Here is a 122,240-nt window from a genome sequence, read left to right as displayed (position 1 = left end):
TCCATAAGCGAAATACATACGTAAGGCTTGAGCGTGAGAGGAGGAAAACAAATGTCATCACAACCAACATAAATTTTAAGGGAGAGGGAAGGACAAATTTAAAAACGACAGGCTATGTAAGAAATTGAGGACTGATTCATTTAAGCCTATGGAAAATAAAATCTTTAAAATTATAAAACAGAGAGTAAGTAGGGTAGGAAAAAAGGAAAAGGCTGCTATAAATGAAATCTCTTCTAAAACACTTCTTTAGTAAGAGATTTACTGAAATACAGTAGAAATAAAACCACCACAGAATCACCATCTACAGCCACTATCTCCTAAAACACCACTTTCCAGCAAAGAATTTAAAATTTCTGGAACATCCATTACTTTTGACACCATGGTTTTCTTCACAACACAATGAGGGCTACTGCCAGAGACAGCCTGGTGGCATCTGTCAGTGTCAAGAACTACTGATGCGAGGAAGGAGACTTGGGAAGGAAGGAGGCAACTTGGAGGGGTCTGAGGCTGGGTGCCATTCCTGCCCTTTGCTTCTACATGTCACAGGCTGTCCCAGATATTAAACCTGAAATTAAAAGTGATGCTTCACTCACTTGAAATGCAGAAATATTTATTTTGGTTTTCTTCATTGTTTTTGGAAATTCTGTTTTGGTTTATAAAACATAGAAATAGCCAACACTTAAAGCAAACATTCAAAACCCCATTGTGACAAATCATTGACTTTTTGTGCAATTAAGAATACACATATGAATTTAAGCTACCCAATAGTGTTATTACAATGACACTTCTTTAGTGCAAACCCTGTTGTGCTTGTATAACATGTGTATACACACATACCCAAAATCAATTGCTTTGAATGTATGAATGACATTTAAGGTCTGTCAAATGTAGCAAAGATTTGCAGTCAAGTGAAATGCTAATTTCCCAAATTAACTTGAAAAAATCTCTTGAGAAGTTAATCCCACGAAATAATTTTTTCCAGATGTCTATATCCTAGAATTTTGGCTTGTCAAAAACATTTTGTAGAAATCCGGTAGCATAATGATTACTGTCCATTTCATAAATTTCCCAAGCATATCCACTTCCTTAACATTTTTAAAGACATGCTTTGCCTGAGAGTTGATTCTGGGGGAAAAAGCCAGTTAATCACAACATGATCTTTCAATATGAAAACCACATTACAAATCCGTTGGCGATTACAAACAAAGAGCGATTGGTGCTGTGAAGATAAAGTGGACAGTTGTTTAGGGGTCACAGTTGAGCATGGCTGATCCAGGTAATCACTTCCTTCTTGAAATGCTTGTCTTCACTGTAGAGTCTAAGGCAGATTTTTCAGTAGCCCCCGGAAGGGACGGAGGGATAGAGTGGGTCTGAAGAATAGGGCCCTATAGCATTCTATTCTGTGTGAGCAAGAATCCATTCATCTGAGACTCAGGATCTGCCCTGTTCCTAGCTGGGTCTTTCCTTCTGTTTCCTGTGAGCCTCCTACTCCAACAGGAACCATGGGAGAATGTGGAGAAGAGCTTGGGTTTCATAGCTCTTAATCAGAAGGGATGTGCAAGGGCATGCAAGATGGGGAAGGGATTACAGAAAAAACTCTCTGGTCCACTTGTCCAGGTCTCCAGCCAGGAGAGGTTTCCTGTTTTTAAAGGACAGTTTCCCTCCAGTGCACTGTACTCTAGAGCAGCAGACATTGCAGAATTTGCAGCAGTTAGCAGGCATCTCTTAGAAATAGCCAAGTCCTAACCCCATGGTTAGAAAGACAGGGAGACAGAAGTTTTAACATCCACCTTTTAAACTAAGGAAGTCTCAAATACCTTAGCACATTCATCGTTTCCCCTTTACAATTTTTAAGGCTCATTTTGGAGATGGTCTGAAACTTGAGGTGACTGTAAGGCAGTGTTCCATTTCTTTCAATATTCCTATGATAAGAACCCCAAACAGACAAGTCAAACATGAACGTGTTCTTCCCTATGCTTGCTGTAATCCAGCTTCCTAAAAGGAAGGCTGTCAGAAAAGTGTGGAGGTGTGCGGCTGCCAGCCTTCCTCACGTTAAGCCTTGATGGTGGAATACAGTTCATCGATATAGGACCTGAAGTAGTTCCGCAGCTCGGGCCTTTTAGCCTTCATGGTGGGGGTCAGAAGGCCATTATCGACAGAAAATAACTCGGGGTGTAGAGCGATGCCTTTGACCTGCAGACAAACAAGGCTGTTACCGAAGGAAAAAGGACAGAGTCACCTGAGGCTAAAAAGCACATGCAAAGGGTGTGAAGACCCTAATGCATGACCCAATTCCTCCCCTCACCTGAGGCCAAGCTGCAGGTCAAGGCAGAAGGCCTGCTCTCAGGATGGAATTCAGGTGTGCGCCCTGACCGCCAGGAAAAGAGAACGGACACCCACTGTCACCGCTGCCAAACCACTCCAATGCTCATTCCTCAGGGACTCTTTAGGTCATTCCGTCCTTTTATTTAAACTGTTTTTTAAACATCTTCAAGTCAAAAAATTCATCTTTTAAGAACTCATGCCCTTTGACTTAAGTCTTACCTGTTCAAATGACTTCAGACCAGCCTCTTTCCCAATTCTCACCATGTCTTCCAGGATGACTTTTTTGAGGTCCTGATAAGGTAAGAGAAATAAAATACTTCCTCTGTTGGAGGTCTCTGCAAATCACAGGAACATTTAATACAAAGTGTAGAAAAAGAAGAGACCAAACACACCAGAACCTTACCTTATTTCGGCATAGTTCATCAAAGGATCCTTCAAATCCTCTCTTTTGGGCCCAGTGAGATAATGTATCAACATCCGGTACCACAATTGCTATAAGAAATGCCTTTAACACAGACACGTGAGTTATTCCTTGGCTTGATCCAGGTGCTGTAACATAGTGGGGCTCCTTATTCTGGCATCATGGAATCTTATGGACCCTCTCCTCGGAGCATCCGACCCCACCCCCTCGCAGGCCAGGGGCCACAGGTTAAGAGCACCTGGGTCTAAACTGTGAACGGCGTCAGGAGGCTTGCAACACACGCTTTCAAAGAACCACTGGAAACCAAAATCTAACAAAATCCTATTTCTATTTACTTTTGTGTGTATTTTATAAAACAGGGTCAAATAAGCAAACAAGGTGATATCAGATAAGTGCTTCACAGAAAAAAACAGAGAGAAAATTTAGACAGTTCATTAAAAAAATCTCCAAACCTCATTCTTTATAAGCTAGTAAAAAGAAAATATACAAATCAAAAGCATGGTACAATTCTAGATCAAAGGAAAATAGGTACTCTCAAAGGAAAATAAGTGCATTCTGTAAGAAAATATCATTTTAAAATCATTTAAAATTTTAAAGATTTATAAAAAGATTAACTTACAGGAAACCAGATACCCTTCTCCTCCTTGCCACCATCTGTCCAACATGTTGGCAAACAGATGTTTCACTGCAATATCTATAATTTCAACTTCAAGTATATCTTAGCAAACAACCCTTTCCTCAACAGTAATTTAAGAGGTATACATAAGCTGAATTTAACATATTTGAAATTTTAAACCTTCTTACACTCCAAATATCAATATTTGCACCACAATTAAATGAGAAATATCTTTTTATTTCTAATCCATCTATATATTCCCAGTGTCTTTATCTAAATTCCCTGGGAAAGCCACATCTCTCTAGGTAAAATACTTTTCTGGGTAAGAAATGCCAAACAGCAAATCCATTAATGCATCAGTAATATTCTGGGCAGGTCAGACATAAAAGCCAATTAACGCTTTCAGTCATTCTGTGCCCCTGGAGGACCGGGCGCTAGCAGTGCCTGTGCAGTAGGGTTCACAGTCAAGAAAGCACATACCTGCAAGCTTTCCCCGTGGACAAACACTTGAGCAACAGGTTCACTTCGCAGGTAGATATTTTCAATTTTTTCAGGCGCTATGTATTCTCCTTGTGCCAGTTTAAATATGTGCTTTTTCCTGTCGATAATCTTCAGGGTGCCATTCTGTTCACAAGGAGGGGAGGCGATGAGTGGGTCTGTGGATGGTTTCCACCCAGCATGGATCACACACAGTGCATGATACTCTATAGACCCTCTCACTGACTTCACCCAACAACTGCCTTGGGTCAGGTATCATCTCCTTTTACAAGGAGGGAACTGAGGCTTAGAGAGATGAAATAACTTGCTCAAGGCTATTCAGGCAGTTTAGAGATAGAGAAGGGACTCCAGAGCCCTGCGCATTCCCTTCGCTGCCCAGCTCCGGCGACTCGTCAGTCCACTGGCGGGGGTGCTTTGTTTTAGCATGTTTCACAGTCTCTTATCACAACTAGGACACACATACCTGGCTCTCCACCTGCATCAAGTTCTCTGAAAGCAGAGACATAGACTTACTCATCCCCCTAGAGCGCTCAAAACACTCGCTAGACAAAGACAGCATTCCCGTCGCCCCAGCACTGTTTCTCGGCAGGGCTGGGGCAGGGGTACTGCCTGACTCTCCGTAGGGCAGTCTCCACGCCAAGGAGGACTGTCCCACGTCCCTGCACGAAGGCTGGCGTCCCCGGCCCAGGCCAACCCAAAGCCAGCAGCCTCCCGTCCCGGGAGTGGCAACCAGCCACCTGGGGCCGTTGTCACGTCTCCAAAAGCCACCCCTAGGAGAGTTTCCAGAGTTCTCTCATTTCACCCTCCTCCTCTCCCACTTTAAAGAGTGAACTGATGTTCCCAGTATTCTGAGCCGGTACTAGAACTGATGCTTAATCCCTCTGTATTCATCAGCCAAAGGGGTGCTGAAGCAAATTACCAGAAATGGATTGGTTTTCGTAAAAGGTATTTATTTGGGGTAGGAGCTTACAGGTACCAGGCCATAAAGCGTAAGTTCCTTCCCTCACCAAAGTCTATTTACACGTGTTAGAGCAAGATGGCCGCCAACATCTGCCAGGGCTCAGGCTTCGTGGGCTCCTCCCTTCCAGGGTCTTGCTTCTATCTCAGTTCAGGGCTCCTCTCTTCCTAGGGCTGGCTTCTGTTTCCTCTGTGAGCTTACTTCCTGGGGTCCAGTCTAAGGCTTCAGCACCAAACATCAACATCAAACTCCAACACTGAAAACCCTCACCTCTGTCCTTTGCCATGCCTTTTATCTGTGAGTCCCCACCCCTTGGTGGGTGGGGACTCAATGCCCTAATGACGTGGCCCAATCAAAGCCCTAATCATAACTTAATGACACCCAGGTATAGACCAGATTATAAATATAATCCAATATCTATTTTCGGAATTCATCAGTATACCAAACTGCTACACTCCACCCTCTAAATTCTAAAAAGACATCACAATATTTGAAAAACCTTTAAATCAGTAACAATGCAAGTACTAAATCATATCACAATCAATTTAAAGAAATACAGTTTGTCTTGGGGCAAAGTCTGTTTACTATAGACCTCTGAAACTTATAGAACAATTTATCTGTTTCCAGTACACAAATGGACAAAGGATAAACATTTTCATTACAATAAGGAGAAACTGGGAGGGAAACATGAGTCAGGGTTCTCTATAGTTCAGAAAACCTGCAGGGCATCTTCCATTCCACTTCAGTCTGAGAGTCATTCTTAGGATGATGGTTTCTTCTTCTTGGGACCTTATGGGAACCCACCCTCTCCACAGGCTTGCCCAACAGCCATTTTCTTGGTTCCATCATCATCAAACATATGCATTTCGACCAAGTTCCAGACTTCACCTTCCAAAAGTGTTGGGGTGATTGCCACACCTTACCCAATCTTTGGGTTAGAGTCTTAACCCCCCCATCACAGTGACATGAAGAAAACATTCCCCCTAACCCTTGGGAAACAGGCTCAACACTCTCAGAGCGATGAGTTGATACCTGGCCTTCCCTAATCTTTGGGGGACAGGCCCACCCCTCTCAGACCTATGGGATTCTGACCTTAACTGCCCTAATCCTTGGGGAATGTGCTCCACCCTCTCTGTACCCGGAGGCGGCAAAACTCTCCCAGAACATCGGATGGGAACATCCACCCTCTTCAACTGCTGGGGCAAACTCACCTTCTCTGTACACATGGCTGGAGTTCCTCTCTTGGCCCAAGGTGATGTCCTAATTCCAGATCTCAGTTTCCGTGGTTTCCTCTTAAAGCTGTTTCTCCTTCAATCTTTTCTTTCCACGTCCCTTTTAGTCCAAGTTGACAGTAGTTTTGTTCATACAGTTTTCTCAAAAACCTTGTTGGTTTAGCATTCAAGAAGCAGGGGTCCAAGCCATCAGACAGTAAGACTTTCCATAAGTCTTTCTGAGATAACTGCATCTTCAATCCAGATTTACAAGTTCCACGTTTAGTTAAGTTCTCCAATGGAGCACTTTCATCTGGGAGCTTGATTTCCAGAGGCTTGGAATTTCCAGAATCAGTTTCTGTTTTCTTTGACCTGATAGTTCAGTCCTCAGCATTTCTCTCTCATCTAGCATTTTGCTATAAGATGTAAGCAGAAGCCAAGCCTCATTCTCTGGGTTTACTTTGGAAATTTCTTCAGATAAATGCTTAGGCTTGCCACTTTCAAATTCTGCCTTCCATAAAACATCAGGAGTTAATCTTGCTAAGTTCTCTGTAACTTTAAAACATGAACCACCTTTCCTCCAGTTTCTAATAATAGTTTCATCATTTACTTCTAAGGCATCATAAAAACTCTCTTTAGCATCCATATTGCTATCAACAGTCTCTTCAAAGCACTCTAAGTCTTTTATTTTAAATAAAAGATTTATTTATTTATTTATTTATTTATTTCTCCGCCCCCCCCCCCAATTGTCTGCTCTCTGTGTCCATTCGATGTGTGTTCCTCTGTGTCCACTTCTATTCTTATCAGAGGCACGGGAATCTGTGTCTCTTTTTTTTGGTTGTTGTGTCATCTTGCAGCATCAGCTCTCTGTGTGTGCAGTGCCACTCCTGGGCAGGCTGGACTTTCTCTCGTCCTGGGCGGCTCTCCTTACGGGGCACACTCCTTGTGCGTGGGGCTCCCCTATGCTGGAGACACCCCTGCATGGCAGGGCACTCCTTGCGCGCATCAGCTATGCACGTGGGCCAGGTCCACACGGGTCAAGGAGGTCCGGGGTTTGAACCGTGGACCTCCCATGTGGTAGGTGGACGCCCTAACCACTGGGCCAAGTCTGCTTCCCTAAGGCTTTTCTTCCAAGCATCTCACAATTCCTCCAAAAAATACCCCTTACCCACTTATAAAACCATTTCAGAATTTTGGTAATTGCAAAAACACTTCCCTATTCCTGGGTACCAAATTCGGTGTTAGTCAGCCAAAGGGGTGCTGATGCAAAATATCAGAAATTGGTTGGTTTTCAGAAATGATATTTATTTGGGGTAGGAGCTTACAGATACCAGGCCATAAGCATAAGTTCCTTCCCTCACCAAAATCTATTTTCACGTGTTTGAGCAAGACGGCTGCCGAAACCTATGAGGGTTCAGGCTTCCTGGGTTCCTCCCTTCCAGGGTCTTGCTTCTCTCTCGGTTCAGGGTTCCTCTCTTCCCAGGGCTCGCTTCTTCCTGGGCTCAGGGTTCCTCTCTTCCTGGTACTTGTTTCTCTCTTCCTCTGTGGGCTTACTTCCTGGGGCTCCAGCTTAGGGCTTCAGCATCAAAGTCCAACATCAAAACTCCAACATCAAAACCCTTCAACTCTGTCCTTTGCCATGCCTCACGCCCTAATGACATGGCCCAATCAAAGCCCTAATCACAACTTAATCACGCCCAGGTAAAGACAGATTGCAAACATAATCCAATATCTATTTTTGGAATTCATAAACCATATTAAACTGCTACACCCTCTTAAACCTAAAAAGAAGGACTCAATTTATTCTTAAGTAGCTTGGGCAGCCTACATGCTGAACTGATTTGGTGGTGGTGGTAGGGAGGGATTTTTCTAATCAATAAATATTCCAGAATCACATGCCTTAAATCTACAAATAGTCTGATAATACACAATAATAAGAATAAAAATTGCATTAGCCATGTTAGGGCTGGCACTTGAACATGGTAACAATTTAGAGGAAGCAGCGGGTAGTACCCTAATGATCAAATCGACAGGCAGAACAGATGAGGCTTACTTGCGCAAGCCTCTTACTCCTAAGATGGACTCTTTGGAATTTCTCTATATCAAAATGTTCTGAGAAATAAAATTTATCTTTTATCAAAGATAAAGTTTTATCAAAACTAACAAAACAACAACAACAACAACAAACCATTAGGCTCTGAGACTCAAGTCACAGGAGTCGATCTAAACCTGTGAAACACTTGCCCTATTTTTAATGAGATGAGAAACCCAAGGGGCACATTTGTTCACAAGTTCTTGCCCATCATACATTCCATGTAGTTTGCTACCACCCCCCAAGCCTTGGTAGGCCAAGCATCAGCACCAGGGCACAGCACCCCCAAACCTTGGTAGGCCAAGCATCAGCACCAGGGCACAGCACCCCCAAACCTTGGTAGGCCAAGCATCAACACCAGGGCACAGCACCCCCAAACCTTGGTAGGCCAAGCATCAGCACCAGGGCACAGCACCCCCAAACCTTGGTAGGCCAAGCATCAGCACCAGGGCACAGCACCCCCAAACCTTGGTAGGCCAAGCATCAGCACCAGGGCACAGCACCCCCAAACCTTGGTAGGCCAAGCATCAGCACCAGGGCACAGCACCCCCAAACCTTGGTAGGCCAAGCATCAACACCAGGGCACAGCACCCCCAAACCTTGGTAGGCCAAGCATCAGCACCAGGGCACAGCACCCCCAAACCTTGGTAGGCCAAGCATCAACACCAGGGCACAGCACCCCCAAACCTTGGTAGGCCAAGCATCAGCACCAGGGCACAGCACCCCCAAACCTTGGTAGGCCAAGCATCAACACCAGGGCACAGCACCCCCAAACCTTGGTAGGCCAAGCATCAGCACCAGGGCACAGCATCGATTCTGTTAAAAGCCATGGTCTCTTAGGAGCAACCACAAGTGAGGTCAGATATCATTTCCTGACACCGAACAAGTATTCTAAGAGCAGATACCTGTTCACTGCAGGAAAAGAGCACAGTTCAACAAGGAGAAGGGAAAGAGTTCGGCTGCGGTGCCAGTGCCACACGGCACAGACGGGATGTTCTCTTTTCCACAGTGGAACAAAACTGTGAATGGGGGAGGTGACAACTTACTGGTAACCATTTGCCAACGTCCCCTGTGTGCAACCAGCCATCTTTATCCAAAACTTCTGCTGTTTTTACTGGATCATTCAAGTAGCCCTTAAACACGTTCGGCCCTTTCACACACACCTGAATAAAAATAAAAATAAAAAAAAGATAACTGTTAGCAGCACTCACGGGGGCTTCTTTGAAAGAACAGAACCGGGCTGCGTGCGTGTGCGTGCGCGTGTCTGTGGCTAGAAGCCCTCACGCCCGTGGTCCAGAGGGCACTGAGAGGCCGGTGGCTCGGGCAGCCCTGCACGGTGCCCCTCCCGTACTGCATCACCTCCGCGCAGCCAGCGCCGCCTCAGGCCCCGCTTAGAGCCGCTGGGAGGTCCCGAAGGGGTGAAATCCCTGTGAGGTAATGAGGCTTTCTGCCCAGCTCCAGCAGCTGGCTAACAGGTAGCCAGGGCAATCAGCAGACAGGAGAGGCGCCCCTAGGAGCGGGGCCGCAGGGGCCGCTGCGAGCTCAGGGCCCGAGGCCGCAGATGGGGCAGGAACAGGCCAGCTCCGTGACACCCCGAACCCCAAAGGCGGAACATGAAAAAAGACCTGCTGGACTCCGGGATGACCAATAAAATCAGCTCGGTGGCTTTAAAGGACACCGTGCTGGGAAGCGGCCCTGCAGGACGCCAGGCAGCTCAAGGAAAGGGCAGTGACGGGGTGCGCTGGGGAAGGACGGCTTCACTCACCTCGCCCTCGCCCCGGGCAGCCAGGTAATTCATCTCCTCTACATCCACAAGTTTCACCAAATTGCAAGGCATGGGGGCACCAACATGGCCTGTAGAGTAAATAAAGTAATTGTCATAGCCTCAGGGCAAGTCTTCAAGTTATTTTTGTAATAATCAAGGCTCCTCACACACACCAAAATGCTGCTATAAACATCTGGTTTCTACAATGACAGCCCTTCTGTTTCCGGTCAATGAATTTGGAGTTTATTCCTAGAATGGAGACTAAAATATCAAAAAGACTGCAGGACATTTCCTAAGTTGCATGTTCCGAAGTATCTTCCAAAGTATAAATAAGACTGCAGATTTTAAGAGTTACCACAGTACCTGGAAGCAAGCTCTCTAAAACGTTACCTGGCTCCTATGATCTGATCTCCCCTGCCCACTCCTTGCCACTCCTGCCTCACACAGACCTCTTAATCAGCCCCCATTCTCTGCAAGGAGAGAGAATAGAAGCAACTCTGGCAAACCTTGATTATTCTCATCCAACATCCGACTCTGATCAAGGTGGCCTTTATTTCCTTAAGCATGAATAAATAAGTTTTACATTTAAGCTCATTCAGATAAAAAGGTACTAATTTCACAGCTAACTTTTTTGTCTTTTCCAAACACATGTAGAGCAGAAATTCACTACATTTTAAAGGTTGCACAAATAATCGTTCCTATGTTTTAATGATTTTACTATATTGAAACGACTGTTGCAAATTCTCTAGCTGTTAAAGGACCTGTGGTTAGGAACGGAGCAAACGCCATGGGGACAATGCCTAGAATGTCAGCTCAAACTCGGCAGAACCAAAAATCCCTCTCTTCCTAGAAAGGGCTAATATTTACAAATTACATCACCCTCTGCCCCAAGAGCCATTACTTAAAAGATTGTTGGCCTGAGGCCTACTCATGAGAAACAAAGTAGCACGGGCTTCAGCGCTGAAGAGTCCCTGATTGACCTAATTCCAAGTCAGATCCCAGCAAGGAGTCTCCCACAAGCATACCTGCTGTCCAGTCTCCAGGCACAGAGAGGCAGCACCCAGCAGTGCACTCTGTCTGTCCATAGCCTTCGTAAAACTGGGGCACCAAGAGATGAAACGTTATTAAAAGGGGGACAGTCACACCTTTGCTACAGAGCAAAAGTAACTAAGCTTCTCTAACTCCTAAAACACTGGCTGGCTGAGGGGAAAATCTCTTTTCACAATACTGAAGTATGTTTTCCTATCGCATCCAAGCACCTTCATCAGCACGTCGAGCACCAGCCACTGTCCTTGTTGTATTTTCTACTTAACTTCCTGTGGGCAGCAAGAGAGGAGCCCTCCGTGCCAGCCCTGCCGTGCCAACCTAGCCAGGCGGGCAGTATCAACTCATGGCTCTGCCCCACACAGGTTTCATCTGTCACCAAGTCTCGGCTATCTCGCCTGTCTCCTTATACTACACTCTCTGCGTGTTTTCAGGTTCGTTTATCATTTATATCCACTCCCATCCCCTCAGGTCTGACTGGGAAGGCACGTTTTGTGCCTTACCCTAGAGGAGAGTGTAAACAGTAAACAGAAGCAAATCTTCCCTTGCCTAGGGTAAACAAAAATCTCTCTCTCTATATCTATACACTTCTTTCTCTCAGGAACCTAGGAATGACATGATCTTCCAAACAAAATAAAACACACAAGAGGGTAAGCGTGACTTTTCCTAAACAAGATCACTCTGCGTGACAGAGCCTGGGATGATCCGCGGATGTGAAATCCCACCTCACCTGGCAGCCGAGAGCGGCTCTCAGAAACGTCAGCACCGTGGCAGACACTGGCGCAGCTCCAGTGACCATCAACCTCACTTTTCCTCCCAGACTCGACTTTCAAGGTAGGGAGAGAGGAGAGAACAGTCGGGTTACAGACGGGGAAGAAGGGGGACCCCTCAGTGAGGAAGGTCTGTGTAGAGTCTGCAGGTCCTGATCCACCCCGCTCTCCTAGGACAGGGCTCAGCCCCGGTGCTCAGGAAAGAGCAGCGCACGCTGGGCGTTTCTCCACCCACGGCTAGTCCAGGCATTCTCAACAGGGATGGAAGTAAGTCCAGATACCTACTTAAAGGTATCTCGGGGAGTTAGAAAAAGAGTGTGGTAGATTTGCGGCAACTAACACAATTCTGGCATTTTGTCGGACATACTATTACATGTCCTCTTACAACCCACGCCTGAAAAATGCCACAAGACTGACATTACTTCATGGCTTTATCCTTATGTTTTAGAAATATACCAGAATTAATAAAAATATTCCATTCTCTCCCACACTTCCATAAGTTTCTTTTAAAAAAAAAAAAGGCTCTCACAGAATATCTGAAACCTTAATTAGTATACAGAAGAACTAATCGTGTGACCTGTTACCTGTATCTTGTGGAAGATTAGTTTATCCCATAGGCTGTTGTTTCTAATGATGCCACTACGAAGCTCTGCTTCTTTCCTCTTGGAAGCAAAGTCCAACAGCCATCGCTTCAGTGTAGTGTTTGCTTGTCCAAAAATCTACAGGGTCAAGAACGAAGAAGGTTCTCAGAGAAGCTAGAAGCCAAGCCTCGAAACTGCCCAGTCCAAATTCACGTGGAGGTGGCCCACTCCACACACTGGTCTTGCTTCTGGAGGATCTACTGGCTTACACTGAGAGCTGGCATTCTGTGGGTCCCCTCCTCGCCCGCTCACATTGCTCAGTGTGGTTATGTACGTACTACTGCACCTGTGCGTGGAGCTTTACAGTTAAGAACAGCATTCACGGCGGCCATTTTTACGTGATCCCGTGGGCAACTTCATGAGGTAGACAGCCAGGGGTAGGAGGTAAAAGTCTCTTTCACAGATGAAAAAACAGAGGCTCAAAGCATTCACTGCAAAATGGAAATGACCTCCCACCTTATGCCTGTATTGTGACTTTAAAAAAAAATTTTTTTTTGTCTTTTGTTTGTATTGTCTTTTTTTGTTTTTGTGCCTTAAATTTTTTAAAGTGTGTTCCTGGGTGTCTTCTCACATCATCCTGATGATCAACTCTGTGAGATAGCTGTATTGTAATTTGACAGATAAGCAACCTGCAGTTCCGACAGAGTAAAAGGGGTGCCTATGGGCTCACCAACGGTGCCTGGGGGAGCCCGTTCAAGCCTCTGACTCCGAGTCCAGTGCTCTACCCACCACACTCGGCTGCCTGGAACTTACGCGGTCAAACATCCGGTTCAGCAATCTCGGGACCACAGGAAAGACAGTGGGTTGTAGCACCTTCAGGTCATCCATAAGTAGCCTGATATCTCCTTGGAAAAATCCTATTTTAGCTCCATGACACAGCATTACACACTACAGAAGTAAATGCACAGCAAAACATTTTATGGTCACAACGGTGGTCAAACAACATTACAAAATAAACGAGTCTTCAGTTTTAGTGTTGCAGACCAGTTTCCAGAAATCCTGAAGTTACAGACTCTAAGTAGTCTAAATGTTTAGTTTGCTTTCTCAAGTCACTGTAACATTGAAACTCGGCATTTCTCTTGATCATCCTCAAGATACTGGGCTTCGTATGAAACCAGCTGTTCTTAGTGATGATCATAGAAATTCTGCTAATTTAGCTTCATGATGATGCCTGCTGAAATGAATGATAACTTATTCCAGAAACAAAAACTTTACCTGCCTGCAGTTCAAGCTTCCAAGAGTCTCACTTTCCTTTATTTGAATTCAATTAACATTTTGCGAAAAGCCACATTGAACATTGAAACACTAGGACACCTAATACCACAGTGGATTGCCACTCATCTTTAATCTACTGCATGACTTTTCTCCCATTTAATCCAAACTGCACTGTCAAGCTGTATGTATTTGACAAAGAGTTACCCATTTTCAATAAAAAAAAAAAAAAGAGTCAAAAGACAATACAATGGGGAAGCAGACTTGGCCCAGAGGTTAGGGCGTCCGTCTACCACATGGGAGTTCCGTGGTTCAAACCCCGGGCCTCCCTGACCTGTGTGGAGCTGGCCCATGCTCAGTGCTGATGGCACAAGGAGTGCCCTGCCATGCAGGGGTGTCCCCACGCACAAGGAGTGCGCCCCGTAAGGAGAGTCACACAGCGTGAAAGAAAGTGCAGCCTGCCCAAGAATGGCACTGCACACACAGAGAGCTGACACAGCAAGATGACGCAACAAAAAGAAACACAGATTCCCGGTGCTGCTGATAAGGATAGAAGCGGTCACAGAAGAACACACAGCGCATGGACACAGAGAGCAGACAATGGGGGGGGGGTGGGGGTGGGGGGGGGTGTGGGGGTGGGGGGAGGGAGAGGGGAGAGAAATAAAATAAAAAATAAATCTTAAAAAAAAAAAAGATGATACAATGGAAGTACAAACAATCTCAGGCTTGAAAGCAGAAACCACTAGAAAGGTATGCCACGGTTTATATTTTTTAAATTGTTTAAAGATTAAAGCTCTGGAGACTTCTGTTGGGTGGGCTTGCCTTCCAGGCACATCTCTGTTAACTATAGTTAGGTACATTCCGTCCATTGTCTACTCACTTGAGATCACCTTAAATATTTTAAGATTGCTGAGGTGTGCAGGAAGTACACATAACAGATGAAGGGGAGACCAGTGATCCTTGATCCTTTAGGGGCACGTGAATCCTAGAGGACAGCGGGCAGCCCAAGGGCCGGCTCTCTATTGGTCACTGCTCTTTCTCTAGTACTTAGCTCAGGGCCTGGCCCATCACTAGCACCCAAGAAATACTTGATAAATGAATGAACAAGTACCGTGAAAAACAGAGACTTCTCATAGCACAGAAGCCTCACTAGGCTTTGTAGATTTGCTTTAATAAAAATTCTATGCTTACATTTTTTCCTTGAATCATATCCATATCAGTATCCCTCGAAAGTCTGAGCTTCTCATTTTTAAATGAACAATTAAAGTCCAGGTAGTCAGACCCAGAAAAAAAAAATGTACTTTTAAGCAATTAGTACCCTTTCCAAAATGGGGCTAAGCAAAGAATTACCTGTGGGGATGACAGTCTGCACATCAAACTCACCTTCATCGATTGCTCAAACATGTGTGCAAGTGGTAAATACGAAATGTATGTGTCACTGGGATTCAAGTCAAGCACTTTCTGTAAAACACAACAACTCAGCATAACACAAACAAAGCAAGCAAGAAAGAAAACAAAGCAAAATGCCTACCTCTACTATTCTCTCAAACATATGGGCGAGGGGCAAGAAAGATATCAAAATATCATCTGGGCAAGGACTGATCACATTCTATACGGAAAGACACCAGGAAGAGAGAAATTAATTAAGATGTTGAATAATCTCCCCATTTATTTCAGAGCACATAGTACCTCAACATTAAGGAGAAAGAGCCTTTTTTAATGGTCCGCAATTATTTCTCAGCAAAGAATGAAAAGATAATCAATACTTTAACAATTCAAGTAGAGTGGAATATATGAGGTCATTCCAAATAACAAAGTAAATCCAGGTCAGATTTTATTCAAAACAAGGAAAATTTTGCCCCAAGGGGGATGGTTAAGGGATTATGTGCTCTAATTGCCTAGCAATTCAAAATTATAGTATCCCATGGCCCAGAAAGCTCAATTCCACCTTTAAGTAAGAACTCTTAAGATTCATTCCAACATAAAAGAGCATATTATATTGCAAAGAGGAAGGCGAAAGCAGATAAAAGAAACTGGATTTCATGATAGTATAATTGCATCTAGAGTATTTGATTTCGGTCACCATTTTTACCGTAAAGTTCCTACTTCCCCTAATGAAAAGATCTCAATTTACTTAATGCAAGCTCAGATCCCAAACCAATGTGTTTGCTTTCCTGCAAAATGCTGACCATGACGGGCCCGTGTCCAGTTTGAGCTTGGACAGGAGGCTCCCCCTCGAAGCTCAGAATGGGCCTCGCCTAGGGCTAGGCACACTGAGATTTTGCATATTAGTAACATAAAGAATTCTGGCCAAGACAGGAGGCTGCCAACCCCAGCTGCTGCCACTCCAACTCAGAAATGAGGCGGATGTCAAGTTGCCTAGGGGGTGAGGTGCCCACTTCTAAGCCATGCCCCATCTTCCTGAAAGGAGGGCTATTTCTCTAATAACGTCACAGTAGGAGAAAATGCCAGGCCTGCAGAAACACAGGAGCCCCACAAGTATATGGTGTAGGCTGAGAATGCTATCATCTTGGTTGAATTGTATGCATTCCAACTACACAGTTCTCAGAATGACAGTGTCATATAAAGAGAAATCTGACTCAATAACATCTTTACTTTTCAATTTTCTGATTTAATACAAAAAAATAACATCCATTAGCATGATTAGAAGTTTTCTTTTACAAAGCTGAGAATGGCCTTTAATATATTATAATTGAATTTAAACAAATTCTTGTAGTCATTTGCCTCAATGAACCATCTTTAAAGTTTTCTTTGAAGGCCAATTAGAAAAATAAAATTTTACTTGGGTAAGGTACTAAATGTTGAACTCTGTTTAGAAAGTATACGCCAGAGAAGGTATGCAGGAGTAAGCACCCAAAGAAGCAACACGTTCTCTCAAACACCGACATTCTGCAGCCGCCACAGCTGTCCATTCTCCAACAGCACTGAACACAGACTCCCACCACAAAAAGTAAGTACTGAATACATCCAAGAGACCACAAAAGTGAAGTATGTACAATGTGAAAAAAGCATGAGGGAAAGGCATTACATTGTTAAATCAGTACCTTTTAAAAGGCAAGTATGAAACATATTGTTGGCTAACAAACAAGACTAGGAAACTAACTGAAGTTTGAGGCTTTCATCATTATGTCATAGAATGGAAGTCAAACTGACAAAAGTAAATAAAGATTTTAAAAACTTCAAGAGCATTTCACATTTCATTATCAACATGAAGAAACTCTTTTATCTCCCAACAGTAGATAAAAGCATAAGAGAGCCATATCTTCTCTGTCCGTTCCTGGAAACCTGTATAGGGGAGTATCTAAACAGTGTCACAATGTAACAATATAACAGCTGTAACAAATTCTGCCTGTCAATTCACCTTAAGGGTCCCAAGCAGGAGTTGGGGATTAGGTCTGCAATGAAAACCCTTTGAGAAGGTGGTTTTAGGCCATATTAAAATTTACTGTATTTCAGACAGGATTCCAAATACAGTGTGGACCTGACACAATGGGCTGGACTTTACCATTTTCATTCTGGGGTCTAAGGTCAACCAATGAAATGAAAAAGATGACAATGACCAAAAAGGTTACCTCGGTCACTTTCACAAAAGCCGAACAATCGCAAATTAAGTTTTGATGAGTGATCATTGCTCCTTTGGGATTGCCTGAGGAAAAAAGAGGAAGCAGAACAAAGTTAGAGTAAATGAAAGGACTTCCAGGAATGACAGAAATGAAAGAGGCCACAAAACCCTGTGTAATTAGGGCTTCAAACATCCCATTAAGCTGACCGTCTAGGAACAAATTCCTAAGCCTGCAGTTGGCTTTGTCTCCGCCACAGGACTGTCACAGCCGTCTTGAGATCCCTCTCCCACTTGTGTATGGTGGCCACTCTTAAGCAAAAACCGATCACAGCAGTCCAAACGAAGAGGCAATGGTCCCACACGATGAGATCACTGCAGCGGCTGCTGGACAAGACAGTATGGCATGTGCGGTCGGCGTTCTTAGAAAGTCTCTGGCTGAGGAACTTTCCCTGAAGGATGTTTTAGAAGATCCACCCAAAGGAGAAATGGATCTGCAGCATGGAAGCTTATTTCTTCAGACACCTAAAATTGCGGCCGATAAAGATTACTCTGTGGCTGCTGATGGTGGCGGGAACTGCAGAAGTTCGTCCGCAAGCTGGGAGAGTCATCTCAATTTGGTGAAAGGGAACCTTAACGTCTTCAAATTCATTACCCTCCAGTTACACCATTAACTGTGGTTTCCAAGCCAGCAGACATTTTAACATAGGTAGGGCAGAGACTAAGTGGATTGTCCAAGAACTGTGTGATTGGAAGTGGGTGCAAATCTACTAGACTTTGCTATCTTATGGCTGAAAAACTTGGAATTCATTCCAGAGGTGCCACAGGGGATTCTAGGAGAACACGGTGACTCAAATGTGGCTGTGTAGAGCGGAGCGAATGTGGCAAGAGTTCCTCTTCAGGAACTGAATCCAGAAATGCAAATAGACAATGAGAGTGAAACCTGGAAGGATGTGCGTGAGATTGTGTTTGGAAGTGCCTATGAAGTCATCAAGTTAAAAGGATGTACCAACCGGGCTATGGGCGTAAGTGTGGCTGATCTGACTGAAACTATGTTCAAAATCTATCCAGGATTCATCCAGGCTCAGCAGTGGTCAAGGGATGCACAGCACTAAACACGAAGCCTTCTTGAGCCTCCCAGGTATCCTGAGTGCTTGGGCATTCACCAGTGTTATCAACTCAAGAAGAGTGGCTGGGACATTCAGAAGGACCTAAAAGACCTGTAATATCTGAGTTCTAAGCTGTAGAAATTTAAAAATGAAAATGTGATTAACTTTGAGCCATTAGTTATCATCTGTATACACGGATCATAGTTTGCTTTTGTCTTCCTAAACATGTGAGTTTGGGCCCACAGAATCAAAGCAAACGCTTGGTTTAATGCTTGCAGTATGAACGCTTGAACAAATGAAATTATTTGTACTGTAAAAAAAAATTTTCTTAAAAACCTGAAAAGGTTTAAATGCCTTTCATTATCTTAATCTTTATTAATATGGACAAGATTTAGAGGATGTATTTAGCAAAAACGATTTTACTCTCGAAACCACTGATATAGGTTGTTCTAGAAGACTGGTGAATCTAATGTCATCTTTAATACACATATTTGAGAAAATATATAACTCTCTCAGATTGCAAAGGTCTTATAGAGCAATAAAACATTGCTAGAACCACTTCAGTCTCTTCCGCTTTCTATGCATTTAGAGTTAGTGCATAAACAATACAAAAAGAGAGAGAGTGTGTGTGTGTTGGGGGGAGGGTGTAAAACTATATACTACTTAGGAGCAATCCCATTTCACCCAAAACTTGCCTGTAGTTCCACTTGTGAAACAAATTACTGCAAGATCTTCAGGTGCTGGAGGCTAAGGCAGATTAAAAAAAAATTCATTCAAATCAGACTAGAAAAGAAAACTAGAAGCCAGAAGGTATCATCCAAGATGATACTAGTCTCCAATATGACTAAATATTCCAAATGACAGAGAGAGTTTTGGAAATTCTGATATAATGTACTTACCTTGGGCTTCTGTCTATTGACTCGTCCCAGGTCCTTAATTAGAAAGTAAAAAAATATCTTAAATGGAAATGTTTTCTAAATGTAAAGAACAAGGTCACATTAATTCACTTAGGGTTGACTTTACTGTGAGGTCCACCCATAGACTCATCAATAAGCACACTCTTCAAATTAAGTAAACTATGCTAATTTTAATCAACCCAAAACCAAAATATTTACCCATTGTTCTAAAAAGTCATTTTCCAGTTGTCTTCTCTCTTATGTAAAACTATACAAATGGCCTTTGAAATAGGATTTATCCAAAAAGCCATATCAAGTTCTTGCAAAATGTACTGCTTGTCCCCACTCCTACTTCCTACTATGGTTTTTAATAAAAGCTCTTCTTAAGGTAGCCAAAGCCCTGCAGTTACTCTGCACCCTCCCCAAACCAGAGCCCGGCACTGATAACTAAGTATCCATTTGGCTCTCCAATCTGGGGTGCGTGTGTGGGGGGGTGGGGGCTGGGGGGTGAGAATAGACAGGAAACAATCTCAGTCAGATTTAAATGCTAGTCATTCTGGAGAGGCTCAACTATCTGTACTTTCCACACGTAGCCAATGGTCCACAGTGGTGTTTAAAGGAAAGGATTTGGGAGCCTCCAATTATAAAACAGACCGTTACAGAAGCCGTAAGACCAGTCCTTGAACGGTCATGAAGGCTAAGAATGAGAGATGTATTTCTCAGGTGCAGCATTTCCCAGTTGCTACTAAGGGTTCAGTCTGATGTTTAAGAACATTAAAGGCAGTCTTGATGACCAGTATAATTTCTATTAATTTTTCAGAATGAACTATTTACATTTTTTCTATTAAAATCGAACACGCTTGAGTGAGCATTTGGAGGGAGCATGCCTATCATTAAACGGAAGTCAGATGGGCATATTCAGATCTCACTGAGGATCTGTCCAGCATACAGTTTTAAACGGTCTTTAATGTTACTCATATTTTAAATTGTATCTGTAACAGACATTGACTAAAAAAACAGAAACACGTGTTAAGGTCACAACTTTTACTATATACTTACTGTTTATGGATGGGCATGTATGTCGGATATTCTTTAATACAATTTTATTAAAAAAAAAAAAAAAGGAAAGGAAGAGAGAGACTTGGAGTGAGAGAAAGAGAGGAAAGCCTGGAATCCCTCCCTCCTCATGACCTCAGGTCAACTCGGGCCCTGGGCAGGGGCAGCAGCCAGAAGCAAGGAGCCTGGCCCTGGGACCGAGCGGGGCAGGCAGGGAATTAGGCCTCTGCAGCAGCTTGCAAGGGCCAGCAGCTTGCCCGGCTCGGACAGAGACACTGGAGGTGTGGGACTGACAAAGCAATGCCAGAGGGAGGTCTGGCCTGGAGAAATCGATGACTATTCATTAAACGATGGCATTTTAATGAGAACATTAACTATGGTACCAATTAGGAGCATAGAAAGTGGACTCTGGTTATTTATGCCAAAAAAAAACAAAAATTAAAGGTCTCTTGGTATACCCTTATTGTTACCACCTTGCATTGGTGTGGTGGAAACTCTATTTGCTGCATGGTTTTTCCGTAAACCTACAACATTTCTAAAGAAAAAATAATTATATATATATTTTAAAAACCAGAAACACTGACATTCAAAAAGAAGTAGATGAAGAGCTAAAGCAATGATCATCTTTTTTCAAAACACTCTTCATGGGATCCAAAATTCCACTCATCTGTTGAAAATTCTTACATAGTTTCCTGAGATCTCTAATACTTCAAAAATTGATGTTAAGAGAAAATAAAGTGGCACTTATATGTGACTTCGCTTTTAATTTGTTGGAAATAAACATTATCCAAATTAGGGGACTATCCTGCCAAGAAGGTTTCACAGTCTAAATCCTCACTTATATCATAATTTAGGGAAAAAATATAGCAATTGTAAAGATAAATGAATTACTACTGTGAGGCTAAAATGCAAAAAAATCTTACCTCAAAAAAGAAAAAGAACTACAAACAAATAACTATGAATGGATAGAGGGACGATGAGTTTAATAAATTTGTGGTAAAACACATATATTAAAATGTTAAATATAGAATCCAGATAGTATATATACAGATCTTCAATTGTACAATTCTTTCAATATATCTGTATATGTGAAAACATTCATAATAAAATAGTGGGAAAAAAACAAAAGTTCCAAATATCATTGTTTCTATTTTTGATCCTGTAACAAACAGACATTAACAAAAAGCCTGATCACAAAACCAACCAACACACTACTCTTGAATTCATTTATTAAAAAAAATTAATCTTTTGCTTACAAAATTTAAAAAAAACTACACAAGCATCATATTACACGTGAAAATGTTCAACAGTCTTTTTTATAAGTAAAGAATTACTTTACATTACGATCTTACTAATGTATTCATCTAAATAATTTTTCTCTCAAAATAACGTCAGGGGAGCAGATGTAGCTCAGTGGCTGAGTGTCTGCTTCCCATGTACGAGGTCCTGGGTTCAATCCCCGGTACCTCCTAAAAAAAAAGTACTTCATTATATAGCAAATGAAAAGATTCTATAAATCCTTACTTGTGGCCTCAAATTCTTTGCAGGCAGGGGAGAAAGGGATGTGAAGCTTCATCAGTCTCTCTTGGCAACTACAGTCTAGGCCTGCACGTGGATTATTCCACATAGCTGCGACGCTGTCCCTACTCCTGGCAAAGGAGAAAGGTGGGAGAAGCTTCACTGGTCCCTGGTGCAATGAGGGCAGCTTGAGCCTCCACAGCTTACAGCACCAACTACATGCTTGGCTCCTACTGCACAACCAGCAAGGGAGAAAGGATAGGAAGCCCTAAAGAGGAAAACTGCACCCAGAAAAAACACTCTAGTAAGCCAGATGCAAAGACACCTACAAAAAATTACAATCCACACCAAGAAACAGTAAGCTATGGCCCAGTTAAAGGAACAAGATAAGGCTCCAAGTGACATAAAGGAGTTGAGCAACTAATTATAGATGTTCAAACAAATCTCCTTGATAAATTCAATGACATGGCTAAAGAGATTGAGGATATTAAGAAGACATTGGATGAGCATAAAGAATTTGAAAGCATACATAGAAAAATAGCGGATCTTATGGGAATGAAAGGTGGAATCAATGAAATTAAAAAAACATTGGAATCATATAATAGCAGATTTGAGGAGGCAGAAGAAAGGATTGGTGAGCTTGAAGAAATGGCCTCTGAAAGTGAACATACAAAAGAACGGATGAAGAAAAGAATGGAAAAAATTGAACAACGTCTCGGGGAACTAAATGACAGCAAAAGGTGTGCAAACATACTTGTCATGGGTGTCCGAGAAGGCGAAGAGAAGGGAAAAGGGGAGAAGGAATATTGAAAGTAATAATGGTAGAAAATTTTCCAACCCTATTAAAGGACATAGATATCCCTGTCCAAGAAGCGCAACGTACTCCCATCTGAAAAAATCCAAACAGACCAACTCCAAGACACATACTCATCAGAATGTCAAATGCCAAAGACAAAGAGAGAATTCTGAGACCAGCAAAAGAAATGCAATGCATAATATATAAGGGATATCCAATAAGTGCTGATTTCTCACCAGAAACCATGGAGGCAAGAAGATAGTGGTATGATATATTTAAGATACTATAAGAGAAAAACTTCCAACTAAGAATCTTATATCCAGCAAGACTGTCTTTCAAAAATGAGGGCGAAATTAGAATATTCACAGATAAACAGAAACTGAGAGAATTTCTAACCAAGGGACCAGAATTTCAGGAAATACTAAAGGGTATACTAGAGCCGGAAAAGAAAAGACAGGAGAGAGGGGCCTGGAAGAGAATCTAGAAATGAAGATTATGTCAAAAAAAGTAACTAAAAGTATCAAAAGAGTGGTGAAAATAAAATATGACAGATAAAACTCAAATAGTCAGGAATAAACTTAACCAATGATGTAAATCACCTGTATTCAGAAAACTGCAACTCAATGTTAAAACAAATCAAAAAACCGTAGCTCCATAAATAACTGGAAGAACATTCCATGCTCATGGATTGGAAGACTAAATATCATTAAGATATCAATTTTACTCAAATTGATATACAGATTTAATGCAATCCTGATAAAAATAACGCCAGCATTAAAGAAACAACTGAAAACACAATCATTAAATTTATTTGGAAGGGTAAGGAGTCCTGAATAGCAGAAACATTATAAAAAGGAAAAGTGAACCTTCATATCCAGACTTTAAATCATAATACCTACCTATAGTGGTAAAAACAGCATGGTACTGGCCTAAAGACAGACACAATAGACCAATGGAACCAAATTTATGGTTCAGAAACAGACCCTCACAGGTGTGGTCAAGTGATTTTTGACTAGCCTGTCAAACTCACACAACTCAGGCAGAACAATCCATTCAACAAATGGTGCTGAAAAAATTGGACATCCATAGCTGAAAGAAGGAAAGAGGACCCCTATCTCACACCTTATCCAAAAATTAACTCAAAATGGATTAAAAAACTAAAAATAAAAGCAAGAACCATAAAACTTCTAGAAGAAATTATTGGAAAATATTTTCAAGACCTAGTGGTAGGTGCTGGATTCTTAAAGGAGATAAGAGAAGGACTGAGTGAACTACTGATGTTTAATGCATGTAGAAGTTTTAATTAGCTTTACTGTAAAACTGTGGAAATGTATAGAGTGGATGGTAGCACAGTGAGTAATAGCTAGTTTATAAATGGGGATGTGACTGAAAATGGTAGTCTAGTTACATAAATGCCAATTGACAGAATGCTTGAGAATAATCTAGGAACTGGATAGCACAGTAAACCAAGAGGTGGGTGAAAATTGTGGTTGATGGCACAGATGCAAGAGTGTCCTTTGTTGGCTAGAACAAATGTATATCACTACTGCAGGGTGATGGGAATGTGGAGAAGCATGGGAAAAATACAGCTGGAGTGACCTATGGACACTCCACAGTTGGTTTGTAATAATATAATATTCTTGCATCTATGCAAAATATGTACTGTATCGATACTGAGGCAGTATGGAAAATGTGAGTCAAATGTACACTATGGACATGGTAACAATCAAATGATATTATTTTATCTGTAGCAAATGACACACTACATTGTGGTGTGTTGATGGAGGGATGTTGTTTGGGAATTCTGCACATGTGCACGATTGTGTTATAAGTTTACAACTTCGTTCATAAAAAAATATATATTTAAAAAATAATAATAGGGTGGTTTGGGGGAAAAGCACACCAAAGGTAAGATAAGGACTATGATTAGTAGTAAGATTTTGACAGTGTTCTTTCATAGTTTGTAACAAACGTCTCATGGCAATGCAAGGTGTTGGTGGAGGGCTGATGTGTGGGACCCCTGTATGATGATATGCATGTTTGCTTTGTAAGTTCACAACTTTTACTATACACTTGTTTATGTATGTTCATATATAAATGACATAAAGATAATAGCAATCGGATTAGTTAGGGGAAAATACTTTGGTTAGTAGTAATATTTTGACAATGCTCTTTAATCACTAGTTAAAAAGGTTTAAAAACAATGCAAGTTATTGGTGGTAGGGCGCGATGTTATATACGTTTGTTTCATGTTATATATGTTTGTTTTGTAAGTTCACAACTACTACACACTTATTGTTTATATATGTTTAAGTGATATATTTCAATAAATTACAAACAAAAAACAAAAAAAAATCCCAAAAAACCCCACTCTGGTGAAAGGATAATGTGTCAGATTTCTATGTATGGCCCTATTTTAGAGACTAATTAGTGCGTAAAAGACATGAAAGCCTCAAGAGAACATATAAACTTAAATTTCCGCGTCTGAATCTGAAATTCACATTTCCGGCATTTATTGGCATGGCTTGTCAATGCTCTAGCATAAATCTTGCAGCTCATGAGAGTGAGTAGCCCAGGGAGTGAGCCGATGTGATTTTTGGACACAAGTAGGTATAAGAATAAATTCAGGGAAGTGGACTTGGCCCAGTGGTTAGGGCGTCCGTCTACCACATGGGAGGTCCACGGTTCAAACCCCGGGCCTCCTTGACCCGTGTGGAGCTGGCCCACGTGCAGTGCTGATGTGCGCAAGGAGTGCCGTGCCATGCAGGGGTGTCCCCCGTGTAGGGGAGCCCCACATGCAAGGAGTGCACCCCGTAAGGAGAGCCACCCAGCGTGAGAGAAAGTGCAGCCTGCCCAGGAATGGCACCGCACACACAGAGAGCTGACACAGCAAGATGACAACAATGGAAGTGGACAAAGAAGAACACGCAGAAAATGGACACAGAGAGCAGACAACTGGGGCGGGAGGGGTGGGAAGGGAAGAGAAATAAAATAAATAAATCTTTAAAAAAAATAAATTCAATTTTGTCAAGTCAGGCGCTTAAATTCTTCCAAGCCAGTTATGCCAGGGATGAGTTGACACAGACGTGCATGGAGAATTTTTCTTTCTTTCTTCCATAGGTTACTGAGATGACTGGCCAGAGTTGGCATTATGCGGTCCCACACGTGAACCTAAATGCCCCAAGGAAACCCTCTGGAGCTGGGGCTGGGCAGAAGGACTCACCTCTATCGCCTTCAGGCTGGTGATTTCCACCCCACACTCCTTGCCTCGTTCCACAAGGTCAATGCCATAGGGGTCCATGAGAACGACGGTTTTGAGGGATGGGGTTAACTTCTTTTCTTTACCCTCTAGTAAGAGCTGAGCCTTGTCTGGCTTGTCAACAAAAACCAGAGAGAGTTTGGCTGGAAAAGAAGAGATACGATGAAGAATAATGTATCTGGCTCAAGAACATAATCATTATATTCTTTGACTACAATAGCAGGTGTACATTTAAATATAAAAGCCCCGGGAAATATAAACAAATATAAAGTCACTGAATCTAGCCTATAACTAGTCCGATGTCCAATCACAGGTCGCAGACGTACCTTTGTTGATGATGTAGGCGATTGAGTCTGTTCCAAGAGTGTCATAGAGGGGGACGACCACCATGGAATAAGTAAAGCATCCCTGCTCAACAATCACCCACTGACCAAACAGGAAAGGGTGGGGAGAGAAAACAAGATATCACAATGGGATCACTCCAAGGATAACAACGCTCTAGACAGAGTCAAAGAGCAAACATTTGATAAAGCAAAACCAACACCTGTGTATCTACTACCATGTGCCAGGCAACCTGAGCCGGTCATGAACAGGAACGAAACACTTGTCCCGTTCCTAAAAAGAAAGCTGCAGTTTGCCTGGAGAAATGAGGCAAATGTGCGACAAGAGAACTAACAATAGGAGAGAGCGCCTGACTGCAGAGACAGGGAGCCCACCGCGCGCTGCGGTGGTTACGGAAGGCTTTGCCAAGGAGGTAACAGCTAGTCCCCTGCAAAACCCAAGCTGGGAAGACAGAGAGAAAGGGAAGGAGATTCCAAGAGAGGAGGCGCACATTGAGCAACAGCGGGAAGGTCCGTGAGTAGCACAGCTCAGCCTTGACGATTCCGGCAGGGAAGTGAAGACAGACAAGGCACGTGCTTAGCAGGTCAGCTTGTGGCAGTAGTTCCCGGGCAAAGTGATGAAGGAAGGAAGTGGTGGACTGACTGGTCATCTTCCTCTCAGCTCATCAGCCGTGCAGCCGTGACCTCCTGAAGGCAAATGTGCAAGAGGACTCCTATTTGCGACGCCTCAGTGAGTCCTCGTGGTCTCTGGCTGCAGTTTTCCAAGGAAATCTTCTGCAGAATCCTGACACTTGGCACATAAGAAGGCACGGCTGCCGTGAGGAGGGAGCAGAAGCCGCTCACAGGGCCTGGAAAGGTTTTGCTGGACACTGGAAACACTTCTCAAGCGACCGGCATGGAGGCCAAGGCCACGCTCCACAGCGGGGCACATGCGGCCGACGCGGCCTGGCTCTGACTCCTCTTTCCCCCTCTTCTCCTGCCACTCCATTCTCGACCCTGCTAAAACACTTCATTTCCTACACAGACGTGCTGCTTGATGCAAATGTGTGGCTGCTCCAGACATCCCCTCTGCCTCCCACCCTTACTTCCTTCTACTCGACCTGGACACCACCTCCAGGAAGCCTCCTTGACTGAGCACCCACAATCTTTTTGCCCCGAGTCCACACTTAACACATTATCGACGACGTCCCAGTTTATGGGTCTCCCTCCCTTATGGGCACCTCATAAGGATCCGAGGCCCTGTTACATCCTGCTGCCTCCACTGCGCCTGGCCTATAGTTCATGCTCAGTAAACATTTGCTGAACTAAATCATAATATAGGAAGACGCTTACTCCTTGAAGCAAGGAATATGTTTTCTAGTTATAGATTCATTATAAAACTTTTTGAGTAAAGCAAAAAGTTTGGATGTTTTCATATGCATGAGTTTTACTTAAAATGAAAGGAACTAAATTCCATGAGGTTAGTCATAGTCCAGCTGTGGAAAAATGCTCTTTTCCACTTAGCAGTACAATGAAAGTCTAATACACCATTGTAATTTATAAAACAGTCAGTAGCACAGGGGTTGAGCCAGTGTGATTTTTGGACACAAGTAGGTATAAGAATAAATTAGATTTCATCAAGACAGGCACTAAATTTTTCCAAGCCAGTTATGCCAAGTAATTTCTTCACTATCACAAAAGCAATACCTTAAAAGGTCTTCTGTTTTTAGTGCATTTTAATACAATGATTTATACAAGCACCACAGATGGGCCTAAACAGCCACATAATGACGGTGCATCTAAATTAAGGCTGGCTTCCAGGGAGGTACACGTTCCCCACTGCCTGTGGTATTTTAAACTTTGTGACCTGACCGGAGGGAAAACTCATACCTTTCAGAAGGAAAATATAAGAGTTTATATCTAGGGAAATGGACGTGGCTCAACCACTTGGGCTCCCGTCTACCATAGAGGAGGTCCGGGGTTCAATGCCCAGGGCCTCCTGGGGAGGGCAAGCTGGCCCACATGGCGAGCTGGCACACGCAGAGTGCTGGCCTACGCAGGAGAGCCGCCCTGCGCAGGAGTGCCAGCCGATGCCGAGAGCTGGCGCAGCAAGACGATGCAACAAGAGACACAGAGGAGAGAAAATAAGAAGATGGAGCAGAACAGGCCTCTTTCCCACTCCAGAAGGTCCTAGGATCGGTTCCCAGAGCCACCTAATGAGAAGACAAGCAGATACAGAAGAACACAACGTATGGACACAGAGCAGACAACAGGGGAAGGTGGGAATGGGGAACGGGGCAGGGGGGCAGAAATAAACAAAATTAAAAAAAAAAAGTGTTTATATATCATTTAGTAATGCTATTTTCCTAATCATAGAGAAGTTCTCAAAATAAAGACTTGCTTGTTAGTTATTTGTTCCAAGGATTTTGTTTAGGGACCTTGTTTTAAAATAATAATGACAAAAAAGTGACTCTTTTTCCTCCTAAAGACTAGGAAGTCCCTGGTTTGGATTTTCGTATGTGCATTTTTCTGAGATGGAACAGAAAGCCATATTTTCAGCAGGAAGGAAGCCGATGACAAAATCTCATCTCAAGCAGAAGTAGCCGTGAACTAGTATGACTCATAGCTGAGAACTACCAAAACCATGCACAGAAAGAGCCTAATGGTTCATACCTCAGGTCTATTTTGAGAAAAGATGCCAATGAACTGGTCTGAGGCAGTCCTGAAGCCTTTCTGGATAAGTGCCGAGCCCACACATTCTGACAATTCTGCAACCTAACGGGGAGGGAAAAATCAGTAACAGTATCAGGCAGCTGGCCAGCAGGGTTGGGCAGGAAGGGGAGGACAAAGGTATTCATTTATTTGTACACTTTTGTAAGACAGAAAGTTTTATGCGCCAGGAGCCACTATTAAGAGAGTAAGCACAGGGTTCCTTCTGTACAGCAAATTAAATCTCATGCAAATAGCTGCAGTCACAGATGTTTATATGTCACAGTTTCTTACATAGTTAGTCCTTCAGTTTTTTTTAAATTGTAGAAGTAATACAGGGACAATGCAATTTTATTTTGTATGTATAAAGAGGAGCAAAGTAAAGCAGCCAAAACTTGTTTGGAACAAGGGAGCAGATGTGGCTCAAGTGGTTGGACACCTGCTTCTCACACAGGAGGTCTGGGTTCGGTTCTGATGCCCCCTTGAAAAAATAAAAATAAAAAACTAACCAAACAAACAACAAGCAAAAAACAACACAAAAAACCAACCCAGGGGAACTGATGTGGCTCTGTGGTTGAGCACCAGCTTCCCACATATGAGATCCTGGGTTCAAGCCCTGGCCCCAGTACCTAAAAAACCATGTATACGGTACAAATGCAGAAACAGAAAGTTCTCTGAGACACCGAAAAGAATGTGAACCCTTATCACCAGGTTCCACAATTCGATTCTTGGGAATTTATTTTTAGGGATTAATTTCATTTTAGAAGGGGGTTTTAAAAAGCCCTACATACCAAACTCCGTATTTCAAAATATATCTACAGTCACAAACTCCAAGGGGAAAAAAAAAGACCAATGGCTGGCTGATTGTGTCACCTCAGAACAAATGCTATAGACCCAGTAAATATTACCATTATAAAAATGATACCAAATTTAGGAGAACTTGATAATGTTAAGTAACGTAAGCGAATACAAAAATGCATACCATCATTATGACTAAGTAAAAATAGGCAGATTCACAAAATTTAGACAGGATTATATGCTGACATCCTCTCTCCACTCTCCAAGTTAACTGAAAGTCTTTTTTCCAAACCTTAACATTTGGAAGTTGTTTTTTTTTTAATTCTCAGTTGGTGAATTCTCCAGGTACTTTCAAAGCTCATCCACACGCGTAGGAAATAAAACCAAGCCCCCCCTGCCCTGGAGCCTTGCTGTTTCTGGCACAGCGCACCAGGCACCCAGGCTTGCCTACAGAAGCCAGAAGTGGCGCTGGGAGAGCAGAGAGAGCAACACGCTCATTGCCTTCCATTTCCCCCGGCCATTTCACAACTCTGGCTGACATTTAAGGATCCTAACTTGTGAACCGCCTGCAACTGTTTGCCGAGCTTCACAGAACACACATGCATTTACATTTCTGGAAAAAGCCTTCATACTAGTCTTCAAGTACCCTCAGAGGAGTTTCTAGTCCCCAAACTGCCAGAATCACTGGGCCAGTGAAAAAATGTTTCACATGTACAACCCCAAAGTTGGCTTCAGTTAAGTCCAGTTTTATATCTTGGCCAGACTCCAACTGAAACGCACAACACATCTAGAGCAACGCCTTCAGAAACCCCAGTGATTCTCAATCTGCTTCAAAAATCCAGCCTGACGTGGGTGCGCGTCTTCTCTCTTCCAGCCAACAAACGCAGCAGAAGGAAACGGAGAGCAGGGAGTTCTGTGAGCCCTGAAGAGCATGACACGATGTCGCAGAAACTGTTTTGACACCCCTTGTGTCAATGACTGGATACTACGACTGGGTGGCACACTGCTATTTGGGTCTGGGAAGGCAAGCTGACGGCAGGGAAACGGTCTTCACCTGAGCTCATTTCTCCCTCCCCTGGCAAGACAGGGTAAGCTGTTTCACCTTTCACTCTCTTGAAAGAGGTCAAAGCTATCTGAACAAAGCCTTTGGCATTTTTTTGACCCTCAGAGGTAGGAAGGGAAGAACAGAACATTTTCCCTCCTGGGAGGACCCCCAAGCACTAGTCCAGAAAAGTGGGCCCTGGAGCTCCAAGGACACCCCCTCCACATGCACACCCCAAAACGCACTGACTACTAAGAACAGCTTTTGCACAAAACCCAGGAGGAAGTGCATTTGCGTTCACGAATACCCCAGGATTCCAACTGCCCCACTCGCCCGGGGCCCGGGAAGCCCCAGGACAGAGAGCCCCTCCTGGACTGCTGCCTGGACACCAAAGGCAGCAGGGCTGACACTCCCAGTTGCTCCTGCAGGGCCTCAGGCCGCTACTTGGATTCATTCTTTTGAAAAAAAGGAAAAAGAAAGAAAGAAAAGCAGTAGCTTCCTGCCCTGCTACCTGATGTCCACAAACTACTGTTTTAAAATGTGCCGCCACGGTCAGCAGGGACTGTGTGGTGAGAGCCCGTCCCCAGCGTCCTGAGTTCGCACAGCCTTGCAGATCTCCTCCATCACCGCGCAGCACCCCAGGCCTGCCTGGGGCACATGGCGCGGCTTTAAGTAGGCGGTGGCGCTCTGCGGCGCCAGAGCCCCACGCGAGACCCTCCCAGCCCCGCTTCTGGCCCCGTCCTGCTACGGACCAGCAAAGACTTTGAGCGAGTAATCGCCCTTCCTGGAATATAGTTCCCTCGTCTATAAAAGGAGAACATTACTTGATACTGGGGCTTCTAAATTTTTCCAGCATTCTTCAAACGAGAGAGGAGTAATTGCATCCTCAAGGGGTCTAGGAGAAGAGTCACGTGCTTCAAGCACACGTCTAGGATTTTAACTAAAAAACTGTATTCTACTCCACAACGCTTTGGACCCCCAGCAAAGGTACTTAACCAGTTTTTCCCAAAGCTTTGTGTAAAGCTCATCTCCATTTCGATGCTACAAGTTTATCCCAAGCCCTGAGCTAAAAGAGTATATTCACTCTTTCTAGCAATTCTCCAGCCCAAAAATCCAGTGGCACCAAGAGCTAGCACTGCAGCCCATATGAGAGTCCACAAAAGCCAGAAAACGCACCTCTTTGTAAGAAATCCATTCATAGGGCTGGTTTGGTTTCCGAGAGCCTAAACAAGGACCATTATCTAAAAAAGGGAAAAAACAAAGGATGAGTTCATATGCATAAATATTCCTAGGTTTCGATTCGTATCCCACCTTATTCTGCAAAGTCAGGGAGACGTTACTTTGGCTCCCAGGTTAGAAACGATGAGATCAGATTGGAAGTTTCCTCCCTGAGTTTTGGTCTGATTTTTATTTGCCTGTCTGTTTCTATTTTGTTTCTTAAATGGGGTAAGAGAAGGAGAAAAAGATAAGAGCAAAGAAAAACACAATTTTAAGAACACTCATTTTGTGCATTCCTCTTTAACACACTACTGGTAAATAAAAGGCGTCAGTGGTTAAGTGGTAAAATAGATCCTGGTACAGCTTTTCAGAAGAGGAATCCTCAGAACCTCTAGAGAAGTTTAAAGCATTCTAACTCAGAATATGAAAAGGCCAAAACAAAACTTTAAGAGTCCAAATTCTGTTGATCAAAGGTATCAAGAATATCCTGGAATTCTAATTAAGGGTGAAGTCTTCACCAAGGACCAACAAAATTCAAGAAAAGGTACAAAATGAGAGAAAACAAGGCATTTATGAAAGCAACCGTTAAATATCCAGGATGTGTCTTGATTCCAATTTAGGTGCTGAATAAGCAGAAAGAAAGAAAATAACATATTAATTATTCATATTAAGGACAAGCACAGCAGTACATAATTGATTACCGGTAGATAAATAAATTATATTTGTAATTACGTAAGCCTCTTCCTGCTCACTTTAGGTTCAGTTTGTGGTCTCTAGGTGCATGTCGGAGGTGGGCTGCTTGTTTAAGGGAAACGCTATATCCACCTGAAAAAGCTGCCACATCTACACAGAGTTCACCGCATTCAAGAACCTTTCCTAACAGCAGCGCTGTGTGACCCTGGGTCGGCAGAGGTACTTGCACGGGGACGTCTGAAGTTCAATGCAGTGACAGCAGGAATCATGTACCCCAGCAAAGGACACGTTCTTAATCTTAATCTGTGTTCCTGTCAGTAGGAACCCATTTGTACTGAAGAACTTTTGAAGATATTATTCGTTATGATTCAAACTGAATCAGGGTGAGACAGTATGTATTAGTGAAGGCTTTTATAAAGAGAGGAAACTTAGATGCTGTAGCAGGTTAATATTATTGATGAACTCCAGAAAGAAATATTGGATTGTGCTTGTAATCTGATCTGTACCTGGGCATGACTGAGTTATGACTAGGGCATTGACTCCCTGCCTCTTGGTGGGTGGGGACTCACAGATAAAAGGCATGGCAAAGGACAGAGGCAGAGCTTTTTTTTTTTTTAAGATTTATTTATTTATTTAAATGCCCCCCCGCCCCCGGTTGTCTGTTCTCTGTGTCTATTTGCTGCGTCTTGTTTCCTTGTCCACTTCTGTTGTCATCAGCGGCATGGGAAGTGTGGGCGGCGCCATTCCTGGGCAGGCTGCACTTTCTTTTGCGCTGGGCGGCTCTCCTTATGGGGTGCACTCCTTGCGCGTGGGGCTCCCCTACGCGGGGGACACCCCTGCATAACGAGGCACTCCTTGCGCGCATCAGCACTGCACATGGGCCAGCTCCACACGGGTCAAGGAGGCCCGGGGTTTGAACCGCGGACCTCCCATGTGGTAGACGGACGCCCTAACCACTGGGGCCAAGTCCGTTTCCCAGAGTTAGAGCTTTTGATGTGAGGGTTTCTGATGTTGGAGTTTGATGCTAAAGACTTATGCCGGAGCCCTGGGAAGTAAATTCACAGAGGAAAGAGAAGCCAGCCCCAGGAAGAGAGGAACCCTGAGCCCAGAGGAAAGCAAGCCCCAGGGAACGTAGGAACCCAGGAAGCCTGAACCCTCGCAGACGTCGGCAGCCATCTTGCTCTAAATAGACTTTGGTGAGGGAAGTAACTTATGCTTCATGGCCTGGTATCTGTAAGCTCCTACCCCAAATAAACACCCTTTATAAAAACCAACCAGTTTCTGGTATTTTGCATCAGCACCTCTTTGGCTAACGAATACAGGCGTGGTCAGTCAGTAAAGACCAGAAACAAAAAAAATCGAGAAGCCTGAAGGCAGAAAAAGCCATAGGAAGAACCCAGGAGAGGCTAACGCATCAGCTAGGTCAGGGAACGGCGCCCAGTTGTTGGGTCAAGCAATCACTGGGCTAACTGTAATACAAGGGCATGTCCTAGACTTTAATCATGAGTTGATGGCACAGAGGACTGGTTACATCTACAATCAACTAAGGAGACTGCATGGAAGGGAGAACTTATAAGGGTTAAACTTGGGTATTTACCTGAGGTGATTTCCAAGCAATGTGTGGGAGGTACAGCCTGCTTTCTCCTTGCAGCTTACAGTAAAATGTGACAGGAAAGGGATAAACTGAGGACTGAACTGTTAAGCAGAAAGGAACTAGTCTGATGGTGATGTGGAAAATTGTCAGCCTATCCAGCCAGTGTACTGCTTTGAGACTCTGGCCAGATGTGGCTCTGTCAGGACCCTCCTGCTAAGGTTGTGTCACCTCCTAGCTGACGAGGGCATCTGCATTTCTGTTCAAAAGCATAACACACCTGGTTTCACTATTCTAGGTCCGTGTGTTATTTAAGGTATTCTGATTGGGTTTGGGACATGAGAAGTAGAGAATGGTCCCATTTGGGGCCCCGATAAGCCTGAGTCTATTTCACAGAGTTACACCCTAGAGAAGAGAAGCCCAATAAGTGAGGATTCAAGAATCAGTATGAGGAAGGGGAGGATTGAGCCTGCCAACCCCAGCCCTTCATACTGACTTCTTTGCTATTTCCAAAGCAGTCCTGACAAAAACAGAAAGGAGCACCAAGGAGGCCTTATTCTCAGACCCTCATCAATTTACAGGGACTAAAACAAAGACTCGGCTGACCGACAAATTCCAATAGATTTTATTTTCAGATGGGGAAAAAAATACTTTAGTTTTATTATATTAAATATACTATTTTAGTCCTCAAGAACTGGGCTTGGCAAACTACAACCAGGGGTCAAATTAGGCCAGCTGCCTGTTTATGTAAATATAGTTTTACTGGAACTCAGCCATACTCATTAACTTATGTATGATCTATGGCTATAACTGAATAGCTGCAACAGAAATCCTAAAATATCTGCTAGCTAGCCCTTTGCAGAAGAGTGGCAACAAGCCTTGCTCTAGACCATTGAACTCACCTGAGCTTAAAAAAATACCAGACCCAGATCCTACTAATAGAAATTCTGATATAAGTTTCTAGGGCTGGGGCCTGGGCCTTTGTATTCTTTTCAAAGGCTCCCCAGATGAGTTTATCACGCAGCTAGGGTTGAGAACCACTGATGACAGGGAACTCAAGCTTACAAATGGCATTCAAGCTAAAGTTTAAAAACACAAGGCTTACAAACTCTAGGCTGGCTTTTCTCCCACCATTCAATTAACTCTGACCACCTTATCTAAATGCTGCATTTCGATCTCCTGTAAAAGCCTAATTATATAATAGCTTCAGAAAATTAAAGCCTAGAACAAAAAATTTTTTAAAGGCTTTGGTGGGGGGCGGGGAGAGTAACCTGCAAAGTAGCTCCTTTCAAACAGTACAGATGAGTGTGGCAGTTTGAGATTCTTTATGAATCCCCAAAAGAGAGATTATGTTTGTAATCTGATCTGTTCCTCTGGGCGTGATGTCCTTTGTATTAGCTTCAGTGAGGGACCTCTCAGTTTACTTGATAAAATCAGTGTAGGGCTTCTGATGGGGCTACGTCAGTAACATGTAGCTCGGGATGAGTCTCTGTCCCTTTGGCCTATATAAATGGACACTCAGTCAAGAAGACATACAGAAGGCAACAAAGGGAGAGAGCTCCGTGAATGCTGGGGGACAGAAAGCTCAAACAGCTAAAGCCCAGGGAGAGAAGAGCCATTTGCCTGATAGTTTGCAGCTGATAAGGCCTGGATAAAAAACAGGCCCTATGCCAGACTGATATAGGAAGCCCTGAGAGATGAGTCCTATGCCAGCCTACAGGTGGGATCACAAGAAACTGGGTCCATAGAGCCTTAACAGGAAGAAGGAAGGAGATCACCCACCATCTTGCTTCAGCACGTGGCAACCAACTTTGGTGAGGAAGCACCCTTGAGTTGGACTCTTTAGGGCCTTGTAACTGTAAACTTTTGCCCCAAATAAATACCTTTATAAAAGTCAACAGATTTCTGGTACTTTGCATCAGCACCCCTTTGGCTAATATAATGAGGAAGACTAATTTTATTTCTCTTCAACTTCTCTGACACATTCATATAGGAACTCTTCCTTTCCAAGTGGAAAAAATGACCAAAAACAAACCAAAAAACCCTAACAAATATGTGATTTACCTTAATGTAAATCAGTGGAGGGTTAGAAGCATAATATTAGTCATCCTATTTCAAGATGATTCCAAGCCCATTGCAACACTGGTGAAAATACATATATACATTTATATAAGTTCATGAAACTGCTCTACTTTATAATTATTATCATAGGCAAACCCTGACCCTGACACACTTTGCAAGAAGTTCAGTGTGATTCCAGGGAAAACTAGAAGGGAAAAAGGCAGGAAAGGAAGACAGATACCAGGTAACAAGGAGTGATTAAGGGTAATCCCATGAGTCAACATTTCCAAACATGTCTCTGATGGGGACACTTCTTCCTTGGGATGTCAGTATATTATTTCTCAAATCATGGGTTCCATGGTATATCAGTCAGCCAAAGGGGTGCTGATACAAATTACCAGAAATTGGTTGGTTTTTATAAAGGGTATTTATTTGGGGTAGGAGCTTACAGATACCAGGCCATAAGCATAAGTTACTTCTCTCACTAAAGTCTATTTTCAATGCGTTGGAGCAAGATGGCTGCCGAAGTCTGCAAGAGTTCCTCTGGGCTCAGCTCCTGTTTTCTCCACAAGGTCAGCTGTAGACTTATCAGGTGAATGGCTCTGTCTCTTTCCCTGAGGCTCCAGCTTAAGGCTTCAGCAACAAACTGCAACATCAAAACTCCAACATTAAGAACCCTCAACTCTGTCCTTTGCCATGCCTTTTATCTGCGAGTCCCCATCCACCATGGGGCAGGGACTCAATACCCTAATGATGTGGCCCAATCAAAGCCCTAATCATAACTCAATCAGGCCCAGGTATAGACCAGATTACAAACATAATCCAATATCTATTTTTGGAATTCAACTATATCAACCTGCTATAGTGGTCAAGTAAGTTTGAAAAACATTGGCTCAGACCTCTTTCCTGCCAGGAAATGTTAGTCTATCAAGAGCTAAAGAACATGTGACTATGAAACCCAGGACATGCTGAAAGCATATTTGACTGTGGCACCTCTCAGTCACTGGGAATATCCAAACAGTATAGTGTGCTTTGGACTCACTCTGAAAATGGTAGGAGAAGAGACAGGGAGTCTTGAACAACATCAGCAGATGAAAAGAATTGAGCAAGTGTACCTTTCTGAAAGAAAGACCACTCTTGCTTAACGAAAAACATTAAGCATTAGTCACACAAATTCAGTAAAATGCTTACTTGACACCTGCATACCCCTCAGGAAACCTTCATATAATGTTCTGACATCATCATAGAAATACATCATGGGCTCATCATTGTCAAGTATCGCAGATCTTCGAGCACCATCACTTCCCTATTGCGAAAGACAGAGAAGGCAAGTTAGAAGCATTGGAAGTACAAAGCCTAACGTGCCCAGTGGAATCCCCACAATCCCCGCGACGGGAGCGCAATGCGGAGGAAGAGTAGCTAGCTGCCCAGGGAACACCTGCTGAGTATGCTAATATAAATCAATCACCTACTTTCTCTAATGTTCTTATGGAGCTTTCTCCCCAGTTAAAAAAAATAAACTAATTTATTATTAATAAACTAATCACTCGTCACAATTATATTCTTCTATCCCTACAAGGTAAGATTCCTCCTGAGGCCAGCCCCCCTAGGTGGGCTGACTTAGTAAATAAAAGTTCAAATACCCCACTGGGGCAGGAATGGGGAAGGGAAGGGCAGTAAAAGCAGGACACCTGAGTATCAGTGGTTCCCAAAACTAGAACAGAGAAAGGAAGATTTAAGGTTGGGAGTTATTTTTGTGCTGCTCTCATCTTTCAAGGCAAAAGCAAATTAACATCCTTGAGGATTTCTTGGGTAAAAAGGCCCAAGCTTTAAAAATTGCATTCTCATTCATCTATAAAGTGGATATCTATGAGCAATTAACAGTTAAATACCCATCAGGTTATAACTATTTATTCCCTCAAAAGAGAGCAGGAAAAGGAGAGAAGATGATGGAGGAAACAGGAGGAAGGCAGAGAGAAAAGCAAGGAGTTTATAAAGAGACTGTGGAAGACTTGGCTGGATTTTTTAAAAAAGATTTATTTATGTATTTATTTCCGCCCCCCCCCCTTTGCGGCTTGTTCTTTTGCTGTCTCTTCTCTGTGTCCACTTGCTGTGCGTTTTTTCTGTATTTGCGTGTCTCCCTTTTGTTGTGTCATCTTGCTGTGCCAGCTCTCCGTGGCGCACGGGCCAGCTTTGCCTTCTACAAGGAGGCCCTGGGACACGAACTCAGGGCCTGACTTGGCTGGATTTTAATGCTACATCCATTTCTAGAGAGAACCACAGTCCTAAGTGGGGAAAACAGCATTTTTTTGCCCCTTCCAATACTCTCCTTGTGAAGTATGCCTCCAGCACGCTTCTCACTCCTGCCCAGACCAGCATTAACTGCTTCTTTTCACAAGCAGGCACAAAACCACTTTTCAACCCAGTGACCTCTAGGAGAGGATTTCTACTCCTACTCTCTGGTTCATTGGACTGACCCAGGTCAGCTCACAGGGAGGTGAGGATGGTCAACTACCACACCGGGGAACCAAGAGTGCCTACAACTCCAAGCAGGAGAATCCCATCCATCATCCATGTGGAATCTAAGTCCCCTCTCGATGTAGAGGTGGAGTGGACATCACCATCCCTGGGTCCTCAGGATGGAGGAATGAAATATGGATTCGAGTGGACTTACTGGTATTCTATTATACAACAACTGTGACTAGTAATGGAAGAAGTTGTAGCATTGAGGTGGAGAAAGTGGCCACAGTAGTTGGTGAGGGCAGGGAGAGGGAAGAAGAGATGTGATGTGGGGGCATTTTCGGGACTTGTAGTTGTTCTAAACGATATTGCAGGGACAGATACTGGGCATTATATATCCTACCATAACCCACTGAATGTACTGGGGGAGAGTGTAAACCACAATGTAAACTATACTCCATGCGGTGCAGCAGTGCTACAAAATGTATTCACCAAATGCAATGGATGTGCCTCAATGATGAAAGGTTGTTGATGTGGGAGGAGTGGGGGGGGGGGGGAATATGTGGGAAGCTCTTATGTTTTTCAATGTAATATTTTTTTTGTGATCTATGTATCTTCAAAAAAATACGATAAAAAATTATGTGGGTGGGGGGTGGGGAGTAGCGTATATGGGAACCTCTTATGTTTTGTAATGCAACATTTTGTGACCTATAACTTTTAAAAAGATAATTAAAAAATGAAAATAAAAAATATATATAAAAAAGAGAGGATTTCTAGCCATCAATTCCTATATCTAGCAGCCCTGGATCTTTGATTTATAAAAGCAGGGCATTAAGGGCCAGCCTATGGGCACCCTGGGTTCACCCACTTGCCCATAATTTCTAAATTACAATGGCACTTGGATAGGATATTTTAAAAATACCTAGACTCCTCCAATTGCTGAACAACAAATGTTACAGGGTAGCAAGGAACCCTGAGGTTTTGATCCACGCTCATTATTTGACTAGCTACCTCCCCAAACCTTGTCCTTCAGATGCTGCAAAGTGAGCAAAGAAAGCAAAGAACTATCTCCGTGGCAATCATTGCAGGGTTTTGCAATCTGAGTGCAGGAAAGAGAGAAAGTAGCTTTCCAGTTGAGAAATGCAGCCTCAGGGCCAGGCTTTCTCCTTTCAGTCACACATGTAAAATGTGGTGGAATGGGAGATGCCCCCTTCCACTCAGGCGCACCCTAAAATGTCTGCCTCGGTGGGACATCTGGGCATGTGAGACTTGCTTTGCCGTCCACAAGCAGGTTCCCAATCTGCCTGCACATCATGAATCGTTTCCAGGAGCCAGGGTCCAGATCTCCAGAGCAGGCTGGGCTTCCTGGATCTTCAGCCCTTTCCTCTAAGCCTCAGCATCTTTTCCCTTTTTCTTTCTGCTTTATTCTCCAGTTCCTAACTTCCCGAGTGCCCCACAAGCCGCATCAGAGGCTCTGTCTAAGGGAGGAGGGAGGCTGCCACAGTACTTAGTAAAACGTAGTTCTGAGCTGTCCCCTACACATCCAGCTCACGGTCAGGAAAACTCAGCCAGCCATGGGAGGGAAGATATCACCCTCCCACCCGAGGGAAAGGGGAGAAGGTTTAGAGTTACAAGGTACCCAAGTGCCCACAAACGCACGCTGGCACAGCAAAACAAGGCTGCCTGCAGAATGTGTGTTTTTTTCTTTGAGAAGTTGTGGGTTTACAGAAAAAACATGCACAAAACACAGGATTCCCATATACCACCCTATTACTTGAGTTGGTGTGGGGCGTTTGTTACAACTAACGATGGTGCATTTTTATCGCGGTGCTGTTGCTGGAGCCCGTGGCTGGACTTAGGGTCCCTGTGTGGTGCAGTTCTGCGCCTTTTCTCTGCCTACAGAATCTGCAGGCCAGCCGTTTAGGACACACAGGGCACTCTGCTTCCCTTCTGACGAGCCTGAAGAGAACCACATTTCTATTTCTTATCCTTAATGTTGGCCTTTGGGACACTGTGTGAAGCACGGATTTTGTCCAGAGGCACAGAAAGCCTACATTTGTTACTTACTTACTTGGCACAGTTGGCCTTGTTTGGAGGAGGCTGTTTTTAACACCTATTATAGCATATGTCCTTGTCATTTATGTGCACAAATGTTCCCTGCATAATGAAACCGGGGAGAAGTTCCATAATTTGTACAAAATCAAATTGTTTTCCTTATCAACTTTTACTGGTTTCAGACCCTGGAGTAAATTGTTTTATTTTTAAAACCAACCAACCCCAAATGTGTTTTTCTTTTCTTTTTTCCCTTGGAATCCTAAAGGCAGCTACTTAATGCTGACATGGACCAGGTCTTAGCACAAAGATTAGAAACTCTACCATCAGTTTTCGGTCTTGCTCCCCTAACCTTCCAGCACCCCACTCAACAGCTGCTCCTCCTTTCTCACAGGTCCACGTTTACACCTAATTCAAATCACTAGCCATTTTCAAGAAGTGTTCTAAGTCAGCAGACAGGTCTACCAACACACGTGCATTTGGTAAGAAAATGTGATTTAGCAAGAAAATGTAATTTCTAAATCTAAAACCTTCACTTTTAGAAAAGGTACTTTAAATTACTTTAAGGTATGAAAATGCTGATATTTACAAACTGCCAGAAGAATATTTTTAAAGAAAACCACTTTCTCCATCCCACCTACCCTGCCCCAACTACTAGGAATGTTTGCTGAAAATGCTCTCAACTGCTATAACATTTTTCATGAAAACATGTTCAAACATTTTCCAAGTACCAGATCACAGCAACATTTCTGGGGGAAAAAAATCAGACGACCAAATATTTGCACACATATTTATTTTACCACTTACACAATTATTTTGCCAGGACCAGGGAAGAACATGCCTTGGGGAATGGTGAATGGGAAGCTGTAATTTACAAATGGTAAGTAAATGAATGTAAATGCCTAAAAAAAAAAAAAAGTTAAGATATGAGGATCACTGACAGCTATGAGGCCAGAGTATCAAACTAGCAGATTCTTCCAAAGTCTCACACGCATGTCTGAACTGTTCCAAGCTCCCCAGAGAGGAGAGTTGTATATTTACAGATAACTGTAGAAAACAACCAGATGCTACAACTGTTCCCAACAGCTTAGCTTTCTCTTAGTTCTCATCTACCACCTTCCCCTTGGCTCAGATTTGTGTGTCTAATGCCTCCATCTTACGGTGAAGAGGGCTTTGCCACGCCTTCCCCAGACCACTCAGCTGGTGTCAGAGTGAATGACGGCACCGTGGGACCCGTCCTGGACAACCTCTTCTCCTGCCCCTCCCAGAGGCTTCCACTCAGGACCAACCTAAAATGTCTGCCTTACAAGCTGAATTGATGCTGCTCGACTCCCAAAAGTTCCTCCACTCAGGGTCAGCCCCAGCCAACCAAATCCAGAAGGCCACTGCCACGCTTCGTGTCCCCACTCTCATTACCATGGAGGCCTGCACTGACATTTTATCCAAAAAGCATGATGTGAGTTTTAATAAGAACATACAAATCCACGACCCCACTCTCTTTTCTTGCAGAAACTGCTATGCCAGTTTACAAGTGGGCCTCTTTTTTTAATTTTTCAAATACAATTTTACTGAGGTATATCATTTATACATGCATATATATAAACAATAAGTACGCAGTAAAAGTTGGGAACGTAACATTTTACAGGGTTCCTATCACCCATCACCACCATCTCGCCTTGTTGTGAAGCATTTGCTACAAACTATGAAAGAGCACTGTCAAAACAGTACTAGCAACGAGAGCCCTAGCTTACACTGGGTGCATTTTCCCCCACCCACCCAATTATTAACACCCTGGATTGGTATTATGTATTTGCTAGAGTTCGTGAGAGAACATTCTCATCTTCATTCCATCTCCACCCCACGAGTCCTATGCCCTGTACAGTCCACTCAAAGTGTACACTCAGGGGCTCTAATTTTCACCAGAGTTGTGCTGTCATCACCTCAGCCAATACTAGAATATTTTCATTACCACGAGTGGGCCTTTGTACAGGCATACATGTAGGAACTGTAACTGTGGAAATGAGTAACATGAGAAATCCTACTTAGGAAGAGGCTCCACAGACACCCTCCAGATGTGGACTTAGAATTCTGGTCCTTGCTTCAGTACGTATGTGAGCTGGGATGTCCAAGAAGTGTATGTGCAAGCCACAGCACTGCAAAGGCCTCCAGGGGAGTGTGACTTCTGAGCTTTAAAGTCACACTGTCTATTGAGCATTGCCTCCATAGGCCAGATATGCCAAATTTAGTCTGCTTCTTTCAAATTCTTACCTGAGAATGAACCCCAGTTCCAGTTTTATGGCCTGAAAACAAGATGCTTGCATTACTCTTAGTTTAAGGATTGCTATAATCTGCAAGGGAAAGGGGTCCCGAAGCAGTATGTCCCGCGTCTATAGGCCCCGTGCGGACAGTGGCCTTCCTGCCCTAGCACAGTGTACATCACACGGCAGATGCTCCACAAATGAACACACACCAACACCACTTTTGTGACGTGAAGAGAATTAAATGCAAAGCATCACACCCTCCACATGAGACTTTCTTGATCACCGGATTAAAATGCTAAAGTCACTTGCCCTATATATCCCAACATGTTGATCCAAACATGTTACAAGTTTCAACCTTTCCTGCAAAAGGATCATCCAGCCAGCATTTGCCCCAAAAGGTCATATAATTCTGATGAGGATCTATATCAGAACTCTCAATTCTGTTCCATTGGTCAGGGTGTCTATCCTGTAGCTGCTGGGGGTAGGGAGTGGGAGGAAGAAATGTGATGTGGGGCATATCCAGGACTTGGAGTTGTCCTGGGTGGTGCTGCACGGACAGTTACTGGACATTGTATGTCCTGCCATGACCCACTGGGTGGACTGGGGGAGAGTGTGGGCTATGGTGTGGACCATTGACCATGTGGTGCAGTAGTGCTCAGAGATGTAGTCACCAAATGCAATGAATGTCTCATGATGATGGAGGAGGTTGTGGTTATGGGGGGAGGAGTGGAGTGAGGGGGGTGGGGGGTATATGGGGACATCATATTTTTTGAATGTAACATTTAAAAACATAAAGACAAAAATAATAATAATTCTGATGAGGAAGCAAGGAACTTGGAGATAAGATGAGTTAGAACTGGTTTCACATGAAAGGATATACCACCTAGAACCAAGGCCTAGTAGCAATTTAAACTGTGAATTTGCTATTGACTAACAGGTTTAGTAAACTTTTTTTTCATTTAAAAACAACTTTATTGAAGTATGTCATTCATACAGGAACACATAAACAGTAAGTGTTTAGTAAATGTTGTGGTCTTATAAAACAAACATGCATAACACAATACATTACCCAACCACCAATACCTTGCATTGCTGTGAAACATTTGCAACAAATTATGAAAGAGAGTACTACTAACTATAGCCCATATCTTTCATTTGGTGTATTTTTCCCCCAAACCACCCTATTTTCCCATAAACCATCCAATCAATGGCACTTGGTATAATTACAGAGTTGTACATTCATCACCTGGAAGTAAATTTTAATCCAAGTTCTGATATTCTTACAATGAAGCCTTAGAAAGGTGAAGGACTTGAAGGTCTTAAAAAAAGTTTACTGTCTATAATTTACTTTCACTAATATTGAAAAAACAACTTGAGTTTTCATTTAGGTACCTTATAACCTAGTAGTAATTGTCAAAAATCTTCCCTTCCTGCATAGAGATGTAAGCCCTGCAATGCCCACGCTGCACCACTCACCAATTGCAGGGGTTCACAGGTTCTTTCCACCACCTCCTGCAACCATGACAATGGTTCTCGCCTAGACTTCGTGATGGTCTGAACCCTGCTTGGTGGGCCCATAACCTCACAGCACCAGGTTCTACTCCACTCCAATCTATCCCTGACCTAGTGCAGGGGAGGGCATGAGGGAGGGCCAGAAGCTCGCCAGAATTCAGCTTCTGCCGCTGCTTCTGGACCGGCCCAGCTTTTGACAGCTCTCTATCCCCTTATGCACTTTGCCGTCCCCACCTGCGGGGAGCTTCCAATCCTCTATCCCACCTGAGTGCAGAATCTTGGGCTGTTTATCGTACTGGTCCCTTTTTTCCTTCTACTTCCACCCACCACTGGGATCTACCTTTGGATTCAGGTGCTCACATATCCATTTTCAGAAGGACCAGCTCCTGAATTCAAAGCTCTATGCAGTGACTTTTCAAATTTGGACAGATCCAAATTCTCCTTATCATCCTTAGGCACCCTGTCTCACCCCGCAGAATCCTAGTTATAATAGGATTTTCAACTACTGTAATGAAGGGAGCAGAACAAAGTTCTAGGTCGTCCACTAACTGGCATCATTTCTCCTCCTTGTACCCAGTTTTCTCCTGTGTGGGACAGGAAGGTTAAAAGAGAAGACCTGTAAAGACGAGGAAAATTAATGCTTCTGAACCCTTAGGTCTGGGCTGAGCAGACCCTCTGCACGTATCTTCTTTGGTCCTCTCAACAACCCCAGAGAGGAAAGGTGCCTTCACGTCTGTTCTCCAGACGGGGATCAGAAGGTCTGTAAAGCCAAGGGAATTTGCTCGAGGCTGTTGGGCATAGCCAGGGAGCCAGGTCCCGCCCCTGCCCCCTCTCTCTGCCCCCCTGGCCCTTTGGGCTCTAAGCCGCTCTCCCACCTCCCATAACTGCAACCCCCGAGGGAGGGGCCCTGACCAGTCCCAAATAGTTGCAGGTCAGTCCAGTGAAGAGCATCTCCCCCAGTGGCACATGGAGAGCTCAGTCTCAAAGAACAGGCTGAGAGCAGCTAGAACTGGAGAGCTTTCATATTACTTGGGAAAATTGATTTTTTTAAAAATTGCTTCCATCCATTGTTCAAAGCTGCAGAGCAGCAGCAGCAAAACCTCTAGGACGCAAGTTCCTCCCCGACGCACAGGGAAGGGCTGGCTCTCAGGTGTCCGCGGCAGCTTGATGAGCTGCAAATGCAGACACAGGGACAAGGGTACCTAAACAGGGTCCTGAGAAACCAGGCTGGAGAACAGAGGAGCAACACTTGCCATTCTGGATTCTGTTCCTCACTCTAGCTTCTCCGTCCCATTCAACTAGCTCTGTCTTCACTGACGGCCTTTCCTGCAAGATGACAGGCCTATAGGATAAGCACCAACCATCTGCTTTACTAGCCAACTTTTAAAAGGAATTTGGAAGCTGTAACGTATACATATGAAAAATAAAGCGCAGCTGGGAAACAGCCATTGTAGTAGTGAGGAGATGCAGCCAAACCAAAACGCGTGAGCTCCTCTCATTTTAAGACCTCTACAAAGTGGACGGGAAAGAGCAGCGCAGTCCAATGGTGTGCGTGTGTGTGAGACAGGATGGTGGTCGTGAGCACGCGGACTGCCAAACGGCGTTTCCTTGTTTCAAAGCAGGAACAAAGGGAAATTTTATTCTGGCAATCAGCCCTAGGACAGTGCCAGATATACAGGCTCCTGATCAATACTTAATGAAATGAATTAAGGTCATCTTCCCGTCCTAGAAGCCTGCACGACAACGCTGGTCAGAAGAAAGTCAGCATCTCTAACGACCAAGCACTCTGGAGCTAATCTCATGTATTCGCAATTTTAAGTTCCTTTTTTCAAAAAGGGAAAGGAAGTTTGGCATCTATACCTAAGACCAATAGATTCTGAAAATGATAGCAACAGCTACTTCTAGAAGTAAAGAGGAAAATCAGGAAGGCTACCTACCGGGAACTGGAATTACGAGTGATTTTAATTTTCTTTTTGCTTATCTATAGTTTTACATTGTTCTACAGAGAATATGTAGACTGTCTTATTACTAAGACTTAATGACTTTATGCTAAACTTTAAAATCACATAGTAAACTGCCCCACAATTACTCATATAATATGAATAAGGCATTTTTTAAAAGTTACTGCCAAATTAAAGTTGCCTTCACTCTACATTTGCCAACAATTCTTTTCAGAGCTCCGGCAATGCTCCGGCAGATACACACCAAGTGCTCTGCCAGGAGAGAAAGTGTGCTCAAGCCTCTTACAGAACTATTAGAATAAGTTAAGCTCTACTCATCGTTGACATGTGATTTACTAAGGTGATACTTTGTCACCTTTACCTTCTAAAAAGAAAAAAAGTCTAAGGCCAACTTCCCACAACAGTAACTCAGGGGTTATATTTTTACATTTGGTATGCATTAGACTGACATATCTTTTATATATGCTGAGAGTTTCAAAGAATCCAAGACAAAGAACAAGACAAGGAACTGAAATACCACGAATAACAGAAAGCTATTAACAGGACAATATTTATTTCAAAGGCAGCCACACGCTCCTCTTTGTGGGAACTGGTCTAGGAAAAAGTGGGGAGACCTTGCATCTCCACATCTATACAGCAGTACAGGGGACGAGTCTCCACTTCATGACACTTTGATTCTTCCGTGCGTATGTGGAAAATGAGAAATACCGAAAATTAATTCTGACACAGGTAGGAGGAAGCCAGTAACCCAACCCCTCACGTTTTCCAGAGGGGCTGGATTTGTCATTCAGATTAACCAAATCACAAATGCCACAAATAAATGTTAAATTATAAGAATATAATGAATAAACATTCAGATCTTAATAAAATCTGTAGCATTTTTAAACTTACCATTACACTAAATAACCTATGCAGAGTTTTGGGGTACAATGCCAAGAAGGTACCAATAGTACGAAGTAGATACAAAGCATTTTAAGAACTTTCAAAGTGCTCTACACGGACACAGGGCACACACGAAAAGGCAACGAGCTATAAGGAAACCTGGTGCAACCCTTGAGCATTTGTGCTCTGAATTCTCAGTCTCTTCTGAGCCATCATGTCAATCTGGATTCAGGGGGAGAAAAGAGGATGAGAAGGGAAGGGAGACGGAGCAGGGCACTAAGAAAGAATCTTCCTGAAAGGGTTTTAAGGTTTCCCAATGCCATCCCACCCACAAAGCCCTAATTAGGGCACCTAGTTCTGGATTAACTTTCTAAACTATGAGAAGACAACCTTTAGTTTGCCCAAGTGTTACACAACCCAGACACTCAACAATTCACCTTTGCCCCTGTTTCTTCATCTCCTACCCTAATTTCTGCAACCATGTTTTTCTGTCAAGTTCCCAGTTCGGCCTCATCCCATGGGTAACCCCAGAGTCCCTCTCAACAGCTGGGGACCTGTTCCAAAGTATCAGATATGCCACAAGGCAAATCTTTCCTTCTCTAACACTTGTTTAACAACTCTCCTGCCCCTATGAGGGCAGGACTCTGTGTCTCATCTCCCGTCCTGGAATCCTCTGGTCTACTACAATGTGATTTCTGGAATGAGTGGCAGGGAGACTGTGGACAGACACCCAACCAACATGACCTCACCGCCCTGCGCCCAGGATTTTGGCCTCTACCTCCATTTATGGTCATCAACAATTTGGGTTTGTTGCCTGCCTTTCTGATTACAGAGCGCTCTCGTGAACACGTATTTAACCACAGCTGTGATCGCCATCGGTGCTGCATCTGATGGGATTTGATTCGTCGGGGCGATGCAGAGAACACCCCCAGGCAGGCCAGCCCCTGCACTTACGGGCACTTCCACAGACTGCATGGAGAGGTCGCATGGCGGCTTCAGGGCTTTGGGCCTCGTGGCGTACCAGAAAGTGGTGAGGGCTGCAAAAGCGCCAACGCCCACGAGCGTGTTGCTCGGAAGAGTGCGGAGGTACTGTCGGAAGTCACCCAGCTCCGGCATTCGGAAGTACCGCAGCAACTCGTGGGCTTCCATCGTCCGGGCCAGGGGCTCTCTAAGCGGGATTCTGTTGGAAGAGAAAAACGTCACATTCTTCCTAGGCAGGGCATGTTCTCAGGACGTCCCAAAGTCAGCCACCTCACGCACGGCTGGCCGGCCAAGCAAGGCAGGAAAGCCACGGTCCAGCGGTCCCCGTCACTCTGCCTGTCAAGTTCCCTTCATTCTAAAAACATCTTAGGAGTCCGTTTACGCTCTACTTCTCTATTATCTTGGGTGAAGCGGTCATTAACTACATTAGAAATCATTCATAAAGAATTCTTGCCATACTGTTGATGTAAGTGGACTAAGCTACCCAGGTCTTCCCTGATGTGTCCGTCCCCTCCACATGAACAAATACCCTCATCGTGGCCACCAGCGGTAACGGGGAAGAAGCACAAGCCCAAACCACCTCAGGGCCTTAAGTTTTCACTTCTCCCCACGGATCACAGCACACGTTCTCCCGCTGGTAGACCAGGCCAGTCTAAGCTCAATGTGTCTTCCCCAGCCTTTCCCTCCCACTAAGGCAGGAATATCAATGCCAGGAAACCTAAAGGTGACTACTCTGATAAAAATGATTTTTGTTTATGTTCCCCTAGCTGTTACAGCTGAAAACATTTTACTTGGTTTACATAAATTTTTAATCAACTACCAGATCTCTAGAAAGAGATTATAGCATACTATTTGAGAAAGAGTACAGAATAATATTTAAGATCCCAGATTCTGGAGCCAAATCCTGCCTCTCCAGCTCATCAGCTGTAGGATTTTGGGTAAATTACATCACCTCTCAGTGCCTCAGTTTCCTCTTTTATAAATGGAGATGAAAACAGCACCTATCTCATAGGGCTTTTATGAGAACCAAACGATGCACTTACAGAGCTTGGAATGGTGCCAAGTGCCAGAAAATACTCAATAAATGTTAGGTATAATTATTATTTCCTCTATCAATACTCTGTAATTAGTCCTGCATGCAGAACAATAAGGCACAAAGGTAATATAAAGTGATGTGTGCCTGCAAGGAGTTTATGATAAAATTAAGATGGCAAAACACAGAAGAAAATTAGATGAACAAACCAATATATATTAAAGCCCCAAACTGAATGTGTTACAATTCATAGATTACAGGGCAGAGTAAAAACTAGTAAGTAATAATAATTCTAATTAGAAAAGTATTGATGAGTAACTTTGTACCCTAAAGTTTGTTTGGTGGTAAAGGGAAGGAAATAAGAGTAAATAATCTGAAAGACTTTTCTCAACAATTTCCTGGCAATGTAATAACGACTGTTAAAATTTTAAGTTCCTGCTGGTATTTGTGAGCTACTTACTATAGTTCTTTTTAATAGTTAGGTCACAAAGCTGAAAATATTTTTCTTTTTTCAGATATAGATATCTTCTCTTCAAATTGAAATCCAGTAGCAGAGTACCAAGTTAAAAATTCCTAGTGGCCATCAAATATTAACAGGTAGCCACATAACACATCTGCTCAGCTCACCCAACCGTGTGCTACAGCAGCTCTGTATAAGCGTACACACGCGCGCGCACATACACTCGGAATTTCGAGGTTTTGAGTTGACAACAAATAAGGAACAGATAAGCACATTTCTTCAGGTTTAAATCTGAAAAGAAAGCACCAGCTCTTACAAAACCACTCACCATCTGTGCCGTCCACCAGTGACTGCTAGGTGACACTCCACAGTGGAAAGAGAAAAAGGCAGGGAGCGTGGGGGCGGGGGGTGTGTGGTCAGGAGAGCTCAGCTGGCCCTTACCAGCCCTGCCAAGGTCTCTCAGGGCATCAGTCACATGTACAGCCCTGTGCCGCTGCCCAGTGGGCTAAAGGGAACTAGCAGACACAACCCATCCTTGACTTCCCAGGAGAACAGTGGGATGGAAGACGGGTGGGCCAATGAGGAGCTGGAAGCAGAGTCACCCCACTGCTCCACCCATGGGCAGGGACAGGCATCAGTTAGTGTCACTGCCAGTGCCAGTCCTGGAAACTGACACTGTTTTCTTTCTGCTCAGTTTCCCAATAGGAAGAGACAACGGCATATTTTTAAAAACCATTACAATGAACTGATCAGATGTTGGATGGTATGTCTAACCAACACAAAACAGATCAAGAAAGAAACAGACTGCCAAGAGCACACTCACAGCAGATTTACTCTGCATGAATTCATAGGAATTGAGCTACTCCAGTCATTCAGCATATTTAAGCACCTAGAGTATACTGCTAGGCAGGGGCAAAGAGCTAATGACATGGTCTGGGCTCCCACTGGGTTAATTGCTTAGGAGAAAGGAGACAATATTAAATAAGCAATATCTGAAAAGGATGGAAAGTGTCACCATCTTTACGATCCAGTGATCTCTGAGAAAGTGATGCCTATGCCAAGACTTCAGGGACGAGCAGGCAGTTCAAGCCTGGGTCCCTATAGGAACTGAGCTGTCAGATTTCAGAAACAGTATTGCCAGTCCACAACTGCAAGGCAACCCCACAAACACAAGGTGCAAACTTACCTTCTCCTCAAATCGTGTCTCTTAGAGTTGTCTTTATTACCCTCCGGCACTCCAAGGCGGATAACCTTCCCCCCACACTAACAGGTACACACCTATGCTCTTCTCTCTTCTCTCCCCAAAGTTACGGAAGTAATCTCCATAAAACCTAGATCAGGCAAATATACAGTGACTGTTCAATGTAATCCTGCTCCTGTGTGAGCATTTGAAATAACTGTTTTCTGCATTACTTGTTACACAAATACAGTCAGAAGCAGGTTACTAATTTTTCTATTTTAAGCACCGGCAGTAGCCAAGCTAGCGACATCATTATACCAAGAAAGTTTAATAAATCTAGGAAAGAAAACCTTATTAAAAATTCTAGACTTAGTGGCACACATGCGTAGCACACATACAGGAGCATTTCATTAGATACTGATCTGTAATACTAAGAGCCTAAATCCACCCAAATCCCTGTCTTCAGTGGGTGATAATGACAAGCTACAGCAGTTTAATTCATGCCTGTCAGCTGGCAGCTAGGTAACCAAATGCAAACCAACTTCACTAAACAGATTGGTTAATGCAGTATATAGAAAAACTATAGTGTGTTTAGAAATGCAATAAGGAACTAAGACAACAACTCATCTCATTTAGATCCACATAAAGAACAACTCTTAAACATGACACTAATAACAACCTAAGTCATTTCTCTTCTATTCAGCTGCTAATAAGGAGAAAGTACATGGGGTGTTTGAAAATGGATGCAGACCTACATTCAAAGAAAGTCAGACACCATAAAAGAGCTTTAAATGCTGGAAGTAAACACAGACACCCCACTTTCAGATTCAGTCCTAACAGGTTTCTAGAAAGTATTAAGATTCATGGATTTGCTAATAAACGGTTAAAACTCAAAGACAGACTATTATTATTTCAGTGGCGTTCTAGTTACTTTTTAAAATCTTTTCAAAAGCAGATTTCCACATCCTTGTCTCAGCAAGTTATAGCCAAGGCAAATAAATCATACTGCTGTTCGCTAAGAACATGACTCAATCGATTCAAAGGCTTTTAATTACTAATCACAATTAGTAATGGAAGAAATTGTAGCATTGATGTGGAGAAAGTGGCCATGGTAACAGCTGAGGGCAGGGAGAAAGAAGAAGAGACGTGATGTGGGGGCATTTTCAGGACTTGGAGTTGTCCTGGGTGGTGCTGCAGGGACAGATGCTGGACATTGTATGGGCTGCCATGGCCCACTGGGTGGACTGGGGGAGAGTGTAAACTACAATGCAGACCACTGTCCATGTGGTGCAGCAGTGCTCCAAAATGTGTTCACCAACTGCAATCAATGTCCCATGATGAAAGAGGTTGTTGATGTGGGAGGAGTGGGGTGAGGGGGGTGGGGGTGTATGGGGACCTCTTATATTTTTTGAATGTAATATTTAAAAAAAAAATAGAGAGAGAAAAAAAGAAAAGAAAAGAAAAAAGAAGGGCTTTTAAGAAGCCAGTATTTCTGTGGGGAATGTTCGAGGTTACTGACAGCTGGCTTCTCCTTCCTCCGCAGCTACTCCCGTATGTCCTTCCTCCCTGCACCTGCAAGAAGTGGTGCTGTGCAGTTGCGTCTTTTCAATTTTCTAAGTCAGAGTTTCAAACCACAGAATGACAGGGATTGTAACAGTGGATCTGGCATGAGCCCAGGGTCAAGCAACCAGACAGAAGCTGCCTTTAAAGAGCGCTGGGGAGAAAGCGACACGGCAGGGCAGGCCCTCCAGGCTGGACTGAGGCCTGCCCGGAACGCGGTCCTGCCGCCGCCTGCCGGGACTCTGGCAGAGGAGCCAGCATGTGGCAGCACTGCCGTGGTCGAGGAGAGAGCCACATCCTGCGTCTTGCCTGACCACCGCAACACAAGAGGCTACTCGGGCTGAGGAGACCAAGGCCCGCGGCTTGGACAGCTGCCCCCGGCGTCTAAGACTGAGGCGCCAGGCTGAGGCGAACCCCCTCCTCCTGCCCACGGGCAAGGCTTACCTTCCGCGGGACCACTGACCCCTCCGGGAGAAGCCCACGGAGCTATGTGCGTTGGGGCCCATCCCGGAATCGGGGGCCAGGTGGCTTCTAAGGGTCCTTCCAGCCCTAACGCGCCGTAGTACTGAGAGCACATCTTCTGAAATCGATCCAAATTCTCACCACCTCTTATCAACACTAGCATTTATTCCATCTGTTTGCCCTCGTCACGGAACATGCGGGTTCAAGGCCCGCTGGACACAACGCGTCACCTTTACTGCTTTGCTCATGCCGTGAAAAAAACGGTTCAGGGCCTGAAGAGATTCACAAGGACACTTTCCCTGGGTTTGTACGCAGGCATGCATGTGCGCGCGTGCGCACACACACACACACACACACACACAGCCCCTGCACGTCTGCTAACTTGTACTCACAGTAGCATTTTACCTTCTTCATGTCATTTATAAACCCCAAACGGCCAAGCTGGATGTTTCTTGCCTTGTAAAGGTCCTCAAGCGTTCAACTAGCTGAATAATAGCAGTTTGATGGAATATTTCTCTAGGAATGCAGCCCTCAAACAATCCCACATAAATAGCACCCTTGCTCCAGCAGCAGCAAATGAAGCAATCCTGACATCTTTCCTTAAAGCAGCAGACCATGCTGGCAAGATGCGGCCATTCCTTGCTCTGCCTCCTCCCCCTGTACAATCGGTTATTCACAGAAGGCTGAAAGCACTCCTTTTGTCCTACATTGGCCGGCAAAGCTCAGGCTTCGTGGGGGAACAAGAGCGCAGCGGCCAGACGTGTGCTGTTCTTTCAATGTGCTGCTCCAAAACTGTTGGATTCATGCTCCTTAGCTTGGCTGGCAAATTCTCCCAAAGCTAGATTTGCTTAAACTATCACCTCTTGAACCAAAAGAGCAGTCAGGCTATCCCCAGAGGGAGAATGTACAGAAGCTCCACAGACATGCCAGTCTCACAAAAAGCAGAAGTCACTGTTCAACCATGTCTGATACAGAGGTCCCTGACGGTGGTCGCTCTTGAGCAGAAGAAGGAGAAGTGGGTAAATTTGGGATTCCATGCCCAGTGAGCCAGTGGTTCCACAGGGAATTCATCTTTCTCATCCATGGCGTTGGGACTTTTCTTCTCAACTAAGCACAGTAAAACTTTGAACTCACTTAATTTTTATCAAAGTCATCCTAAAACTCACCCATTCAATTGCTAAGACGACTTTTAAAAAAGAAACAAAACAGAGCTGCCCCATTTTTATCAACTCGATTTACTGAAATATTTGAGTCAACTTGAATAACTCTATGCTTAAAACACTCCCTGCCTATGCCTCCCAAATTTAGCAGAGAAAGAGAGGGGCACAAAGCTTTTAAAAGCAAGTATAAATCTATTATTAATTTTTTTTCACCCCACTTCCCCCCACATCGTTGTTTGCTCTCTGTGTCCTTTTTCCTCTCCCCTTCCTGCTGCACCATTGTCTGCTCTCTGTGTCCTTTCACTGTGTGTTCTTCTGTGTCTGCTTGCATTCTTGTCAGTGGCACCAGGAATCTGTGTATCTTTTAGTTGCATCATCTTGCTGCGTCAGCTTTCTGTGCGTGCCGTGCCATTCCTGTGCAGGCTGTGCTTTCTTTGCACGGGGTGCTCTCCTTGCTCATGGGGCTCCCCTATGCAGGGGACACCCGTGTGACACGGCACTCCTTGGCACATCAGCACTGCCTGTAGGCCAGCTCACCACATGGGTCAGGAGGCCTGGGTTTGAACCCTGGACCTCCCACATGATAGGCAGAAGCTCTATCAGTTGAGCCAAATCTGCTTCCTAAAGCTACATTAATTTTAAACCAGTTGGATTAGGGCCATACTTCACCTTTTCATATTGGCCCAAAGCTCCAAGTACCATATTGTCCCCAAATAAGGAGATCCCAAATATAATGAGGCCAATTTGAAGAGACAGGCTTTTAATAGTTTATTTTGTTCAGCTACATATGTCACATTAAATAAATTGTTTAGAAATGTTGCGGGGGTTCTAGTCAAATTTCATGAGCTTTTCAGTCAAATTCTTTGACTAAGTATCTTCAGGCAATGCTTTTGGTGTCTTGAAAGCCATTTCCTTAAGGAGCTCCCAGGGAGTAAACCTAGGACCTCGTACACGGGATGCAGGCGCTCAGCAATTTGAGTTACATCCATTCCCCTCTAAAGCCACTTTTGAGGACTCAAACATAGTTTTCCATGGCATAACTTTTTTTAATATTTAAATTTTATTTAATTGTCCTTTTTAAAAAGATACATAGATGACAAAAAAAATGTTACATTAAAAAATATAAGAGGTTCCCTTATATCCCACATTCCATCGCACCCACTCCTCCCACATCAGCAACCTCTTTCCTCACTGTGGTACATTCACTGCAATTGGTGAATACATTTTGGAGCACTGCTATAGCACATGGATTATAGTTTACATTGTCGTTTATGCTCTCCCCCAGTCCATTCAGTGGGTTATGGCAGGTTATGTAATGTCCTGCATCTGTCCCTGCAATTTCATTCAGGACAACTCCAAATCCCAAAAATGCCCCCATATCACATCTCTTCCTACCCTCAGCAACTCCTGTGGCCACTGTCTCCCCATCAATGATATAATTTCTTCCACTGCTAGACTTAACAATAGTTCTATAGCAGAATACCAGTAAGTCCACCCTAATCCATATTTTATTCCTTCATCCTGTGGACCCTGGGATGGTGATGTTCTCTCCACCTCTAACCCGAGAGGGGGCTTCGAGTCACATGGTTGGTGGATGTGCTTCACCTGCTTGCAGGTGTAGACTCTCTTGGCTCCTTGGTGTGGTGGTTGACCATCTTCACCTCCCTGTTAGCTGACCTTGGTAAGTCCAACGAACTGGAGAGGAGGAGTTGCAATTCTGTTGAGGCTCAGGGCCCAGCTGGCACATGGCCAGTCCAGAGATTCAAGTCTCCTGAGCATACACCAACCCTAGCGCCAACCACAGGTTCAGTAAAAGTGACAGAAGAGGCATGTGTAGACAGGTCACATCTGAGTCCAGCTCCATCATACTCAGGAACAGAAATTCCAGAGTAGAGCCCACTGACAAGGCACTGAACTCCAGAGCTATCTGAATGGCATAACTTTTTATTTTTCTCTTCCATTTTAGTTGTCAAGTTGAAGCATTTTTTTTTATTGACTTTGTAATAATACCACATCAAAAATATATATGTGAGGTCCCATTCAACCCCACCCGCCCACCCCACCTCTCCCCCCCCCCCAGCAACACCCGCTCCCATCATCATGACACATCCACTGGACCTGGCAAGCACATCCCTGGGCACCTATGCACCCCATAGTCAATGGTCCACATCATGGCCCACACTCTCCCCCATTCCATCCAGTGGGCCCTGCGAGGATCCACAATGTCCGGTGATCGCCCCTGAAGCACCATCCAGGGCAGCTCCATGTCCCAAAGACGCCTGCACCTCTCATCTCCTCCTGCCCTTCCCCATACCCATCAGCCACCACGTCCACCTCCCCCAATCCAACGCCACCTCTTCTATGTGGACATTGGATTGGTTGTGTCCATTGCACCTCTATGTCAAGAGGAGGCTCAGATTCCACATGGATGCTGGATGCAATCCTCCCACTTTCAGTTGTAATCACTCTAGGCTCCATGGTGTGGTGGTTGTCCTTCTTCAACTCCATCTTAGCTGAGTGTGGTAAGTCCAACAAATCAGATTGTAGGTGCTGGAGTCTGTTGAGGCTCAGGACCTGGCTATCACATTGTCAGTCCAGAGATTCAAATCCCCTAAATATATCTTAAACCCCAACATTAACTGCACCTTCAGCACATTAGCATGAAAGTCTTATGAAGGGAGATCCCATCTGAGTCCAGATTCATCACACCTAAACACCATTTCCAAAGAGGGGCCATCTGCCCTGGTAGTTAACCCCATCGGCCATGACCATAACTCCCATGGGTCTCTTTAGCCCTCAAAGGAACCAACATCTGGGGGTTGTATCTGCCCCATCTGTCTCTCTGACTCTGCTCAGTTGTGCATAAGGGCAATCCCTCTGCCAGCCTCCAGACTCTTCCCTAGAAACTCGTAGCCATATAAACAAGTTGAAGCATTTTTGAAGTCATATATGATACTAACACTGTACGTTTTCTCCCCAGGTCACAAGCACACATTTGTAATATGCTAGAACAGTTTTTAAAATATTTGCCCTACAAATCCACATGCATATAACTAAACCTATTTTTTTAAATTGATTTTTAAAAGCTTTTTTACAATAATACACATCACTTGTTTTTGTAAGGTCAAAACCCAAGAAATAATTACAGCTAGTGTTAAGAAACGTCTTTGCCTTAGAAAAAATAATTCAGCTAGTTGACCTTTGTAAGAACCTCAAACTAATGCTGACAGAAGTGTCTTTCAGAACAAAGTTCCTCTCTACCTGGTGCTGAGGTCCAAAATAAAGTAGCTGAGAGAGGATCTGTAATATGAAAGCCTTGGTAAGACTTTAACATGAGGACTGTATTAGTCAGCCAAAGGGGTGCTGATGCAAAACACCAGAAATTCATTAGTTTTCATAAAGGGTATTTATTTGGGGTAGGAGCTTACCGATACCAGACCATAAAGCATAAACTACTTTCCTCACCAAAGTCTATTTGGAGCCAGATGGCTGCCGACGTCTGCGAGGGTTCAGGCTTCCTGGGTTCCTACATTCCTGGGGCTTGCTTTTCTTTGGGTTCAGGGTTTCTTTCTTCCTGGTGCTGGCCTCTCTTTCCTCTGGGTGCTGACTTCCCAGGTCTTCAGCATCAGACTCTAGCATCAGAAATCCCTAACTCTGTTCTTCACCATGCCTTTTATCTGTGAGACCCACCCACCAAGGGGCGGGGACTCAACACCCGAATGACATGGCCCAGTCAAGGCCCTCGTCATAACTCAATCATGCCCAGGTACAGATCAGATTACAAGCATAATCCAATATTTCTTTTTGGAATTCATCAATAATATTAAACTGCTACAAGGACCAAAAGAGTTTTGGGGTAAACCTCACCTGAGACTAGGGCATATGCATTATTTCATACTCAGATGGCAACACTAGAAAGGACAAACTGAGAAAAGCTTTCAGACTCCATTCATGAAGTTTGCAAGTAAAATACATAACACAAACACAAAACATTGGACAAGAGAGTATATAAGAAAATGGCAATAAGTGCAAAAGATATTACAAACGACACCACTCACTCTGGGAGAGATGCGCTGGGAAGGCCAACCTTGAGGTGGTCCCCAAAAGACGGTGTAGTCCAAGAACACAGTTACACTTCATGCTTTAAGGGACAGAAACAACTCTCAGAAGCAACTCCCCACCCCACCTGGAGTATACTGGGCGGACTAATCTGAAACAAATGGCAGGATTAAACAGTTAGGAGAGGGGAAGAAGGGTGCTCAGGGAAATTGGTCTGAGACTGTTTGGGGACGCAGATGTGGCTCAACTAGATGGGTGCCCGCCTACCACGTGGGCGGTCCCAGATCGGGTCCTGGTGCCCAGACGCCTGCATCCTGCCGCAACAAGCAGATGCCTAAAAGAGCAGATGCCACGAGCCAGCAGACGCCGCAGCCCGCGGGAAGCGGGCGTGGCTCAGGCCACTGGGCACTGGCGTCCTGTGTCAGAGGTCCCGGGTTCAGGTCCTGAAGCCTCCTGGAGACGGGAAGCAAACAACGAGCAGACAGACAAGAGAACCTCTGGGGGGTGAGGGTGGGTAAAAGAAATAAATAAATCCTTTTTAGAAGCCCCTGTTCGTTCAGTACTTACTATGTTTCAGGTACCGCGCTAAGCAATATACAGACCGAGTGTAGTCTTCCTCATGAGCAATGCTGCATGGGGTTATGACCTTCAATTTGGTAAACTGTGGCGAGGAGTTAAATGTCTTGTTCCGGATGCACTAGAGCCCAGGTCTGAGGCTGAAGCCTGGCAACTTCTGGAGGGCAAAGTACTGTCACGCAGGCACACACTGCCTCGACTCTAGACTACGTGGGAAGACGGTGCTGGTGACAAGAAGCCCCGGATGTGCAGTGCCTTAAAAAGCCAGAATCTGGTAACCAACTGGACATAACGGATACAAGAGAAGGACCTGGAGGGCTGAGTTTCTGAGCCCAGGAGAAGGAACCGTGGGGTAACAAGGAGAAATGAAGGCAGGAAGGTGGTTTGGGAGCTACCAGCCCATCTTTCCAGGGTTCTGAGAGCCCTGCATCAGCCATGGGTAGAAGAACATTCCAGCTTCACCCCTTACTTCTCTGGGCAAGCCAACCTGCTGGCTTCTGGCCTTGACATAGCCCTGTAGGCACGTGTTGTCAGCGGATGTATTCTATTAAACACCTCAAGTTCAGCTCTGCATTGCCTGTCCTCCCTCCACCTCTACAGCCAGCTCAAAACACTTCCTACGAGAAAGTCTTGCCTGTAACTCAGGACCACTCTGCACTTCCTCTGTCCTTCACTGTTCCCTAAAACCACCTGCAGTGCTCTTTCCCTAGCACTCTTCTAAGACGTCCAAATCCTATCAAAATGGGCCAGAAGCTACCTTCCCGAGTAAATTCTTACACAATCATCTCTGCTAGAATCCCTCAGTCCTTCCTCTGAACTCCAGGAATATCACCTCCGACCTTGAATTTGTGGTACGTGGTGCTTACTACTTACATAGCTGCCCCTCTCTCCTACTGGGCCAGGACCCCTCCCCACCCACCTTTATCCGACCTTGATGTTTCACATAGTGCCTTGCTCAGGTGCTTAACAATTATTTACTGAGTCATGAGTGATCCTCTGTGACTCTGACCATTTCTCTCCTGGGGAGTGGATGCACTGAAGAGCGATTCTTGAAAGAGGAAGTGGTTATCAAAATCATTAAAAAATTTCTAGACAGCATCCAAATGAGTAAAAGTGTAATCTCTTAAGTAGTTTGGGGCGGGGGAGGTTGCAAGGCACTGGTTTAAAGGCTACATGAAAATCTCTCTTGCCCCATTCCTATGATATTTTATATTTTCCTCCAGCTGTTTTACCTAGGTACAGTGCCCCCCAAGAGCTCCGCCAACTCTAGGGGCAAGGGTCCTCTCTCCTGCATAGAAGACAGCTAGACACTTGTTTAGACATATGACTGCTGATCAGTTTAAAACAAATCAAGACTGCCAATGGGGAAGGGGAGATCAAACAAGCACCCTTTCAATGGAAGAGCAAGTCGTCGTACAACATCCACTTCTGTAAGTAAGTTTTCTACGACAGAAAAGAGACGCCTCCAAACCAAACCAGACCACATTCCTCTTAACACAGTGGCCAGACTACAATGGCAAGACTCTCCTGAGAACACACTCCCAGATGCTGGACATTGTATGTCCTGCCACGGCCCAATGGGTGGACAGGGGGAGAGTGTAAACTACAATGTAAACCACTATCCATGTGGTGCAGCAGTGCTCCAGAATGTGTTCACCAAATGCAATGAATGTGCCACGATGATGAAAGACATTGTTGATGGGGGAGGAGTGGGGTAAGGGGGGCAGGGGGTAAATGGGGACCCCTTATATTTTTTGAATGTAACATTTAAAAAAAATAAAGAAGGAAAAAATACATTAAAAAAAAAAAAGAAAAGAGACGCCGGGCGAGCTGCTGGGGAGCCGTTTAGGACACAGGGGAGCGCTGGAAACAGGACCTGCTGAGCATTCCCAGACCAAAACCAACAAGGAAGAACCCACAGCTCTCCACTCTGCCCGCTTGGCACACGGCTACAAGGACCTGCCGAGTACAGCCACCTGGGACAAGGATCCTTAGAGTCAGAGCATGCTCTGTGGAGATAATCCAGGGCACCTGAAAGGCTCTGAGCGGGACCCCAAGGTGAAGTCTTAGTGGCATGCATTTAAGAGGGAGCATGTCCATTCAAAAAAAGCCCCAAGAGAAGCGAGATTATTCCACTTGTCTTCAAATACCGACTTTACACTGTACATCATGACAAGGCAGGGAAGTTTCCTGACCAGTGCTGCAGAAGGCAGCAGGCTGGGACAGAACAGTCTCGGTCAACCAGCTTCACCTCCGTTGGTAAAGAGAGGAGGGCCAGCTAGGCTGACCCGCCTCTTCTGCCAGAACCAAGACAGAAGAGGCTTCTGTAGGGGAAACTTCTACCCCATGAGCTCGCTCTAACAGGCCAGTTATTTCAGCTGACATGCAGCACCGGGAAGAGTCCTAACTATATTTGCATGTTAGAGGCACCATGGTCTTAAAAGTATTAGGCAGCACAAGCACAGCCTGTTATGATAACAGCTAGAGAAGGTAATAAAATTCCCTGTGCCCCTGAAACAATCCAGAAGAACAGACTTTCCACCTGGGGATGAAACACAAAGTAAACCCTGAATCAAGTGGCCCCACTGAGAGAAGGGAAATCAATAGGAAAGGGTATCAAAGGTCCTTTTACACAGGCAGAGTTCAGCCAAAACCAAGCAGAGTTCAGCCAAAACCAGGCAGGAACTCTTCTCCAAGGGTCTCAGGACTGCACACATAGAAGGCATCTAAGTCCTGGGGTCCCCTCAGGTGCTTTGTCCAAAGCCAGTATTTTCCAGTAGTGAATACTGAAGCAGACAGAACAGAAACAGGGAAAGAATACTAAACTCAGGTGTAAAAAGCTCACATTCTTTGATAAGCTATAGAATCTTGAACAAACTCCTCCATCTACAAAGGATAAAGAAAGGAGTAGGCACAGAAGAGAGCTATGGCCCCTTCCAAAATGGTAAGAGCATCTCCAAGACTATGTTAGAGAAGGCAAAGGGGGGCCAGGCAAGCCTGACATTCAGAACTAAATAAACAGGATTCCACCTACCCTCAGAAACCCAGGCGACAGCAGGGCACAGGAAGAGCATGATCAAGGTTAAAAACCCATTCTGTGCAATGGGTATAGGACTGTTTCGTTATTTTATGAGTCTTTGCACTTTGCTGGGCTTTTGTGTGTTTTCCTTTTTTTTAAAAAGATTTATCCCCCCCCCCCCCCCCCATTGTTTGTGCTCGCTCTCTGCTCTCTGTGTCTACTGGTCTTCTCTTTAGGACGCACTGGAACCTGAACCTAGGACTTCCCATGTAGGAAGAGGTGCCCTAACTGCTTGAGCCACCCCCACTCCCTAATTTCTTCTTGCAAGTATGGATTTCCCAACTGCTCCAGGAAGGAATTAGGGTGGCACCCCATCTGTATAAGACAACAACAGATGGCATATAAGGCCCCTCCAAGAAAATAAACATCTAAGCCCTCGGCGCCTGCCCCGCATTGGGTTCAGGCTCGCCGCTGACCAGCTATGGCGACAACTTCCACATAAGTGACCGCTTGAAAACCGGCCCCACGGCAAATAAACAGTAACAGCCTGAAAGTCACAGGGGAACACGCAACCAACGCCTTAGCCCCTTCCAAACAGTAGACCCTCACCATAAAGACAAAGCAGTGCTTTCCCTGCCCTAAGTGAGATGAGGCTATCAATGAAGACAAACACACCTGCAAGAGTTGACCTAATCCTTCAAGACAGGACGGAAAAAGAGAGCTTCAGGCATCGCGCAGAGGGAGAAAATACTATGTATGGGCTGCAGATCGGAGGGAGGGATGCTGGGAGGCCCATGTCTGGATCAAGGCCAAATCCAGACAGGCAGCGACAGGTGGGGACGGGGGAACACGCAAAAGCCAGGCGTGCTGGCCAGCAGGGAGGACACCCGCCTGGCAGGGGAGGTGGCCAGTTAGTGACCAGCAGCGCCCTCGCCCAGAGGCCAAGGAGACTCTGCTCCTCTCCCTTTGTGTACTGGCTAAGAAAAAGCTCCCTCTCATCCAGAAAGCATGGGTGTGGGGGCAGAGAGCAAGACTCAGCAGTTGTCCTCGAGGAGCCCACTGCGGCCAGCAGCCCAGAGAGGTTACAAGGATCAAATTATCAGCAACCTGGTTGAGAAGGCTCAAGGGACACGAGGTTGGGCAGGATTACTTATGCCGCTTAAAATAGATCACTGTTTCAGAGGGGGTAATAAACTAGAGAAACGGCTTAGCAAACAGACAAGGAGGGCGACGCGGAAGAGAGGACTCCAAGAGAAGACTGCTCCCCAGGAGGGGAAGCCCTGCCATTGGCAAGTTTGGGAGAAATGCACTTTTGAAAATTTTTGACAGATTTCAACATACAACAGCTGTTATTTAAAAAGCAGAGATGAATGGAGTCTACCAAGCAGTCTTAGGCTGCGCAGTTCTCAGGGCTGAACGGAGCCTGGAAAGACCAGGAGATCCAGTTCTGACCTCCACACTTGACCAGCTATGCGGAAGGAGCTCCGCGATGTCAAAAGGGGCGGCACGTGGAACCCAGGAAAGGTTAACCAGGACTTGGCGCATTGAATGAGAAGGGATAAAGGAGGGTGCTGGTGACAACCACGGGACATGAGCTAAAATTACACAGAGCTCAAGAAGAGGTGACTGGCCCTAAAAACAAAACTAAATCTAGGAAGTTGTGGAGGATTATAGAACACTGACCCGGGGTTTAAAAAAAGAGTAAGAAAGAAAAAAGGGACTGTTTGGTTTGGCGGTTACCTGCTTTGAAACAGGAGCTAGGTTTTGGGCCCCTCCTTCCCTTTTACATTTCATTTATAATTTTTTTTATCATGAAAATTCCCAAATCGATTCAAAAGGAGAAAGAGAAGCATAATAAATGGCCATGGACCCATTACCCAGCTTCGGTTTCAACAATGATTAATATTTTGCTAATACTGTTTTTTCTTAAAACGCATTTGTTAAAATGGTTTTTTAAAGCAAACCTCAAGCATCCTGTGATTCAGGTGACACTTCTGTGGTCCCATCAGCTATATGATCTACGGCTTTGGAAAGCCATTTGTGGGAGAATTAAACTGGATGGCACGTAGACTGCATCCTTCCATCTTCCCAAAGGTTCAAACGAAGGATCAAACAAATATTGATCTTAAGTGGCCAACCCAAAAAGAAAAAGGTTCATATATTTATTCTGCAAATATTACGCCAAGTACTGCAAACAGAACAAAACAAACAAAAATAAAATCCCTGTCCACATTAAGGTACAAGAGATACAACAGTGAATCTGGGGGAAAATGCTTTAGCACCTGAGCTGACACCAAAGTTTTCATGGATCTACAGCTCAGCTCTGCTCATGCCTGGACCTGGCTCCGAGTAACAGCACTTCGGGAGAACCAAAGAGCAGCTGTGCTTGGCAAGCACTGAAGCCTCTGACACTGCCTTGACAGGTGTATGTTTTCACGTTGAAGGGAAGAGGGGGAAAAAGCCCTTTTGTGGATAGAGAATAGGCAGTCAGGGCTTAAAAGGTAGAATTTCTATCTGGAACGATGGAAAAGTTTTAGTAATGGACAGTGGTGAAGGAAGCATAGCATTATGGACATAATTAACAACACTGAATTATATATTTGAATGTGGTAAAAAGGGACTATTTAAGGTTGTATGTATTGTGCTAGCACAAGAAATTAAAAAAAAAAAAAAATCCATGCTACTGCCCAACACAGTGAGCCCAAAGTGAAACCATGGACTAGAGTTAATAGCACAACTACAAAAATGTGCTCACTCAGTTGTAACAAACGTTCCACACCAATGCAAGCTGTTAATAACAGGGTGGTATATGGGAATCCTGTATTTTAGGCATGACTGTTCTTCTGTAAACCCACAACTTCTATAATTTAAAAAAAAAAAAAGAAGAAAATCCCCATCCAAATGAGGTTTCAGCATTGTCAAGTTCTGCGTCTCAAGTAAACCTACTCTGGATTTAACTTGACTCTCTAAAGTAAGAGCCCAATTTTGACAGGAATCACAACCTAGTTTCAGACAGCGGTTTCTACTCCCCTTTAACTGACAGTTCTCTCCTTTTTAAAAAATGGCATTCAGAGATTTCTTGCCACACTAGTGGTAGAGAAGGAGTTAATTTTCTGGTTCTCTAAACTTTTGATAATGCATTCCCACTGATTAAATAAATGCATCCCTAAAGTTTAAATGCATTTACTTATAAACTATGTAAGTACTACGGTACAAATATTTTTGAGTATTTCCACCCAGCACCTAACGGATGGTGTAGCCCACTCCCTAGGGTACACGTACTCTCCATTTTGGAGACTAACCCTCAGTCTCCTGAGCAGGACCTGCAGCCACTTTGTGCACTTGCCTGGCTACACTCTCCCTCAGCTCCCCACTCTGAGCAGCAAGTACTGTTAACTGGAGCACCCTAAAAACCCTGCTACCCCAGGAGGCCCAAAAGCAGTGCCTGCCAAAGCCTGTGCAAAGCGCTGTAACCTCGAGGAGAGAAACAAATTGATTCACCACCAAAGCATGTGGGAGAGGGCAGGACATCGCCGGTGACAGCCACCTGGCCAAGTGATCTGAGTCGGCTGCTCTGGAGGCAGAATCAAGGGCTTGGGGCCACCCCGGGCTAAAGGGCTGGCTCACCTGAGAAGGCCAGGGCTGTCCTGGGAGCCCCAGGTCCAAGGGCCCAGGATCTTCAGCTGGCCTGACCGCTAAGAGGACCTGGCGTCAGCAGAGCTCATCTCGGGCTCGGCTGGGACAGAAAAGCACAGACTGGCCTTGTCCTCAGATCCTCCCCTCGGCTCTGGGCCGCCCCGTCAAACAGCTCTGGCCCTTGGCTCCTGGTCTGCAAGGTTCTGCTTGGCTGGACTGCTTTCCACTTAAGGGGCCTGCCAGCTCCACATTCTGAAGGACCTCAGGTGCTTGCCTGAGGCACAATGTGGGTAACCATTCTGCAGAGAGAACAAACAGCTATTTGACAATTTAGCTAGTGGCACAGAAAAGAAAGGTATTATCTTAAGTAGGAATACCAGGTAATAATACAGTTAAGTAAGATTAGCTAGAATTTGACACCTATGTCCTTTCCTCAACTTCTGGCAAGGGCCACAATCACCTGTTTCTCAAACCTGACTGAAACTACGCTGAAAAAAAATTACCTCAGATGAGTCCCAAACACATTGAAGGCAAAAGTTTTCATCTGGAGATGTTCAGTGCTTTCGTCTTACTACAGGGGCCCAGCTTGCACAGTATCAGAATAAATAAATCCAGAACACTAAAATGTATATTCTTGCCAGCAACCCCTGCTGTGGGACATCTGACCACATACAACACTTCCGGTGTCAATCATTCCATGATATTAAGTGCTAACTACCAATAATAACTGTGTTAAGTGCAGCTGAAAACACAGGAATGACAATGACTAGGTCTTCTAGCTGCCCAAGCTCAGAGTGGATGAGGCATCAGTGCGGGGAAGCAAGATAAATCAATGTGAAAAGGCAAATGTGGGACAGAGGCAGGGATGCTATTCAAAATTCTTAATAAGGAGTATGCACTGGGATCAACCGATCAGAAAAGACACAGACCAGTGACCAGAACAGGGGGCAGGGAATCCTTTGCTGGGCCAGGCATTAACCCTTCAGTTCCTGAATTGGGGACAGGCACTTGGGGCAGCAGCTACTTCCTGACCATAGCAGGAGTACTTTTTTTTCTTTCTTTCTTTTTTTTAATGTTACATTCAATAAATATGAGGTCCCCATATAGCCCCCACTCCCCTCATCACACTCCTCCCACATCAACAACCTCTTTCATCATCGTGGCACATTCATTGCATTTGGTGAATACATTTTGGAGCACTGCTGCACCACATGGACAGTGGTTTACATTGTAGTTTACACTCTCCTCCAGTCCACCCAGTGGGCCATGGCAGGACATACAATGTCCAGCAACTGTCCCTGCAGTACCACCCAGGACAACTCCAAGTCCTGAAAATGCCCCCACATCATACCTCTTCTTCCCTTTCCCTATCCTCAGCAGCTACTGTGGTTACTTTCTCCACATTAATGCTACATTTTCTTCCATTACTAATCATAATAGTTTCATTCCACCTCTATTTTGAAAGGGGGCTTAGATTCCACATGGATGATGGATGCAATTCTCCTGCTTGCAGTTGTAGGCACTCTTCGCTCCCTGGCATGGTGGTTGACCTTCTTCACCTTCCTGTTAGCTGGCTGGAGTAAGTTCATTAAACCAGAGGGTAGGAGTTGCAGGTCTGTTGAGGCCCAGGGCCTGGCTATCACATGGACAGTCCAGAGAGTCAGGACCCTGAGCATACACCAAACTCCAGCACCAACCACAGATCCAGTAAAAGTAACAGGAATGGCTTGTGAACAAAGATCACATCTAAGTTCAACTCCATCATACTCAGGAACACAAACTCCAAAGTAGGACCAACTGACGTGGCACTGAACTCCATCTGCTATGACCATAGAACCTGTGGGTCTCTGTAGCCCTCAGAAGAACCAATACCTAGGCTTGTATCTATTTTGGCTGTCTCTGGGACTCTGTTGAGGCGCGCGTAAGATCGACCCCTCTGATGACCTCCCGACTCTTTTTTGGAGGCTCATAGCCATATAAACTCATTTGCCCCTTCCATTTCCCCCTTTTATTCCAGGTCAAAAAGCTTTTTTGACACCTGATCTTACATGTAGGCTGAGATATTCTGCTGGTCTGAGTTGACCCTTTTATTCAAGGTCGTTTTCTAGTTACATCATCAGCTGGTACTTGGTAGTAATTCCTCGGCACCAGGGAGGCTCATCCCCGGGAGTCATGTCCCACGCTGCGGGGAATGTAATGCATTTACATGCTGAGTTTGGCTTAGAGACTGGCCACATTTGAGCAACATGTAAGCTCTCAGGAGGTAATTCTTAGGCATCCTACTGCAGGAGTTTTTAATATTTTAAACACCAGTTGGGGCATCCCAGCTAAATGTCAGCCTGGGGTTCCACGGGGTACTCTAAAGTCTGAGAAAGGGGTGCATCATTTCAGGAAAAGTGCCTCTGAGGAAAAGAGCTATGAGAAAGGAAGGTGGGATGAGGACAGAGCTGGGAGTTCCTTCTAGGACATGGGAAGGTCAGGCAAGCAGAAGAAAGAACTCACATACAATCCTGGGGTACAGGGACCATTCAATTCAGTGCCACCAGAGGTGGCTTTAAAAAAGCCCCATTAGGTGATGGTTTGGGGAGGTTTGGGAATCAGCAGGTTGGAAGAAGGTAGTAGAAACCCCAGGGCAGCCAGGCTAAATAAAGTCTTCATAGCAGAGGAGGGATTTGATCAGGGCTGATTTAGGACAATAACTATCACCCCTCCTTCATCCACCACACTGTTTTAAAGAAGGCCCTTCCTGTCTTAACCAGTGGTGAGAGGTTAGGGTTGTGATACTGAGAATGAAAGGAAGAAACGGTTCATGGACATATGTTGGGCAGTACTGTACAGAAAGTAAGTTAGAATATGTACGATCTGGGGGTTGATAGTTAAGAATTTCATGGTACAAATCAAGAACAGTACCGAGGTCCAGCAATTCCATGAACAGACACAGGGCCAGGAACAAACTACACGGTGCATCATGGCCAAAGGGGCAGACCAGTTGTGTTATGGTGACTAGGACGCCCCAATGCCATGCACCATAGTTGCTTCCATAGTAAAGTGAGGTGGGCTATTTCAAACAGTGTGCTAGGGCTCTGGGGGTGTTCTGAAGTGCCTCAGAGGCAACATCCGGGGACAGAGAAAGCCACCAGGTCTGTGGGATCTGGGGTTCCCATGCTGGCCCCACCCACAACTTCAATCACAGCAGCCTGCTTTTATTTATTTTGGGGTTCTGCCCAAATTTTCACTGGGAAAATGGGCAATGACACTGTACCTTTAAACCCTGCACATTGACCATATGGTTGTTGTTCTTCTTTTGCACTAATAACTTTTCAACATGAGCTAGAACATGCTGAGAAGGTCTGTTTCTCATAATAAGCACCCAAGATTTGCACCAGAAGGCAAACTTATGTGCCACATGGTTAGGTCAATCTCTGACTTCAGCGAGCAGAGCTTCCCCATCTTTGCTAAGCCTCAGTTACTGCTCCCAGCAGAACACACCTTTTTCCTTTTGCACACATGATACATCATGTGTCTCCACTGTCCTCCAGTCTTACAACACCAACTCCTAGGACACACAAAGCCTTTTACTTTTTCAATTCTCTAGAAAGTGATAGCTGTGTAGCAAGGGATCTCATCACTCACTGAATCAAGTTGAATCTTAAAATCTGTTGTCTGTCACAGCACTCTGGTGGAGCAAAAGGGCAATTTGGGACAGAGGGTGATCAAGAGGGGGAAAAGGAGAGCAAGCTCTGTCTTCTGTGTTGTCACCTGCTGGGTGATCTGGAACTTTCTTGGCCCTTCTGGATTAAGAAGCTACTAGGCTGGTGCAAAAGTAGTTGCAGTTTTGCATTGTTGAAATTTGCCATTTGATATTGACATGCACTCTTAAATAAATGTGGTTATGTTATACATCATTTTAATGTACATTTCTCGCTTTATGTTTTTTGCTGATGACTTATTACTTGCTGTTTATATATTTTATATTTATTTTAGACTATGGAAATGATGTTAGACAAAAAGCAAATTTGAGTTTTTTTATTTGAGTTCAAAATGGGTTATAAAGCAGCAGAGACAACTCAAAACATCAACAATGCGTTTGGCCCAGAAACTGCTAACGAACATAGAGTGCAGTGGTGGTTCAAGAACTTTTGCAAAGGAGATGAGAGCCTTGAAGATGAGGAGCATAGTGGCCGGCCATTGGAAGTTGACAATGACCAACTGAGAGCAATCATCCAGGCTGATCCTCTTAAACTACCCAAGAAGTTGCTGAAGGACTCAACATCAACCATTCTATGGTCACTAGGCATTTAAAGCAAACCGGAAAGGTGAAAAAGCTCGATAAGCAGGTGCCTCATGAGCTGACCGAGAATCAAAAAAATCGTCATTTTGAAGTGTCATCTTCTCTTATTCTATACAACAGCAACAAACCACTTCTCGACTGGATCGTGACGTGCAATGGAAAGTGGACTGTATACAACAACCAGCGATGGCCATTTCAGTGGTTGGACTGAGAAGACGCTCCAAAGCACTTCCCAAAGCCAAACTTGCACCAAGAAAAGGTCATGGTCACTGTTTGGTGATCTGCTGTCAGTCTGATCCACTACAGCTTTTTGAATCCCCATGAAACCATTACATCTGAGAAGTATGCTCAGCAAATCGATGAGATACACCGATATCATCTCATGCAGCCAACATTAGTCAACAGAAAGGGTCCGATTCTCCACGCCAACACCCAACTGCATGTTGTACAACCAAAGCTTCAAAAGTTGAAAGAACTGGGCTACGAAGTTGTACCTCATTCGCCATATTCACCTAACCTCTAGCCAACCGACTACCACTTCTTCAAGCACCTCAACAACTTTTTGCAGGGAAAATGCTTCCGCAACCGACAGGATGCAGAAAATGTTGTCCAAGAGTTCGTCAAATCCCAAAGCATGGATTTTTACACTACAGGAAGAAGGAAATTTATTTCTCGTTGGCAAAATCGTGTTGATTGTAATGGTTCTTATTTTGATTAACAAAGATGTGTTTGAGCCCAGTTGTGATGATTTAAAATTCACAGTGCGAAACTGCAATTCCTGTTGCATCAACCTAATAGCTCCAGGGGGGGCGTATAGTTAAGCAACCAGTGGCCCAGTGCCTGAACTAAGACTGCCTGGTTTGGGCAACATAACCTCTATATCAGATTCTTTACCTTTTGTGAAAGAGGGATAATAATAGGATGATCTCCCTTAAAAGGCTGTAGAGTGGACTGAGTTAAAGGTAAAGCACTGACAAGAGTGGACTGAGTTAAAGGTAAAGCGCTGAGAACAATACCCTGCACTATTAAGCTCCTATCCCCATCAGGTTCTGTGGCCTCTAGCGTCAGGAAGCCAGCTTCTCTTTACCCTGCTTAATAAAGGAAAAAATGGTGCTTGGTGTATTTCGGCCTTATGTACCCAAACTCTTGTCCCACAACAAACTTTTGTCCCACAACAATTTTTACAGCAGCCTAAACTCTATGTGACTGGATAGATCCTATAACATTTATCAAAAATCCCTCCCAAACTGAGTAAATGGTCTAAAACACAATTTACATTCCCTCCTTTTATGCCCTAACCTCAGTTCAATTTATCTTTCCAAACTACAAAATCTATTTTTTATTTCAGGAGGTACGAGCGATTGAACCCAGGACCTCATATGTGGCAAGCAGGTGCTCACCACTGAGCCACATCCGCTCCCCAATGACAGTGGGTCTTTCGTTTGTTTGTTTTAGGAGGTACCGGGATAGAACCCAGGACTTCGTACCTGGGGAGCAGGCGCTCAAACACCGACTACAGCACTTCCTTCAGTACTTTTGATTACATTACATGAACCCAAAAGTCCATTAAAATCCACTCATTAATAAAAATAAGTTTTAAGTCAGTCAATTTCAACAGTTTTAAAGTAGAATATATCCTATTTTTTAAAAAAAGATACAAAAATAAAAAATAAATAAATAAAAAATAAAAAAAGATACATTTAAGTACATAAGAAGCTTGGTAAGTTATTCTGAAATAAACAGTTGTTCCTAAATATCCAATAACAGGAGAAATGTAAATAAATTATGGCAAATCTTAAAGCGCATATATTGCACTCACCTTCAAAACTCATTTTTTGAAGAACATGTATATGGGAAAATGTTCACAATTTAACTTAGGTGATTAAAGCTAAATTATCAAGACGTTTATCTTCAATTCAAAATGTAGGTTGGGAAGGAATATGGGAATGCTATATTTTTTACATGCCCACAACTCCTCTAATTTAAAAAATTAAATAAAAAGTGAGAATCATTCTCAAATATGACAACTAAAAATACATATGCTTAACATTTTTAAAAAATATATTTAGGGGGGAAAAAAGAAAGGAAGGAAATACACCAACATGTTAATAGTATTTCATTTCTGATAGGGCTTTTTTTAAATATTTCCCAAATGTTCTTTAATGAGCTTAAACTACTTTCATAATCCGAAAAACAAAACAGCTCAATTGGGGCAAATAGTTGTGGTTTACATATTAGACAGCTTTCAAAATTTTATTTAAAACTTGAAGACTGGCAACTAATTCACGAAGAGAATTAACCCAAGTCACTCCGAGGAGACACCAGGTTTGAAATCTTAGGAGTCTGAAGATAAGCCATTTGCCTCCTGTGAGACAGGCACCACAGGGGGGCAGATGGCTCACTCACCTCTATGTCAGTTTTTATCCAAAACCCGCCCTCTACACGAGTCGTGCCTCAAGGAAGGCGTCACCATATTTTATCCTTCCCTCTTGACTCCACATGGATTACAATTTACTGAATACCATGTTGCTTTCAACACAGTCAAGAACTTGTCAATGTAATAAAATCAGAAGGATTAACATACCTCAGATTATGGGATAGCTTTTTCTTGTCACTGCAGTAGGTGCAATTGTTTCAAATTTGCATCATGCCAGGTTTACACAATTTAGAATTTCTTAATGCCTGGCATTCTGCATTTTATGTCAGGACATGGTAACAAAATGACAATCGCAGAGTTGCCCCAAACGCTGGTAAAATTTGCCTCTACTTTCTTGGTCTTAAAGTCTAGCTACTACTTCCCGGCTTGTGTTTCTTTAAAAGCTCTCCATAACTCTTTAAAGTTCCCGTATGTTGAAACTCAATCGCAACCACTGGCAGCTTCAGATCAGCTGCATTCACTACGAATTTATTCTCCAGGTATGAGGGTCAAAGTAATGTATTCATCTGACCACTCAGGGTTAGACTGATGACCTTCAACAAAAACTCTGGCCACCTTCATTTGACCTCCTGACTGACTACTGCCTGTGTGCCAGTAAAGCTTGAGGAGGCCTTAGACACCAACAGCTCTGAGTTCCCTAAAGGAAATTCTTTCCTATTTTGTAGAACAGGAGTCTCACACATTGCATTTCCAAGCAAGACTGTCCATAAAATGTTATTAATGGATTCTAACTTAACAGACTTTGGGGTAGAAGGGAAGAAACACAAAAGAATACTGGACATCTGTTTCAAATGGCATACTTATTCACACCATAAACACTGACCTGAAAAACTATGCTTTCCTCTAACATTATTGAGTTTGAACACCTGGAAATTACTGGTAATCCTGTAGTCCTGAAGGGAGAGAGAAAGAGAATTTACCGGCTGTCATGACAAGACAACCCGGTCTTCCCTGGAACCCCTCCCAAGCACAGACCCATTTTCCACAAGACATGAGCAGAACCACAGATGCAGCAAGGTCTGGACACCAAGCCTGACGCTCTGGCATGCTGGCGCACTCTCCATCATTCCCAGCGTCACCAGAAAGCAAAGACGTAGCTCTGAAAAGTATGTGTTTGGTAAATATACACCTGTCCCTACCTGCATTATCACACGTATCTACCTCTTGAATGTTAAAAAGTTTAAAACCCCAAGATTTCTTTTTAATCAGGTTGCTTGCAATAATTTAAAAACTGCCAAAATATGCATAACAGAGGAAGAAAATATGTCAAAATGTTTATAATTGTAGGCGAAGAGTGAATTTAAAAAAAACTATTTGCAGTCAATTTAAAAAACAAAGGTCTTTAAAATGTCTGTATTATTTCCAGTGGGGGTATGAGGTGTGCTATGTTTAAAGATTTTCTTTTTTTAGTCACAGATTTTTAGCTCCTTAAAAAGCTTAATGAGTGTGTCTCAGACTGGGAAATGATTCTCCCAGTTGAGCCAGAGCAAGAAATAGTGTCTCCCGAGACCTGGTCCTGTCTGCCTTCCACTTTACTAAAGTGCACTGTTTGCCTCCACAGTGATGCAAAGCAAGGGTTTCTCCAAAAGCTCCACCTTCTCAGCCCAACGCAGAGCAGACTGCCAACTCAAACTTCTCAGTTTTGACCGGCTGACCTGCCAGGCCCACCTGAAAACATAGCATCAATCAAAAAGTTTTCATTTAACTTTTTGCTGTTTCAAGCAAATAAGTCGTTCTCATTGTGATAATCACAGGTTGTGGGATTTCTGTCAGAAACGCCCAGAATCACCAGACTAAGCAGAGGGCAATAGGTAAGAGGTAGGGCACGGATGGTGGAAGTACTCTGGCTACCCCTGCATCCACAAAAGGCCTTCCGTGATAACTCGAAGGGCACTCTTAAGTGGTCACCTTAAGCCATCACCTGAAGTCGGGTGCAGGGGGAGGGACTTTGCAAGCCCTGACACAGCACTGCTTGGCTGGCGCGTCTGTCTAGCTCCAGGTTCTTGCCCCGCGTGCACGCAGGTTGTCTGCCGCCGCTCTGTCCACGCTGCAAGGCGGTGGATAAAAGCTTTGCTCCCTCATTCCAAGAAGCACAGCGCGCCTCGAATCCCCGAGTGCACACGCCCACGAGCGGCGGCCGCAGCGTCCTCCCGACCCCCGCGACGATGTCCGCGTCTGGCCACCGCCTTCCGATACGCCTGGGGCCCCCCGGCACGCGCTCGCCAGGAGCCACCGCCGCGCCACGACCCCGGGTCCGAGGCTTCCACGCGCCATCCGAGCGCGCCTCGAACCCTGCCTCCCGCCGGGGCGAGCGGGTGCCGTTGCCAGGACACCGCTGTCCCCTACCCCGCAGCCTCGCTCGCAGGCTCGGCGCCCAGCTGCCCCGCGGGGCTGGTGCCCGCAGCCGCCCAAGCAAGGGGCCGAGCCCCGCGCCCCGGGCCCGCGCCCACGCCGGGCGCGCGGGCCGGCGTCCGCCACTCGGGCCCAGGAAGCCGCGCGCGGCCCCGTGGCGGGGGGAAGCGCAGCCGCAGAGGAGGGGCCGGAAAAGCCGGGCAGCCCCGGGAGCCGAGGCGCGGCCTCGGCCGCGAGGACCCTCGCCCCGCGCCTGGGGACGACGCCGCGGGAGAAGCGGCGGCTGCGCGGGGGGCGCACTTACCCCTGCGCCGGCCCAGCCTCCGCGCCGCCGGCTGTCACCGCAGCCCGCCGCCGGCCCCGCTCGCGTCCCGCTGCTATTTAAGGCGCCGCCGCCACCCCAGCTGCGCGCTGGCTGCGCCCCAGCGGCTGCCGTCGCCGAGGGCGGGTGCGCGGAGGGCGCGGGCCGCCCCCTGGCTCCGCCCCGCAGCCCGCCCCGCGCGAGCCCGCCGGGGCCGCGGCTGCAGCTCGGGGTGCTGGGAGGCGGCGAGCCGCGGAGTCACGCCGAGCTGACCCCGGGCACAGGGTCAATGCTGGCCTGCGGGTGAAGGGCCTGCGCGGCCGTGGGGCGGGGGCTCCCGCCCCTCGCGCGCCCCGCGCCGCGCGCCCCGCTGGCTTCTGGGGGCAGGGAGCCCTGCTGGCGGCATCCTCGGGGCCGAGGGGCTTTTCCTTCCATTTTTCTTTGGCAGCAGCATCGTGACCCCTTTTAACCCGATTTTCCCGCGGTGCCGGCACGGGGGTGCCGCGCGGTCTCTGGCTGGAGGACCCTTGCCTGGACTTGCGAAAGGCGCTGGGCAGGTCAGGCGCGAGTACAGTGGAGCGACACGACGTTGCTCAAGGGCAGGATTCACCCGCCAAGTTTCGGTGTCTGTCACCGTGCTCAGCCCTGGCTGTGCAGTTTTTAGGGGTTCCGCGGCCACGCGATGCCCGTTTGGGGGCGTCAGAGGCCAACGCAGTTTTTTCAGGTTTGCATCCCAAGTCGTCTTTTTTTTCCCTCGGCACTTAAAGCCGTATAACGTGGGCGCTGTCGATATTCCCCCTTTTCAGACGAGGAAACTGAGGCACAAAGAGAGTAAATGCTAGTGAGGGCAGAAGTGCACTTGGACGTCAAGCTGCCTGCCTCCCGGGCACACGCAGAGCCGTGGGGGAACTTTGTACCGCCGTCAAACGAGCGTGTGCGGCACATTCAAGGCCCCCCGTCAAACGGGGTCCAGCACATATTACCATAAGGGCTTGACGTGGGCTTCTCTAGCTTTTCCAGAACATCCGAACGCGGCATCAGCAATGGTTTCCCCCCACAGCGTGGGGGGCAGCCCAAGCTCCGGCGGCCCCTCAAACAGTTCTGTTCCTCTGGATCCCCTCCATTAAAAAGAGGACTCCACTTTCACGTTCGTTTTCCATTTGGCTGATCTTTTTTTCCTCTGCCCAGGTCTCTTTCTCCCCACCCATGACTTCATCATTTATCTACTCCTTTTTCCTTGTTACTTCTCCAACCAGTCTTTCAGCCTCGGTACCTCCTCAGGCACTCCCCAAGTTCTGAGGACAGTTGTCACTGGCTGTCTCTTCCTCTCCTCGCCCAAGACACACTTCTCCCAACTCATCTCAGCAAGCTGCTGCCCTGGCTTCTGGAGCTTAACGCAGCGGACTTGCACCTTTAAAGTGGCACTGCACACGCAGGTCAGAGCTGGGATCCTTCTGCCTCAGGCGCCGGCGGCTGTGTGACATTGGGAAGCAGCTTCACTGCCCAGAACCTCACATTTCCTTTCTGGCAGTAAGGGGCTCAACTAAATAATCCCTCAGGTCCCCTTCAGCTCTAACAGTGTGTGTGTGTGTGTGTGTGTGTGTGTGTGGTGTGTGTTGAAGATCTTTCTCCTTGTCATTTCAAGTTGTTTCACCATTTATGTTATGGGGCCATGAGATGGAAACCGATGGGAGGCTGTTTTGCACAACAGTTACTTTAAGAGCACCCAGCTTTCAGGGTTGAGCGAATCTTGATAAGCGTCATTTCATTCTCTGTGAGACAGGAATAGTAATGCCTAGCCTAGAAGGGTGTCTTAAGGACTGACAACCCACATCTTTGGTTTTCTGATGAAATGATGCTTCCAGACTCCATAGCTGAGGGTTCCATTCAGTGACTAGGAGAAAGGGTAAAACAGATCTTAATCCATTTTCCTACTTTCTTTTTTTTCCAAACGTCTTTCTAGCCAAGTGAACAAGATTCAATTGTCTGTTTCAGTGCAGTAAATTTCCTAATGGAAGCTTGGGTCTCTTTTTAGTTCATTTTGGCCTTATTAAAATTGTGTGGCTAATTCTGGGGAGATCCAAATCTACATCTATCAAAAACTGATTAATTTATGTTCTAGGGAAGCTAAAGGGAGTCAAAATCCTTGTTGGAACAAGCTGGTGGGTAGGCTGACAACGGCCTTATCTCAAAAGCCGCTACTGGTGCGCTGTAACCTTGTGGTTATTATTGATCTTCTATGTTGATTTTGAGTATGGTCACCTGACGTATAGCCACATCAATTAATAACAACCAGTGTACTTTAATTCCAGACCCTGCCAGTTGGATGGTTAAGGAAAGGTCGGCATCAGAGGCTGTGTGTTGCTCAGTCTGTTTGGATGTTGCATCTCCACTGGGCATATATCTCCTCCATGAAATGTGCATGCCTGCAGACCAGACACTGTGTCCCATTAATCTTCACAGACCCTCCCACCCTGCCCCGTTCCCCTGCAAGTCCTAGCGTTGTGTTTGCCTGTAGCATAATAGGCACTCAACTGTTGACTTGGACGTGACTCTACTCACATGGGAGCAGTGGTGACCAAGAGCAGATCCAGATTTTGTGCCTCCTGAAGCTAGTACACTTTAGAGGACCTCTTTAAGGAAAGTACAAATACAAATTCGGATAGGAGAATGTTTCTTGAGAATGAAAATAAGAATCACAGCAAAATAAAAAATTTAGGAAATTTGTAACTCCAGAAAATAACATGATTTTTATTAACTATTTTTTCTATCCCTGTAATGAATTTTCTCCCTCCTTTTTGGGTTGCATAGTTATTAATTGCTTCTTTATGACTTAAAAAATTAAACTATTTTTGAAACTGTTTTAGATTTAAGGAAAAATTGTATAGAGTTCTCATGAATATATGAACCCAGATTCCCCTATTACTAAGATCTGACGTGATTTGGTATGGTACATTTTTTTATAATTAATGAAGCAATACTGATATATTATTGTAACTAAAGTCCATACTTCAGGCAGATTTCCTTAATTTTTCCCAAATGGCTTTTTTTTCTTTCCCAGCCCATCCAGAACACCACATTATTTTTAATCATGCCTCTTTGGGCTCCTGTAGATTAACGGTTTCTCACACTTACCTTGTTTTTGATAACTTTGACAGTTTGAGAAAGACTGGTCAGATATTTTGTAAAATACCCCCCTGTTGGGATTTGGCTGATGTTTTTCTCATTATTAAACTGGGGTTATTGGTTGTTGGGAGGAAGACTACATACATATACCATTTTTACATTCTAAATTTAAAAAAAGAGATTTATTTATTTTTCTCCCCCCACCCCCTCCCCGTTGTCTGCTTTCTGTGTCCATTCACTGTGTGTTCTTCTATGTCTGCTTGCATTCTTGTCAGGTGGCACCAGGAATCTGTGTCTCTTTTTGTTGCATCATCTTGCTGCATCAGTTCTCTGTGTGTGCTGCGCCACTCTTGGCTGGGCTGCACTTTTCACACAGGGTGGCTCTCCTTGCGGGGCACACTCTTTGCGTGTGGGGCTCCCCTACGCTGGGGATACCCCTGCGTGGCAGGGCACTCCTTGCGCGTGGCAGCACTGTGCGTGGGCCAGCTTCCCACACAGGCCAGGAGACCCTGGGTATCGAACTCTGGACACCCCTGCGTGGCCCATCAGCACTGCACAGGGGCCAGCTCCACATGGGTCAAGGAGGCCCGGGATTTGAACCGTGGACCTCCCATGTGGTAGACGGACGCCCTAACCACTGGGTCAAGTCCGCTTCCCTGTTCTGTCTCTTGAGGTGGCATGAGGTTTTTATTTAATAATTGTGAAAAAGAAATTATGTCTCCCATCCTCCCAACCCAAACTGCCTCATTGCTAACTGGTAAAATTCAAACGCTTTCCCAGACCACTGAGGCACCCTTCCTGACCTGTCCCTGATTTCCACCGGCTCATCAGCGCTCCCCTCTCCAGCTAGATGGAGCTACCCGCAGGTTTAAAGCAATGACTCTGGAGTCAGACAGCTCAGATGCACATTTCAGCACTCGCTGCTTACAGACCTGTGTGTGGCAAGTAACCCTCTAATTCTCAGCCAAGCACATATAGTACTGTATTGCCTCAAACCTACGTCCCCATCAATTGTAAGATGTACTATTATTTTTTGTATCCATGAGAAAGAAAAAAACTGCTGCAAGATGTCATTACTTACAAGATACGCCCTAACCTCTTACTGCAGTCCTTTATCAGTGGAGCAATAAAAAGCCACAGGTACAGGAGAAAAAGCTGCAGAGACAGAGAGGAACCCAGAAGCTGAGAGAGAAGGTCCTGGGAGCCAGAAACTGAACTCACCGAAACACAGAAGCCAAGAGGAAGCTAAGAGTAACCAGATGTTGAAGGCAGCGAGGCCTGGAGGAGAGGGGGAGCCGAGAGGACGCTGCCGTATGCCTGATCGCACGCTGCAGTGTGGGGGAAAGCGTCGCTGACGAGGCCTTCATGGGGACGCTTTCGTGGCCTCAGAACTGTAGGCTACTAAGTTAACAGATCCTCGTTGTACAAGACAACCCATTTCTGCTCTATTGCTTGGCAGCATTTAGCAAACTAAAATAGACACACACACATAGAATGTGTCTTATTCAACTTTATATTACCCAGAGCTCCCGGCACCACACCTGGTGGTAGTAGCAGTGAATACTTCATCTATCTGTTAAGTGAATAAAGCAGCATTTCAAATCTCTCTTTCTCTTACACTCAGAAAGACCTGTGGCCTGTAAATCCAATTTAGTATTCCATCAGTCAACAATTGTTTCTTATTCCAGTCCTGGAGTCTGCACTCCACTGGTTTCCCTCTCCTTATTAGGCGCAATATCACCAAGCGTTCAAGAAAGAGTAATTGCAGGCCCTGTCTCTGTCCCTGTGGCTTCTCTGACACCCTCCCCCCACCCCCACCCCCATCCAGCAATGTTTTAAGTTTCCCAAAAGAGGAGAATCAGTCTATAAATATCAGGGAGATGGACGTGGGTGGGACTTGGACCAGTACTCCATGGAGTTGGTGAAACAGCTTGGAGCAATGTTGAAACTGGGGGACTGGGGCAACATGCAGCCTTTATCCCCTTCTACTCTGGCCACGTGCTCTTCTCCGTTATACTTAGGGCTCTTGCCCATCATCTGCATGTGGCCATTAGCTCACATCTTAGCCTTTCGGAGGCCATGGACCACCTCAGAACTCTGATGAAAGAAATTGATCCACACACGTTGCCCATATGCTTTCTGTGGGTTGCCTGAGGTCTCTGGGCCAAGATCCCCAGGTGGAGGGAAAGGACTGCTAGATTTGGAGCTATAGAGTTTTAAAAGTTCAAGGCCTAACTCTGCCTCTTATTATTTGTGGCTAATTTCTCTGAATCTGAGTTTACACGTCTGAAAATAAAGAATAATAATAGCCAGCACTGCAGGCTGAAAGGGGCCTGCCACATAATAGGTACATAATAAACATCATCTGTGTTTATCCCCTTGTGCTAACTTCCCTGTCCCAGGCTCCCAAGGAGGGTATAATCATTTTCAAGTGCCTGTTGTTCAGAGTTTGGGCACATGCATTCAGTAACAGGTTGGAGTTTCAATCTAAGTTCATGATTCACTTAAAAACAGTGACTGAACATTCATTATGTGTTAGCCACCATGGTAGGTCCTGGAGTATACAGGCTGGGGAAAAGTGTGTGCACATGTGTGTGGACACCTGCCCACACAGGTGGTACAGAGTTGCATCTGATAAAGGACATCAGTGTGATGACCTAGTGCCTATCTGATCCTAGAATACAGTCTATCCCAAAATTTTTAACACAAAATATTTTACCTAATTAACCCACCAAAAAGACATGGTATTCTTGATGCCATGTAATCAGTCTGACCCTTGTTGGGAACCCACCAATCTCTGTGAAAATACATTCTCATCCGTGACCCTGTTAAATTCAAAGCCAAGAGTCTCCATCAGGGACATTCTGATGTAGTCAGAAAGGAGTGAGGGGTCTTTGGCCTGAGCACATTGAATACTGAGCTTTTGAAATTAGTTCAATATGTTAAATATCAATGTTCTCATGAGCTTTAGAAAACTGATTATTGTATTGCACTCTGCACAGTTGTAGGTTATTAAAAGGTGTTGGGGGGACTAATTTTTTATTGCTAAAAAAATATGTATTTTTAAAAATAGCTGACTGGCAGTTCTTCAGTATAGTTCTCCACTTAAAGTGCAGGCAGCTCACATACATATGGGTTCTGGCCATTTGGACTCACTATTGAAAACATTGGAGGGTCACTTTTATGGTCTCTTCTTCAAGTCCATCAGCCTGCCAGAGCATACTGCGCTCCCATGTTACCAACACTCCAGCTTTTTTATAATAATGAGAGGTTACTGAAGGCTTAAATGATTGTAATTTTCTGAAATCTCCAAATTCTGAGTGTCATTTCTGCTGAAGTTGTCGATGCCATCAAAGCTCCATAATTTGCATGTTCAGTGGGGAAAAAAAGTAAAAGGAAAAGCGCAGGTCAATGGGGGAGGGGGAGGGGAAGCATCTCAGGTGGTGACCGTTGAGGAAGCCTTGAATAATGTTTAGGATTTAGATAGATGGAGGGGGGTGAGGCCCCTTAAGGCAAGGGGGCGAAAGTGCCCAAGACCTGCTCAGGTGAAAAGTCACAGGTAACTCTGGAAGAGTGGAGGGTTGAGGGTGGTGGGTGTTTAGAAGAGAGATTGAACTACTTATGTTCAGACACATAATAGTAATTGCTAATATTTATGGAACTTTTTACTTGGGGATACACGCACATATATAGATAGGTAGATCTAGATATATCCTATATGAATTCTAATTTAATTTTATGATGAGATTCCCCCCCATTTTGTAGAAATGCAGGTTAGAGAAGTTGGACTGCTTGCCCCAGGGACTGGAACACTGGTGGTCTGGTGCACACACATGCTCTTCACCACTCCACTCCCACTTCTGTGAGAGTCTGAGAGGAACACCACACTTTCCCAATGTCAAAGAATTGGCTTCTTCTGGTACATGGGCCAAGAAGTGGGAAGAGCCACAGCCATCTTTTCACAGCTACCATCTGGTCAGAATGCTGCCCTCACAGCTACAATAACTGCCACAGTGTTGGACACCACTGGGCACTGCAGTTGCTGCCATAAGTGAATTCCAGCCTGCTTCTCTCTCTGTTCCAGTCTCTCCAGAGTCAAAATTCTAGGCAAGAGCCAGAAAGTTAAGCATAGAATTACCATATGACCTGACAATCCCACCTCTAGGTATATACCCTAAAGAATTGAAAGCAGGGGTTCCAACAGACACTGGCACATTGATGTTAATGGCTGCATTAGTCACAATTGCCAAAAGATGGAAACAGCCCAAGTTCCTATCAACAGATGAATTAATAAACAAAATGCGGTAAATACACACAATAGAATATTATTCAGCTGTAAAAAGGAATGGAGTTTTGATACATGCTCCCCCATGGATGAACTCTGAAGACCTATGCATGAAAAAGAACAAATGTTGTGGGAAGCAGACTTGGCCCAGTGGTTAGGGCGTCCGTCTACCACATGGGAGGTCCGCGGTTCAAACCCCGGGCCTCCCTGACCCGTGTGGAGCTGGCCCACGCACAGTGCTGATGCGCGCAAGGAGTGCCCTGCCATGCAGGAGTGTCCCCCGCTTAGGGAAGCCCCACGCACAAGGAGTGCACCTGTAAGAGAGCTACCCAGCACGAAAGAAAGTGCAGCCTGCCCAGGAATGGTGCCGCACACACGGAGAATTGATGCAGCAAGATGACGCAACAAAAAGACACAGATTCCTGTGCCACTGACAACAACAGAAGCAGACAGAAAAGAAAAACACGCAGCAAATGGACACAGAGAACAGACAACTGCGGGGTGGGGGAAGGGGAGAGAAATAAATAAAATAAATTTTTTTTTAAAAAAAGAACAAATGTTGTATGATCTCACTTATATGAAATAAATAGAATGTGCAAATTCCTGGAGTCAGAAATTAGAACACAGTTTATCAGGAGCAAACTTGGGAGTGGAGACTGGGGAGTTAAAGCTCAATTGGTAATGAGTTTCTTTTTAGGGTGATGGAAAGGTTTTAATGATGGGGGTGGTAGGTGGGAACTCTGTACTTTTTGCATGATTTTTCATAAACCTAAATCTGCTCTAAACAAATAAATAGAAATAATAAAAAATTCTAGGCAGGACCTTTGGTTGCTTTGTTTTATTTTTCTGCCAGCAAGAAGATCTCTTTGCTTTATTGTCTATAGTTGCAGACAGGGTAGTATGACTCCCTAAGTAGTTAGGCGGTTGAATACTGAATAGTAAAAAGTGATAAATATCCACTTTTTAGTGGTACATTCTGTACCACTGAGGAGGGGGCCAAATTGGCTATAACATATATGATGATAGAAGCAAGGGCTAGAATTAGAATTAGTTTAGGGAAGCGGACTTGGCCCAATGGATAGGGCATCCGCCTACCAATTGAGAGGTCTGTTCAAACCCTGGGCCTCCTTGACCGGTGTGGAGCTGGCCGTCGCGCAGTGCTGATGCGCGCAAGGAGTGCTGTGCCATGCAGGGGTGTCCCCGCGCAGGGGAGCCCCATGTGCAAGGAGTGTGCCCCGTAAGGAGAGCCACCCAGCGTGAAAGAAAGTGCAGCCTGCCCAGGAATGGCACCGCCCACACGGAGAGCTGACACAACAAGATGATGCAACAAAAAGAAACATAGACTTCTGGTGCTGCTGATAAGGATAGAAGCAGTCACAGAAGAACACACAGCGACAGAAGAACACAGCAAATGGACACAGAGAGCAGACAACTTGGGGGGGAAGGGAAGGGAAGAGAAATAAATAAATAAATAGAAAAAGAATTAGTTTAAAGGAGGACTAGTTATTTCTAGAGAACATAGGGTGGAAGAATGATGGTAGACTTTGCAGTGGAGGGGACCCTTCAACAAAGTTTTGAAGAATGAATGGGTAAGAATCACCAAGCAGACACTATGAAACAGCATGGGGTATGAAGTTTGAGGAGTAGAGAAAGGAAATGGGGAAGAAATGCAGGTTTTCTCAACCAACCTAGATGACTGACCTGGGAAATGTAGAGGCATTGAATAGTAATAAATATGGGTGAATCACATTTGCATTTTAGAAAGATGGCTCTGGTCCCTAAAAGGACGGGGCATGGCAGGCAACGGGAGTGGGCTGGGGTAAGCCTGGAGTAGGCCTGGGAAGATCAAGTTTCTTTCTGGTTCTGGCTATTTCATTAGCTGTGTGATTTGACCTCCGGTGTGTCTGGGCCTCATTAGTCTCATCTCTAAAATGCTTTGGTTGGGTAAGCTAGTTCTAACATGGTCCGTGCTGCCTTTAAAGTTCTAGGACTTCATTACTTCAAAGGTAGATTGGAGTGTGACTATGAAGTGTCTTAAATTCCAAGTATTTGAATTACTTGTCTATTCACTCAGAAATAGTCATTGAGTTCTATGGAGGCTTGGAGCTCTGTACCCCAGAGAAAACATGTTTTTAACCTTAATCCATTCCTGTGTGTGGGAACTCTTGTAAATAGAACCGTTTGAAGAGGATATCTCAGTTAAGGTGTTGACAGCTGCATCAAGATGGGCGTTGACCCTATCACTGAAGGCTTTATAGGGTGGTCACAGAGAGAAAGCAAGCCAGGCGAACAGTCAGGAGCTGAAAGTCAGTGGAGCCCAGGAAAGGAGCAGAAGCTGAGAGAGGCTGACAGGTGCACTGCCATGCGGCAGAAAAGCCAGGAAAGAAGCACTGCTGGCAACCAGCCCCAGAATGCCACGGTCGGGTGGGAGAAAGCGTCAGCTTGATTGTACCTTGATTTGAAGTTTCTCTTAGCCTTAAAACTATGAGCCAGTAAGTCCCATTGTTTAAGTCAACCCATTGCATGGTATTTATTTTGTAGCTAGGAAACGAAAACAAATGCTTTCAATGTGTCAAGCGCTGTTCTAGGCTTTGGAGTTACAGCAGGTGGACAAGGAAAGCCCTCACCCTCAATTTCCTCGTGTATTGTCTTCCACTGATATAATGAAACAGATGCCTCAAATAGCACATTTCTCTTTGTAGGTCAATCAAACCATATTGCAAATCTCTCCACCGACAAGACATTGTGGACGAATCTCCCTCAAGGTGTTTATATGTAATCATGAAGATAAGGCCCACACATAGGAAAAGGTAACTGCCTTAAAAAAAAAATACAGTAGAGGATAGGAACCAAATGAGTGATGTGTAGAGGGTAAATGATACATAAATTCAAAAAAGTATTGAGGACAGAGGCTTTGAATTGGTGCTTGAGTGATGAGTGGGATCCAGAGGATGAAAATGAGCGGAGGAGAAATTCCAGGTTGGGGAAATGAGGGCAAAGCCCTGTTTGAGAGATGGTGAAGACCTGAAAATCCTACAGAAGGGTTCACATTTGAGTGGCATATAGACAGATGTAAATACCTGTTGTGTGCACAGGTTAAAAAATGAGTGAATAAAACTCAGGGAGCTGTGGCAGGTTCTTATTTAGGAGAATAACATAAAAGAACTGGTGCTTCTTGAAGATTAACCTGGCAGAAATGAGCATGGTGGATTGAGCAGGGAAGAGTGCAGAGAGAGGACCTTTCCCAGGAAACCTGTGGTCCACTAAGAGTGCTGTTATATGGATCTGGAACTTGTGTTTCAATAAGCCTAAAAAACATTTGAAGGAATACACCAGAGTTGGTGATTGATTTGAGCAACAAAGTAGAGAGAGGAGTCAAAGTTGACAACAAGATCTAAAAGAATGGTGGTGGGTTCGTGGGAGCCTCTTGAGTTATGAAGGAGGAGTTGTGACTGATTGCTTGACCTATAAATCGAAATGTACTATTTGAGGCATCTACTTCATTATGTTTAAGGATTGTTCAGGGAGAAGGTGTAAGGTAGGAACAGGTGGAGGGAGATGTGGAGATATAGAGCCTTCAGTCTAATTGCCAAGGGAGTGTCAGAGGTGCTTACTCCCCTGTCATGGAAGGGATCATGGAAAGTTCTGGTTCCTCATGCTCCCTCTTTCTTGAAGCTAAGTTAATTTTTCCTGCATGTTTGTGACAGTAGAAACTCATTAAATAACCAAACCCCTAATAGTGCTTGTGGTTTAGTTCTGTATATGTTTGATTTCTCCCTTGTTTTATCTATGATCCTACAGATAAAAGCTGTTTTTCGTATTTTGTGTGTTCTAGGTGGATGGCAAGCGTTCTTCTTCACTTTCTTCTCAGCTGGAGAATATCCTTGGTGAACTCCCAGAAAGTTTGCAGGAAGAGCACAAGGCTGGAGGACGGTGCTTGCTGTGCGCGCCTCCCACCCCGCACCCAGGGGAGGCCCAGGTCATACACGGCATGGTCAAAGCCGACGCCTGGCTGTCTCTAGACCCCACGTCTGTGAAAAAGCTTTATAAATAGGGTAGATTTCTGTCTGGAACCATCTAAATGAAGACTTGCCTGAAGGCAGATGTATATTTAGATGACTGACCACAGCTGTTTCCATCCTGTGGTTTGTGTGCTCTATCAAAGCATATACATAAAAATCGTCTTACAGTGGAGGCCTTCAGGCATCCATTTTCCATCCTTGTCAGAAGGATGAAATTGGCTCACAGACTTTCTGATGGCAGTGGCAGCAACAGCGGGCCAGTTAGGAGCACCAGAGCAGGTAAGAGATGAAGACAGCTGGCACTGGTGGTAGCAGTGATGGCAGAGAAAGTGGACATATCTGGGATGTATTTTGCAGTAGAACGAAAAGGGCCTGTTTATTGCATGGGGTTGGGTGGTGGTGATATGGGGAAGGAAAGTAGGAAGTTAGAGAATTCAAGAATGACTTCCAGGTTTTCGACCTGTAACACTAGCTGGATTTTGGTGCCAATTACTATGAGACTTGGACAGGAACTACTTTGTGGAGGAAGATAAAGAATTCTGCTCTGGAGACATTATGTTTAAGATGCCTACTAGCCATCTAAGTGGAGCTGTGAGGTAGGCAGCCATACACAGTCAGGAAGTCAGGGAGTTCGGGGCTGCAGATTCAAATTGCAGTGAAAGAAATTTTTTTTCAAATCACCAACCTCTCTCTCAGATGTTAGTTTAAGATAAGGAGGGAGTAAAACCACTTCTTGGCTTCTGATAAATGAACAGCTTATGTTCATTTGCTCATTCATATTTTCATTCACTCCTTAAATACTTATTGAATTCTCTTCAATGCTAGGTACTGTGCTAAAGACTAGGAGTACAATGGTGGCACAGTGAACAAAAAGTAATACCTTACTGCCCTGACTGAGCTGGTAATCTAGAGCTGGCCAGTCCAATAATACTGTGAGTCTAATGTGTAGATTTAAATTTTTTAGTAGACTCGTAAAAAAAGAAACAAAGTTTATCTTAATAATATATTTTATTTAACCAATATATCAAAAAATATTATCACATGTAACCAATTGTGGCAGTTTGAGATTATTTATAAATTCCAAAAATAAAGATTATGTTTATAAACTGGTCTGTTCCTCTGGGCATGATAACCTTTTGACTGTATTAGATTGAGCTGAGATGTCTGATTAAATTATGTTAAGATCAGGGCTTGATTCAGCCACATCATTACAGTGAGACAGCATTGAGTTCCGCCCCCTTGGTGGGCTGATAAAACAGGCTCTCACATGAAAGTAGGCCCACAGAGAAGATACAAAGAGAAGAAGAACACAGAGGAAGAGAGACAACTCATTAGACATGGCAAAAAAGCCCCAGGAAGAGAGATGAGCAGGATTGTCTACAGCTGACCTTATGAAGAAAACAGGGCAGCTGAGTCTGGAAAGAAGCCCCAGGGAGAGAGACGAGCCTTATGCCAGCCTATTGCTGAGAGCAGAAGAAGCTGAGACCATGGAGCCTTAAGAGAAGAAGGAAGGCTGAATCCTTGCAGACATTGCCTGCCATCTTGCTTTGACACATGGCCAATGACTTTGGGTGAGAAAGTACCTCTTATGGTACCTTGAGTCAGACTCTTTAAGGCCTTGTGACTATAAACTTCTACCCAAATAAATACCCTTTATAAAAGCCAATAGAGTTCTGGTACTTTGCATCAGCACCCCTTTGGCTGACTAATACACCAATATAAAAATATTAATGAGATCTTTTTCATATTGTCTTCAAAATCCAATGTGAATTTTACATGTTTAGCACATCTCAGTTCAGACTGTTCATGGTTCAAGTGCTAATGACCACAAGTGGCTACCATATTTGACAGCATAGATCTAGAGGGTGCTGTGCAACTTTGCTTCTTGATGTGTAAATCCTTGCCTTCTGCCCATTGGTAATCTCAGGACATAGGAGGCTGCTTGGAGCTCCGGGATGCTGTCAATTAGTGAGGTGGAAATTCTGAGGATCACAGCCCCAGAGCAAAATCACCAGCTCATGCTGCCTGAAGGGCCAACAGTGGAAGCTTGATGATGTGAATGCCGTCATTATACAGATCATATCCAGCTGTCCCTAGACATACCTGGATTAATCAGTGACCCATTGGAACATAATTGCTGTGTTTTTTTAATGAGAGCATCACCACAGTTGTAAATATGCTTGTTTGCCAGGTTAAAAAAAAAGTTCAGTAAATCAGGATGTCTCAATGCCAGAGTGTCCCTAGACAATCCCCTTTGCCATGTTCCCTGACACTGGGTGGTGATTCCATTGGACAGTAACGTGACCATCTCTGAATCCCAGTGCCTGGCTGTCATAGGGCTCAGTATGTGTTGAGTGAAAGCACGTAGGAATGGAATGCTTGTTCCATGACTCAAGGAGGCAAGTGCATGGGATTTTGTTTTTGACATGGGTTCCTTCTTCAAATGACAGATACAGGTGAGTACTAGTGCCTTCTTTGTAATCTCTCTATCAGGAAGAATCAACATGAGTTTTTCTTCCTTTAACAAGTACACGTCATAGCTGTTTGCCCAAACTAGCAGTTCAGAGATCAGCACAACAAGTCTTGGGGATAGCAGCTTTTGGAAACCTAAGAGGGGTACAGAAGGCCAAGCAGGAATGGCTCGTCTTCCACAGTAAGATGGTTTTTTATTTGGAGCATCACTGCTTAGGAATAACCACTGCTTCCTGATCAATTCAAGAAGGCTGCCCTTATGAACAGGCCTATGGCCATGGCAGTTTTCCCTGAAGAATCCTCCAATTAGAAGGACAGATTTTGTCCAGCATCAGCATAGCATGCATATAAAATTTGCCCACTCTTTTGCCTTGTTGATGTGTCCGCCACTTCACTAGAGAGTCTGAAAACAGGTTCTCCTTTAGGTCCCTGAGCCTAGAGATGGGCCTTGCAGGTGAATCAGCAACAAAAAAGGAACAGGCTGTGTTTATCTAGGTCCTCTGAAAAGCAGACTCAAGGATTTTATTAGGGAGCTGGAGAAGGCTCAGAGAGTCATCAGGCTACAATACAAGTCTGACCCTCAGTGAAGGAGAGGGAGGGAAAGTTCTGTGGAAGCATCTTCAGCTGCTATGCAGTCTAAAGAAACTTTGACAAGAGCCAAGAGACATCCTGGAGACCAAGTCACCAGCTGGAGGAGTCCCATGTCTCCCAGGAAGGGACTTGTTCCTAGGGCTCCTGCTATGTGCAGAAATTGGCTGGGAGCATCTAGGGAGCGTGTGACCTTGACAAATGCAGAGACAGATTTCAGCAGCCCTTGCTGTTGGTCAATAACACTCCCTGTAGCTGAAGGTCTGCAAAGTGCATTCTCATGGCCGCTGTGGCATCATACATCAGGCAGTTGCCCACGTGATGTGGTGGAATATGCCTTGGGTTAGGCATTGGAGGGGGTGGGGTAATCCCCAGTCTACCACGTTAGGTAAGTAGATGAGTCACTGAACCTCTCAGCAGCTCGGTTCCTTGATGTTACCCTAATAGCTCTCTCACAAAGCTGTTGAGTGAAATGAGCTCATATAGTTCAAGAGTGCTTTGTAAAATGCTAATGCAAATGTTCATGTTGCAGCAAAATAAACAAAGCACAATTATCAAACACCAGTGACAGGAATTCTGGAATTTTACTATAAGGAATGGCTGTGCTGATGGTAGGGATTTGTTCATCTTGGTGGTTACGTCTCCACAGTTAGCAATCCATTCCTTTATTCAACTTCTACAGGGTCTCCATCACTTGGAGGACACCTGTTCTCTAGACTGTGTTCTGGCCAGACAATTATAAAAATAGAAAATGAACAAGGATTGCGGGAAATGCAGAATATTTTAGAAAGGCCTAAAATTTTACAAAATATGGCTGTTCCACAGCTCCCGAATATTTCATGGCTCATCATAATTAGGGGTAAGTCAGGGGTAGCTTCCCACTGCTTCTTTCCTTTTCTGTCTTCTAAGATGAGGACGCATAGCTGATAGAAAGGGTCATGCTGTTTTAGCTAAGGCACTTCACTTAGTTTTTATTCCAAGGAAACACTGAGATCTGAAAAGCCTGAGAAGTAATCACTTAGAGATTATGGGGTGAGATTGTAGGCACAAGCTATGGCTTGGAGATCTCATCCAGAGACTCAGATCTCAGGGAAGCCAGAAACTTGTTCTGTAAAAAATTTTAGAAGACAGCCTGAATAAACTGGAAGAACAAATCAGGAAAGATTCCATAGGTTAACTTCCAAATTGTTAAAGAATTCAGAATGGTGTTGATTTTTTTTCTGGAAAAAAAAAATGGGGGGGAGGGTGTGTGTGTGGTGGTGGTAGTGTAAGCAGGCAATCTAGTGCTACAATCTCAATATAACCCTGGGGTTGTCAGTAAAGAAAATTAGATGTTGAACTGGTAGGAATACGGTAACCAAGGGTGTGGAGGCTGAACTACAGCCAAGTGATTCACACCATTAACAATTTATTCCACGATGAAGAAACAGATCACCCCACCCGAGGTCACCAGACAGAAGACTGTCCAACCAGGCTACCCTCTCTCCTTGTTGATCTCCAGGGATGTGTTTGATATTGTTTCACTTTGCCACCACCCGAGGATTAAAATGCAGTGATTTCCCATCAAAATCAACCCAAAAAAAGTTCCCTTTCTGTTCCCTTCTGGCAGTGCAACCTCTTCCATTACATGGCAGCCCAGCATTCATTACCTGTTCAAAGGGCACAAGGTCATATGAAGACAGTATGAGGGAACAACTGGACGTAGACTGAGGGGCCTGACAAAATGGCTTCTGAAAGCGTGGTTCCACCGACTACCCACATCAGAATCTCCTGGAACCTTCCTGAAAGTGGATATTTAGGGAAGCGGATTTGGTTCAACTGATAGTGTCCACCTACCACATGGAAGGTCCAGGGTTCAAACCCAGGGCCACCTGACCTGTGTGGTGAGCTGCCCCACATGCAGTGCTGATGAGCACAATGAGTGCTATGCCATGCAGGGGTGTCTCCCGTGTAGAGGAGCCCCATGTGCAAGGAGTGTGCCCTGTAAGGAGAGCCACCCCACGTGAAAAAAAGCATAGCCTGCCCAGGAGTGGTGCCACACACACAGAGAGCTGACACAGCAAGATGATGCAACAGAAAAGAGACACATGATCCCAGTGCTGCTGACAAGAATACAAGGAACACAGAAGAACACACAGTGAATGGACACAGAGAGCAGACAACGTGTTGGGGGAGAGGGGAGAGAAAAAAATAAAAATGAAAGTGGATATTTAATCAGCCTCACCTAGACCTACTTTTCAGAATGTCTGGGGATGGAATCCAGAATCTATATTGTCCCCCTAAGCTTCCCACAGTGATTCTTCTGGACACGAAAGCATAAGAATCAATTAGATGCCATCTAAGTTCTTGAATCAAAAATCCTGTGACTGCATAATCCTGGTTTGAGAAAGATGATCTTATTTCTCAATCATTTACAGTTTTAAATTGTTAAGTCTTTTTTTTTTTTTTTGCCCTGGGCATTCTCTTTGGACTTTCTCTTTTATTAGTCAGAGACCTCATTTGTTTAAGTTTCAACAAATTACACTAAAATAATGTACAGATTATATTACATCCATGACACTATGTTCTGCATAAGGGGAAGGTAGGCACATATGAGATCTGGTCCCTGCGCTGAAGGAGCTTGTAGGCTAGAACTAATATTGTATAGATCAGCTTTGTTGCAAGGGAGGGGGCACAAGCAGGGTAACTAATTCAGGAGGCTTCCCTTCTGACTCGTTGGTGCTGGGCCTTGCCAACTGGTAAATATATCATTCCTGTCAGTAAGTACCATGTAAGTGGCAGAAACCTTTCAGAGCGAGATCACAACCATTTTGGTGATGAGGGAAGCTTCATGGAGGATGTGACGTTTAAGCGAGACATATAAGGACATGTGTAACAGTTTGACATTATTTTATGAATCCCTTAAAGAGAAAGACTATGTTTTGAAACTAATCTATTCCTGTGAGTGTGAAATCTTTTGATTGCATTAATTTCGGTTGAGGGTCCTTTGATTTTATTACTTGATAATATCGCTTTAAGGCTTTTGATTGGACTATGTCAGTGAGGTGTGGCTCAGGTTGAGTCTCTGTCCCCTGGTTGGGTCTGATAGAAACAGAGACACACAGACACTGGAAAAGGCAGCTGCCATATTTGATCCTGCTATGTGAGAGAGGACTAGAGGACAAGACCACAAAGCCCCCGAGAGGCTGAGTCCAGGGGCAACTCAGGAAGAGACGGTGCTCCTGAAGGGGATGGCTGAGACCTTGGCGGAGATCAGCGGCCGTCTTGCTTCGCCATGTGCCTGGACGACAGAATCAACAGTAGCTGGCTTTGGTGAAAAGCACCTCTTACGGTGCTTTAATTTGGACTTTTCATAGCCTGGGAAGTGTAAGCTTTTACCCCAAATAAATCCCCTTTATAAAAGCCAACCCATTTCTCGTACATTTCAAGAAATCCAATTTTGAGAAAGCTAGTGACATGCCTGGAAAGTTGAAGTGGCTGTCTGTTCCTCTTCATGTGGCATCTCTACAGGGCATCGCAGGTGGGTTTCAAGGGTGAGCACCTCAAGAGATCCAGGTGGAAGGTGCGCTAGCTTTGGGAGTCACATCGTATCACTTTTACTGTGGTCTCAAGCTTACTAAGTCCAAAGAGAGGGAATAGAGACCCCACCTTGCCATGGGAGGAGTGTCAAAATCAGACCGTAAGAAGAGCATGTGGGAAGGGAGGTATTGTTATGGCCACTTTTTGGAAAATAAATGTGAGAATAAAGTAATGATGCACTTTAATAATATAAAGTGCTTTTTTAAAAACTTGATTTCATTATGCCATTAACCTTCAAATAGATAAAGCAAATGCCATTCTTATTTTGCAGATGAGGAAACAAAACTCGGAGAAGTGGCCACACCGTGAAGCTGGTGAGGCTTCAGCTCCAGAGCTCCACAGTAGCACTCGCACCTCCTTCCTCGGGCTGGGCATTTGGTTTACATGGTCACGTGTTTTGTACATTGCAGAAGTGAGATATTGTAACTGCATTTGATTAAGACCTTTCCGCTCCAACCTCCCCTTCCTCACATTTCCCCTTGTATCAGATGGCACTGGAGCAGATGAGCTTTTTGTAGATCTACTTAAGGGACATTTGAGTAGAGGATGGAGTGGGATATATAGGATATATTGATGTGGTTCTCAGTCATTTCTGTATTTAGTTAAGCTCTTGTGGGTAGGAATGGTGTGATAGTTTGAGGGTTTTATGGACTCCAGGAAATCATGTCTTTATGGCTAATCCAATCCTGTGGGTGTAAATCTATTACAGGAGGAAACTTCTTTAAATTAGGTAACTTTTGTAGGGTATGACCTCTTACCGAAGTTCTTTATAAATGGAATGAATACAGAGAGAAACAGAAAAAGAAACCCATAGGTGCTCAGAAAAGAAAAAACCCACAGGAGCAGAAGGAAACCCACAGAATTGGAGGGAGAAAGCCCACAGAAGCCAGAAGCTGAAGCAATAAAAGCCAGATGAAGGGAGAGCAGCAGATGCTACCATGTGCCTTGTCATTGACTCGGGTCCAGAATCTCTGGCAGCCAGTCTTTGGGGAGAAAAGCATCATCTGATAAAGTTCGATTTGGACATTTTCATGGCCTCAGAACTATAAGCTTCTAAGTTAATACATCCCCCTTGTAAAACGCAACCCATTTCTAGAATATTGCTTTTGGCAGCCTCTAGCAAACTAAACCAATAGTTTCCAGGAATACTCCTATGGCTGTCTATAATGACTTGCTAAATGCCGTGATACTGAAGTTTAGGGCAGAGGTGATAATGTGGTCTGACCATGTCCAATAATATCTGCAATCAGAGTGGAAATATGTGGCTAGTGGAGGAGAAACCAACTTTGAAATGTACGCGGCCAAAAGCTAGTCTCTGAAAAATTATTCCAATCAGTGGATACATAAAATTATAAATACAACATATTTTTGCATAATTTTAATGTTTGAAATCGTAATTATTTTCATATTCAAAGAATAAACAAGTTATAATAGAACGAATGAGGTTTACTGAGGCTTCAGATGCAAGATCTCTGTATAAAAATCAGTTATATTTTTATACAGGAGCAACGGGCAAACTGAAAATGAAAAGTGAACAATTCCATTTAACAATTACACCAAAAAGAATGAAATGCTCACCAATAAATTCAACAAAAGAATGGTAAAAGTTTTACTCTGAAAACTACAAAATTAATATTGAAAAAAGTAAAAGAACTAAATAAATGGAATGCCATCTGTGTTCATGGATCAGAAGACTTACTACTATTAAGTTGGCAATATTCACACAATTGACCTGCAGATTCAATTCAAGCCCTATCAAAATCCCAGTTGACTTCTTTAAAGAAATTAACAAACTGATCCTAAAATTTGTATGGAAATTCAAGGGACCCAGAACAGCCAAAACAATCTTGAAAAAGAAGAACAAAGTCAGATGACTCACACTTCCTGATTTCAAAATTTACTACAAAGCTACAGTAAACAAGACAGTACAGTACTGGCATAGGATAGATACACAGATTGGTGGAATAGAATTGAGGGTCCAGAAATAACTCTCACAATTACAGTCAATTTTTTTTTACAAGGGTTCCAGGACAATTCAATAAGGGAAAGAACAATCTTTACAACAAATGCTTATATGACAAGATACTTACATGCCAAAGAATGAATTTGGACCTCTACCTCATATTATTTATAAAAATCCACTCAAAATGGATCAAGGACCTAAATAGATAAGCTAAAAGTGTAAAACTCTTACATGTAAACAGAGGTGTAAATTTTCATGACCTGAAATTAGGCAATGGTTTCTTAGATGTGAAACAAAAGCACAAGCAATAAAAGAAAAACATAAATTTTGTTGATATCAACAAAATTAAAACTGTTTGTGCATTGCTGAAATATGGAACCAGCCAAAGTGTCCATCAACCAATGAATAGATAAACAAAATGTATATACATACAATGGAATACTATTCAGCTATAAAAAATGAAATCTGGATGCATATGGCTACATGGATGAACCTAGAGGATATTATGTTGAGTGAAATAAGCCAGACACAAAAGGACAAATATTGTATGGTCTCACTAATATGAACTAAATAAGGGACTTTAACTCATGGAGGTAAACTCTAGACTAGAAGTTACCAGGAAATAGAACATGGATTGAGATTGGGAGCGGATGCTCAGTGTATGCAGCATTATTAATAAGCTTAATTGTGAAAGTGTGGAAATGAGTAGAGTTGATAGTAACACATTATCGTGGGTATAATTAACTCTGCTGATGCATAAATGTGATTGTGGCTAAAAGGGGTAATCTGTGTATGTAAACGTCAATTGAAGAATAATCTAGGAAATATATAACAGTGATTTTGGTGGTCAATGAAGATTGTGGTTAATAGCATTAATGTAAGAACACTCTTATAAAGTGCTAAGAATATGGTGACACATGGGAAAATTACAATAATGTAACACGCATTATAGCTAACAGTAAAATTGTAATAGTTTTGCAGCAATGACAAGAAGAAATTTCAATTCTAAGGAACAATAAGGGTATAAAGGGGTATGGGATTTTTTCCTTTTTGGAGTGATGAAAATGTTCTAAAATTGACTGAGGTGATGACAGTACAACTCTGTGGCAAACATAAGAGCTACTGAGTGCATACTTTGAATGGATTATACAAAGCATGGGACTGTCTAGCACAGTGGTAGAAAATGAACTGCAGTAACAGGACAAGTATGAGATCATCCTCTCATGAGTTATAGCAAATATTTAATACTAATACGGGGTGTTAATAACCAGGTGGGTTTGGGGAAAATACACCACATGTAAGATATAGGCTATAGTTAGTAGCAGTATTTTTTTATATATATTTTTAAATTGTTACATAAAAAATATAGGGGATTCCCATATGCCCCACACCCTGCCCTCCCACACTTTCCCACATTAATAACATTCTTCATTAGTGTGGTACATTTGTTGTAATTGATGAACACGTTTTGGACCATTGCCATTAAGCATGGATTATAGTTTACACTTTCTTGCTCAATTTTGTAAATTGTGACAAGACAGGTAATAACCTGTATCTATCAAGTAGCAATATTTTGATGATGCTCTTTCATAGTTTATAACAAATGTTTTTACAACAATGCAAGTTGTTGTTGGTGGGTGATATATGAGAGCTCTGTATGATGATATGCATATTTGTTCTGTAAATCCACAACTTTTATTATTGTAAATTCACAACTTTTACTTATTGTTTATGTATGCTCAGTTTGAATGATATACTTCAATTAAAAACTTTTTTAAAAGATGACAAATAAGTGATCTACCAAGGGAGAATATAAAAAAAAAATTGTGCATCAAAGGACATCATCAAGAAAATGAAAAGACAATCCACAGAATGGCAGAGAATTTTCGTACATCATTTATCTTATAAGGGACTTGTATCTAGAATACACAAATAAGTCATACCACATGTGGTAGTCTGAGACTCTATGTACCCCCAGAAAATCATGTTCTTAAAGCTGGTGCATTCCTGTGAATCTACTGTAGGTGGGACTTTTGATCAATTTAGTTCAATAAGGCATGGCACAGGGTGAGTCTTAATCCTCTTACTGGCATCGTTTATAAACTGGATGAAGAGAGAGAGAGAGAGAGAGAGAGAGAGAGAGAGAGAGAGAGAGAGAGAGACCCCCTAAACCAGAAGCTGAAAGCAATGAAACCCAGAAGAGAGGGGAGAACCCAGAAGACGCCACTGCATGCCTTGCTATGTGACAGAGAAGTCCAGGGTCACCAGCAGCCAGTCTTCAGGGAGAAAGCATCACCAGGTGTCATGTGATTTGGACATTTTCATGGCCTCAGCACTGTAAGCTTGTAAGTTAATACGTCCCCCTTGTAGAAGCCAACTCTTCTGGCATGTTGCTTTCTGCAGCCTAGTAGACTAAAACACAACTCAATACTAAAAAGACAAATAAGCCAACTAAAAAATGGGCAAAGTATCTAAATAGACATTTTTCCCAAAGAAGATAAACAAATGACCAATAAGCACATGGAAAGTAGCTCAACATGACTAGACATAAGGAAATGCAAATCAAAACCATCAGGGGATACCACTTTACACCATTAGCATGACTAGAATCAAAAAGTCAGATAACAAGTATTGGTATGGATGCGAAGAAGTCAGAACACACATACATTGCTGGTGTGTAAAATGGTGTAGCCAATTTGGAAAACAGTTTGGCAGTTTCTCAAAAAGTTACAAATAGAATTACTGTGTGATCCAGCAAGTCCACTCTCAGGCATACAATCAAGAGAACTGAAAACATATGTGTGGTCAAAATTTGTACATAGATTTTCCAGCCATTCCCCTTTGCCCTCAGCTCTAGGCTCCTTCCAAGCAAGCACAGCCGCTGTCTTCTTCCAGCTGCCACCAAGACCATCTACCAGGATCTCCTCAGCCATGACGAGATGTTCTCTGACATTTACAAGATCTGGGAGCTATGAGAAGGGTTGAGCCTGGAGTTGGAAGGGAAGGTGGTCGTAGGACAGAGGGTAACACTGATGACGCGTTCATTGGTGGAAATGCCACCCCCAAAGCCCCCAAGGGCGAAAGCACCAGAAGCTCAATGATCATTGGTGTTGATGATACTGTCATGAACCATCGCTTGGACGAAACTAGCTTCACAAAAGAGGCCTATAAGAATTACATCAAAGATTCCATGAAATCAATCAAAGGAAAACTTGAAGAACAGAGACCAGGAAGACTAAAACCTTCTATGACAGGGGATGCAGAACAAATCAAGCACATCCTTGCTAATTTAAAAAACTACCAGTTCTTTATTGATGAAAACATGAAGGTATAGTGGCTCTCCGGGACTACCATGAGGATGGTGTGGCCCCATATATGATTTTCTTCAAGGATGGTTTAGAAATGGAGAAATGTTAAGAAATTTGGCAATGACTTCGATCTATCACCTGTCATCATTACTGACTACTGCTTTTCATCCTTACAACACCAGGACTAGAGAGATGAACTGATGACCAGTTGCACTCTTCATTTATTTTAACCTTGATTTGTTTGAAGCAGAAGCATTGTTTTTTTTTAAGAAAAACATGCCTTGTATGTTGCCTAAAGGTAAAAATGCATTTAAACTCACTTAAAAAAAAACTTGTACATGAATGTTCACAGTAGCATTATGTATAATAGCCAAAAAGTGAAAACAACCCAAATATCCTTAACTAATGAATGGACAAATAAAAGGCAGTATAGACATACAATGGAATATTACTTGATAATAAAAAAAGAATGAAGCACTAATATATGCTACAACATGATTATAAACTTTATGTTAAGTGAAGTAAGCCAGTTTTAGAAAAAACAACATATTGTATGATTCTATGTATGTGAAATGTTCAGAACAGGCAAATCTATAGAGATAGAAAGTAGAATATTGGTTGTCTAGGGTTGCAGTGACTGGGGGGAATGGGGAGTGATGGCTTCTTTTTTGGGGTGTGAGGTTTCTTTTTTGGGTAATGAAAGTACTCAAAAATTGATTGTGATGATGGATACATAACTTTGTGAATATACTAAAAGTTATTGAATTATACACTTTAAAAGGATGAATTGTATGTATGTGAATTATATCTCAAAGTTGTTAAAGAATAAATGAGGAGGGAAGCACACTTGGCTCAATGGATAGAGTGTCCGCCTACCACATGGGAGGTCCGCGGTTCAAACCCCGGGCCTCCTTGACCCGTGTGGAGCTGACCCATGTGCAGTGCTGATGTACACAAGGAGTGCCGTGCCATTCAGGGGTGTCACCCATGTAGGGGAGCCCCATGTGCAAGGAGCATGCCCCGTAAGGAGAGCTGCCCAGCATGAAAGAAAGTTCAGCCTGCCCAGGAGTGGCGCTGCACACATGGAGAGCTGACGCAGAAAGATGACACAACATAAAGAGACACAGATTCCCGGTGCCACGGACAAGAATAGAAGGGGTGAGGGGAAGAGGGGAGAAAGAAATAAAAATAAATCTAAAAAATAAAAGAGTAAATGAGGGACCCAGGTCAACTAACAGGGAGGTGAAGGTGGTCAACCACTACACCAGGGAATCAAGAGTGCCTACAACTGCAAGCAGGAGAATTGCATCCAGCATCCCTGTGGAATCTAAGCCCCCTCTTGATATAGAGGTGGAGTGGACATCGCCATGCCAGGGTCCTCAGGATGGAGGAATAAAATATGGACTAGAGTGGATTTACTGATATTCTACTATAAAACGATTGTGACTAGTAATAGAAGAAATTGTAGCATTGAGGTGGAGAAAGTGGTCACAGTAGTTGCTGAGAGCAGGAAGAGGGAAGAAGAGGTGTGATGTGGGGGAATTTTTGGGACTTTGAGTTGTCCTAAATGATATTGCAGGGACAGATGCTGGACGTTATATATCCTGCCATAACCCACTGAATGTACTGGGGAGAGTGTGAACTACAGGGTCAACTGTTATCCATGTGGTGCAGCAGTGCTCCAAAATGTGTTCACCAAGTGCGATGAGTATGCCACAATGATGGGAGAGGTTGTTGGTATGGGAGGAGTGGGGTGGGGGAGTAAGGGGTTTATGGGAACCTCTTGTGTTTTTTAATGTAACATTTTTTATGATGTATATATCTTCAAAAAATACAATTTACAAAAATCATGGGGGTTGGGGGGTGAGGAGTGACTTATATGAGAACCTCTTATGTAACAGTCTTTGTGATCTATTAACTTTAATTTTAAAAAGTGTAAAAAAAAGAATAAATGAGGGGAAAACCCTAAAACTGATTCCAAACAGATACCAAATTCAACCCAATTCTATTTCAAATGAGCTCAAGGCATCATATTGCTTACATAGTATTCCTAGCCAAAATTCATAGCCTGAATGGTCTTAGGGAGACACGGACAAACCTAAATTGAGGGACATTCTATGAAATTACTGATCTGTATGGTACAAAAATATCAAAGTCATGAAAGACAAAAAGGCTAAGGAACATTCCAGATTACAGGAGACCACAAAGACATAAATGGGGGAAAGTTGCTATAAAAGACATAATTGGTACAATTGAAGAAATTAGAATATGGACTCTGGATTGGATAATAACTTTGCATTCATATTAAATGTCCTGACCTTGACAGCTACACTGTAGTTATGTACTAGAACGTCATTTGTCTCAGGAAATACAGACTGTCTTGGTTTGCTGGGGCTGCAGTAACAAAGCACCAGAGACTCCGTGGTTTAAAACCACAGGAATTATTGTCCCCTGCTTCTGGAAGTTGGAGGTGAGAAATCTGTGGTGGGGGCAGGGCTCAAGTCTGTGATGGTGTAGAAGTCATGGGGTGAGTTAGGGACGTGAAGGGGGAATGATGGGGTCCCCCAGGTGCTGTAATATTTGTTTCTTAATCTGATTGCGTGTGAAATCCATCAAGCTATATACTTAAACGTGTACACTTTCCTAGATGTATGCTATACTTCAATTTAAAAAAAGGTGAAAAAAAAAGTGCTGAACAGACTTAAATACAATTCCTCCTGTCAGAGTGCCCGTGTATAGCGGTAAGAACAAAAGTTTTCGGTTCCAACTGATCTGAATTGGAATCTTGGCTCTATTACTCACTAATTGTGTGCTTTTGCAGATTTTTACGTTATGTTTCTTCATTTGTAAAATAAGGATTATAAATAATAAATATCTACTTTTCAGGGTTATTGCGGGGGTTAGAGGTTAGATATAGTATAAATAAAGTGCTTGGCACGACTGGTTGCCTAAACATCACCCCTTATTACTTACCCACACTTAAACGTAGACTCTCCTGGCCACCCATGCAGCCTATGTGGTATGCTTCTAGGCAGTGAGAAAACCACTGAGGGTGTCTGGAAAAGCTTTTGTTTTCCTAATGAAAGGGACAAATGTGACCGGTGGCATTCTTTGACCTTCCTCCTGCCTTGAAAGTGAGCACAATAGCTGGAGTTGAAGCAGTCATTTTGTCACTGTGAGGTGATATGCATGAGGGAAAGGTTAAGAGAATCAGAAAGGCATTACTGAGCTGCTGCATCAAAGCTAGCAGTCACCTGTTCCCATGCTTCTTGCTATCTAACTGTTAAGTCACTGTGAAACACTTTTTCTGTCAGATGAAGCTGAATGCATTCCTAACCAAAACACAGTTTAAATTATCATGATTACTAAATGTAGCATTATCTTTCCAAGCTTTTTTGAGGCCATATCCCACTGCTATCTCATACCGACCTTATATTGGCCAATAATCAATAAAAATGGCAGCAAATACTGTTGCCAGCCTCCACTTTCTCATACTTGCAGAATTTGTCTAAACCTTGATTCAGGACAAACTGTTAAATTTTATCCTGTTAGCTTTTATCTTCCCCCTGTCTGAGATTTACAATCCTTTTAAGCTCAATCACTAGCTGGACATGAAAAGTTATGAATCATCTCCCCTTTGGGAGGCTTAAGAACCTGTATTTTCGTATTGTAATAAACCTCCTCTGTTTCCTTCCTCTTGCTTACATCAACGTCTTCTTTCTCTCAGAAGGACGCCGCCGTATTTGGGATGACACTTCAGTCCACAATTTCTTTTAGGGTCCCCGCAGTCATTTTGGTGGTAGGGCTGAGGAGAGAGCATCCACAGAGAACGGTCACAGTCATTGTAGCTGTGTTCAGTTTATTGTGCTCAGACATAGGACAGGTCTTATGTGAATCTCTGCTTAATAGCAGAGATTCTCCCCATGAGGGCGAAGGGGCTATAAAGTCAGGGTTGAAACACCAGAGATGCAGGAAAGAATCATTTCACCTCTCTAGAGACTGAATATGATGCAAGGAAAGTAGAAAGACATTAAGAAACAAGTATTAAGAAAGAGAGTCTTTCCTGAAACTCTCTAAAAAGAAGACTGGAACTCAGCCACTGCTGACTAACAAGGTTAATGGTGACTGTGATGGATCTGCAAAAGTGGAAGGCAAGTGAGACGAGCTGTCACCGTGAAAGTGGAACTTATGGAGAATATGAATGGGATCACAGCCATTATCCTCAGCTCATCAACAGAAACCATTTAAAAAGTATCAATTGTAACATATTTGTAACATGACCCTGCAGGAGGCTACTGCCGTGTATACTGTGAACTTGTGCCAGACACACAGAATTAGACCCAGTTTCCAACGCGGACAACAGAAGGTGATGCAAAGTGAAGCTAAGAATGCTAACTCAGACTGACCAGGTAGAACCAACAACAGAAGGAAAATAAGGACTGGCTTCTGTAATGTACAACTGTATCTTCATTGGTCATAGGTACACAATATTTATAAAAGTATAGAATATATATATATATAATAAGCATGTTTGGGAAGGGGATAGTTGCAAAATAATCATGGACGTTCTATGCTTAACCAGGGCAGGAAGAAAAGAAATCCAACTGGATAGGTTCTGTAAAGGAAATGGTCCTCCAAGAATCACTTACAAAGAGGAGATACTGTAATGGGCTGGAGCAGAGAGGATATTCCTGATGTGTGCTACATTTATACTAGAGTTGGACATCAGTTGAGTACAACTCATGATGGAATGATGGAAATAAGATGAAGGAACTTTGAAAGTCTTTGGGAGGAGTCATCTGAAACCCATAATTATAATGATAATTGCTATCATTTTTTTCTATCCCTATGTTGTACCGTAAGAAAATAAATTAGGTGAAATTGTCTCCATTCATGATGACACCTTTGAAAGAGAAACAAACAATTTTGACAGGGCTGTTAAAGGCCATAGGATCCAGAAATGGGAGGAATAGGATCAAATGGGTCAAGTTGATGAGTGTGGTAGCAACGTAAGACCTACAAGAGAAGACAGGAGGTGATAGATCAGACTAAGACTGTGGCAGTCAGAAGGAAAAAGGGGCATGCTAGCAATCAGTCCCTATGAAGATGTGCCGTGATAGGGGATGGAGATGAACCGAGGTTCACCAGGAGTTTTACTGGTTGTGTTGGCCTTTCCAAGAAGTAAAAATAACCTCCTTTGCTTGCCCTGCTACTACATCTAGCCACAGTCCCAGTTCCCTCCTTAGACATGCATCTCAAGAGAGTGGACAGTACCTGTTGCCTGACTCCCACCTGGTTCCCCCCGTCTGGGCTATGTGCCATCACTGCACTCATTACCAACTGCAGAAGTCTTCTCCTAGTCCTCAATCTTTTCTACTCTCAGCAGCCTTGGGCGCAGCAGGCCCGTTTCTCCTTTTGGACTTCACTGATCCTTATTGTCATCTACCTCTCCTTCCTTACATTTTTCACTGACCCATTTCCCATCTCTGCTTCCCAAATGTAGGCATTCTCAGATGTCAATTTTAGGCCTCTAAAAAGTCTAAAACTCAAGTCATTTTCTATCCTCAAAAACTAGCTCCCTTCCTAACATCCTAATTTCTGTTCATATTATCATACTTCTCAAATTCCCCTAAGTTTGTAATCTTTGGGTTTTCCTTTTCCTTTGTTCCTTACCTTAGTCATCATGTCTTGTGGACTCATCTTTGTTATGCTCACAAATCCATTCCTACCTATCTGTTTCTATTCCAAGAACCCTAAACCAGGATCTCATTACAGATCTCCAAGAAATTGTCTGTTAGCTGTTTTTCTCTATCTTATCTTCCTTAAACACTGTTTCAGTATTGGTGGTGAAAACAGCAAAAGTAGTAATAGCAACAGCTATTGTATATTGAATGGTCATTATTTGTCATTGTGACAGGCTCAACTAACCTATGATGGTTAGGATCAGCTCGGCCAGGTAATTGTGCCCAGTTGCTTGGTCAAGCAAGCACTGGGCTACTGTAATACAAGGGCATTTATGGACTTGAGTCACCATTGACTTTACTGCAGGGGTAAATCATAGATAGCTGATTACAATTACATCAATCAGGGAGAGTGCCATCAGCAATGAGTGATGCTTTAGCCAATCAGTTGAATGCCTTAAAAGGGAAAGTGATTCCAGCATTGAGAGAGAATTTCCCAGCTTGTCTTTGGACAGTTCTCCCAGAACTCGTCAAGACCCTTCACTGGACCGTCACTGGAGTCTCTGGTTGTAGCTGCCCATGGAACCTGGAGGAGTGCCTCCCCACGGCTGTCTGGGAGACTCTTACAGAACCGCATACTATTGGCAGTTATCTCATTGATTCTGTTTCCCTAGAGAACCCTGACTAATAGTCATGTATATTAGAAAAAGCTCATTTAATCCTTTCAACCATATGAATTGATACTGCTGTTGAAAACAATTTGAAAATGAGAAAACCAAATCTTAGCAAGTTTAACTGTTTGCCAGAGGAAATCCGCTAACATGGAGCAGGTATTGAACTCAGATCTTATCTAACTCTGAAGATTGTCATGCTACTCATGTGCCCAAAACATTCAACAGTTCCCTGCTAATTATCCATTTGTCCCCAGCATCCTTGTTCCACATCCAATGTCTCCACACCCTAGCTTCACCTTCTGCCCAGTTTTCCTCCTCCCCTCCTTTGTATCTGTCCCCACCCGCCCCACTGCCTCGCCTTCCTGTCGTAGTTAGGGCGCAGATAGTGAATCATGACTCTGCCATCGAGTACTTCTTTAAATCTGGGTTCTCTTATCTGTAAAATGCCCACCTTGGAACCCCAGGACTTCCTCGAGGATTAGATATAATGAGCGTAAAGGACCTGGAATGGCACAAAACACATAATAAATAGGTGACCCCCAAAATAGGACCTCCCACGATCATCATGATTATTTCTGCCTGTGTCTTTGTTCATGACATTCCCCACATCTGAAATGCTTGCCCTTCCTACTTCTCTAGCCTAACAGTCTCTAAGGGCTAAATCCCATCTTTATGAAACCATTTCTTTTCTAGCACACATTATATCTCTCTTCTAAAATTCTGAATGCACTTTTTATGTATACTGGATGACTAACATTATATACTATCTTGTTCTCAAATTTTTTTTTAAAGGTTGGTTTTTTTCAAATTATCTATTTATTTATCCCCGCCCCCCTGCTGTTTTTGCTGTCTTTGTCCATTTGCTGTGTGATCTTCTGTATCTATTCTCTTTTGTCTTCTCTTCTCGTCTTTCTCCTCTAGGATTCACCAGGATTCAATCCTGGGGACCGCTGATGTGGAGAGAGGTTCCCTGTCAATTGCGCCACCTCAGTTCCTGGTCTCTGCTTCACCTTGACTCTCCCCTTTGCCTCTTGTTTGTTGAGTCATCATCTCGCTGTGTGACTCACTGGCGTGGGCACTGGTTCACCACGCAGCACTTGGCTCACCACACGGGCACTGGCTCACTGTGCAGGCACTTTTTCTCTTTTTCTTTTCTTTTCTTTTTTAACCAGGAGGCCCAGGAATTGAACCTGGGTCCTCATACGATACGAGGAAGCCCTATTACTTGAGCCACATCCACTTCCTTCAAATGGTTTTATGTGAGTGAGTCTTATTAGCTACTTGTGAGCTAGTTGTGCTTTTTTTTTTTAAGATTTATTTTATTTATTTTTCCCCATCCCCTCATTGTTTTGCCCTTGCTATGTCTGTTCATCTTCCTTTTAGGAAGCACTGTGAACTGAACCTGGGACCTCCCATGTGGGAGGGAGATGCCTAGTCCCCTGGGCCACCTCTGCTCCCTGCTTTGTTGTGTCTCACATTGTTTTCCTCCTTGTGTCTCTTGTTGCATCAACTTGCTGTGCCAGCCTGTCATGTCAGCCTGTCACGTCAGCTCATTGTCTTGCCTGTCTTCTTTAGGAGGCACCAGGAACCAAACCCTGGATCTCCCATGTGGTAGGCAGCAGCTCAATCGCTAGGGCCACATCCACTTTCCTGCTTGTGCTTCTTCTGTTCTCTTCTTTCTTTTCTCATCTCAAAGCTCCTAGTAACATGTAGCAAAGTGATTTACTAATTGGCTGATGGAAAATTTTAAACAGTGGGAGAAGTGTGAGAGGAAAAAGAGCAAATTGGACATTACCTGGTTTGATTTTAGTTGGCAATCAGTGTTTTATGTTCAAGGTGTTCTCTTAAGTAGCTTGACCCAGAAAGGCAGGTCCAGGGATACAGAGGGACCACCTGCTGCATGGGAAAGAGAAACAGCAGAGCTCTGTATTGCTGACTCTGTAAAATTCTCCCTTAAAGAAGAGACAGAGACAGGAGAACGTGATTTGGGATGAATTTCTATTTTCTTCTCGTATGATAAAGTCTAGAGTTGGAAAAAAGATCATTAAGAAAAGAATGCCAGGAAGAAAGGAAGGAAGGAAGAAAGGGAGGGAGGGAGGGAAAAGGAAGGAAGGGGGAAGGAGGGAGGAAAGGTAAAAGGAAAGAAAGAAACTGCCTATTTAGGAACTATTACATCCTATACCCATTTAGGTGAACTTACTGATAATTAACATTTATTAGGTCCTTCCTATGTGCCACATTCTATAACATAGTATGGTGGTTTGGAGCTATAATTACCCAGGAAAACACATTCTCAACCTTAATCCATTCCTGTGGGAGTGAACTTACAGTTAAGTAGGACCTTTTGATGAGGTTACTTCAGTTCAGGTGTGGCCCACAATCAGAATGGGTCTTTTTTTTGAGTACCAGGACTGGGGATTGAACCCAGAACCTCATATGTGGGAAGCCAGTGCTCAACCACTGAGCCACATCAACTCCCATGAGGTTTTTTTTTCCCCATTGGTTTGTTTCTTATTAGTTTTTTGATTTTAGAAGGCACCAGGAATTTTTGAATGGAAGAGCTGACAACTGGAGTTTTTTTGGGAGAAGGAGATGAAAACAATTGAAATGGAGAAGAAAGGTCTATTTTTGTGGCACAAGGTAAAAAGGAAAATTAGTCTTGGGGATAAGACTACAATAAAGCCATCAAAGTAGGTTTTATTGACTCACCATTACTCATAAATTTATTAAACATTCATTAAATTGCTAGAAGTAAGCATGCTACTAGCTGTAGGGGAACCATGGTCTGAAAGTCAAATGTTCATATACCTCCTAAATCCAACCCAATGACAAGAGAGGTCTCTGACAGAGAGGGTGGAAATTAATGCCCAAGATAGATCCCCAGGTCAAAGATGACAGAAAAATTACAGGAGTGCTGTAGCTGAAGACGCCGGGCTCGCTTCTTTCTCAATTCCTCCTGCCTTCCCAACGAGGCTGAGGCATATTGCTTCCAGGATCAGGAAAGCAGAATTGCTCCCCCCACAATCCCAACCAGGATCCGACACAAATGAGCAAAGATGTAGGGTCAAATATTTGGGGGTGGACAGAGGGTGAAGAAACAAGGCCACTGGGGACGTTTTACAACTCACAGCCCTGAACTTGTTCTCAGTTTGGCTCTGTTGTAAGAGGAGCAATGATTAGAAACAATTGCGGGGTGGAAAAGTGCTGATACAGTCAGCCTACTAACCTCTGCCTGATATTTTAATATCCACTTCCTGAGCCTCTAAAAGGAGATAGCTAATGGCCTTTGGTAAGTGGAGAGAGCCAGAACAGTACTCAAGCGTTATTGCAGGACTGCTTTTAAAAGGAGTAAAAGTCTGGTGAACACTGATGTAAAGTACTATCAGAATGGCACAGAGTGAGCCAAGTTAACAGCCTCGGCAGTCAACAGGCTTCTGGCAGTAGACCTACAGGAGCCCCATGGTTGAGCGCCTGCTTTGCACGTACAAAGTCCCGGGTTCATTCCCCAGGACTCCGAAGAAAAGAGAGAGCCAGAAAGCCCAGAGCATAACAAGAAGAGCAGGATGGCCGGCTGAGCAGGTGCCGCCCGTCTCTCCTGTGCCCTAAAGTCTGGTGCCCTCACCCTCCAGTCAGGCCCAGCACGTTCATCCTCAGACAGGGTCCTCTCCTGCTGATGTGTATGCCCTTACCACCGGGGAGGGAGAGAGCCCCAGGGGCGGGAAAGTCAACCACTGTCCCAAGCCGATACTCCTTTTCGTAACTGCTTCCCTTCTTCCACTTATGTTTCCCCCGCCAAACAAAAATAGCGTAATATAAAGAAAAATTAAAAACGAAAAAATAAATAAAAAGAAAAAAATGGCATACTCATTTTTAAAAAGGATTTGGAAAATATCAAATAAGAAAGAATTTTCTTATAATCTCAATATGTGCTCTGGCCTCCACCAGAGTAAAGGTTCCTGTTTGCCTTGTCTCTCAAGTGCTACCCTCAGAAGGGTGCCTGGCACACAGTAGGTGTGCAGCACAATTTTCTTTTTTGAAGGAATCAGTGAATACCTAGAGATTGCATTTTAATATCAAAGTATACAGTTAAGCCTATATTTTAAAGCAGGTGTCTTTTCATAACCTTGTGTATACGGTTTTGCACCTGCTTTTTTCACGTTATCACAAACATTTCTCCATTGTATTAAATTCATCTGATTGAGCGACAGTCTCCCTAAGGCCAGGGGTTCTTAACCAGGGGCCCCCTTGTGGGTCCATGGAAGGATTTCAGAGGGTCCGTGAGCCTGAAATGTAAAAAATCAACTCAGTTAGATGTCCAGCATAATATGCCGGTTGCCTTGTCAAGTACTACACCACAGTTTAATGTTCTCATTCACGATAAAAAACAGTCTGCACATTGACATGTCTTTAAAAAATAAAACTTAATTTTAACTTTCCTGTATTTCTGATGTATTGGATTATTATTTAATGGGTTAAGAAAGAAGCACATAAGTATAATATTATATCATGGTTTTTTTTTTAGATTTGTTTTATTTATTTATCCACTGCCCCCCCACCTTCATTGTTTGTACTCACTGTCTGCTCTGTCTGTCTTTTTTTTTTCAGGAGGCACTGTGAACTAAACCTGGGACTTCCCATGTGGTAGGCAGGTGCCCAATTGCTTGGGCCACATCTGCTTCCCTATTATATGATTTTTTAAAAAATTTAATTAAATTTTTAAATTATCTTTTTAAAAAGTTAATAGATATGATATGTTTTTATTTTAATAACTATATTTCAAAATATGTCATTGGTTTCCTTTTTAATTTTATTTTATACATTCAAAAACATTATTCTTGTGGGGACATGTTGGTGTGGGTGTGATTTATTTATTAAATAATACACAGCATAGTGCAGACTTAGCATGATTTTTATTTTGATGTAGCATGTTCTGAGTGCAGTGGATAACTGAACTGCCTGCAAAAAGATTGGTAAGGAAGACAGAAATAGTTTTGTGATGCCATGGGAAAACTTGAATTTCTAAATGTTTGCTGACAAGACCATTTAAACAGGTGTTGAACCATGTTAGGTTATCAGGTATTGGAATTATGGGAAAGTTGTAAGATGTAATTTTGAATAATCCTAAAATTTAATTGAAAGACATGCCATTGTTGAGTGTCATAAAACTATCTGCCATTCTGAGAAGGGGTCTGTGGTTTTCACCCAACTGGCAAAGGGGTCTGCAGGACAAAAAGGTTAAGAACCCTGCTAGAGGTGTACATAGGTTATCTAATTATTCTCCTATAGTTGAACATTTAGGTTATTTTAAACTTTGCCATGGTTAGTAAGGCTGCAGTACTCTCAGACACAAAGCATGTGATTGATAAAAATGATTTCTAAGAAAAGATTCCCAGAAGTTAATTTACTGGGGCAAAGTATATGAAATTCTTGCAAGCCTTTCTTGATGTTTGCTTTCTAACAGCCACTTGCCAAATGGCTTTCCAGAATCCACAATGTCTAGAAAGGTAACTATATTGTGACCAAGTTTGGCTATTTCAAGCATGTAAGAATGGTTTAAAACTTGAAAAAACAATGAAATCATCTCATTAACAGGATAAAAGGGGGGGAAATCATTTGACCATCTAGGTAGAAAATGAAAAAGTTTGACAAAATTCAATATACATTCTTAATTAGTATTTCTTGTAAATACGTTGAAAAGAATGTCTTGAATCTGATAAAATGTATGTACAAAACCTTACACAAACACTGTTTAAGTGTTCAAAGCTTTCCCTCTGAAATTGAGAATGAGATAAGAATGTCCTAGTCAATTAGATAAGCAAGATAAAGAAAAAAAGTATAAGAATATGAAAGCAAAGACTAAAAACTTTAGATCCTCCTTCTGCATTTTCATCCTTTTGTTTCTCTGTACTTTTAATTTGGGTATTTATTATTGACCTTTCAGTTCACTAATTCTCACTTCAGTTGTCAAGTTCATTCTTAAATTTTTCTATTCTAGAAATTTCATTTTAAAAGTAGTTTCCAGTTTTCTGCATAAATTTTCAATTATGCCTTTTATTTCTCTAAAAAATATTAAGTACAGTTATTTTACAGTCTGTGTTTAACTAGAGACTCATGAGTCTCTTTTTATTGAATGTTTTTACCCCTTGGTTATCCTAGCACATTAACTGGTCTCCTCGTGTGACTGATTATTTTTATTAGGTACCAGATATTGCACTTGAAAAATCGTAGAGATAAATCAAAGTCTAAGCTAATGTTATCTTTCAGCAGAGAGGGTTTTTGTTTTCTTCCTAGTAGCAGTTAAGGGCATTAGCAATAATTTCAATTTGAAACTTGCTTAGGTTTCTGTGCAAGTCAGTTCGTTTACACTTGGCTCCTCATCATAGAGGATAGCTTTTTTGTCCTTACCCGAGCGTAGGGGAGTTTCTGGGATCTCCTCCTGGGTAGGTAATGGACTCCAGGACTTCCTTCTAGCCTCATACATTTGTCAGCGTCTCTGGAGGATTTTGCAGCCTATGACCTGACTCTGCCGGAAGCTGCAGAAATCTCAAATATAATGCTCATCTCTTTGTGTTTCCTTCTTTTCTAAGATCTTGACCTGATGGTTCTTCACTAACATCTTAGCTGCCTGATGCCCTTGAACATTAAAAAAAAATTATAATTGTTCAGCTTTTCTAGTTCTTGGCAGAAAAATTAATTGAAATTAGTTAGATGATTACAATCACAAGTCAAACTCACAGGAAGGAAAATGCTTAGGTATAAATGAAAAGAATCAAAGTGAAGAAAAGAGCAGTCTATGAAAGAAAATATTAGAAATCAGGAGGACATGAGCATATATATGAAGAAAATAAAATCAACAGACAAGAAACTTAGTTACAACCTCTTAATACTAGTCAATACTTTTCATGCCTGACTTTTTCAATCTATATATTCTACCATATGGCTAATTTCTTCCTTGATTTGATACATTTTCCTGGGGACTGTAAGGCAATTTTTCATAGAAACCCAATTTTTAAGTTATTAGTGAGATTATATAAGAAAGAGGGGAAAAAGGAATGATATGCATTATAGATACTCAGGTAATTAGGCAAAAAAAATAAGGTGCAATTGTTCAGTCAATTATTAGGGGACAAAAAGAGTTATCTTTCAAAAAATTAAGTATTTAAATAAAATATGTGAAAATAATAAAGACCCTAAATATGGAGAATTGGGTAACTGTGTGGGGAAAAAAAAGCCAAACTATTTAAGAGTGGGGTAGTCGTATCAAAATAAAATTCACAATAGCATTAAAAAAAGAAGACATCTTAAAAGAAGCATTATTGCCAACATAAAAATAATAAAAAATAAAGTGTTGGTAAAATAGGAATTAAGAAAAGTTCTTAAACAGAAAAATTCTTTTAAATAGCATTGAAAATGCACAGACTGCACTCTCAAAATGTGATTCTATTTAATCTGATCTTTTGATTCAGGATACCTCCTTTATGGGTTTCTTTCCACTTATTATGAAATGGTTTGATGAAAATATCCAATTTATTGATCCATAAATCCTCCTCTTGTTTTGAATTACCCTAAGTTGTCTCCAGTCATTTCAAAGGGTGACATGCAATCTTCAAACAAACTAAATAATAATTTTAATTTGTTTTAATTAAAAACACCAAAAGTGGGTTTTGGAGATAACGTGTGGTGTTGCAAAATCAAAGAGTACATCCTCTCCAAAAAAGTTTAGGAATCATTGCATTTATCTAGAGTGTGTCTAAAAACACTAGATGGTTTCCATATATATGCCCCAAAGTGCTCTGAAGCTATAACATGGTATCATAAAAACCACTGAACTGAGGGAAAAACTCATGATTCAAGGATATATCATCAAAACAAATGGTTGAGCTGTGCTTTTTGCATTTCATCAAGTTGAATCCTATGGCCCCTTGTAAAGCTATTGTCGGGATCACACTCACCTTCTGTGCTCCGCTCCGTGATGTTGAGCTGGGAACTCTACAAACGGTATTTCTCCTTAGACTCTGCTAGTGAGGGACACTAGAGGGACATGGGGAGGGGGAAGGGAGCTGTTGCTTCCTGTCGGCTTCCTGTGAGCTTCCTGTCGGCTTCCTGTCGGCTTCCCGTTGGTTTCTATTCTGGCCAGCGTCACTCCAGCCTTGCTTCTTCCCTCCTGCAGGATCACTCCGTTCCATATGTGGCAGTTTGGAACTCTTCCAGTCCCCAGAGAACCAGCCCCACGCTGCCCCTCCTCTTCCAAGACACCACCACCAGCTGGACGGAGCCCCTCCTCAATGATCTAGGTCTCCCTTTGGAATCTTCTAAGTTTTAAAACTTCCAACATCTTTGTTTTGTTTCCCCAGCTCTGGGGGAGAAGACTGCCTCCTGTATTGCTTATTCAGTTTATAAAACGTAGATACCTTAGTGTTCTATTTTTTGTCTTTTCAGTTACTGTGGTAGGTAGAATAATGGTCATCCAAGGATGACCATGCCCTAATTTCAGGAACCTGTGAATATGTTACTTTTCATGGCAAAAGGGACTTGGCAGATGTGAGTAAGTTACAGATCTAGAAATGGCATATTGACCTGCACTATCTGGGTGATCCCAATGTAGACAAAAGGATCCTTATAAGAGGAGGCAAGAGGATCAGTGTCAGAGAAGGAGATGTGACAATGGATGCAGAGGTTGGAGTGGTTAAGGGGCCACAAGCCAAGGAATCCAGGTAGGCTCTAGAAGCTGGAAAATGCAAAGAAACATTCTCTCCTAGGGCCTCCAGAAGAAATGCAATTCTGCCTACACCTTGATTTTAGTCCAGTGAAGCTGAATGAACACTCTGACCTGCAGAACTGTAAGATAATACATTTATCTTGTTTGAAGCCACTAAGATTGTGGGAATTTGTGACAGCAACAATAGAAAATGACTACAGCTTACCTAGTTAGTAATACTGTATATTGAATTCTCTCTGTGAAAATAAATGCCATGGGCCTTTTGACTCTCTAAGTGGTGCTGTGCAGTTGGCAAGAACAAGTGCCTTACAAAAGGTGGTGTGACAGCTAATGTCATATGTCAATTTGACCAGGTTATGGTATCCAGTTGTTTGGTCCAGCAAGCAGTGGCCCTGATTGTTACTATGAGGACACTCATAAATGGATTTAAAGAATTAGTCATTTGATTGCCTCTATGGCTGATGACATCTACAATCAACAAAGGAGATTGCCTTCAGCAATGAGAATGAGAGGAGTGCTTAATCCAATCAGTTGGAGGCCTGAAGGGAGAACTGAGAATCTCAGCAGACAGAGGACTTTCTATCTCTACTTCAGTCCGCAAACTTCTGGGGACTTCAGCATCACCTCATTGGAGTTTCCAACTTGCTGCCTGCCATATGGAATTCGGAGTTGCCAATCTCCATGGTAGCAGGAGCCAATTCCTATAAAAAAAGCTTCTAATATTTACATATATATTGACACACATGTATATGTGTACAGGTGTGTACATACACACATATATAGTCAGCTGTATTTCTATGGAGAACCATGACTAATACAGGTGGCAACAAAGAAGCCAAGAAGAATATGGCTGACCTATTTTCTAAGAAAGATTGCTATGATGTGAAAGCACCAGCAATATTTAATATAAGAAATATTGGGAAAGCACTAGTTACAAGGACTTAAGGAATCAAAATTATGTTATCATATGGCTTTAAGGACCATATTTTTAAACTAAGTCTTACTGATCTGCTGAATGATCAGTAAGTTGCATTTACAAAACTCAAGCTAATCACTGAGGATGTTCAGAGCAAAAACTACCTCACCAACTTCCAAGGCATGGAACTTACTCATGATAAAATGTGCTCCATGGAGGATTGCATCCAATATCCATGTGGCATCTAAACCCCCTCTTGACATAGATGTGGAATGGACACAACCAAGCCAAGGTCCACAGGAAGGAGGAATACAGTAAGGATCAGAGTGGACTTAATGATATTCTATTCATGAACTATTATGGTTAATAATCGAGAAAATGTGGCATTGGTGTGGAAAAAGTGGCCATGGTGACTGCTGGGTGCGGGGGAAGAGAAGAGATGTGGAGGCATTCTTGGGACTTGGAGTTGTCCTGGGTGGTGCCCCAGGGACAATTGCCGGATGTTGTATGTCCTCCCATGGCCCACTGGATGGAACGTGGGAAAGTGTGGGCTGTGGTGTGGAACACGGGACGTGGGGTGCAGCGATGCCCGGAGATGTACTCACCAGACACAATGGATGTGACATGATGATGGGGGAGAGTGTTACTGTGGGGGGAGTGGTGGGGTGGGGGTGGTGGGGGCGAATGGGGACCTCATATTTTTTTAATGTAATATCTTTTTAAAAAATGAATAAATTGAGTAGAATTTGGAAAAAAAAAAAGGCAGATCATGGCTGAAGCTCATGTGGCCCTCAAAACTACTGATGATTACTTGCTTCATCTGTTCTGTGTTGGTTTTACTAAAGAACACAAAAATTAGATTCAGAAAACCTGTAACTCTCACCACCAACAGATCTGTAAAATCCAGAAGAAGATGATGACCTGAGAGGTGCAGACAAATGACTTGAAAGAAGTAAATAAAATGATTGGTAAAGATATAGGAAAGCCTTGCTAATCTCTCTATCCTCTCCACAATGTGCTCATTAGAAAAGTAAAAATGCTGGAGAAACCCAAGTTTAAATTGGGAAAACTCAGGTTTTTCATGGTGAAGGTAGTAATTCTGGAAAAGCTCCTGGGGATGAGATAGGTGCTCAAGCTGAATGAGCTGATGGAGATGAGCCACCAATCCAAGAATTTGCTTAAAATTCAGACTTGTAAAGGTGGTGAGTAGAAAGTCTTATTTGTGAATTGGGTTTGTGTTCCCTGACTTGACTCTGACTGATACAAGTAAACTCTACATATCTAGTTCTATTTCTAATATCTGTATTATTAAAGATTAAGTACTGCCCAGTTATTTATCCAATTCCAATTCTCAGGTCACTGTTGCATTTCCCAAGGTTGACATTAGTTTGCGAGGACGTTCTTAACAATGAACTTTTAAACAAGAGTTTTCCTACTTATAAAGGCCAAGTTTACATCAAACCATGTAAAATTAAAATACATGAACTGAATTAGAAATTAAAATACAGGACATAAATATCAATTTGTAAAAGTTGTCATGACAATCAGGAAAACCAGTGAAAACGTCTGTGCACACATTACGGTCCGTGTGCGGGAAGCAGGCGAATGCCTGGACGGGCAGGAAGTGGGTGTCTGGTTAATGAAAAAACGAATAAATGTAACATGTCTCGGCCTGAAGGCAGCAGCCTACGACTGAGAAGTCTAGAAAGGTTGGGAAACGGGGCAAGTGCAAACTCTAGGAATTTAGTGAAGCTTGGAAGCCGTCGCTGTACATGGTGATTCAGGTAACTGAGCCAAATTCAACATCCAGGAAAGCGGGCCTGCGGGCTAGGGCTTAGCTGTGTGCACAGTGCTTCCTTAAGGCTCCCAGTGTTCTTGTCTACTTCCCTTCTTCTCTCCCTCCATCTCTGCCTACCTCAAATGAAAATTTTCAACATCCCTATCGCTTAGCTAATGTGGTAGAGGAAGATATTATATTTCAAGGGCAGAGGATATTGGTGTGTCCTTGCCTGTAGAATTTTCTTTCCTCCTCTACCTTGAAGATACTAGAACAATTTGAGAATTAAATTACAAATGCTTTCTTCAGACCAACTTAAACCCAATTTTATTTTGTTTGAAGGGAAACAATGTATATATATTATAGTATTTAATAAGCCCCTCCCCCTAAAGATGCGGGTGGGGTAGGTAAAAGCTTCTACAAAGCATGTGCTTTTTTCTTTTTTGGTCTATGGAGAGGCAACCCTATGAAACACAAGATCATCAATTATAATAACAAGACACACTGAAGGAAAATGAGAAGTGGGCATTCATAGCTGAAGAAAACAAGATCTGTCGGACCTGATTGCTGTCTGTTACCTCAGACCAATAACCAAGGGTCACTTAGTGTTTCAGTAAAGCACTGCACATCCGAAGAGCTCCCGAAGGTACTGCAGTACTGCAGCAGAGAGCAAACATTAACGAAATGACAGAGTCAGCAAGTCGGCTTATATTCACTCTCCTACATACATGAGAGAGAAAGCTGGATCCTGCATCGAGATATAAGACTGAGTGCATGCTTCTACCTTCCAGAACGCCCAGCAAAAATAATACTATTGAAAGAATGAATTAAAAACAAAGATATAAGTTGAGAAGAAGCATCATCAGAAAGCTTAAAACGTTGAGAAAATTCATGAATGATAAAAAGCAGATGGGATCATGTTAAGGGAGGCAACCATAACCCTAAATGCGTGGGAGAAAAGGTAGCTATGGAGTCCGGAGAGGTGCCGGAAGAATACGAAGCTCAGGGTGAATGGAAACAAAGCAACAAGGAACAGAAGTGACTGAGGAAAGACGCAATTTGACAACTGAGTGCTCAGGACGTGGGTTTCTCCTCTTGTGCTGAGTAGCAACTTCAGCAGAGTTTAGTGCCGGGAGGGCAGACCCATACGCTGCCTCGGTCCCCAGGAGAGATCTGAGATGCTCATGAAGTGCATACGTGGAGATGTCGAGTAGGCAGTGGTGAGCTCGCGTGTGGCACTCAAGGGAGAGGCCCTGGCTCGAGATACTTATTTGGAGTCATCACATATAGATGGTATTTAGAGCCCTAAGACCAGAGATCATCTGGGGAAAGAATGTTGCTAAAGAAGAGCCTAGGACTGACCCTCAGGAACCCCCAACATTTAGAGCCCAGGTTATAACTATGTGACACCGAAATAACCAGTGAGTTAAATTAGCTTAAGCAATTTAGTGAAAAAGTGAGTTGAATGAGCCACTGACAGTTAAGTAGAATGGGCCTTGCTCACCTAAGATGCAATTGAAACACGTTCTAGCCCACCTAGCAAAGCCTTTGCGTGACAGCTCAGAGCTTAGGCTTGACCCCTTGTTTCTTCTCTCCTAGGAGTTCTGCTTTTCTGCATGCTGGGACCTCTACCTTCTCTCCTCTGTGCTCCACTAAGGACCGATCCTTCGTGTTTGTAATTCACAGCATTTAAATGAGTGAAGGAAACTAATTGTAGGTATTTACCCCCCACATTGTGCTTTTGGCAACTGATGATTCAAAAATGCAAAAAAATCAAAAGTTGCAATTAATCCAGTAACATTTTCAAATAAATTTATATTTCATTAACCACAGTGGTTTTATCTATATTTGAACATTCAGCCACACATCCGTAATCCACGGAGGGTTTTGCTTGATTGGCTGCCAGCCACACTGACCTTTTGAAGGGAACTTTTGAAGACCAAACAGATTTTGAAACGCAAAGGAATGAAATAGCCATGCTGGGAGGGCAGGGATCAGAGTTAATATTTTGATAGGCTGCTCCTTGGCCGATGTCACTTAAGAATAATCGCATGTGGGGCTTCTGTGCCGAAGGTTCATGCAGAGCTGAAAAGCAAGTCTGAGAAGAGTCCACCGTTATCCCACTATGTTATCGTTGTCTTATTTGTCCATTTCTCCCTCTAGATTGGGAAGAGAGAAAGGATGGGAATCATATCTGTTGTATCCCCAAGACCCACCACAGTTCCTAATCTAAGGTTGAGTGTCAACGAATATTTTTTGAAGAAATGAAAGAAAGAATGAATGATGAATGTGGTCGTGCACTGCTGAGGGCCAGGGCCCCCTGACGAGCTGTGTCTTAACCGTTGCCATCAGTCATGGCCTCTCGGGTTGGCCGACGCCGGTTTCCGGCCCCTGTGGAAGACTTTCCACAGTGCCTTTGAAAAGTTCCTAACTCCTGGTGCGGACAGGGTCGGGCCTTGCTCCCCACGCCTTGCTCCCCACGCTGATGTTGTCGGTGTGGGCAGGGTCGGGCCTTGCTCCCCACGCTGACGTTGTTGGTGTGGGCAGGGTCGGGCCTTGCTCCCCACGCCTTGCTCCCCACGCTGACGTTGTCGGTGTGGGCAGGGTCGGGCCTTGCTCCCCACGCTGACGTTGTCGGTGTGGGCAGGGTCGGGCCTTGCTCCCCACGCTGACGTTGTCGGTGAGGGCAGGGTCGGGCCTTGCTCCCCACGCTGACGTTGTCGGTGTGGGCAGGGTCGGGCCTTGCTCCCCACGCTGACGTTGTCGGTGTGGGCAGGGTCGGGCCTTGCTCCCCACGCCTTGCTCCCCACGCTGACGTTGTCGGTGTGGCCAGGGTCGGGCCTTGCTCCCCACGCTGACGTTGTCGGTGTGGGCAGGGTCGGGCCTTGCTCCCCACGCCTTGCTCCCCACGCTGACGTTGTTGGTGAGGGCAGGGTCGGGCCTTGCTCCCCACGCTGACGTTGTCGGTGTGGACAGGGTCGGGCCTTGCTCCCACGCTGACGTTGTCGGTGTGGACAGGGTCGGGCCTTGCTCCCCACGCCTTGCTCCCCACGCTGACGTTGTTGGTGAGGGCAGGGTCGGGCCTTGCTCCCCACGCTGACGTTGTCGGTGTGGACAGGGTCGGGCCTTGCTCCCACGCTGACGTTGTCGGTGTGGACAGGGTCGGGCCTTGCTCCCCACGCCTTGCTCCCACGCTGACGTTGTCGGTGTGGGCAGGGTCGGGCCTTGCTCCCCACGCTGACGTTGTCGGTGTGGCCAGGGTCGGGCCTTGCTCCCCACGCTGACGTTGTCGGTGTGGACAGGGTCGGGCCTTGCTCCCCACGCCTTGCTCCCCACGCTGACGTTGTTGGTGAGGGCAGGGTCGGGCCTTGCTCCCCACGCTGACGTTGTCGGTGAGGGCAGGGTCGGGCCTTGCTCCCCACGCTGACGTTGTCGGTGTGGACAGGGTCGGGCCTTGCTCCCCACGCCTTGCTCCCCACGCTGACGTTGTCGGTGTGGGCAGGGTCGGGCCTTGCTCCCCACGCTGACGTTGTCGGTGTGGGCAGGGTCGGGCCTTGCTCCCCACGCCTTGCTCCCCACGCTGACGTTGTCGGTGTGGGCAGGGTCGGGCCTTGCTCCCCACGCTGACGTTGTCGGTGTGGGCAGGGTCGGGCCTTGCTCCCCACGCTGACGTTGTCGGTGCGGACAGGGTCGGGCCTTGCTCCCCAGGCTGACGCTGTGGGTGTGGACAGGGTCGGGCCTTGCTCCCCACGCTGACGTTGTCGGTGTGGGCAGGGTCGGGCCTTGCTCCCCACGCCTTGCTCCCCACGCTGACGTTGTCGGTGTGGGCAGGGTCGGGCCTTGCTCCCCACGCCTTGCTCCCCACACTGACGTTGTCGGTGTGGGCAGGGTCGGGCCTTGCTCCCCACGCCTTGCTCCCACGCTGACGTTGTCGGTGAGGGCAGGGTCGGGCCTTGCTCCCCACGCTGACGTTGTCGGTGTGGGCAGGGTCGGGCCTTGCTCCCCACGCCTTGCTCCCCATGCTGACGTTGTCGGTGTGGGCAGGGTCGGGCCTTGCTCCCCACGCTGACGTTGTCGGTGTGGGCAGGGTCGGGCCTTGCTCCCCACGCTGACGTTGTCGGTGCGGACAGGGTCGGGCCTTGCTCCCCAGGCTGACGCTGTGGGTGTGGACAGGGTCGGGCCTTGCTCCCCACGCTGACGTTGTCGGTGTGGGCAGGGTCGGGCCTTGCTCCCCACGCCTTGCTCCCCACACTGACGTTGTCGGTGTGGGCAGGGTCGGGCCTTGCTCCCCACGCCTTGCTCCCCACACTGACGTTGTCGGTGTGGGCAGGGTCGGGCCTTGCTCCCATGCTGACGTTGTTGCTGGAAACTATTTTGTCAAGTGGGATAATACTGAACACTGCTGAAAATACCTCTGTTAAGCTTCCTGTTTCCTATAGGACAAAGTCTAAGCTCCTGGACGAACCAGGCCTTAGCTCGCCTCTGGTCTCCTTGGTTGGTGTCCCCAGTCCTGGCCTTCAGCTGAAACCAACAGTTGGCTCTTATCAAACAATCCGTTCTCCTTTATCTCCCCATCCCTCCTGGTCCCGCAGAACTCCATCCCCTCAAGGCAGATGCTGCCTCCTTTCTGTGCTCCAGTCCCTTGTTGTCACCTCTAAAACAGCTTTTACCAACTCTGGGTGGCATAGATGCTCTTTGGGGAAAGGGTCGTCTCCATTCCTCTTATGAAACACCGCGGTCTCAGAGCAAGCAGAGCTAGAACCCAAGGCACGCATTTCTCAGCTGGCCCATGCCTTGCTGTGTGGCTGCCGGGTGCCTGGGTTCAAGGACACTTAGACACCTGTTACACTGACACCAGCAACTGCGCATGGACAAGAGGACAGCCAGGTTCCGGCTTTTTCCTATCTTTAGTGGCTTGATAAATAGGACCCGAAAATGTAAACAAAGAAATGTAAATAACAGCAATAAGGTATGTTTCTTCACCCACATAGTTGACAAAAGAGTTCCAAGGATGCTAATACCTTAGGTTGGCAATGGTCCCTGAAAATTGGCAATTTCCAGACAGCCAGTTGGCAGTATATGTCAAAAAGCCTCGAAAGGCATATATTTTAATCTACCAAACATTCTGCTAGGAATTTTCTCAAGAAAATAATCAGACTAGAGATCAAGTCTGTCTATAAACATGTTTATAATAGGAGAAAATCTAAAATCTTAGATTGGATTAAATGAATCGTTGTACATTCACAAAATGGAAATCTCTAAAGACAAAGAATTATGAGATAGAGCTATATTAACTGACATTGAAATATTTTATGGTACGTTTCTTTCTTTCGTTGAATGTATTTGGTTGCCTTCTCTTTTTCCCTCTCTTCTTTGCAATGATGAAAGTTGACAGCAACAACAGTTAACATCAATAAACAGCCAAGTACTGTACCCCATTGTGGTCTAATTAGACATTAAATTCTGAGAGGATGTGTGTGTTGTTAACAGTTTGATTATACTAAAAGCCATTGATTAAACACTTTGAATAGAATAGCCAGGAACAGCAGCTACGTACAGCGAGGGAAGTGTAGAGAGACTGCGAGGTGAGGAATTTTCTTGTTAGTATCTGTTTTTTGTTTATTATTATTATTATTGAAATAATGAAAATGTTCTAGTAATAATTGAAGTGATGAACACACAACTATGTGATTATATCAAATACTATCGATTGTACATTTTGGATGAATTGTATGTTTATTATTAATAATATGTACCAATAAAATAGATTTGTTGTTTTTTTTTTGTAAAAAAGGACTCTTCTAGCTATCTTACTAGAAAATTTTCCAGTCTCTTCTTTTTCTCCTTGGTTGAAACACAAAGTCTCACACACACACACACACACCTCACAAGGAAGCTTGGGAACCAGGGATCTATGTCCCAAGCTGAGCCCTTGGTCCTTCCCTTGAACCCCAGGTTCTCACATCCCATTTGGTAATAGTAACTTCACCTTTCCACTTGCTCAGGCCCAAGATCTCGAGGCATTCTTGACCCGTCTCTTTCTCTCATAAATCACACCCACTCTGTCAGGCAAACAGATGGACTCTACCTTCACAACATGTCTAGATTCTAGAATCCAACGCCTTCTCACCACCTCCACTCACTGCCCTGGTCCAGGCCCCCAACTCCTCCTGTCTGGGCCACCAAAAAGACCTCTTAACAGAGCTCCCTGCTGCCGTCTTTGCCACCCAGGAGTATGTTCACTGTGCAGGAGTTGCAGGCATTCTTTTAAAGTGCGTGTCAGGCCATGTCACTCC

At 44.0% G+C, this 122,240-nt stretch overlaps 1 protein-coding gene and 2 pseudogenes across 9 annotated transcripts; 2 read left to right on the top strand and 1 right to left on the bottom strand.

The window, feature by feature from the left end:
- Positions 1–593: 593 nt before the first annotated feature.
- Positions 594–75,011, bottom strand: LOC101419842 (long-chain-fatty-acid--CoA ligase 1). Of its 9 annotated transcripts, none has more exons than XM_058301307.2 (21): positions 74,838–75,011; positions 48,282–48,507; positions 37,391–37,505; positions 31,813–31,877; positions 28,761–28,862; positions 26,094–26,193; positions 25,732–25,910; positions 19,142–19,174; positions 18,938–18,989; positions 17,147–17,220; positions 15,085–15,162; positions 13,095–13,229; positions 12,285–12,419; positions 11,661–11,756; positions 10,912–10,984; positions 9,887–9,975; positions 9,168–9,284; positions 3,843–3,986; positions 2,729–2,830; positions 2,545–2,616; positions 594–2,193 (listed from the first exon to the last, which is right to left on the bottom strand). In XM_058301307.2, the coding sequence occupies exons 2-21, from the start codon at positions 48,474–48,476 to the stop codon at positions 2,053–2,055; spliced, it is 2,097 nt and encodes a 698-aa protein (XP_058157290.1). In that variant the 5' UTR covers positions 48,477–48,507; positions 74,838–75,011; the 3' UTR covers positions 594–2,052. The 9 variants fall into 9 exon arrangements, with proteins under 9 accessions (XP_058157290.1, XP_071069917.1, XP_071069923.1 ...); XM_071213816.1 differs by lacking the exon at positions 15,085–15,162 and adding an exon at positions 14,937–15,014 and having other exon boundaries at positions 74,838–75,005; XM_071213822.1 differs by lacking the exon at positions 74,838–75,011 and adding an exon at positions 57,629–57,795.
- A 21,915-nt stretch (positions 75,012–96,926) lies between these two features.
- Positions 96,927–98,286, top strand: LOC131279476 (translationally-controlled tumor protein-like; annotated as a pseudogene).
- Positions 98,287–104,679: 6,393 nt separating this feature from the next.
- Positions 104,680–115,349, top strand: LOC101447358 (small ribosomal subunit protein eS1-like; annotated as a pseudogene).
- Positions 115,350–122,240: the final 6,891 nt, after the last annotated feature.

The sequence above is a fragment of the Dasypus novemcinctus genome, chromosome 1 (assembly GCF_030445035.2).
Source record: "Dasypus novemcinctus isolate mDasNov1 chromosome 1, mDasNov1.1.hap2, whole genome shotgun sequence".
In the NCBI taxonomy this organism is placed as follows: Eukaryota; Metazoa; Chordata; class Mammalia; order Cingulata; family Dasypodidae; genus Dasypus; species Dasypus novemcinctus.
The sequence above is the reverse complement of the archived record's forward strand: the minus strand, read 5'-3'. Positions and strand labels throughout refer to the sequence as shown.

Coding starts and splice junctions, on each gene's coding strand:
- LOC101419842 (XM_058301255.2), bottom strand. CDS start 53,047: ATGGGCCCCAACGCACATAGCTCCGTGGGCTTCTCCCGGAGGGGTCAG. Junction 19,175..25,731: donor CCAGCCTGAAGGCGATAGAG/GTGAGTCCTTCT, acceptor TTTCTAATTAAG/GACCTGGGACGAGTCAATAG. Junction 15,163..17,146: donor CTTTTGTGAAAGTGACCGAG/GTAACCTTTTTG, acceptor CTTTCCGTATAG/AATGTGATCAGTCCTTGCCC.